The 139,856-nt window shown below is 37.1% G+C and overlaps 2 protein-coding genes and 1 pseudogene across 6 annotated transcripts; all 3 read left to right on the forward strand.

Moving 5' to 3' along the window:
* The first annotated feature begins 16,668 nt into the window (after positions 1–16,668).
* On the forward strand, positions 16,669–62,409 carry LOC136152674 (UDP-glucuronosyltransferase 2C1-like). Of its 2 annotated transcripts, XM_065913999.1 has the most exons (6): positions 25,053–25,773; positions 31,572–31,720; positions 33,271–33,402; positions 52,387–52,474; positions 55,531–55,750; positions 62,088–62,409. In XM_065913999.1, exons 1-6 carry the CDS (start codon positions 25,053–25,055, stop codon positions 62,365–62,367), a joined length of 1,590 nt encoding a protein of 529 aa, XP_065770071.1. In that variant the 3' UTR covers positions 62,368–62,409. The 2 variants fall into 2 exon arrangements, with proteins under 2 accessions (XP_065770072.1, XP_065770071.1); XM_065914000.1 differs by lacking the exons at positions 25,053–25,773; positions 33,271–33,402 and adding an exon at positions 16,669–17,397.
* A 26,935-nt stretch (positions 62,410–89,344) lies between these two features.
* LOC136152744 (UDP-glucuronosyltransferase 2B18-like) lies at positions 89,345–101,417 on the forward strand (annotated as a pseudogene).
* Positions 101,418–105,958: 4,541 nt separating this feature from the next.
* On the forward strand, positions 105,959–123,676 carry LOC136152637 (UDP-glucuronosyltransferase 2B4-like). Of its 4 annotated transcripts, XM_065913917.1 has the most exons (7): positions 105,968–106,291; positions 106,652–106,697; positions 107,377–107,525; positions 119,925–120,056; positions 120,866–120,953; positions 123,076–123,295; positions 123,397–123,676. In XM_065913917.1, the coding sequence occupies exons 1-7, from the start codon at positions 105,968–105,970 to the stop codon at positions 123,674–123,676; spliced, it is 1,239 nt and encodes a 412-aa protein (XP_065769989.1). The 4 variants fall into 4 exon arrangements, with proteins under 4 accessions (XP_065769986.1, XP_065769989.1, XP_065769988.1 ...); XM_065913914.1 differs by having other exon boundaries at positions 105,959–106,697; XM_065913916.1 differs by lacking the exon at positions 106,652–106,697 and having other exon boundaries at positions 105,968–106,445.
* The last annotated feature ends 16,180 nt before the right edge of the window (positions 123,677–139,856 follow it).

Here is a 139,856-nt window from a genome sequence, read left to right on the forward strand (position 1 = left end):
ATGGTTGAAAATTTTGTTTTAGGAGCTATAAATATTTCAATTTCCTCAGTACTCTTAACAAAAATATAAACCCTGTTTATGTTTGAACTCATAATGACAGATAGTGAAGAGGACGTAAAGGGCCTCTTGATGAAGGTGGAAGAGAAGTCATCAGTTTGCTGATGAATGTCTCGATAGTCAGGCTATGTTTTTTACAGTAGTCATGTATGGATGAGACTTTTGGAACATAAAGATGGCTAAATGCTGAAGAATGAATGCTTTCTAACTGTAGTGCTGGTGAAGATTCTTGAGAATCCATTGGACAGCAAAGATCAAACCAATCAATCCTAAAGAAAATCAACCCTGAATATTCTTTGGAAGGATTGATGCAGAAGCTGAATCTCAAATACTTTGGACACCTTATGTGAAGAGTTGATTCTTTGGAAAGTTTGAAGGCAAGAGGAATATGGAGTGACAGAAGATGAGATGGTTGATTGGCATCACTGAATCAGTGGACATGAGTTTGAGCAAAGTCCAAGAGATAGTAAAGGACAGTGATGCCTGGCATGGTGCAATCCATGGGGTTGCAAGGAGTCAGACACAACTGCTCGACTGAAAAACAATATCACTTCACACCATTCAGAATGGCTATCATCAAAAAAATCTACAAGCAATAAAAGCTGGAGAGAGAATGAAAAAAAAAAAAGGGGGGGGGAGCACTCTTGCACTGTTGGTTGGAATGCAAATTGGTATAGGCGCCATGGATAACCATAAAGATGTTCCTTAAAATACTAAAAATAGAACTACCATAAATTCAGCAATTCCATACTGGTCATGTACTCTAAGAAAACCATATGTGCAAAAGATATGTGCACCTGAAATGTCACCACAGCACTATTTATTAATACAATAGCCAGAAAACAGAAGCAACATAAATGTCCATCAGCAAATGAATGGATAAAGAAGGTGTGGTACATAAATACAAAAGAATATTCAGTTCAATTCAGTCGCTCAGTCGTGTCCGACTCTTTGCGACCCCATGAATCGTAGCACGTCAGGCCTCCCTGTCCATCACCAACTCCTGGAGTTTACTCAAACTCATGTCCATTGAGTCAGTGATGCCATCCAGCCATCTCATCCTCTGTTGTCCCCTTCTCCTCCTGCCCCCAATCCCTCCTAGCATCAGGGTATTACTCAGCCATAACGAGACATGAAATTGGGTCATTTGTAGCAATGAGGATGGACCTGGAGCATATCATGCAGAGTTAAGAAAGTATTAAAGAGAAACAATCAACAACATATATTAATGTGTACACGTGGAACCTAAAAAAATTCAAAGGTACAGATTAATCTATTTGCAGGGAAAGAGTAGAGATGCAGACATAGAAAACAGACATGTGGACTTGGGAGGGGGGATGAATTGGGAGGTTGGGTTTGATGTATATACCCTACCATGTGCAAAACAGATAAATAGTAGGAACCAGCTATATAGTGTAGGGAACCCTGCTTGGTGCCCTTTGGTGACTTAGATGGTGGGACGGAGGTTCACAAAGAGGTTCAAGAGGGAGGGTACATATGTATACATATAGCTGATTCACTTTGCTGTACAACAGAACCTAACACAACAATGTAAAGCAACTCTATTCCAATCGGGGAAAAAAAAAAAAAAAATATCGCCGTTTATGGGAAACATGATACTACACATAGACGATCCTAAAGATGATGTGCAAAACTACTAGATCTCATGAATGAATTTGGTAAATAAACAGGATAAAAATTTAATACAGAAATTTGTTGCATTTCTATACATCAGCAATGAATGCTCAGAAGGAAATTAAAGAAAAAAAAAAAATCCCCATTACCATTTCTTCAAAAAGAATAAAATACCTAGGAATAATCCTACCAAGGAAGAAAAATACCTGTGCTCTGAACAGGATAAGATCCTGGTGAAATAAATTAAAGATGACACAATCAGATGGAAAGACATGCCATAGTCTGGAATTGGAAGAATCAACATTATCAAAATTTCTACAGTACTCAAGGCTATCTACAGATTCAAAGCAATCCCTACCAAATGACCAATGGTATTTTTCATAAACTATCACAATTAAAAAAAAAAAAATTAGGGAGACACAAAAGACCCTGAATGGTGAAAGCAATTTTGAGAAAGAAAAGGAGAGGTGGAGAAATAAACTCTCCCAGACTACATTTCAAAGCTATAGTCATTAAGATAGTATGGTACTAGGACAAAACAGATATAGATCATGGGAACAGTATAGAAAGTTCAGAAATAAACCGACAGACCTATCCTCAATCTCTAACTGTGGAGAAAATTCCAGGATCTTCAATAGGTGGTGCTCTGAAAACCAGAAAGATGTATGCAGAGAATGAAAATAGAACATAATTTAATATCATATACAAAAATTAACTCAAAATGGATTAAAGATCTAAATGTAAGACAAAACACCAAAACATTCATTGAATAAATCACAATGATATCTATATTTTATCCATTTCCAAGAGTATTGGAAATGAAAACAAGATTAACAAATGGGATCAAATGAAACTCAAAAGCTGTTGCACAACAAAGTAGAACATAAGTAAGATAGGAAGGCAACACTCGGAGTGGGAAAAAAACATTTACAGATGAAGAAACAGACAAGGGATTAATCTCCAAAATATTGCAGCAACACAGATAGACCTGGAAGTTATCATACTAAGTGAATAAGGAATACAGAGAAAGACAACAATCACATTGCTTATATGTACAACCTAAAAAAACAAAACAAAACAAAACTTATTTACAAAACAAAAACAGACTTAAACACTAAGAACAAACTTAAAGTTACCAAAGGGGCAAGGTGAGGAGAACAATAAATTGGGAGTTGGGATTAGCAAATATAGACTCAGTTCAGTTCAGTCGCTCAGTCGTGTCTGACTCTTTGCGACCCTAAGAATCGCAGCAAACGAGGCCTCCCTGTCCATCACCAACTCCTGGAGTTTACCCAAACTCATGTCCATCAAGTCGGTGAAGCCATCCAGCCATCTCATCCTCTGTCATCCCCTTCTCCTCCTGCCCCCAATCCCTCCCATCATCAGGGTCTTTTCTCACGATTCAACACTTCGCATGAGGTGGCCAAAGTATTGCAGTTTCAGCTTCAGCATCAGTCCTTCCAATGAACACCCAGGACTGATCTCCTTTAGGATAGACTGGTTGGATCCCCTTGTAGTCAAAGGGACTCTCAAGAGTCTTCTCCAGGGAGGAGCCAAGATGACAGAGGAATAGGACGGGGAGACCACTTTCTCCCCTATAAATTCATCGAAAGAACAATTGAATGCAAAGCAAACTTCACAAAACAACTTATGATCGCTAGGTGAGGTCATCAGGCGCCCAGAAAAGCAGCCCATTGTTTTCAAAAAGAGGTAGGACAAAATATAAAAGATAAAAAGAGAGACAAAAGAGCTAAGGACGGAGATCCGTCCCAGGAAAGGAGTCTTAATAGAGTAAGTTTCCAAACACCAGGAAACCCTCGCACTGGCGGGTCTGGAGATGTTTGAATCTCAGAGGGCCACCTAACTGGGAGGGAAAGAATAAATAAAACCCACAGATTACGTGCCTAAAAGCAACTCCCAGCAGAAAAGTACTCCAGACACCCGCATCCGCCACCAGCAAGTGGGGGCAGAACGGAGAGGAGCGGGCGGCATTGCTTAGGGTAAGGACGGGGCCTGAATGCCCTGAGGACGATCAGAGGGAGCTTTTGTGAGTTGCCAACTTAATCTGTGGGATAGCAAGAGAGAGAGAGAAAATTAACCGGCCCGAACACACTGCCGGCCATTCACAGAACAAAGGGTTTGAGCAAGTCCAGAGAAGAGCTCGCAGGCTGTGGACCGGCCCAGCCCTACCGGAGGCAGGAGGCAGGGGGGAGGGGAAAGGGGCAGGCTGGCCCCAAGGACCGCATCCCCTACCACACTGCAAACAGGCCTCCAGTTTCTAACCAAAAACTTCCTGAGATTCTGGATGGTCAACATTCGCCGGGAGGGTCGAGGCAAGACACAGGGCGCAGGCACCCAACTGGCGCGGGCGGGGACTGGGATTAGGATTAGGGACACGGAAGGGAGAAGGCGCACACGCCCGACTGGCGTTGGCGGAAACTGAGACTGAGACTGCGGAGGGGAGAAGGCACGCTGCACCCGGGGAGAGTGCGCCCGTCAAGCTCCTGGCTGCTGGCTGCCTGAGCCGCTCAGATGGGGAAGGCACAAAAAGCAAGCGCAGCCGAGTCCGTGCTTTTGTGGAACACCTGAGGGCTGGAACCACGCACAGCGCAGGCCGCGCTCCATATAGAACAGCCGGGAGCCTGAGCAGCGCAGACGGAGAAAGCAGCACCAGCCCCTCCCCGCAGCGCGACGGAACTAGCAACCACCTCCGCCCGCCTGTGTCAGGGCAGAAATTAGCACTGAAGAGACGGGCAAACAGAAGCCAAATAAACAAAGGGAACCGCTTCAGAAGGGACCGGTGCAACAGATTCAAATCCCTGTAGATAACACTGACTATACCGGAAAGGGGCTGTAGATATCGAGAACTGTAAACTGGAATGAGGAGAAATCTGAAACTGAACCAAACCCACACTGACCGCAACAGCTCCAGAGAAATTCCTAGATATATTTTTACTTTTTTTTTTTTAAGTAAAAAAATTTTTTCTTTTTCCTCTTTTATTTTCTTTTAAAATTCCCTATTACTCCCCCATTACTCCTTAACTTTCATTTTCATAGATTTTTATGATTATTTTTAATTAGGAAAAAATTTTTTTCTTGTTTTTTTTTTCCTTTTTCTCTTCTTTTTTTAATTTTATTTTTTCATTTATTTTTATTAGTTGGAGGCTAATTACTTTAAAATATTGTAGTGGTTTTTGTCATACATTGACTTGAATTAGCCATGGAGTTACATGTATTTCCCATCCCGATCCCCCCTCCCACCTCCCTCTCTACCCGCTCCCTCTGGGTCTTCACAGTGCACCAGGCACGAGCACTTGTATCATGCATCCAACCTGGGCTGGTTATCTGTTTCACCCTAGATAGCATACATGTTTCAATGCTGTTCTCTTGAAACATCCCACCCTCGCCTTCTCCCACAGAGTCCAAAAGTCTGTTCTGTACATCTGTGTCTCTTTCTCTGATTTGCATATAGGGTTATCATTACCATCTTTCTAAAGTCCATATATATGTGTTAGTATGCTGTAATGGTCTTTATCTTTCTGGCTTACTTCACTCTGTACAATGGGCTCCAGTTTCATCCATCTCATTAGAACTGATTCAAATGAATTCTTTTTAATGGCTGAGTAATATTCCATGGTGTATATGTACCACAGCTTCCTTATCCATTTGTCTGCTGATGGGCATCTAGGTTGCTTCCATGTCCTGGCTATTATAAACAGTGCTGCCATGAACATTGGGGTGCATGTGTCTCTTTCAGATCTGGTTTCCTCGGTGTGTATGCCCAGAAGTGGGATTGCTGGGTCATATGGCAGTTCTATTTCCAGTTTTTTTAAGAAATCTCCACACTGCTCTCCATAGTGGCTGCACTAGTTTGCATTCCCACCAACAGTGTAAGAGGCTTCCCTTTTCTCCACACCCTCTCCAGCATTTATTGTTTGGAGACTTTTGGATAGCAGCCATCCTGACTGGCGTGTAATGGTACCTCATTGTGGTTTTGATTTGCATTTCCCTGATAATGAGTGATGTTGAGCATCTTTTCATGTGTTTGTTCGCCATCTGTATGTCTTCTTTGGAGAAATGTCTGTTTCGTTCTTTGACCTATTTATTGATTGGGTCATTTGTTTTTCTGGAGTTGAGCTGCAGGAGTTGCTTGTATATTTTTGAGATTAATCCTTTGTCTGTTGCTTCATTTGCTATTATTTTCTCCCAATCTGAGGGCTGTCTTTTCACCTTGCTTATAGTTTCCTTTGTTGTGCAAAAGCTTTTAAGTTTCATTAGGTCCCATTTGTTTACTTTTGCTTTTATTTCCAATATTCTGGGATGTGGGTCATAGAGGATCCTGCTGTGATTCATGTCAGAGAGTGTTTTGCCTAGGTTCTCCTCTAGGAGTTTTACAGTTTCTGGTCTTACATTTAGATCTTTATTCCATTTTGAGTTTACTTTTGTGTATGGTGTTAGAAAGTGTTCTAGTTTCATTCTTTTACAAGTGGTTGACCAGTTTTCCCAGCACCACTTGTTAAAGAGGTTGTCTTTTTTCCATTGTATATCCTTGCCTCCTTTGTCAAAGATAAGCTGTCCATAGGTTCATGGATTTATCTCTGGGCTTTCTATTCTGTTCCATTGATCTATATTTCTGTCTTTGTGCCAGTACCATACTGTCTTGATGACTGTGGCTTTGTAGTAGAGTCTGAAGTCAGGCAGGTTGATTCCTCCAGTTCCATTCTTCTTTCTCAAGATTACTTTGGCTATTCAAGGTTTTTTTTATTTCCATACAAACTGTGAAGTTATTTGTTCTAGTTCTGTGAAAAATACCGTTGGTAGCTTGATAGGGATTGCATTGAATCTATAGAATGCTTTAGGTAGTATAGCAATTCCTTTCTCTCTTCTTTTTTCTATTTTTCTTTTCCCCTTATTTCCTTTTAAAATCCTATATTGCTCCTCTACTACTCCTTAATTTTCATTTTCATACACTATAAGTTTGCAAAAAAAAAAAAAAAAGAGAGAGAGAAGCCCTATTTTTAAACCAAACTTCATATATATTTCTAAAATTTTTTGTGTTTTGGTTTTTGTTTTTAATATTATATTTTTAAGAGTCTAACCTCTACTCTAGATTTTTACTTTGTTTTTCAGTATATGATATAAATTGTGGACATTTAAGAATCCAATATTCAGTTCCCATTTTTATTCAGGAGTGTGCTCATTACTCTCTCCCAAACTTGACTCTCCGTTTTCTACCTCAGATCACCTCTATTTCCTCCTTTCCCCTTCTCTTCCCAATCCAATTCTGTGAATCTTTGTGGGTGTCTGGGCTACAGAGAACACTCTGGGAACAGACAACTGCATAGATCTGTCTCTCTCCTCTCGAGTCCCCCCTTTTCTCCTCCTGCTCATCTCTATCTCCCTCCTCCCTCTCCTCTTTTTCATGTAACTGTGAACCTCTCTGAGTGTCCCTCACAGGGGAGAATCTTTTCACCATTAACCTAGAAGTTTTATTATCAGTGCTGTATAGTTGGAGAAGTCTTGAGACTACTGGAAGAATAAAACTGAAATCCAGAGGCAGGAGGGCTAAGCCCAAAACCTGAGAACACCAGAAAACTCCTGACTACATGGAACACTAAATAATAAGAGATCGTCCAAAAGCCTCCATACCTACACTGAAACCAACCACCAACCAGGAGCCAGTAAATTTCAGAGCAAAACGTACCACGCAAATTCTCCAGTAACACAGGAACATAGCCCTGACATTCAACATATAGGCTGCCGAAAGTCACACCTAACACATAGACCCATCTCAAAACTCATTAATGGGCACTCCATTGCTCTCCAGAGAGAAGAAATCTAGTTCCATGCAGCAGAACACCAACGCAAGCTTCCCTAACCTGGAAACCTTGACAAGCCAATCGACCAACCCCACCCACTGGGTAAAACTTCCACAATAAAAAGGAACCACAGATGTCCAGAGTACAGAAAGCCCACTCCAGACACAGCAATATAAACAAGATGAAAAGGAAGAAAAAATACCCAACAGGTAAAGGAACATGAAAAATGCCCACCAAGTCAAACAAGAGGAGGAGATAGGGAATCTACCTGAAAAAGAATTTAGAATAATGATAATAAAAATGATCCAAAATCTTGAAAACAAAATGGAGTTACAGATAAATAGCCTGAAGACAAAGATTGAAAAGATGCAAGAAATGTTTAATAAAGACCTAGAAGAAATAAAAAAGAGTCAATTAAAAATGAATAATGCAATAAATGAGATCAAAAACACTCTGGAGGGAACCAAGAGTAGAATAACGGAGACAGAAGATAGGATAAGTGAGGTAGAAGATAAAATGGTAGAAATAAATGAAGCAGAGAGGAAAAAAGAAAAAAGAATAAAAAGAAATGAGGACAACCTCAGGGACCTCTGGGAAAATTTGAAACGCCCTTACATTCGAATCATAGGAGTCCCAGAAGAAGAAGACAAAAAGAAAGGCCATGAGGAAATACTCGAGGAGATAATAGCTGAAAACTTCCCTAAAATGGGAAAGGAAATAGCCACCCAAGTCCAAGAAACCCAGAGAGTCCCAAACACGATAAAACCAAGTTGAAACACCCCAAGACACATATTAATCAAATTAACAAAGATCAAACACAAAGAACAAATATTAAAAGCCTCAAGGAAAAATAACAAATAACACACAAAGGGATTCCCATAAGGATAACAGCTGATCTATCAATAGAAACCCTCGAGGCCAGAAGGGAATGACAGGACATACTTAAAGTAATGAAAGAGAATAACCTACAACCTAGATTACTGTACCCAGCAAGGATCTCATTCAGATATGAAGGAGAATTCAAAAGCTTTACAGACAAGCAAAAGCTGAGACAATTCAGCACCACCAAACCGGCTCTTATACAAATGCTAAAGGATCTTCTCTAGACAGAAAATGCAGAAAGGTTGTATAAACATGAACCCAAAACAACAAAGTAAATGGCAACAGGACCACACCTATTAATAATTACCTTAAATGTAAATGGGTTGAATGCCCCAACCAAAAGACAAAGATTGGCTGAATGGATACAAAAACAAGACCCCTATATATGCTGTCTACAAGAGACCCACCTCAAAACAAGAGACACATACATACTAAAAGTGAAGGGCTGGAAAAAAAATATTTCACGCAAACAGAGACCAAAATAAAGCAGGAGTCGCAATACTCATATCAGATAAAATAGACTTTCAAATAAAGTCTGTGAAAAGAGACAAAGAAGGACACTACACAATGATCAAAGGATCAATCCATGAAGAAAATATAACAATTATAAATATATATGCACCCAACATAGGAGCACCGCAATATGTAAGGCAAACGCTAACGAGTGTGAAAGAGGAACTTAATAGTAACACAATAATATTGGGAGACTTTAATACCCCACTCACAACTATGGGTAGATCAACTAAACAGAAAATTAACAAGGGAACACAAACCTTAAATGACACAGTGGACCAGTTAGACCTAATTGATATCTATAGGACATTTCACCCCAAAACAATCAACTTCACCTTTTTCTCAAGTCCACACGGAACCTTCTCCAGAATAGATCACATCCTGGGCCATAAATCTGGTCTTGGAAAGTTCAAAAAAATTGCAATCATCCCAGTCATCTTTTCTGACCACAGTGCAGCAAAATTAAATCTCAATTACAGGAAAAAAAATTGTTAAAAATTCAAACATATGGAGGCTAAATAACACGCTTCTGAATAACCAATGAAGCATAGGAGAAATCAAAAAAGAAATCAAAATATGCATATAAATGAATGAAAATGAAAACACAACAACCCAAAACCTGTGGGACACTGTAAATCAGTGCTAAGGGGAAGTTTCATAGCATTACAGGCTTACCTCAAAACAAGAAAAAAGACAAATAAACAACCTAACCCTACACTTAAAGCAACTAGAGAAGGAAGAAATGAAGAACACCAGGGTTAGCAGAAAGAAAGAAATCTTAAAAATTAGGGCAAAAATAAATGCAAAAGAAACTAAAGAGACCATAGCAAAAATCAACAAAGCTAAAAGCTGATTTTTTGAAAAAATAAACAAAATTGACAAACCATTAGCAAGACTCATTAAGAAACAAAGAGAGAAGAACCAAATTAACAAAATTAGAAATGAAAATGGAGAGATCACAACAGACAACATTGAAATACAAAGATCATAAGAGACTACTACCAGCAGCTCTATGTCAATAAAGTGGACAACTTGGATGAAATGGACAAATTCTTAGAAAAGTATAACTTTCCAAAACTGAACAAGGAAGAATTAGAAGATCTTAACAGAGCCATCACAAGCAAGGAAATCGAAAATGTAATCAGCAATCTTCCAGCAAGCAAAAGCCCAGGACCAAATGGCTTCACAGCTGAATTCTACCAAAAATTTAGAGAAGAGCTAACACCTATCTTACTCAAACTCTTCCAGAAAATTGCAGAAGAAGGTAAACTTCCAAACTCATTCTATGAGGCCACCATCACCCTAATTCCAAAACCAGACAAAGATGCCACAAAAAAAGAAAACTACAGGCCAATATCACTGATGAACATAGATGCAAAAATCCTTAACAAAATTCTAGCAAACAGAATCCAGCAACATATTAAAAAAAATCATACACCATGACCAAGAGGGCTTTATCCCAGGAATGCTAGCATTCTTTAATATCTGCATATCAATCAATGTAATACACCACATTAACAAATTGAAAGATAAAAACCATATGATTATCTCAATAGATGCAGAGAAAGTCTTTGACAAAATTCAACACTCATTTATGATTAAAACGCTCCAGAAAGCAGGAATAGAAGGAGCATACCTCAACATAATAAATGCTATATATGACAAACCCACAGCAAGCATTACCCTCAATGGTGAAAAATTGAAATTATTTCCCCAGAAATCAGGAACAAGACAAGGGTGCCCACTCTCACCACTACTATTCAACACAGTGTTGGAAGTTTTGGCCAGAGCAATCAGAGCAGAAAAAGAAGTAAAAGGAATCCAGATAGGAAAAGAGACGTGAAACTCTCACTGTTTGCCGATGACATGATCCTCTACATAGAAAACTCTAAAAACTCTAACAGAAAATTACTAGAGCTAATCAACGAGTATAGTAAAGTTGCAGGATATAAAATTAACACACAGAAATCCCTTGCATTCCTATACACTAACAATGAGAAAACAGAAACAGAAATTAAGGAAACAATGCCCTTCACTAGTGCAACAAAAAGAAAAAAATACTTAGGAGTATATCTACCTAAAGAAACAAAAGACCTATACATAGAAAACTATAAAACACTGATGAAATAAATCAAAGAGGACACAAATAGATGGAGAAACATACCGTGTTCATGGATTGGAAGAATCAATATTGACAAAATGGCTATACTACCCAAAGCAGTCTACTGATGAAATAAATCAAAGAGGACACAAATAGATGGAGAAACATACCGTGTTCATGGATTGGAAGAATCTATATTGACAAAATGGCTATACTACCCAAAGCAATCTATAGATTCAATGCAATCCCTATCAAGCTACCAACGGTATTTTTCACAGAACTAGAACAAATAACTTCACAGTTTGTATGGAAATAAAAAAAACCTTGAATAGCCAAAGTAATCTTGAGAAAGAAGAATGGAACTGGAGGAATCAACCTGCCTGACTTCAGACTCTACTACAAAGCCACAGTCATCAAGACAGTATGGTACTGGCACAAAGACAGAAATATAGATCAATGGAACAGAATAGAAAGCCCAGAGATGAATCCACGAACCTATGGACAGCTTATCTTTGACAAAGGAGGCAAGGATATACAATGGAAAAAAGACAACCTCTTTAACAAGTGGTGCTGGGAAAACTGGTCAACCACTTGTAAAAGAATGAAACTAGAACACTTTCTAACACCATACACAAAAGTAAACTCAAAATGGAATAAAGATCTAAATGTAAGACCAGAAACTGTAAAACTTCTAGAGGAGAACCTAGGCAAAACACTCTCTGACATGAATCACAGCAGGATCCTCTATGACCCACATCCCAGAATATTGGAAATAAAAGCAAAAATAAACAAATGGGACCTAATGAAACTTAAAAGTTTTTGGACAACAAAGGAAACTATAGGAAAGGTGAAAAGACAGCCCTCAGATTGGGAGAAAATAATAGCAAATGAAGCAACAGACAAAGGATTAATCTCAAAAATATACAAGCAACTCCTGCAGCTCAACTCCAGAAAAATAAATGACCCAATCAATAAATGGGCCAAAGAACTAAACAGACATTTCTCCAAAGAAGACATACAGATGGCGAACAAACACATGAAAAGATGCTCAACATCACTCATTATCAGGGAAATGCAAATCAAAACCACAATGAGGTACCAATACACGCCAGTCAGGATGGCTGCTATCCAAAAGTCTCCAAGCAATAAATGCTGGAGAGGGTGTGGAGAAAAGGGAAGCCTCTTACACTGTTGGTGGGAATGCAAACTAGTGCAGCCACTATGGAGAGCAGTGTGGAGATTTCTTAAAAAAACTGGAAATAGAACTGCCATATGACCCAGCAATCCCACTTCTGGGCATACACACCGAGGAAACCAGATCTGAAAGAGACACATGCACCCCAATGTTCATGGCAGCACTGTTTATAATAGCCAGGACATGGAAGCAACCTAGATGCCCATCAGCAGACAAATGGATAAGGAAGCTGTGATACATATACACCATGGAATATTACTCAGCCATTAAAAAGAATTCATTTGAATCAGTTCTAATGAGATGGATGAAACTGGAGCCCATTGTACAGAGTGAAGTAAGCCAGAAAGATAAAGACCATTACAGCATACTAACACATATATATGGACTTTAGAAAGATGGTAATGATAACCCTATATGCAAATCAGAGAAAGAGACACAGATGTACAGAACAGACTTTTGGACTCTGTGGGAGAAGGCGAGGGTGGAATGTTTCGAGAGAACAGCATGTATGTTATCTAGGGTGAAACAGATAACCAGCCCAGGTTGGATGCATGAGACAAGTGCTCGGGCCTGATGCACTGGATAGACCTAGAGGAATCAGGTGAAGAGGGAGTTGGAAGGGGGGACCGGGATGGGGAATACATGTAACTCCATGGCTGATTCATGTAATGTATGACAAAACCTACTGCAATGTTGCAAAGTAGTTAGCCTCCAACTAATAAAAATAAATGAAAAAAAAGTGAAAAAAAAAAGTCTTCTCCAACACCACAGTTCAAAAGCATCAGTTCTTTAGCACTCAGCTTTCTTCCCATCCAACTCTCACATCCATACATGACCACTGGAAAAACCATAGACTAGACTAGATTGATCTTTGTTGGCAAAGTAATGTCTCTGCTTTTTAATATGCTATCTAGGTTGGTCATAACTTTGCTTCCAAGGAATAAGCATATTTTAATTTCAAGGCTGCAATCATCATCTGCAGTGATTTTGGAGCCCTGAATAATAAAGTCTGACAGTGCTTCCACTGTTTCTTCATCTATTTCCCATGAAGTGATGGGACCAGGTGTCATGATCTTAGTCACCTGAATATTGAGCTTTAACCCAACTTTTTCACTCTCCTCTTTCACTTTCATCAAGAGGCTTTACAGTTCCTCCTCACTTTCTGTCAGTAATGTGGTGTCATCTGCATATCTGAGGTTATTGATATTTCTCCCGACAATATTGATTACAGCTTGTGCTTCTTCCAGCTCAGCGTGTCTCATGATGTACTCTACATATAAGTTAAATAAGCAGGGTGACAATATACAGCCTTGACACACTCCTTTTCCTATTTGGAACCAGTCTGTTATTCCATGTCCAGTTCTAACTGTTGCTTTCGACCTGCATATAGGTTTCTCAAGAGGCAGGTCAGGTGGTCTGGTATGCACACCTCTTGAATAATTTTCCACAGTTTATTGTGATCTACATAGTTAAAGGCTTTGGCATAGTCAATTAAGCAGAAATAAATGTTTATCTGGAGCTCTCTTGCTTTTGTGATGATCCAGCAGATGTTGCCAATTTGATCTCTGGTTCCTCTGCCTTTTCTAAAACCGACTTGAACATCTGGAATTTCTCGGTTCACGTATTGCTGATGCCTGGCTTGAGAATTTTGAGCATTACATTACTAGCGTGTGAGATGAGTGCAATTGTGCAGTAGTTTGAGCATTCTTTGGGTTACCTTTCTTTGAGATTAGAATGAAAACTGACCTTTTCCAGTTCTGTGGCCACTGCTGAGTTTTCCAAACTTGCTGGCATATTGAGTGCAGCACCTTTCACAGCATTATCTTTCAGGATTTGAAATAGCTCAATTGGAATTCCTTCACATCCACTAGCTTTGTTCGTAGCGATGCTTCCTAAGGCCCATTTGACTTCACATTACCGGATGTCTGGCTCGAGGTGAGTGATCACACCATCGTGATTATCTGGGTCTTGAAGATCTTTCTTGTACAGTTCTTCGGTGTGTACTTGCCACCTCTTCTTAATATCTTCTTCTTCTGTTAGGTCCATACCATTTCTGTCCTTTATCGAACTCATTTTTGCATGAATATTCCCTTGGTATCTCTAATTTTCTTGAAGAGATCTCTAGTCTTTCCCATTCTGTTGTTTTCCTCTTTTTCTTTGCATTGATCACTGATGAAGGCTCCCATTCTCTCCTTGCTAATCTTTGGAACTCTGCATTCAAATGGGAATATCTTTCTCTTTCTCCTTTGCTTTTCACTTGTCTTATTGTCATAGCTATGTGTAAGGCCTCCTCAGACAACCATTTTGCCTTTTTGCATTTCCTTTCCATGGGGATGGTCTTGATCCCTGTCTCCTGTACAATGTCACGAACCTCCGTCCATAGTTCATCAGGTACTCTGTCTATCAGATCTAGTCTCTTAAATATATTTCTCACTTCCACTGTATATTCATAAGGTATTTGATTTAGGTCATATCTAAATGGTCTAGTGGTTTTCCCTACTTTCTTCAATTTATGTCTGAATTTGGCAGTAGGGAGTTCATGATCTGAGCCACAGTCAGCTCCAGGACTTGTTTCTTTTGACTCTATAGATCTTCTCCATCTTTGGCTGCAAGGGGTATAATCAATCTGATTTCAGTGTTGACCATCTGGTGATGTCCATGTGTAGAGTCTTCTCTTGTGTTGTTGGAAGTGGGTGTTTGCTATGACCAGTGTGTTCTCTTGGCAAAACTCTGTTAGCCTTTGCCCTGCTTCATTCTGTACTCCAAGGCCAAATTTTCCTGTTACTCCAGGTATTTTTTAACATCCTACTTTTGAATTCCAGTCCCCTATAATGAAAAGGACATCTTTTTTGGGTGTTAGTTCTAAAAGATCTTGTAGATCTTCATAGAACCTTTCAGCTTCAGCTTTTCAGCATTAACTGGTTGGGGCATAGGCTTGCATTACCGGGATATTGAATAGTTTGCCTTAGAAATGAACAGAGATCATTCTGTCATTTTTCAGATTGCACCCAAGTACTGCATTTCAGACTCTTTTTTTAACCATGATGGCTACTCCATTTCTTCTAAGGGATTCCTGCCCACAGTAGTAGATATAATGGTCATTTGAGTTAAATTCACCCATTCCAGTCCATTTTAGTTTGCTGATTCCTATAATGTCAACATTCACTCTTGCCATCTCCTGTTTGACCACTTCCAATTTGCCTTGATTCATGGACCTAACATTTCAGGTTCCTATGTAATATTGCTCTTTACAGCATTGGACCTTGCTTCTATCACCAGTCACATCCACAACTGGGTATTATTTTTGCTTCGGCGCCACCCCTTCATTCTTTCCGGGGTTATTTCTCCACTGATCTCCAGTAGCATATTGGGCACCTACCAACCTGGGAAGTTCCTCTTTCCGTATCCTATCATTTTGCCTTCTCATACTGTTCATGGGGTTCTCAAGGCAAGTACACTGAAGTGGCTTGCCATTCCCTTCTCCAGTAGACCACATTCTGTCAGACCTCTCCACCATGACCCGTCCATCTTGGGTGGCCCCATACGGCATGGCTTAGTTTAATTGAGCTAGACAAGACTGTAGTCTGTGTGATAAGGTTGGGTAGTTTTCTGTGATTATGTTTTTAGTGTGTCTGTTCTCTGATACCGTCTCACAATACCTACCGTCTTACTTAGATTTCTCTTACCTTTGACGTGGGGTATCACTTTAAGGCTGCTCCAGCAAAGCGCAGACACTACTCCTTACCTTGGATGAGGGAGATCTCCTCATGGCCACCCCTCCTGATCTTGAACGTGAAGTATATTTCAAACTGTTGAACCAACGAGAACTTACAATTTATACAACCCATGAAATTCTGCTCAATATTCTGTAGCAATGTAAACCTGAAAAGAATTTTAAAAAGAGAAGATGTATGTATATGTATAACTGAATCACTTTGCTGTACACCTGAAACTAACACATTTTTAAACAACTATAATCCAATATAAAATTAAAATTAAAAATATATAAATCTCCTTGCCTTAACATCTCTTAAAGTGTGTGTATTTCTGGCATTAAGATAATGTCTTCTGTACCTAAGATACCTAGAAGAGTTATCAGTAAAAGAAACACTACAGAGATCTTCTTGTTCAAATGATCATAAAAATAAAGTCAGAAAGAAAATTCCAAAAAATCTAGCCCTAATAGAATATGCAATCACATAATGTCGGATTTTCAAATATTATTTAGGAATTATTATGGGTTTGTGTTTAAGCCTGAGTATATATTTCCTAACTCAGTGTTTTGTATTATATCAAGGTGTTTTTTTTTCCCCCATCAAAGGAGTTGCTTTTAATTTTAATCCATAATACAAAGTATACAAGTCAAAGTTCAGCCCAACCTACTATGAACTGATTGCGAAAGTTAAGGAGAGATATCTTTGGACTGTGAGTTTCATGCATTCGGTTTAAGATTTAATTCAAGAAGGAACTAACCATGAAGACCGTGAAAGGCTTCTGCATGCTTTTCATGCTGCATCTATGTCTCCTTGACTCTGGAAGGACGGGCAAAATTCTTGTATGGCCTGTAGATTTTAGTCACTGGATTAATTTACAAGTGATTCTAGAAGAACTTCACCTTCGTGGGCATGAGATAACTGTCCTGGTACCTTCACAAAATCTTCTGATTGATCATACCAAGATTCCCTACCATGTGGAGATCCTCCAGCTTTCAATAACTGAAGAAACTTTCATAGAAGAGCTCAATACCATGCTCTATGAAGAAACTTTTGAAGTGCCAAAACTCTCATGGTGGGAAAGGCAAGTAAAGTTGGCAAACTTAGTCAGACAATTTTTATTAATAAACAAAAGAGTGTGTGACAGTGCTGTCACAAGCAAGGAGTTACTCAGCAGGCTACAGGCAGCCAAATTCGATGTCTGTATTGCCGATCCTTTAAGTTTTTGTGGGGAACTGGTGGCTGAACTCCTGAATATTCCATTTATATACACTTTTCGATTTTTCTATGGGAATGTCATTGAAAGATTGTGTGCTGGGCTTCCTATGCCTTCTTCATATGTTCCTGGTGTCACATCAAGACTGACAGACCAGATGACTTTTATACAGAGGCTGGAGAACTGGTTACTGTATACAGTGAGTGACATGATATATTCATATTATGTATTTCCAGAATGGGATGAATACTACAGTAAGGTTTTAGGTAAGAATAATATGTATATAATAGCTACTCTTATATTCTATAAATAATGTAAACATTTGTCTGTCTTATGAAAACTTACCAATGGTATTTTAGGGTGGCCACATTGTTTTAAATGTAAAAATTAATAACACTCTTTTTTTTGGTTTTGTGTTACATGATTGAATCATAGCATTCCCTCTTCTAATTTCTTCCCAATCCAGAGATCAAACCCGGGTCTCCTGCATTGCAGGCTGATTCTTTACCATCTGAGCCACCAGGAGAACCCTGGTATATGTCCAAGAAGGAATATTCTCTATATTTAAGCTTAACGTTTTGGAGTGTCTGGAAATCCCAAATCTGAGAGTGTGCTTAATATCTGTAACCTTGGACTACTTCTCTGTGCTCTTGCTTCTCCTCTTTCACAGCCTGATTTCTTTCTGATTAACCTGCTCTTCCAAAGACGTTATATCTGTGTTCTATGAAGGAATGGTTAATAGATGACCAGGTTTGCAATGTGACGAGCAAGAAACTAGAAAATAAGTAATGTAGTTTGGTTTCATTTGGCCTTGTCTTCAAAAGTGTAAAAGCAAAAGAATACTTTTTTCCTATAGGACCATGTTTCTAGATTTTTAACTCACTTCAGTGTTTTGTTCTTATTGTTTTATTTAAGATCATTAGAAGTCAACTAGTGACTTTTGATCCTGAGCACAATTTTTTTCTGTTTTAGCAAGCCCATTTACCCTTCTATTTTGCTTTTAAATAATTTATTTTTAGTATGTTTATGTGATTATGGTAATGACATTTTGCTTAAGAGGCAAATTACCTTTGAGAAAGTGGTAACTTTCATGTATTATTTAATTAGATTTTTTAAGATATTACCAATATGCAGCATTATATTAGTTTCAGACGGTGATAAAAATTAGTCAATAATCAACCCAGAAAAGTATGGAAGATTTCATTTGAGCCAATCTGAGGATTATAACCCTGGAGAAAATCTGTCAGGAAGCTCTGAGGGATGCACTGCCCATTAAAAATTAAAGAACTGTCATATAGTTTTTTGAGGGAACAGGTTATACATAAAAGTGTTATGCATCAGAACATTATGTTGCCAGTTTATGCAGTCATAAACAGTGAGTAGTGGGTCATTGTGACCCCTTAAAAGATTAAGGGATGACTGCTAGCTTATAGTGGTTTACCTTGCTGGTGTCAGGAGGAAATTACTTTTTTTTTGTAGAGGAAACGTCCCCGTGTCTTCTGAGGGCATCTAGTTAATGTATAACGCAGAGACACATTGCACACTGAAACGAGGAGTGCCGGGCAGTGACTTAACTGGTAGAGAAAGTTTTATGCAATATTTTGCTTGCCCAGACTTGAAATTATTTTGTTTCAACACAGGCATACAACAAAATGATTAGATATTTGTGCCTATTGTGAAATAATCACCAAATAACTCTAGATAATATCCATCATTACACATAAACACACATGGTATTTTTTTGAAAACTCTTAATTTCTACTTCTCTTATTTTTGAGACTGGGCCCAAGTACTGCATTTCAGACTCTTTTCTTGACTCTAGGGACACTCCCATTTCTTCTAAGTGATTCTTGCCCATGGTAGTATATACAATGGTCATCTGAATTAAATTCACCCATTCCAGTTCATTTTAGTTCACTGTTTCCTAAAATGTCTATGTTCACTCTTGCTATCTCCTTTTTGATCACTTTCAATTGATGCTGATTTGTGGGCCAAACATTCCAGGTTCCTATGCAATATTCCTCTTATAGCATCGGACTTTACTTCCGTCACCAGCTACATCTAAACCAGGACATTATTTTTGCTTTCGCTCTATCTCTTCATTGTGTCTGGAGTTATTTCTCCACTCTTCTCCAGTAGCATATTGGGCATCTGCTGACCTAAGGAGTTCATCTTTCAGTGTCATATCTTTTCACCTTTTTCTACTGTTTGTGGGGTTCTCAAGGCAAGAATACTGAAGTGATTTTCCATTCTCTTCTCCAGTGTACCAGGTTTTGTCAGAACTTTCTGCTATGACCCATTCATCCTGGGCAGCTTTACACGGCATGGCTCACAGTTTCATTGAGTTAGACAAGGCTGTGGCCCATGTGATCAGTTTGGTTAGTTTTCTGTGTTTTGCCTTGTGGTTTTCATTTTGTCTGCCCTCTGATGAAAAGGATAAGAGGCTTATGGAAGTTTCCTGATGGTAGAGGCTGTCTGTGGGAGAAACTGGGTTTTGTTCTAATGGGCAGGGCCAAGCTTATGAACCTTTAATCCAACTTTCTGCTGATGGGCAAGGCTGGATTCCTTCTCTGTTGTTTGGCCTGAGGCCAAACTTTCAACTCATACCTCCACCAGAAACTCCTAGACACTCAAAGGCAAGTCTGGCTGGGTCTCGCACTGGCCCCCAAAGTTACCATCTTATTGGGGCTTCTCCTTTGCCCTTGAAATTGGGATATCTTTTTTTTTTTTTTTTTCTTTTGGTGGAATCCAACATTCTGTCCATGGTTGTACAGCAGCTAGTTGCAACTTTGGAGTTCACACAGGAGAAGATGAGCACTTGAATTTTATTCTGCCGTCTTGTTTGTTGATGTCTTTTTCATCATAGGGGACTGGAAGGCAAAAGCAGGAAGTCAAGAGAGAGCTGGAGTAACAGGCAAATTGGCCATGGAGTACACAATGAAGTGGGGGCAAAGGCTAACAGAGTTTTGTCACAAGAAGGCAACGGTCATAACAAACACCCTCTTCAGCAGCACAAGAGAAGACTCTAAACATGGACATCACCAGATGCTCAACACCAAAATCAGATTGATTATATTCCTTGGAGTCAAAGATGGAGAAGAACTAAACAGTCAGCAAAAACAAGACTGTCAGCTGATTCTGGCTCAGATCATGAACTCCTTAATATCCACTTCAGACTTTAATTGAAGAACGTAGGGAAAACCACTGGACCATTCAGTTATGACCTAAATTAGATCCAGTGTAATTATAAAGTAGAATTGACAAATAGATTTATGTCTGATAGATAGAGTGCCTGAAACTAAGGATGGAGGTTCATGACATTGTACAGGAGGCAGTGATCAAGACTACCTCCAAGAAAAAGAAATGCAAAGGCAAAATGTCTGAGGAGTCATCACAATTAGCTGACAAAAGATGAGAAGCTAAAGGGAAAGGAGTAAAGGAAAGACATATCCATCTGGATGCAGAGTTCCAAAGAATAGCAAGGAGAGATAAGAAAACCTTCCTAAGTGATCAGTGCAAAGAAATAGAGAAAGACAATACAATGGGAAACACTAGAGATCTCTTCAAGAAAATTAGAGATATCAAGGGAATATTTCATGCAAAGATGGACACAATAAAGGACAGAAACAGTATGGACCTAACAGAAACAGGAGATATTAAGAAGTGGTGGCAAGAATACACAGAAGAATTGTATAAAAAAGATCCTCATGACCCAGATAACCATGATGGTGTGATCACTCACATAGAGCCAGATATCCTGGAGTCTGAAATTAAGTGGGCCTTAGGAAGCATCACTATGAACAAAGCTAGTGGGGTTGAGGACATTCCAGCTGAGCTATTTCAAGTCCTAAAAGATGATGCTGTGAAAGGTGCTGCACTCAATATGCCACCAAATTTGGAAAAATCAGCATTGGCAACAGGACTCAGAAAGACCAGTTTTCATTCCATTCCCAAAGAAAGGCAATGTCAAAGAATGCTCAAACTAAGGAGAATTGCACTCATCTCACTTGCTAGCAAAGTAATGCTGAATATTCTCAAAGCCAGGCTGTAACACTGTGGATGTTCAAGCTGGATTTAGAAAAGACCAAGGAACCAGAGATCAAATTGCCAACATCTGTTGGATCATAGAAAAATTGAGAGCTCCAGGAAAACATCAAGTACTGCTTTATTGAAATGTCAAAAACTTAACTATGTGGATTATAAAATAATGAAAAAATTCTTCAAGAGATGGGAATACCAGACCACCTTACCTGACTCCTGCAAAGCTTGTATGGAGGTCAGAAGGAACAGTAAGAACTTGACATGGGACAACAGACTGGTTCCAAATAGGGAAAGGAGTTCATCAAGGCTGTATATCATCTCACTGCTTATTTAAATTATATACTGAGTACATCATGAAAAATGCCAGGATGAATGAAGCACAAGCTGGAATCTAGATTGCCAAGAGAACTACCAATAACCTCAGATATGCACATGACACCACCCTTATGGCAGAAAGTGAAGAAGAATACCAGAGCTACTTGATGAAGGTGAAAAAGGAGAGTGAAAAACTGGTTTAACACAACATTCAAAAAGTGAAAATCATGGCATCCGGTCCCATCACTTCATGGGAAAAGATGGGAAACAGTGGAAACAGTGAGAGTCTTTATTTCCTTGGGCTCCAAAATCACTGCAGATAATGACTGTAGCAATGAAATTAAAAGACCCTTATACTTTGGAAGAAAAGCTTAGACAGCATATTAAAAAGCAGAGACATTACTTAGGCAACAAAGGTCCATATAGTCAAAGCTGTGGTTTGACCAGTAGTTTTATACTGATGCAACAGTTGGACCATAAAGAAGGCTGATCATGGAAGAATTGATGCCTTTGAACTGTGATGTTCAACAAACATCTTGAGAGTCCCTTAGACTGCAAGCAGATCAAATCAGTGAATCCTAAAGGAAATCAATCCTGAGTATTCATTGGAATGATTGATGTTGAAGCTGCAACTACAATACTTTGGCCACTTGATATAAAGAGTTTACTCTTTGGAAAAGATTGAGGGCAGGAGAAGTAGGGGGTGATAAAAGATGAGATGGCTGATTGGCATCAGTGACCCAGTGGACATGTGTTTGAGCAAAGTCTAGGACATAGGGAAGGACAGTGAGACCTGGTATGCTGCAAGAGTCAGACTTGACAGCTCAACTGAAAAACAGCATCACCTCACACCATTCAGAATGGCTATCATCAAAAAATCTACAAGCAATAAATGCTAGAGAGAGAATGAAGAAAAGGGAGCCCTCTTGCCCTGCTGATTGGAATGTAAATTGATATGGAGACCATGGAGAGCAATGTACATGCTCCTTAAAATACTAAAAATAGAACTATTATAAGATCAGGATATACTCTAAGAAAATCATATGTGAAAAATATATATGTACCTCAAATATCATTGCAGCACTATTTATTAATACAATAGCCAGAGCATAGAAGCAACCTAAATGACCATCAAGAGATGAATGGATAAAGAAGGTATGGTACATATATACAATGGAATATTACTCAACCACAAAAAGAAGTGTAACTGGATAATTTGTAGAGATCTGGTGAATTGACCTTGAGTATATCTCAGAGTGAAGTAATACAAAGAAAAAATAAATATCATATATTAATGCATACATGTGGAATTAAAAAAAAAAAGGTACAGATTAATCTATTTGCAGGCCAGGGGTGGAGATGCAGACATAGAGAATAGACATGTGAACTTGGGAGGGGGTATGAATTGGGAGATTAGGTTTGACTTATATACCCTAGCATGTGTAAAACAGATAAATAGTGGGAACCTGTTGTATAGTGTAGGGAGGTCACTTTGGTGGTCTGCAGTGACTTAGATGGTAGGATGGGAGTTCACAAAGATGTCCAAGAAGGAGAGTAATATATACACATATAGCTGATTCACTTTATTGTACAACAGAAACTAACACAACAATACAAAACAACTATACACCAATAAAAATTTTGGAAAAGAAATAAAACTATCACTGTTTATGGAAAATATGATACTATATATAGAAAATCTTAAAGATACTATGCAAAGCTACTAGATCTTAGGAATGAATTTGTTAAATAAACAAGATACAGAATTAACTCATAGAAATTTGCTGCATTTCTATACACCAGCAATGAATGATCAGAAAGAAATCAAAGAAAAAAATCCCATTACCATTTTATTAAAAAAAAATATATATATATATCTAGGAATAATCCTACCAAGGAAGCAAAAGACCTGTGCTCTGAACAGGATAAGGCACTGATGAAATAAATCAAAGATGACACAATCAGATGGAAAGAATTGGAAGAATCAATACTATCAAAATTACTATAGTACTCAAGGCAGTCTACAGAGTCAATGCAATCCCTTCCAAACTAGTAAGCATATTTTTCATAAGCTAGAGCAACTAAAAAAAAAATTGTGCATACAGAAAAGTCCCTGAATGGTCAAAGCAATTTTGAGAAAGAAAAACAGAGGTGGAGGAATAAGATGACTCCCTCACTTCAGGCTTTACTACAAAGCTACAGAATCAAGACAGTATGGTACTGAGACATAGATCAATGAAACAGGATAGAAAGTCCAGAAATAAACTAACAGACCTATTGCTAATTAATCTATGACAAAGCAACAAAACTACAATGGAGAACAGACTGGCTATTCAATAAGTGGCACTGGGAAAACAGGATAAATACATGTAAAGGAATGAAAGAAGAACATTATTTGACATCATACAAAAAAATTAACTTAACATGGATTAAAGACCAATGTAAGATGGAGCACCAAAACATTCTCTGAATAAATTGCAATGATACCTTTTTTTGATCTATTTCTTAGAGTAATGGAAATGAAAACAAATCTAACAAATGGGATCAAATTAAACTCAAAAGCTTTTGCACAGCAAAGCAGAACAGAAGCAAAATGGGAAGGCAACCCTCAGAGTGGGAGGAAATATTTGCAAATGAAGAAACTGACAAAGAATTAATCTCCAAAATATTGCAGCAGCACAGATAAACCTGGAGATTATAATATTAAGTGAATAAGGAATACAGAGAAAGACAACTATCACTTTGCTTATATATGCAATCTAAAAAAAAATGATACAAATGAACTTATTTACAAAGCAAAAACAGACTAACACACTATAAAACAAACTTATGGCTAGAAAAGAGGCCAGGTTGGGTGAGCAATAAATTGGGAGTTGGGATTAGCAGATACAGGCCACCATATTTAAAATAGATGAACTAACAAGGACTTACTATATGGCATAGGAAATTCTGCTCAATATTCTGTAGCAATGTAAATGTGAAAAGAAGTTTAAAAAGAATAAAATATATATATATACACGTGTGTGTATATGTGTGACACTAACACATTGCTAATCAAATATAATCCAATATAAAATTAAAATTAAAAATAAAAATAAATCTCTCTGCCTTAACATCTCTTAAAGTATGCATAGTTCTGGCATACATCATCATAGTGATGATCTCTTCCAAGCCTACAATACCTAGAAGAGTTATCAGTAAAAGAAACACGGCAGAGATGTTCCTATTCAAATGAGCATTCAAATAAAACAAACAAACAAAAAATTCAAAAACTTTAGCATTAACAGAATATGCAATCACATAATGCTGGATTTTCTAGCTTTACTTAGAAATCATTATGAATTTGTGATTAAACCTCAGTATATATTTCGTAACTCAGTGTATTGAGTTTTTTTTTTTTCCCTATCAAAGCAGTTGCTTTTCATTTTAACCCATAATACAAAGTTCACACTTCAAAGTTCAGCCCGACCTACTATAAATTGATTGGGATTGTTAAAGAGAGATCTTCGGATTGTGTTTCATGCATTTGGTTTAAGCCCAGATTTAATTCAAGCAGAAGCTAACCATGAAGACCATGAAAGGCTTCTGTATGCTTTTCATGCTGTATCTATGTCTCCTTGACTCTGGAAGGACAGGCAAAGTTCTTGTATGGCCTGTGGATTTTAGTCACTGGATTAATTTAAAAGTTATTCTAGAAGAACTTCACCATCGTGGGCATGAGATAACTGTCCTGGTACCTTCACAAAATCTTCTGATTGATCATACTAAGGTTCCCTATAATGTGGAGATCCTCCAGCTTTCGATAACTAAAGAAACGTTCGTGGAAGAGCTCAATACCCTTCTCTATGAAGCTACGTTTGAACTGTCAAAACTCTCATGGTGGGAAATGCAAATAAAACTGGCAAACATAGGCAGAAAATTTTTATTAACTATCAAAAGAGTGTGTGACAGTGCTGTCACAAACAAGGAATTGCTCAGCAGGCTACAGGCAGCCAAGTTCGATGTCTGTATTGCCGATCCTTTAAGTTTTTGTGGGGAACTGGTGGCTGAACTCCTGAATATTCCATTTATATACACTTTTCGATTTTTCTATGGGAATGTCATTGAAAGACTGTGTGCTGGGCTTCCTATGCCTTCTTCATACGTTCCTGGTGTCACATCAAGACTGACAGACAAGATGACTTTTATACAGAGGCTGGAGAACTGGTTACTGTATACAGTGAGTGACATGATATATTCATATTATGTATTTCCAGAATGGGATGAATATTACAGCAAGGTTTTAGGTAAGAGAAATATGTATATAATAAGTATTCTTATAGCCTATAAAAATGTAAGTATCTATCTGACTGTATGAAAACTTACAAAACGTATTTTAGGTGAAGAAGATCCAAGCACCTGTGGCTACACTGTTTTGAATTTAAGAAATAAAAGCACTCTTTTTTTGGTTTTGTGTTATATGATTGAATACTGATAACATTCCCTCTTCCAGAGGATATTCCCAGCCCAGAGATTGAACCTGGGTTTCTCCAAATCTGACAGTGTGCTTAATTCCCATAAATCTGGACTACTTCTCTGAGTTTTGCTTCTGTCTTTTCACAGCCTGTTTTCTTTCTGATTAACTTGCTCTTCCTAAGGCTTTATATTTATATCCTGTGGAGGAATGGTTAACTGGTGGCCAGGTTTGTAACGCGTTGAGCATGAAACTATAAAATAAATAATGTGGTTTGGTTCCATCTGCTCTTGTCTTCTAAAGTGTAAAAAAAAAAAAAGATATTTTTCTAAAGGACCATGTTTCCAGATTTTGTAAATCACCTCAGTGTTTTTGCTTCTGTTGTTCTATTTAAAATTGCATTAGAGGTGAACTAGTGACTTTTAACCCTGAACTCAAAGTTTTTCTTTACTCTGATTTGATCATACCAATGTTCCCAATAATGTGGAGATTCTCCAGCTTTCAGTAACTGGAGAAACTTTCATTGAAGAGCTCATGAAAGTCCATTCACTCCTTCTTTCATTCCTTTTGAATAATTTATTTTTTACTATTTTTATGTGATTATATGACTATGTTAAATAAATTTTGCATAAGAGGTAAGTTACCTTTGAGAAAGCAGTATCACTTTTACATTATTTAGTTAGATTTTTTTTAAGGTATTACTAACACGTGGCATTCAGAAAACTAAAATCATGGCATCCAGTCCCATCACTTCACGGCAAATAGATGGGGAAACAGCGGGAACAGTGGCTGACTTTATTTTGGGGGGCTTCAAAATCACAGCAGATGGTGATTGCAGCCATGAAATTAAAAGATGCTTACTCCTTGGAAGGAAAGTTATGACCAACTTAGACAGCATATTAAAAAGCAGAGACTATTTTGCCAACAAAAGTCCATCTAGTCAAGGCTATGGTTTTTCCAGTAGTCATGTACGGATGTGAGAGTTGGACTATAGAGAAAGCTGAGTGCAGAAGAATTGATGCTTTTGAACTGTGGTATTGGAGAAGACTCTTGAGAGTCCCTTGGACTGCAAGGAGATCCAACCAGTCCATCCTAAAGGAAGTCAGTCCTGGGTGTTCATTGGAAGGACTGACATTGAAGCTGAAACTCCAATATTTTGGCCACCTGATGGGAAGAGCTGACTCATTTGAAAAAACCCTGGTGTTGGGAAAGATTGAGGGCAGGAGGAGAAGGGATGACAAAGGATGAGATAGTTAGATGGCATCACCGACTCAATGGACATGAGTTTGGGTAAACTCCGGGAGTTGGTGATGGACAGGGAGGCCTGGCGTGCTGTGGTTCATAGGGTCGCAAAGAGTCAGACACGACTGAGCGAATGAACTGAACTGAACTGAACATTGTATTAGTTTCAGTTGGTACAAAAAATTAATCAAGAATCAACTTAAGAAAGAAATGGAAAATTTTACTTGAGCCAGTCTGAAGATTGTAACCCTGAAGAAAGTCTGTCAGGAAGACCTGAGGAATGTTCTGCACATTAGAAGTCAAAGCAGTGTTATATAAGTTTTTGAGGAAAAGGGTTATACATGAAAGAGTCATCCATTCAAGCAATATATTGCCAGTTTGTGTCGGCCTAAAAAGTGAGTAGTGGGTCATTGTGACCCCTTAAGGGATTAAGAAAGGAATGTTACCTCCTAAGGCATTACCTTGCTGAGGCCAGGAGGAAATTGCTTTTTTGTAGAGTAAACTTTCCTGTGTCTTCTATGGGGATCTATTAATACAAATGCAGAAGCATATTGCATGCTAAAACGAGAGGTGTTGGACACTGACTCAAGTGGCAGAGAAATTTTTATACAAAATTTTTCTTGCTCTGCCTTAAAATAATTTTGTTTCATCACATATATACAACATAATGATAAGATATTTCTACATATTGTGAAATAATTACAATAACTCTAGATAATATCCATCAGTGCACATAGTTACAAATGGGTTTTTATCTGAGAACTCATAATAAGATCTACTTTCTTAGCACAAAACAGTATTAGTAACTATAGTCTCCATGCTGTAAATTGCACCTCTAGATTACTTACTTTAGAACTGGAACTTTGTACCATTTGACCACTACCTGTTGTGACCATGCCACAACCCTAGTATCTGGCAACCACCAAGTTTCTCAGTGTCTATAGTTTGTTTTAGTTTTAGTTTTGTTTTCTTTTAGATTCCACATATAAGTGATATATTTCCCTGTCCTACTTCACTTAACATGATATCCTCAAGGTCCATCCATGTTGAGGCAAGTGGCAAATTTTCCTTGTTTTTCGTGATTTAATAATATTCCACTCTATCTGTAACGATATTTTCTTTATCCATTCGTGTATTTATAAACACTTAAATTGTTTCCATAATTTTTGCTAAATAGTGCAGCAATGATCTTAAGAGTTCAATGATCTGTTTTTGCTTTTTTTTAAATTTTATTTTTTTCTATTTCCTACCCGTAAGTGGAATTTCTGGATCATATGATAAAATCAATTTATTTTTAAATTTTGAGGAACCTCCATAACATTTTCCTTATTGGCTGTACTGATTTACATTTGCACTAATAGTGTAAAGTTGTCTATTTTCACTACCTCCTCACCAGCATTGTCTCTTATCATTTTGATGATAGCCATCATAACAGGTATGAGATGTTAATTCCTTGTAGTTTTGCTTTGAATTTTCTTGGTCACTAGTAATGTTGAGCACCATTTCAGATTCTTGTTGACTATCTGAATATTTTCTTCCAATAAATGTTTACCCAGTTCCTCAGCTAACTTTTTAAAAATTTAATTATTTGATTTTGTGCTATTAAATTGTTGAGTTCTTTGTATATTTTAGGTGGTAACACCTACACAGGCATATGGTTTGCAAATATTTTCTCTATTTTCATTGGCTGCCTTCTTATTTTGTTGATCATTTCTTTTTCTGTGCAGTGTGCAGAACTTTCTAATTGGAAGCAGCTCCACTTTTCATCTTTTATTTTTCATTTTAATTTTCATTTAATTTTGTTGCTTATAGTTTAGGTGTTACATTTTAAATTCACTGCCATGATGAGTGTCAAGGACTATTTCCCATTTATTTTCCTTGAGGAATTTTATGGTTTTAGGTCTTATATTTAAGTCTTTAATTCATTTTAATATAAATTTGTAGTGGAGTAAGATCAGGGTCTAGTTTTTCTCCTTTGTATGTGAATATCCATTTTTTCAGCAAGAATTATTTAAAAGACTATCTTCTTTCGTTGAATATTTTTGACACCCTTTTGAAATATTAGTTGAATATGTATGCATGAATTTATTTTGGGGTTTTTACTTCTGCTCCAGTGGACTAAGTGACTCCTTTTAGCTGTATCATTTTGTTTACTATAGCTTTACAATATTCTTTAAAATCAGATTATGTGATATCTCCAGCTTTGTTTTTCTTTCTCAGGATTGATTTGTCTATTTGGAACTTTTTCATTTTCATATGAATTTTTTAAATTATTTTCCTTGTTACTAATTTTAACAGATGTATCTTTAATATCCTATCATTACTAAAAATTGTGTTTATTCCCCACAACTTAAAAAAATTGTAGTTGTGATCTCTTATTTTATATACCCACTTCCTTTTTCCTTTTTTGGGTATCTATTCAATATTTCTTCTGGGAAATTATTCAACAACTCTGAAGCAACATGACTGCTTCCAGTGAACTATGCCACTTGGCAATATGTAATATGTTCAAAAAAGCATATGACCTAATCAGTGTTGACATGTTATACTGAAACTTCTGGGCATTTTGTGACAGAAACAGGTGCTTATATCTGTAGACTTGGCCCTATAAAATAAGGGCAGAAACCATCACACATTCATGTTCAGAGTTCAAGCTACAAGAGGTAATACTGAGAAAGATAATATAAAATCCCATCAAGGTGACATTTTCTGAGTCATGGTTTAATCCTTGATTGATCTACAACTGGATTGAGCTGGTTTACTTCTGGTCCCAGCAGACTGACAGTTTAGGAAAATCTTTTCTAGTGTTAGAGTATTACTCTATCCCTAATTCTTCCATAGTTCTTAGCAACTTAGAGTATTCTTTGGTGGAATATATCAATAATCTGAGGAGAAGAATTAAATAATTGGTAAATAGAAGAAATGCATTTCTTTTACTTATATATGTTAAAATGCTACAAGATATAGATGCAATTTGGCTACTCAGAATTTAAAATCATCATTATACAATGCATTCCAAGTATACTTTACAAATTTTAAAAGTATAACTCATAATTTATAAAACTTTTCATTTAAACATGTCATAGATATATTCAAATAATTAATGAATAAACCAGAAAGATAGCATTCATTTCAAAAAATTGAGAAACTATTTATAAATCTCTTGGGGGATAAAGGAATTTTAGGATAAGAGCACTAGGTTAGACACAAAAATGGCCCAAAAAAATCCTATAGGGCAAAAAATCATAATTTGGGAAATGATATTTTCTACCAGACAGAAATAGGCCAGTTAACAGTTCATTTTAATATATTTTAACTCAAAACTTAGAGAAAATTAAAAAAACAAACAACCTAAAGTGTGCACACATTTTCATAGATATTTGTTGAGTATGAAACGATGTTGTAATCACCAGAGTCAACCCTTCATTTACTGAGATTTACCTTGATCTGTTATGAAGATAGACCTTCCTAGGAGTTCAAAATCCCTTATATTTTTCTAATGAAAACCTTAGCACAGTTAGAACACCAAGAAGAATGTTCAAAAAGCCGTGTAGTGAGAAACCAGATAGCTTTGGTTTCCTCCTATCGGTGACACAGAGCACGTTTCAAAAGGACACCAAAATTCTGGATGAGGTTCGGTATACAGCAGTAGATGCATAGAATTCAGAGATGAAACTAAGGAAGATGATTCAATTCAGGGTCACTAATTTGAGTTCTTATTCTGTAAATATTCACTTTGTTTCCAATTCAGTTCAAAGGAACCCTTTTGTGCTGTTTGTTAACTAAATATGTCAAAATAGCAAATATTTCACCACCAGATTATTGTGCAATGCAGTATCTTTACCAAAGAGGATGGAATCTTGTAAAATAAGATAGCATTACCATAGCAAAGAAAGCAATCACTTTAAGAATTGTACTAAAAATATTCAGGATGTAATTTGTTGTGATAGCACACTTGAAAACAGTAGGAAAAAGAAGGATAAAACACAAGTTGATTTTCAACATAGTCAGAGACTTTGGGGGCAACGAGGATGAAATAAACTGGAATTCCAGAAGGTGTGACTCTACCACAGAAGGCTGAGGATCACTGCCTAAGTTTCTTGTACTTACTAGAAGCACATGAGTGGGTTCAGGCTTAGCTCAAGAAGATTCCATTGACAGAGAGAAAGTAACAGGCTTTTGGTTTTGCTCCATAATTATCTGTTTTCTTATTCATATTCTGACTATTGTGTCCTCTTCAGGGTAAAAGGCCAATTGATATATAAGCTGGGTTGCAAAGGCTCAGTGTTGGTCTTCAAGAATTTACTTAGAAAATTAGGTGGAGAAATATCTCCCATTTACCATATCAGATTGTTTTCCCTCTATTATCCTTCATTATTTTTTTTTCAGGAAAACCTACCACAATATGTGAGATTATGGGGAAAGCTGACATGTGGTTGTTTCGAAGTAACTGGGATTTTGAATTTCCTCAGCCTTATTTACCTAATACTGAATTTGTTGGAGGACTGCACTGCAAGCCTGCAAAGCCCCTACCTAAGGTAATTAAACATGCTTATAATTTTCCTATAGGAGTATTTGTCTCTTAAATGATTTCTAGTTAATTATTATTAAGATTTGACCTACAAACTGAGAATACAGAATAGAGTTTAATGGTCATTATTTTCTTAGACTATACACTACAGTCAGGAAGTGAATATCTTTATTTTGGATTATGTATTATTATCTGATTGAAGTAGTTCTCAATATTATTTTTTTCTTGTTCAAAGTTCATTCACTATTCATGAAAATCTATTTTATATAAATTCTAAAATATTTTCCAGTATCTCAAGAATACCATGCTATAATTGAAAATAAACTTAAAGATAACATTATATTTTAAGTCAAATCATCTGTAAATATAGTACAATGGGTAACTTTATGTATTAACTTCCCTAGCTAGGTACTCAGCTATTTAGTCAAGCATTTTTCTGGAAGTTACTGAGAGGCTATTTTCAGATGACATTAACTTTTAAATATGTGAACCTTGAGTAAACAAATTACTCTTCATTATGTGGATAAGCCTCATCCTATTAGTTGAAGATGTGAATACAACAAAAGACTGAATTCTGCCAGTAGGTAGCCTTCAGACTTGAATTACAGTAGTGACTCTTCTCTGAGTCTCCAGCCTAATGGGCTGTTCTACACATTAAACTTGCCAGCCTCCATAACCATGTGAGAAATACCTGAAACTAAATCTCTTACCTGGCTTTCCATTTTATGTCTCACATAGTTTTTCTTGTCTTATTTAATTAACTTAGTTTTACTAATATTTACATACAGAATGAAAGGATTTCTTTTTATTTCAGTATGATTGAATATGCAGTTTTTATTTTTAACTCAAAATTATATATTTCTACTATATTCCTATAATCCTCAGAGTATGTTTTATAGGTATTTCTGCATTACTTGTCTGGTCAGGAGTTACTTGGCTACTTCATTCCAGATTGTGTTTGTGGAAGCTTATATAAAAATCAAATATAGCCAAAATAAAAGAAAATCGAAAGTTAGAAAACAGGGAAAAGTAAATATACCAAAATCGTGTCACTGTGCTGACCATGATTCAGCAGAAAAATGAAAGATAATCTTATCAGCGTCTAAGGCTAAATATAAAGGGCAGCACCAGAAATATTTAGCTTAAAGGTAGAAATTTGCTCTGCCACCCACTGCTATGTAGGCTTGGACAAATTACTTAACATTACTGAGGTATGTAAATGTATATATATCTCATAAAGTTACCGTATGCCTAAGCTAAATGATACATGTAAAGAGTTCAGCAAGTGGCAGAAGATAACAGGCAGTCAATAATTTATAAACACAAACATGCATGCCCAGAGACACACATACCTGAAATATGTTTTACTAAATGAGTCTTTAGTAAAAAGAAATTTTAACTTGTCTAATAACAAGTGATTTCAGGTCATCTATGATACAGTGAAATCATTAACATGTGAAAATACAGAATTGTCCTAATAATTTAGACATGTTGAAAAAAGTGTGACATCTATTATAACTATAAGCTTTTATATTACAAAGACTGTTTTCTTCATAGGAATTCGAAGAGTTTGTTCAAAGCTCTGGAAAAGATGGAGTTGTGGTCTTTACTCTGGGGTCAATGATCAAAAACCTCTCAGAAGAAAAGTCTAATATAATTGCATCAGCCCTTGCCCAGATTCCACAAAAGGTCAGGTAAAATTTTTTTCAGGGACAGTTATTTTAAAACCTCTATAAAAGTATACTTTTAAGACATAGGAAAGGCTATTGATATTGGTAATGTCAATTTACGTGAACTCTAAAGAAAAAGTATAAACGTTAAAAGGGGAGATTTGATTGCTGCCTTGCTTTAAAACTGGCATTATTCACAGGAAAATCTATTGCAGTGTTTTCCTTAAATAAGGAGCTAAAACTTAATCCTTTGCTATTGTTAAATAATCAGTCAGCTTTGTGCATGGGTTTTAAGGCATCCATGTAATTTAATTTTTTTTTTTTTTTTTGCTGTTCTTATATTTTCTTTAAATCTGAAGCATATAAATAAGTTACAAATGACATGACAGAGAATACAGGAAAAGATAAAGAAAATAATAGGCTTGATTCACAGAATGTCTTGGGACTATATTTCCTTATGATTATTACTTTTTAATATTGTGAGCCCTTGTTGTTAGATTCTAAAAATAATCCTAAATAAAGAGTCTTCTAATAATCCTAGAAAATGAATCCTAAACTGATCCTAAATAGCAATTCTAAATAATGATTCTTTTTTTTTAATCTATTGATTTTTTAATCGAAGGATAATTGCTTTACAGAATTTTGTTGTTTTCTGTTAAATTTCCACATGAACCAGCCATAGGTATACATATGTTGCTTCCCTCTTGAACCTCCCTCCCATGTCCCTCCCCATCGTACTTCTCTGGTTGATACAGACCCCCGCTTGAGTTCAGTAAGACATACAGCAAATTCCCACTGGCTATCGATTTTACAGCCTTCCCTGATAGCTTACCTGGTTAAGAATCTGCCTGCAAGGCAGGAGACCCCAGTTGGATTCCTGGGTCTGGAATATCCTCTGGAGAAGGGATAGGCTACCCACTCAAGTATTCTTGGGCTTCCCTTGTGGCTCAGCTCATAAAGAATCCCCCTGCAGTGCAGGAGACCTGGGTATGATCTCTGGGTTGGGAAGATTCCCTGGAGAAGGGAAAGGCCACCCACTCCAGTATTCTGGCCTAGAGAATTCCATCGACTATATCCATGGGGTCTCAAAGAGTCAGACACAACTGAGCAACTTTCACTTCAGTTCTTCACTTCATCTATTTTGCATGTGGTAATGTAAGTTTCCATGTTACTCTCTCCATATATCTCACCCTCTGGTCTCCCCTCCCCATGTCCATAAGTCTGTTCTTTATGTCTGTTTCTCCATTGCTGCCCTGCAGATAAATTTTTTGATACCATGTTTCTAGATTCCATATATACACATTAATATACAATATTTATCTTTCTCTCTCTGATTTACTTCATGTATAATAGGCTCTAGTTTCATCCACCTCATTAGATCTGACTCAAATGAGTTCCTTTTTATCACTGAGTAATATTCCATTGTGTATATATAGCACAATTTATTTATCCATTCATCTGTCATTGAACATCTAGGTTTCTTCCATGTTCTAGCGATTGTAAATAGTTTTGCAATGAATATTTGGATACATGTGTCTTTTTCAGTTTGGGTTTCCTCAGGGTATATGCCTAAGAATGAGATTGCCGGGTCATATGGTGGTTTTATTCCTAGTTTTTAAAAGAATCTCCATACTGTCTTGCATAGTGGCTTTATCAATTTACATTCCCACCAACAGTGCAAAATGTTACCCTTTCCTCCACACTCTCTCCAGCATTTATTGTTTGTACACATTTTGATGATAGCCATTCTGATTGATGTGAGGTGATATCTCATTGTAGTTTTGATTTGCATTTCTCTAATAATGAGTGATGTTGAGCATCTTTTCATGTGTTCGTTAGCCATCTATATGTCTTTGGAGAAATGTCAGTTTAGGTCTTCCCCCCACTTTTTCATTGAGTTGTTTGTCTTTTGGTATTGAATTGCATGATCTGCTTGTATATTCTGGGAATTGATCCTCTGTCAGTTGTATCATTTGCTATAATTTTCTCCCATTCTGAGGACTGTCTTTTCACCTTGTTTAAAGCTACTCTGCTGTGCAAAAGCTTTTAAGCTTAATCAGGTCCCACTTGTCTACTTTTGTTTTTATTTCCATTACTCTAGAGGGTGGGTCATAGAGGATCTTGCTTTGATTTATGTCATTGAGTGCTCTGCCTGTGTTTTCCTCTTAGAGTCTTATAGTTTTTGGTCTTACTTTTAACTATTTAATACATTTTGAGTTTATCTTTGTGTATGGGGTTAAGAATTGTTCTAAATTCATTCTCTGTAGCTGTCCAATTTTCCCAGCAACAGTTATTGAAGAGACTGCCTTTGCCCCATTGTATATTCTTGCTTCTTTTGTCAAAAATAAGGTACCCATAGGTGCATGGGTTTATTTCTGGGCTTTCTATCTTATTCTATTGGTATATATTTCTGTTTTTGTGCCAGTACCATCCTGTCTTGATGACTGTAACTTTGTAGTATAATCTGAAATCAGGAAGCTTGATTCCTCCAGCTCCATTCTTCTTTCTCAAGACTGCTTTGGGTATTTGGGGTCTTTTGTGTTTCCATATGAATTGTGAATTGTTTTGTTCTAGTTCTGTGAAAAATGCCACTGGTAATTTGATAAGGATTACATTGAATCTGTAGATTGCATTTGGTCATATAGTCATTTTCACAGTATTGATTCTTCCTATCCAGGAGTATGGACTATCTCTCCATCTGTTTATATCATCTTTGCTTTCTTTCATCAGTGTCTTATAATTTTCTGTGTGCAGTTCTCTTGTCTTCTTAGGTAGGTCTATTCCTAGATATTTAATTATTTTTGTTGCAATGGTGAATGGGATTGATTCCTTAATATCTTTTTCTGATTTTTCATTGCTAGTATATAGGGATGTAAGTGTTTTCTGTGTATTGATTTTGTATCCTGAGACTTTGCTAAATTTGCTGATTAGTTTTAGTAATTTTCTGATAGTACCTTTAGGGTTTTCTATGTATATTTTCATGTCATCTGCAACAGTGAGAGCTTTATTTCTTCTTTTCCAATCTGGATTCTCTTCTCTTCTTCTTCTTCTCTGATTGTTGGAGCTAGGACTTCCAAAACTATGTTGAATAATAGTGATGAGAGTGGACACCCTTGTCTTGTTCCTCATCTTAGGGGGAATGCTTTCAGTTTTTCACCATTGAGAATAATGTTTGGTATGGGCTTATCATATGTGGTCACTAATCAATAATGATTCTTAAATAGTTAAAACTTTAATAATATAGTAAAAGATTTATAAGTATACTTTATAATGTTCCAGCTATATACTTTTTACTTGATACCATTCTAGGTTATAACTGACACTTTTCCCCTAATTTTATTTAAAATAGACCTTTACAATGCATTTAAGTTTCAAAAAATTATGACAATTCTTATACTTATATCCAAATTATTTTCAAAAATTGCTTTGTAAAAGTAATACCCCTTTAAAAATTTAACCTAAAAGGCATCATCATAAAAATATTGAACTTTCAATTGCATTAAAATACAATGCGTAAGAGTGGCATCACTGAAGGGTTGGAAAAACCAAATACTGTCTCTCCAAAACTATGTTGAATAAAAATAGTGAGAGGGAACATCCTTGTCTTGTTCCTGGTCTTAGAAGAAGTGCTTTTAGTTTTAGTCATGGAGAGTAATGTTTGCTATGGGTTTGTCATGAACGTGAAAGTCACTCAGTCATGTCTGAATCTTTGTGATCCCATGGGTATAGTCCATGGAATTCTCTAGGCCAGAACACTGAAGTGGATAGCCTATCCCTTCAGAGGATCTTCCCAACCCAAGAATGGAACTGGGGGTCTTCCATCACAGGTGGATTTTTTGCCAACTGAGCTATCAGGGAAGACCTAGGTTTCTTGAATATGGTCTTTATTATGCTGAGGTAGCATTTCTCTATGCCCACATTCTACAGTTTTTATTATAAATGGGTGTTGAATTTTGTCAAAAGATTTTTCTACATCAGTTAAGATGATGATATGGTTTTACTCTTCAGTTTGTTAATGTGTTGGTGGTGGTGGTGGTTTATTCATTAAGTCATGTCTGACTCCCATAACCCCAAGGACTGTAGCTTGCCAGGCTTTTCTGTCCGTGGGATTCTTCAGGCAAGAATGCTCCAGTGGGTTGCCATTTCCTTCTCCAAGGGATCTTCCTGATCCAGAAATTGAACCCGGGTCTCCTGCATTGCAGGCAGATTCTTTATTGACTGAAAGATTCTTTACCAACTGTTAATGTGGTGTATCACATGGATTGATTTGTATATAGTGGACAATCCTTGCATCTCTGTATGATCCTTTTTATGCCTTGGCGGATTCAGTTTGCTAGTGTTTTGTTGAAGATTTTTGCATCTATGTTCATCAGTGATATTGGCCTTTTTTTGTGATATCTTTTTTGTGATATTCTTTTTTTGTGATATCTCTGTTTTTTGAATCACGGTGATGGTGGCCTCATATAATGAGCTTCAGAATATTCCTCCCTCTGCAATTTTTTGAAAGAGTTTCAGGAAAATAGGTGTCAATTATCTAAATTTTGACAAAGTTTGCCTATAAAGCTATCAGGTTCTGGTCATTTGTTTGTTGGAACATTTTAAATCACAGTTTCAATCTTAGTACTTGTGGTTGGTTTGTTTTTATTTTCTGTTTCTTCCCAGTTCAGTTTTAGGAGACTGTACTTTTCTAAGAATTAGTCCATTTCTTCCAGGTTGTCTTTTAATGGCATACAGTTGCTTCTAGCAGTCCCTTATGATCCTTTGTATTTCTTTATTGTGCACTGTAACTTCCTTTTTATTCCTCATTTTATTGATTTGAGCCTTTTCCCTTTGTTGCTTGATTGATTTGGCTGAAATTTTGTGAATTTTGTTTATTTCTCAAAGAACCAGATTTTAGTTTCATTGATCTTTGCAACTGTTTTCTTTGCTTCTATTTCATCTATTACTCCTTTGATCATTATGACTTCTTTCATTCTACTAACTTTGGCTTTGTGTATTCTTTCTCTAGCTGCCTCAGCTGTAAGGATATGTTATTTATTTTAATTTTTTTCTTATTACTTAAGATTGTATTATTAAAAATTTCTCTTCTTAGAACTGCTTTTGCTGTGTCCCATATGTTTTGGATATTGCATTTTTGTTGCCACTTGTCTTTAGATTTATTTTTTAATTTCTTATTTTATTTCTTCAGTGATCCACTGGTTGTTTAGTAACACTGTTTAGCCTCCATGTGTTTGTGTTATTTTAGTCCTCCCCCCCCCCCCATTTTTCCCCTGGTTTCTAAACTCATGTTGTTATGATCAGAAAAAGATGTTTGATACAATTTCAGTTTTCTTAAATTTACCAAAATTTGCTTTGTTACCCAACATGTGATTTATCCTGGAGAATGTTCTGTGTGCACTTGAGAAGAAAACTGTATTCTGCTGCTTTCAGATGGAATGTCTTATAAATATCAGTTAAATCTATTTGATCTAATGTGTCATTTAAGATTTGTGTTTTCTTATTGATTTTCTGTCTGGAAGATCTGCCCATTGGTGTAAGTGCCCCCACTATTATTGTGTTGCTCTTGAGTTCCCTTTTTATGGCTGTTAGCATTTGTCTTATATAGTGAGACTCTCCTATGTTGGGTGCATGTACTTTAAAAGCTGTTATATATTCTTCTTAGATTGATTCCCTTGATCATTATGTAATGTCCTTCCTTCTCTCTTGTAGCAATCCTTATCTTAAAGTCGGTTTTCTGTGATATAAGTATTACTACCTCAATTTTCTTTTACTTTCCATTTTCATGGAATATCTTTTTCCATCTCCTCACTTTCAATCTGTATGTGTCCCTAAGTCTAAAGTAGGTATCTTGTAGGCAGCATATATGAGTCTGGTATTCTTTATCAATTATCAGGCTATATTTTTGGTTAGAGTACTTAATCCATTTGCATGTAAGGTAATTATTGATATGTTTGTGCTCCTGTTGCCATTTTCTTAATTGTTTGGAGTTTGTTTCCACAGGTTTTTTTCTTCCCTTCCTTTTTTCGCATCTTCTGTTGTGGCTGGATGACAATATTTTGCTTTGTGCTTTGATTGCTTTTTCTCTTTTATGTGTGAATCTATTGTAGATTCTGCTTTGCATTCCCCATAAGATATTGATATAGCAGTCTATATATATACAAGGGTCTTCCCTGATAGCTTAACTAGTAAAGAGTCTGCCTGCAGTGCAGGAGATACCTATTCTATTCTTGGGTCTAGAAGATCTGCTGGAGAAGGGATAGGCTGCCAACTCCAGCATTCTTGATTTCCCTTGTGCCTCAGCTGATGAAAAATCCACTTGCAGTGTGGGAGACCTGGGTTCAATCCCTGGGTTGGGAAGATCCCCTGGAGAAGGGAAAGGTTACCCACTCTAGTATTCTGGCCTAGAGAACTCTATGAACTACACCCTTGGGGTCACAAAGAGTCAGACATGATTGAACGACTTTCACCTTCACATATAGATAAGGTTGTTTTAAGTTGTTGCTCTTTTACTTTCAAATATCATTTCATTTCAAATATCATTTCAAAAATGCATTTCCAATATCCTATATCTGTAATCTCCACTTGTCACAGTTGTTGGTTTCAATATCATATTTTTGTGTGATATTATCCTGTCTTTACTATGTGTTTTCCTTACTAGGTAGCTTTATCATTTAAGGTTTTCTTATTTATAGTTGTCACCTCAACTTTTCTACTATCCATAGAAGTTCATTTAGGAGGTAGTAACCATGGCAATTAGAGTGAAAAAAATAAAAATAAAAATTCAAATCAGAAAAGAAGAAATAATGCTCTCACTGTTTGTAGATGACATGATACTATACACTGAAAATTCTAAATATGTTACCAGAAAACTGCGAGAGCTCAAGAATGCAGTTGGTAAAGTTGCAGGATACAAAATCAACACACAGAAATCTTTTGCACTCCTACGCACTTAACAACAAAGACCAGAAAGAGAAATTAAGAAAACAATCTTATTTACTATAATATCAAAAATAAAATATACCTATGAGTAAACCTAACAAAGGAGGCAAAAGACCTATACTCAGAAAACTATGAGATATTGATGAAAGAAGTCAAAGAAAACACAAAAAGGTGGAGAGATATAATATATTCCTGGTTTAGAAGAATCAATATTGTGAAAATGACTATACTACCCAAAACAATCTACAGATTTAGTACAATCCCTATCAAATTACCAATAGCATTTTTCATAGAATTAGAACAAACAGAAAAATGTGCAATTTGTATTGAGACACAAACCCCCCCAAATAGCCAAAGTGATCTTCAGAAAGAAAAATGGAATAGGAGGAGTCAGGCTCCCCAATTTCAGATGGTACTACAAAGCTACAGTAATAAAGACAATACGGTACTGGCACAAAAACTAGAAATACAGATCAATAAAACAGGAAAGAAACTCCAGAAATAAACTCACACACCTATGGCCAATTAATCTATGACAAAGGAGACAAGAATATACAGTGGAAAAAAGACAGTGTCCTCAATAAATGGTGCTCGAAAACTGTATAGCTGCATTTAAAGGAATAAAATTAGAATACTCCCTAACACTATACACAAAAATGAACTCAAAATGGATTAAAGATCTAAATGTAACACCAAATACTATAAAACTCTTAGAGGAAAAAATAGGCACAACACTCTCTGACATAAATCTCAATGAGATCTTTTTGATCCACCACTTAGAGTAATAGAAATAAAAATAAAAACAAACAAGGGGCCTAATTAAACTTAAAAGCTTTTGTAAGCAAAGGAAACCATAAACCAAATGGAGACAACCATAAGAATTGGGGAAAAAAATTACAAATGAAGGAATTAATCTCTAAAATATACAACCAGCTTATGCAGCTCAATATATCTTTAAAATTTTTTAAATGGTGGGAGATCTAACTAGATATTTCTCTCAAGGAGACATAAGATGGCCAACAAACACATGAAAATTAGGACAACATCACTATTTATCAGAGAAATATAAATCAAAACCATAATGGGGTATCATCACACATTGAAGAGAATGACCATCATCAAAAAATCTTCATACAGTAAATGAAAAGATGTGAAAAGGTGAAAAGATGTGAAAAGGTGAAAAGACAGCCCTTAGAATGGGAGAAAATAATAGCAAACGAAGCAACAGACAAAGGATTAATCTCAAAAATATACAAGCAATTCCTGCAACTCAATTCCAGAAAAATAAATGACCCAATCAAAAAATGGGCCAAAGAACTAAACAGACATTTCTCCAAAGAAGACATACAGATGGCTAACAAACACATGAAAAGATGTTCAACATCACTCATTATCAGAGAAATGCAAATCAAAACCACAACATGGTACCATTACACGCCAGTCAGGATGACTGCTATCCAAAAGTCTACAAGCAATAAATGCTGGAGAGGTTGTGAAGAAAAGGGAACCCTCTTACACTGTTGGTGGGAATGCAAACTAGTACAGTCACTATGGAGAACAGTGTGGAGAGTCCTTAAAAAACTGGAAATAGAACTGCCATATGACCCAGCAATCCCACTCCTGGGCATGCACACCAAGGAAACCAGATCTGAAAGAGACACATGCACCCCAATGTTCATCGCAGCACTGGTTATAATTGCCAGGACGTGGAAACAACCTGGATGCCCATTAGCAGATGAATGGATAAGGAAGCTGTGGTACATATACACCATGGAATATTACTCAGTCATTAAAAAGAATTCGTTTGAATCAGTTCTAATAAGATGGATGAAACTGGAGCCCATTATACAGCGTCAAGTAAGCCAGAAAGAAAAACACCAGTACAGTATACTAATGCATATATATGGAATTTAAAAAGATGGTAACAATAACCCAATATGCAAAAGAGAAAAAGAGGCACAGATGTACAGAACAGACTTTTGGACTCTGTGGGAGAAGGCGAGGGTGGGATGTTCTGAGAGAATAGCTTTGAAACAAGTATACTATCAAGGGTGAAACAGATCACCAGCCCAGGCTGGATGCATGAGACAAGTGTTCAGGGCTGGTGCACGGGGAAGAACCAAAGGGATGGGATGGGGAGGGAGGTGGGAGGGGGGATCGGGTTGGGGAACACATGTAAATCCATGGCTGATTCACGTCAATGTGTGGCAAAAACCACTACAATATTGTAAAGCAATTAGCCTCCAACTAATAAAAATAAATGAAAAAAAAATCTTCATACAGTAAATGCTGGAGAGGGTGAGGAGAATGGGGAACCCTCTTACAATATTGGTGATAATGTAAACTGGTACAGCCACTTTGGTGAGCAGTATGGAGGTCCCTTAAAAAACTAAAAATAGAGCTACCAAATGATCCAAGAATCCCATGCTTGGGCTTATATCTGGATAAAACCATAATTCAGAAAGATACATGCACCACAGTGTTCAATATCAACACAGTTTACAATAGTCAGGACATGAATTCAAACTAAATGTCAATCAACAAAGGAATGGGGGAATACTCATAGAAAGGAACGAAATAATGCCATTTGCACAAATGTGAATGTACATAGAGATTGTCATACTGAATGAAATTAGTCAGACAGAGAAAGACCAAGAGCATTTGATATCACTTATATGTGGAATCGGTACAAATGAACATATTTGCAAAACTGAAATAGAGTTATAGATACAGAAAACAACCTTATGATTATCAGAGGGATGGGGGGATAAACTGGGAGACTGGAATTGACATGTACACAATACTTTATATAAAATAGATAAGAATTACTGTAGAGCATGGGGAACTCTACTCAATACTCTGTAATGAATTATATAGGAAAAAATCTAATAAAGGTGGATATATGTACATGTATAACTGAATCACCTTGCTGTACATGTGAAACTAACACAATATTTTAAATCAACTATACTCCAATAATTTTTTTTTTTAAATGAAGCTGTCTGAAGTAACCATATTGGAACTCTGAGTACTTGCAGCTTGCAGGGTAAAGCCAAACTGGTAAATTGTAGTTAATTTGGCCATTTCAGCCCTTTAACACAGCACCAGCTTCAAAACCTCCATTATCCAACCTGCTGGCTGTCAGCATGCCTTTGTACTTGGTATAATTTAGTGGCACCATAATGGGCAATAAAGACCTTATTCTCCACATATTGGGGTTCTTTATTGCTGATTAGTGCCCTTGATCACTGAGTTGTAGTCCCACATAATGGCCACAATTATTTTAAATCCCTTATCAGAAGCTTATATGTTTTAACCTTTATGATAAAGTATAATTAGAATAAACATAAATCTAGAGATTAATACAGTGAGTGGGATATTTGGAGAATTTTGACACATTTAAGAAGATTCAGTTAAGAAGATTCAGTTATTCAGGTCCACTTATTAGTACTGTCTTTCAAATGGTGAATGCTTTCCGAAAGTAAAGGCTTAAACTTGTTAGTACTTAGAGCATAAATGGTTGTTTTAGATGTTGAGTTCATACATAGGAGGGGACTATTGTGATCCATGAAAAATCAGAACAAGCCTATCAAAAAAAAAAAAAAAAAAAAACAGGACAAACGACAGCATTCAGATTCAAAAGACTTACTTGCTCACTGAGTTAAGCTTATGGGCTTAGAGTCATACAGATCATGTTTCAACCCTGGCTCAAGAAAATTAGATAAACTCTAGTATGAAGTTTTTCTCATATATAAAATGTGCAAATAATGCCTCCCTCATAGGCTTGTTATGGAGAATAAAAAGAAAAACATATGAAAGTACTTACCACATTGTCTAGCACACAATCACCAGTCAAAAGTTGAGATTATTGTTATTGTAAAGATTTCTTCCTGGAAATTTCCCTGGCAGTTTATATCAGGAAGTATGAGTTACATCCCTGGTTGGGAACTAAGATCCTGTGTGCCTCAAAGTATAGCCAAAAAATTAAATAAATAAGTAAAGTCCAGCTTATTTGAAGAAATTAAAAAAAAAAAAAAAACAACCAGCACTATTTTTTAAAATTGTGTCCCTTTTTTTCTTAATTTGAGAATCAGACCTTAAAGAATTAAGCTATTTAAAAAAAAACTCACATACAGCAAAATCTAAAAAGCTGTGTTCATATCCAGGGAAAGAATCAGGTTCATAAAAGTCCTGAAAAATCCTTAAAATTCTAAGGCTTTAACCATAGCCTGATTCCTGGAAAAGATAAATTCTTCAACAACAACAAAAAAAATCAGACACTAAGAAGAAGGGTGAATCTGACTTCTGGAATTAGTACATTATAAAAATCAAAGTACAGTTTTCAACAAATACAGCAAGACAAAAAAATAAATAAAATATGTTTCAATCAAAGGAACAAAATTAATTGAGAGAAACTATTCCTGAGGAAGATTGGATTTTGCAATTATTGGAAAAAGTCTTTAAAATCACTGTCTTAAAGATGCACAGAGAGCTAAAGAAAGAGAACAATAAAGAGAAGGAAATGAAGTAGAAATGAAGTAAAATACTGATAAAGGGGGAAATTAAAAGAATTAAAAATTCTGGAGTTAAAAATTGCAATAATTAAAATGAAAAATTCACATCAGTGGTTCCAAATCAGACATGACCATGCAGAAGTATCTGCAAACTTGAAGAAAGGATAATTGAAATTATCAAATTGGAGGACTAGAAAGAAAAACAAATGAAGAAAAATGAGACCTAAAATAAGAGTGGGACACCACCCTATGAATGATCAAAAAATTGTGGTACTTATAGAAAAAGAGAAATGGGTAAAAAGGATATTAAAGAAATAATCACATGAAATATTTTAATGAAAGAGATCATGAATCTAAAAATTCAAAAAGCTTCAGTTCAGTTCAGTTCAATTCAGCCGCTCAGTCATGTCCGATTCTTTGCAACCCCATGAATCACAGCACACCAAGCCTCTCTGTCCATCACCAACACCCAGAGTCTACTCAAACTCATGCCCATCGAGTCGGTGATGCCACCCAGCCATCTCATCCTCTGTCGTCCCCTTCTCCTCCTGCTCCCAACCCCTCCCAGCATCAGGGTCTTTTCCAATGAGTCAACTCTTAGCATGAGGTGGCCAAAGTATTGAAGTTTCAGCTTCAGTATCAGTCCTTCCAATGAACACCCATGACTGATCTCCTTTAGGATGGACTGGTTGGATCTCTTTGCTGTCCAAGGGACTTTCAAGCATCTTCTCCAACATTATAGTTCAAAAGCATCAATTTTTCGGGGCTCAGCTTTCTTCACAGTCCAACTGTCACATCCATACATGACCACTGGAAAAACTATAGCCTTGACTAGACAGACCTTTGCTGGTAATTGCAAGTAATGTCTCTGCTTTTTAATATGCTATCTAGGTTGGTCATAACTTTCCTTCTAAGGAGTAAGCATCTTTTAATTTCAGGGCTGCAGTCACTATCTCCAGTGATTTTGGAGCCCAAAAAAATAAAGTCTGACACTGTTTCCACTGTCTCTGCATCTATTTGCCATGAAGTGGTGGGACCAGATGCCATGACCTTAGTTTTCTGAATGTTAAGCTTTAAGCCAACTTTTTCACTCTCCTCTTTCACTTTCATCGAGAAGCTTTTTAGTTTTTCTTCACTTTCTGCCATAAGGGTGGTGTCATTTGCATATCTGAGGTTATTGATATTTCTCCCTGCAATCCTGATTCCAGCTTGTGCTTCCTCCAGCCCAGTGTTTCTCATGATGTACTCTGCATATAAGTTAAATAAGCAGGGTGACAATATACAGCCTTGACGTACTCCTTTTCCTATTTGGAACCAGTCTGTTGGTCCATGTCTAGTTCTAACTGTTGCTCCTTATCTGCATATAGGTTTCTCAAGAGGCAGGTCAGGTGATCTGGTATTCCCATCTCTTTCAGAATTTTCCACAGTTTATTGTGATCCACACAGCTGAAGGCTTTGGCATAGTCAATAAAGCAGAAATAGATGTTTTTCTGAAATTCTCTTGCTTTTTTGATGATCCAGCAGATATTGGCAATTTGATCTCTGGTTCCTCTGCCTTTTCTAAAGCCAACTTGAACATCTGTAAGTTCTCGGTTCACGTATTGCTGAAGCCTGGCTTGGAGAATTTTGAGCATTACTTTACTAGCGTGTGAGATGAGTGCAACTGTGCAGTAATCAAAAAGCTTAGAGAACTTCAAATAGAATAAAATCAAATATATCTATACAATGACATATTAAAATCAAGTTGTCAAAAGTCGAGGACAATGAGGAAATCCTGAAAGAAGCTAGATGGAAGTGCTGTGCTTAGTCGCTCAGTCATGTCCAACTCTTTGTGACCCCATGAACTGTAGCCTGCTAGGCTCCTCTGTTCATGTGGATTCTCCAGGCAAGAGTACTGGAGTGAGTTGCCATGCCTTCCTCCAGGGGATCTTCCCAACCAAGGGATCGAATCCAGGTCTCCCACATTGCAGATAGATTCTTTACCATCTGAGCCAACAGGGAAGCCCAGATAGAACTAATTAATCATATAAAAGATATTTTCGCTAAGGTGATCAGCAAATTTCTCATCAGAAACCCTGGAATCCAGAAGGCAGTAGGCTGATAAATTCCAACTGCTGAAAGGGGGGGAAAAAAAAAGCATTAACTGAGAATTTAATCAGGCAAAATTTCCTTCAAAGGTGAGGTAGAAATTAAGACATTACCAGAAAAACAAAAGTCGGGGTACATTGTTACCACTAGACTTTGCCAATAAAAAACTGCAAACTGGACTCTTTTTGGCTGAAAGGAAAAGCTGCCAGAAAGTAACACAAACCACATGAAGAAATAGATAGCTTCAGTAAAGGTGAAAACGAAGGTAATTTTAAAAGCTGGTATCATTCTAATTTTGGTTGTGAGTGAAAGTCACTCAGTTGTATCTGGCTCTTTGCGATCTCATAGACTATACAGTCCATGGAATTCTCCAGGCCACAATGTTGAAGTGGGTAGCACTTCTCCAGGGGATCTTCTTCCCTTCAGAAGGATTTCCCTTCTCCAGGGGATCTTCCCAACCCAGGAATCAAACCCAGGTCTCCCACATTGCAGGCGGATTCTTTACCAGCTGAACCACAAGGGAAGCCCTCCCACCTGCCAGGTGGTGGTCAAAAAAAGTATTAAAAGAAAAAGACAAACAGGACAAAGCAAAAGTCATTGTTTTTCCTGGACTTTTGATTGTAAATCCAAATATTTTAAATTTTTCAATACTTTAAAAAATATAAAAATGATTATTAATTTATATAATTAGGAACACTGATTAAATATGTAATTTATGACATCAATTACAGAAAGACTTTGATGCAGATATCAAGGAGCTGAGTTTTTGTATGTTTTAAAGTTAAGAATAGGTCAAAGAATAAATCCCAAGAATAATTAAAAATAGTTTTTAAATTAGTGAAACAGAAGAGATCGAAACAAGAGATGCAGAGGAAGCAGGGATCAGAGGGAAATTTATAGGTAAATGTGCTTACCTTAAAATGAAGAAAGACCTAAATTCAGTAACCTAATATTATATCTTAAAGAACTATAAAAAGAAGTCAAACTATACCCAAAGCTGGTAGAAGGAAATAAGATTAACACGGAGATAAACAAAGTTAAAAGAAATAGCAAATCAATAAAACTGAAAGCTACTTCATTGAAAAGATCAGCAAAATTATCAAACATGAGCTAAACTGGAAAAAAAGGAAAAACAGAATAAACGAAAATAACTAAAATCAGAAATGAACCTAGAGATATTACTAATGGTTTTATAGATATGAAAAGGATTATAAAAATCTATGATAGAAGCGCAGCCAAGATGGTAGAGTAGGAAGACCCTGAGCTCACTTCTTTCCTCTGGCATACCAAAGAGCAGTAATTTATTGCTTTCATTAACTATTAATGAGGATAGCCAGAAGACTAGCAGAGAAGACCTTGAATCCACATGCAAAGGAAGCAAATGGGATGGTCACCTTATGACATATACAGAAAATCAAGTCAAAAATCCATCGGAAAACTTTTGAAGTAAAACAACAGCACTTTTACAAGAAAACCCTAAGGGAAAATTTCACCACAGTGGATTGTGCTATGATTTCACAGGTAAGACACCAAATGCAAAAGCAGAAAGAAAAAAATATACAAATCAGACTTCTTTGAATTAAGAACTTTGTGCAGCAAAAGATACTACTAAGAAAGTGAGATAAAATATGCAGATTGGGAGAAAATCTTTTCAAATTATATATCTGAGAAGGAATGAATACACAATACATAAAAAAAAAACCTGCTACAACTCAATAACAATGACAACAACAACAAAAATCTAATTGAAAGTGAAAAAGTACTTTAATAAACTTTTATAAAGAAGATACGAATGGTTGAAAGTACACGAAAAGAAGCTCAGTTATCATTATGGAAATGCAAATCAAAAGCACACAGAAGTAACACTTCAGTCAATAAGATAGCTATTATCAGAAAAGAAAATATAAAAAAAGGAAAATAACAAGTGTTGGTGAGAAGTGGTAACAAGTTGGTAAGTTGGTAACAAGCTGGTGACAAGTGTTGGTGAGAAGAAAATCACAAGTGTTGGTTCTCTACCAACGTGTTAGTAGAGAAATGTAACTTGGTGTACTGCTACTAGGAGTGCAAAATGATGCATCTGCTGTGGAAAACATTCCTGTGGTTTCTGCAAAGTTAAACATAGGATCAGATGATCTAGAAATTCTAATCTTGGTCCTTGTATTGAAAGGAATGGAAATCAGGGATTAAAACAGATATTTGCACTTCAATAATCATACCCATTTGAATGCAGAGTTCCAAAGAATAGCAAGGAGAGATAAGAAAGCCTTCCTCAGTGATCAATGAAAAGAAATAGAGGAAAACAATAGAATGGGAAAGCCTAGAGATCTCTTCAGGAAAATTAGAGATACCAAGAAAACATTTCATGCAAAGATGGACACAATAAAAGACAGAAATGATATGTACCTAATAGAAGCAGAAGATATTAAGAAGAGGTGGCAAGAATACACAGAAAAACCATATGAAAAAGATATTCATGACACAGATAATCACAAGGTGTGATCACCGACCTAGAGACAGATATTCTGGAATGTGAAGTCAAGTGGGCCTTAGGAAACATCACTACTAACAAAGCGTAGGGGGGGGGGGTAGTGATGGAATTCCAGTTGAGCTATTTCAAATCCTAAAAGATGGTGCTATGAAAGTGCTGCACTCAATATGCCAGCAAATTGTAAAACTCAGCAATGGCAACAGGACTGGAAAAGGTCAGTTTTCATTCCAATCCCAAAGATAGTCAATATCAAAGAATGCTCAAACTACTGCAGAATTGTACTCATCTCACATGTTAATGAAGTAATGCTCAAAATTCTCCAAGCCAGGCTTCAATAGTACATGAGCCATGGACTTCCAGATGCTCAAGCTGGTTTTAGAAAAGGCAGAGGATCCAGAAATCAAATTGCCAACATCCTTTGGATCATTGAAGAAGCAAGAGAGTTCCAGAAAAACATCTACTTCTGCTTTATTGGATATGCCAAAGCCTTTGATTGTGTGGATCACCACAAAGTCTGGAAAATTCTTAAAGAGATGGGAATACCAAACCGCCTGACCGACCTCTTGAGAAATATGTATACAGGTCAGGAAGCAACAGTTAGAACTGGACATGGAATAACAGACTGTTTTCAAAAATGGAAAGGAGCATGTCAAGGCTGTATACTGTCACCATGCTTATTTAACTTATATGCAGAGTACATCATGAGAAATGCTGGAATGGATGAAGCACAAGCTGGAATCCAGATTGCTGGGAGAAATATCAATAATCTCAGATATGCAGATGACATCATCCTTATGACAGAAAGTGAAGAGGAACTATAAAGCCTCTTGATGAAAGTGAAAGAGGAGAGGGAAAAAGTTGACGTAAAACTCAACATTCAGGAAACTAAGATCATGGCATCTGCTCCCATCACTTCATGGCAGATAGATGGGGAAATGGTGGAAACAGTGGCTGACTTAATTTCCTTGGGCTCCAAAATCACTGCAGATGGTGACTGCAGTCTTGAAATTAAAAGACATTTGCCCCTTGAAAGAAAAGCTATGACCAACCTAGACAGCATATTAAAAAGCAGAGACATTACTTTGCCAGCAAAGGTCCATCTAGTCAAAGCTATGGTTTTTCCAGTAGTCATGTATGGATGTGAGAGCTTGACTATAAAGAAAGCTGAGTGCTGAAGAATTGATGCTTTTGAAATGTTTTGTTGGAGACTCTTGAGAGTGCGTTGGACTGCAAGGAGATCTGCAAGGAGATCCAACCAGTCCATCTTAAAGGAAATCAATCCTGAATATTCACTGGAAGGACTGATGCTCAAGCTGAAACTCCAATACTTTGGCCACCTGATGCGAAGAACTGACTCATTTGAAAAGACCCAGATGCTGGGAGAGATTGAGGGCAGGAGGAGAAGAGGACAACAGAGGATGAGATGATTGGATGGCATCACCGACTCAGTGGACATGAGTTTGAGTAAACTCTGGGAGTTGGCGATGGACAGGGAGGCCTGGCGTGCTGCAGTCCATGTGGTCGCACAGAATCGGACAAGACTGAGCAACTGAACTAAACTGAACTGAATCATAGCAACAATATTCATGATAGCAAAATGTATGGATGAAGAATTTTTTTTTTAATTTTCTGAGAGTTAATATTGCTTATTTATTTATTTTTATTTTTATGGGAGTATAGTTGCTTTACAATGCTGTGTTAGTTTCTACTGTGCAGCAAAGTGATTCAGCTATATATATACATATATCCCTCTTTGGTGGATTTCATTCATATTTAGGTCACCACAGAGCATTGAGTAGAGTTCCCTATGCTTTATAATAGGTTCTTATTAGTTATCTATTTTATAAATAGTATCACTAGTGTATATATGTCAATCCCTATCTCCCAATTCATTCCACCTGACTTCCCCCTGGTATCCATGCATTTGTTCTCTATGCCTGTGTCTCTATTTCTGCTTTGCAATATGTATATATATATATATATATATAGGCTTCCCTGGTGGCTCAGATGGTAAAGAATTCACATGCAATGCAGGAGACCTGGGCTCAATCCCTGAGTTGGGATGATCCCTTAGAGGAATGCATGGCAACCCACTCCAGTATTATTGCCTGAAGAATCCCCATGGACAGAGCAGCCTGGTGGGCTACAGTCCATGGGGCCACAAAGAAGTGGACACGACTGAGCGACTAAGAACCCATATATATGTATATATAATGAAACATTTCTTAACCTTAAAAAAGAAAGGGAATTCTGATATGTTGCAACATGCATGAACCCTGAAATAAAATAATGCTAAGTCAGAGGAAGACAAATATTGCATGGTTCCACTTGTACTTGTTACCTCAAGTAATCAAATTTATAGAAACAGAAAGTAGAACAGAAGCTATCAGGGGCCAGGGAATGGGAAGAATATGGAGTTATTTAATGATACAGAACTGACATGAGGGATGATGAAAATATTCAGTGTACAGTTAGAGTTGAAGGTTACACACCATTGTGTATGCTTTTAATGCCACCAGACTCAATAGCTACAATACTTTAAAATGAAAAATGTCATTACTAATATTTTACTATATGAGTTTCTGTTACTAGTAACTATATTTAAAAAAAGATCAAAGAGGTAAATAACAGCCTTCCCCTTTGCCTCTGAAAATTTTGTTTCAAAAATCCCCTTTACCAGAGTAGCCTAGTAATACTAGTATATAGTTGTTTCAGATACAGATTGTCATTTTTCTTCATTTACAAGTTAGATTTAATCCAAGGACGATAACCTATTGACTAGGATTGTTGCAAACCTTAGAAAATATGGTTGTAGTGTCAATGATTTAAAAACATTCATTACCTAATCACTTAGGGCCTCAGTTTGCTTGGGTATTACCTGAAGGCATCAGACCTGATTAATCCTAGGTTAATTGCCTTCTTTTGACAGGATGTGATTCTAAAAATTTTCTAATAATGACATTTATCTTAATAGGTTCTGTGGAGATACACAGGAAAGAAACCAGAAACATTAGGAGCCAATACCCGACTATATAAATGGATTCCTCAGAATGATCTTCTTGGTAAGACCAAAGAAAGTAAAATAAACAGAGCTGAATGAAGGATAATGTGAATGATTGCTTAATAACAGATAATCCAACAAATTTGTATTTAAAATAATAATAAAAAACTTTAATGTTTTCTTCACATTTCTTCTGGAGTTTGTCAAAGAACAGATTATTCCTAGCACTTTTTAAAGACTAAAGCAAACTTTTTCAAAATCATCATGATCAGTATAGTTATTAGTGCAATGGACTTTTATAATATGACAGAGAGCCTGGATTCAACACTGAATGCAGAAAAGAAAATAGGAGAATTTATCACAAAAGAGCATAGTGAGTGGAAGTTCACTGTATGGAAAATAAGAAAGAGGAACTGTCAGGTGCAAAAGAACAGCCTAGCAAAACTAACCTAATTAGATTCTTACTGAAGGCATGCTAAGGTCATCACATATTACTTGGGGGATAGTGAAAGAAGAGGTGACAACTGTAAAAGATGGTCAGACATCAAGACTGATCTGTTAAACTGACTTAGTAGAGTGCTTGCAATGCAGAGATAAAGGAGACCCAAAATCAAATTCTAGTGGAGAAGAGTTCAGGGAAATCTGACTAGACTTTGGTCAAAGATTTTTGTCAAACTGTAACACAAATATTGAATTTATAATTCTCTCATTTATGATATAGTCTTCCCCTTCTCAGAATCAAAGTCAAATAAAGGATCTTTATATCAGGCTCCCATTAACTTTTGTATAGAATATTGCAAAAACCGCCTGATGCTTCATCCATTTCATCCCACTTTTCTTCTCTTTTGCCTACTACAACCGCATTGGGGAAAAAAAATCTGGCAAAAAAATTCATGGTCTATAATACAATTGGCTGTCTATTACTATAGAGTCAAATGCTTAAACAGAGTACACATGTAATTGCTATAGCCATTTTCTATGATGCACTCAATATACCAGCAAATTTGGAAAATAAAGCAGTGGCCACAGGACTGGAAAAGGTCAGCTTTCATTCCAATCCCAAAGAAAGGCAATGCTCAAGCTATCACACAATTGCACTCATCTCACACGCTAGTAAAGTATGCTCAAAATTCTCCAAGCTTTCTCCTAGCTAGGCTTCAACAATACATGAACTGTGAACTTCCAGATATTCAAACTGGTTAAAGAAAAGGCAGAGGAACCAGAGATCAAATTGCCAACATCTACTGGATCATCAAAAAAGCTAGAGATTCCAGAAAAATATCTATTTCTGCTTTATTGACTATGCCAAAGCCTTTGACTGTGTGGATCACAATAAACTGTGGAAAATTCTGAAAGAGATGGGAATACCAGACCACCTGACCTGCCTCTTGAGAAACCTGTATGCAGGTCAGGAAGCAACAGTTAGAACTGGACATGGACCAACAGACTGGTTCCAAATAGGAAAAGGAGTACGTCAAGGCTGTATATTGTCACCCTGCTTATTTAACTTATATGCAGAATACATCATGAGAAACACTGGAATTTATAAAGCACAAGCTGGAATCAAGATTGCTGGGAGAAATATCAATAATCTCAGATATCCAGATGACACCACCCTTATGGCAGAAAGCGAAGAAGACTAAAGAGCCTTTTGATGGAAGTAAAAGAGGAGAGTGAAAAAGTTGACTTCAACTCAGCATTCAGAAAACTAAGATCATGGCATCCGTTCCCATCACTTAATGGCAAATAGATGAGGAAACAGTGGAAACAGTGGCAGACTTTATTTTTGGAGGTTCCAAAATCACTGCAGATGGTGATTGCAGCCATGAAATTAAAAGATGCTTACTCCTTGGAAGATAGGTTATGACCAAACTAGACAGCGTATTAAAAACAGAGACATTACTTTGCCAACAAAGGTCCGTCTAGTCAAAGCTATGGTTTTTCCAGTGGTCATGTATGGACGTGAGAGCTTGACTCGAGCTGCAGTCCATGGAGTCGCAAAGAGTTGGACACGACTGAGCAGCTGAACTGAACTGAACTAAACTGATGCTAACATTCTGGTAGTGAAACCCTGTACATCTCACCACCCCTTTCCCAAAAACAAAAATATTTTCCCACTAACAAAAATACTTGGTTTCTTCAGCCCCTCCATTCTTTTTTTATTGATATGTTCTACCTCCAATAGCTTGTCAAATGACAAATACTCTTCATCGTTTATTCTGCAGGAAACTTCTCAGTTGTCTCTAGAAAGACTTACTTGCTATAATCACTAATTATACTTCAGTTCAGTTCAGTTCAGTCGCTCAGTCGTGTCCGACTCTTTGCGACCCCATGAATTGCAGCATGCCAGGCCTCCCTGTCCATCACCAACTCCTGGAGTCTACCCCAACCCATGTCCCTCGAGTCAGTGATGGCATCCAGCCATCTCATCCTCTGTTATCCCCTTCTCCTCCTGCCCCCAATCCCTCCCAGCATCAGAGTCCCTTCCAATGAGTCAATTCTTTGCATGAGGTGGCCAGAGTATTGGAGTTTCAGCCTCAGCATCAGTCCTTACAATGAACACCCAGGACTTATCTCCTTTAGGATGGACTGGTTGGATCTCCTTGCAGTCCAAGGGACTCTCAAGAATCTTCTCCAATACCACAGTTCAAAAGCATCAATTTTTCAGTGCTCAGCTTTCTTTAGAGTCCAACTCTCACATCCATGCAGGACCACTGGAAAAACCATAGTCTTGACTAGAAGGACCTTTGTTGGCAAAGTAATGTCTGCTTTTTAATATGCTATCTAGGTTGGTCATAACTGTCCTTCCAAGGAGTAAGCGTCTTTTAATTTCATGGCTGCACTTACCATATGCAGTGATTTTGGAGACCCCCCCAAATTGTGCATATATATGTATATATACTTATATATATAATTATACTAATTGTACTTAGCCTGGACTAATTAATTGCTGCTTTCTTCAGAGCCTATTAGAATTTGTGTGAGGCCTCATGGCACAAAATTATATAGAAGATGTCACTTAATAGAATTAATGATTTATGAAGGTATCATGATTTTCTGTTTCTGACACTCTTACAACTTAGAATAATTTTTTTTTTTTTTTTTTGTAATTTTTAGGTCATCCCAAAACCAGAGCTTTTATCACTCACTGTGGAACCAATGGGATCTATGAAGCTATTTACCACGGGGTCCCTATGGTTGGAATTCCTATGTTTGGTGACCAGCATGATAATGTTGCTCGTATGAAAGCCAAAGGGGCAGCTGTTGAAGTAGACTTGCAAAGAATGACAAGTGCAGACCTGCTTAATGCCTTGAAAGCAGTTATTAACAACCCTTCGTGAGTAGAGTTTATATTCTTTTCTAAGAAGGAACATCTTGTTTCTTGAAGAATAATCAGTTTCATAAATTTTTAATTGATAACATTTACATAATCACCAGCACATACCTAGTAGCAAATTAGATTATTTTATGCTTCCTAAATGTTGTGGAAGTACTTTGTCACCTACCACTAATGGGTGATAGACTGCAATCTTTAAGAAATACTACATTTATTTAAAGAAAATGAGCTATTGTTGAAAACATACATATTTCTATTAATAATAGTACTCTTATTTATAATCCTCTTAAAAATTGTAGATATTATCACTATAAAGAGTTTAGGCAATATGACAAAAGCAAAGGTAAATAAAAATAAAAACTCTCTCAACTCTCCTCATGTAGCTATAATCAATGACAGTTTAAAAACTTCTGCTATTTCCTTCTGCTAATTTATATATAGAAAATAATATAATGAATTTTCTTAAAAAAATAGAACTATATTTGTTAGTTAAAAATTTCTTATATTGGATTTATTTTAAATTAAAACCAGAGAAAGAGAATGAAGGAAAATTGAGATCCAAATGGAGGTAGAGAAGACCCCAGCCTCCTCATTCCCTGACAAAGAACAACAATTAGACACTATTCATGAACAAAATCATTTCTGGGAGTGCCCTAAAGGCCATGTAAGAAATTTTAGCAACACAGTAGAACAAAAAAACTGAGATAAATCACACAAGAACAGAATGATGACAGTTTTATTTTACCAGCATCATCCCCAAGCCAGCATTACTCATCACTGAGAGAGAACTTTCAGTTAGAAAGAATTCCTTGGCAGAAAAAAGAATGGGTTGAGTAACCAATTTCTAAAGCCTTCTGCGGCAAGGAAATAGAAAAACAAATTCTAAATTTGTATGAAACCACAAGAGATCACAAACAGCCAAAGCAATCCCAAGAAATAATGAAGTTGGAGGCATCCTACTTCTTATTTCAAACTGTACTACCAAGCTATAGTAATTTAAAAAAGATGCCATTGGAATAAAAATAGACATGCATACCAATGGAAAAATTGAGAGCCCTGAAGCGAACCCTCGTTTGTAAAGTTGAAAAATATTTGGAAAAAAAAAAAAAAAAAGTGAAGAATACTCAATAGGAAAAGTGCTATCTATTCAATAAGTAGTAGTGGGGAAATTAAATAATTACATGCAGGAGAGTGAAATTTGGACCCCCATATTACATTACTTACACAAATTGACTAGAAAAAGACTAAAGACTTAAGCAAAAGACCTGAAACCATAAAGCTGCTATCTTAAAACAGGAGGAAAAGTTCCTTGACAAGGGTCTTAGAAACAAAATTTGGGATATGACACCAAAAATACAAGGAACCAATGAAAACCTCAATAGGTGGGACTGTATCAAGCTCAAAAACTTCTGCACAGCAAAATAAGTTGAAAGGTTGTTGCTGAATGATAAAACGCTGGGATTCTTGGCCTCCGGAGGAGACGAATTCAATCCGGGGCCAGAGGCTGGATCGCTCAGAGCTTTTGTGTAATAAAGTTTTATTAAAGCATAAAGGAGATAGAGAAAGCTTCTGACATAGGCGACAGAAGGGGGCAGAAAGACTACCCCCCTGCTAGTCTTCATCTGGATGTTATATAGTCACACGCAGTCTGTTAATGAAAAGAAAGGGTTGTCTTATAATTTAGAATGACACCAGATAATTCATCCCTGGCCATAAAACAATTGACTTGAATCTTGTAGAAGCGCAGATTACCAAACAAATAGTTTTGTTTACGTAGATTAGGGGAACAATATCTGAGTAAGTAGCTTAGGACATTTGGCGGAACTTACAGAGTGGGGGTAAATTAACATATCTTAAGACAAACATTTCCATTAAAAAAATGTATTAGTTAACTCAAGGTTTGAGAATAGTTAGCTTCAGGTGAAACCAAGTGTCATGGCAACACAACATTTTAAGAGAAACGTCCTTTTAAATTTGTATAGAGAAGAAAAAATTTCACTGGTTTGTTTCCTCCTTCCTCATAAGAGAGATAAAAATGTCTGGCACTTGCATCCTATTTCCTCTGTTTGGAGACCCCTGGCCTTCCTGCCTGTTACCCTCTCAAAATGATCTATAAAATGAAAGGGAAGCTACAAAGTTGGAGAACACTTTGAAAAGTATACATCTGATGAGAGATTGACATACAAATGGTATAAGGAACTCATTACTCAATAGCAAATTTTTTTTTTTTTTTTTTTTTTTTTTTTAATGAGCAGAGGTACTAAATAGATGTTTTCCCAAAGAAGACATGCAAATGGCCAACAGGTACATGAAAAGGGGCTTCAAATCACTAAGCATCAGGAAATACAAATCAAAATTCCATCTCATACCTGTTACAATTGCTGTTGATGCTATTCATTCACTAAGTTGTGTCTAGCTCTGCGACACTACAGATTGTGGCATGCCAGTCTCCTCTGTCCTCCACCATCTCTCAAATTTTTCTCAAATTCATGTCCATTGAGCTGGTGATGCTATCTAACCATCTCATCCTCTGCCACCCCCTTCTCCTTTTGCCTTCAATCCGCACCAGTATCAGGGTTTTTTCTAATGAGTGGCCACAGTATTGGAGTTTCAGCCTCAGCACCAGCCCTTCCAGTGAATATTCAGAGTTGATTTCATTAAGATTGACTGGTTTGATCTCCTTGGGGTCCAAGGGACTCTCAAGAGTCTTCTCCAGCACCACAGTTAAAAGCATCAAATCTTTGGTGCTCAACCTTCTTTATGGTCCATGTGATAAAGAATCCATGTGTCAATGCGGGTGATAAAGAATCCATGTGTCAATGCGGGTGCCACAGGAGATGCAGGTTCAATCCCTAAGTTGAGAAGATTCCTTGGAGTAGAAAATGGCAATCCACTCAGTTATTCTTGCCTGGAAAATTCCTTGGACAGAGGAGCCTGGGAGGGCTATAGTCCATGGAGTCTCAAAGAGCCAGACTTGACTGAGCAAACATGCACAGAATAACATTCATACATGACTACTGGAAAAATCATAGCTCTGACAATGTGGACCTTTGTTGGCAAAGTGATGTCTCTGCTTTTTAATACACTGTCTAGGTTTATCATAGTTTTCCTTCCAAGGAGCAAACTTCTTTTAATTTCATGGCTGCAGTCACTGTCTGTAGTGATTTTGGAGCCCAATAAAGTTAAATCTACCACTGCTTCCAATTGTTCCCCTTCTATTTGACACGAAGTGATGGAACTGGATCCTGTGGTCTTAGTTTTTTGAATACTGAGTTTCAAACCAGCTTGAAACTCTTAGAATGGTCACCATCAAAATACAAGGTGTAAGAGGTATTGGTGAGGATGTAGAAAAAGAGGAACTCCAGTGCACTTCAGGTGGGAATGTAATTTGATACAGTCCTTATGGAAACTAGTATGGGAACTCCTCAAAAGATTAACAATAGAACTACTAGATGATCCACTGGAGAAGAAATAGTTTACCCACTCCAGTATTCTTGGGCTTCCCCTGTGGCACAGCTGGTAAAGAATCTGCCTGCAATGTGGCAGAGCTGGGTTCAATCCCTGGGTTGAGAAGATCCCCTGGAGAAGGGAAAGACTACCCACTCCATTATTCTGGCCTGGAGAATTCCCTGGACTGTATAGATCATGGGGTAGCAAAGAGTTGGACACAACTGAATAACTTTCAGTGAATTTCACTCACTAAGACTGAGTAATCTCATTTCTGGATATATATCTAAGGAAATGAAAACAGAATGTAGAAGAGATATCTTCACCCCAGTGCTAACTGCAGCATGATTCATGGTAATGAAGATATGACTAAAACCTAAGTGTTTGTCAGTGGATGAATAAAGAAGATGTGGTATATGTATGTAAAGGAACATTATTCAGCAAATAGGACAAAGGAAATACTGTCATTCATGAAAACATGGCATTGTGCTAAGTGAAGTAAGTCAGACAGTGAACAACAAACATTATTCAACGTCACTTTATACACGTAATCTAGAAATGCAGAGAGCAGAGTGGTGTTTTCAGGGCCTAGGACTTGGGAGACTGGTGAGGCAAGCTTTGAATAATAGGACACAGGTCTGAGTAATAAAATAAATAAGTTCTGGAGGAACTTTTTACAACATGGTGATTAACTGTGATCATAAACAAATAAATTCTCAATAATGAAAGATTACATTTATTATGTAATTCTATTTCATATAAATAAAAAAATTTATTCTTTGGAAAAAGAAACTATATTAAAATTAAAAGAATTGCCAGGCTGGGATAAATATTTGTTAAATATCAGATAAATTCTTACTAAGAATTTTACGTAAATCTATAAATAAGCATTGACATTAAAGATTAAACTAATTTTTAATATATTTCATTTTTTTCAGTTTTGAATAGCTTTTCACTATGATGTCACTTAACTTCCTATCAGTATCTCTCTTTTCGGTTTAACTTATTTTTAATTGGAGAATAATTGCCTTACAATGTCATATTGGTTAGTACTGTACAGCAGTGTGAATCATCCTTAAGTATATTTATATTCCCTCCCTCTTGAGCCTCCCTCTGACCCCCATCCCATCCCATCTCTGTGTCTGTGTGTGTCGCTCAGTCATGTCCAAGTCTTTGTGACCCCATGGACTGCAGCCCGTCAGGCTCCTCTGTCCATGGAAATCTCCAGGCAAGATTACTGGAGTGGGTTGCCATTTCCTTCTCCAGAAAATCTTCTGACCCAGGGACCAAACCTCAGTCTACTGCATCTCCTGCATTGGCAAGCAAATTATTATTATTTTTTTTCCTCCACTGAGCCAACTAGGAAACCCCAGAGCACCAGGTTGAGCTCCCTGGGATATACTGCAACTTCTAACTGGCTTCATCTACTTTATGCATGGTGTGTATATATGTCAGTGTTACTCTTTCCATTCATCCCAACCCTTCCTACCCTGGCTGTATCCACAAGTGTGTTCTCTATGTCTGCATTTCTATTCCTATTATACAAGTGGGGTTATCAGTACATTTTTTCCTAGGTTCCAATATTAATAGATGATGCTTAATTTCCTCTTTCTGACTTACATCACTCTGTAAAACAGGCCCCAGTTTCCATCAGTGTGCTTTAAACATCACATCTTAGATTTGTTTGCTATATTATCAGTGCAATGTTATCAAAGTTGACAATGTGCACATCTTGTCCATGACCATAATTTCCAATATCATTTAGCATTAGTTTCAGATTTATATTGATTTAATGATGCAATTTGTGTTTTATCATAGTTTTTCAATTCATTTTATTAACTTTTTATCTGATAAATATTTTGTTACTGTGTCTGTCTTGTAACTTCTGTTGATATTGTTTGTTTTCCTGAGATGTATTCAGAGGTACTTATTCCTTATATTCTTGTGTATTTAGAAAGCCCTGCCTGGTTTTTTAAAATCAAAGGGGAAAAGGGTTTTGTTTAAGATTTTCTGGTTTATAGTTCTCTTCCTCAGAACTTTTTACATGCTGTTCCACCATTTTTTACAAGGTAACGTTCAATATTTTCTATCAATGATGACTGCACTTCAGTGTGGGTGAATAATCCTCCTCCTTCACAAACCCAAGGAAATCTTGCTTCTAAGTCAGCCATTCAAAGCTTTAAACCCAAACCCTGGTCTGTTCCTTGACAGAAGTTAGAAAGATTAGTGTTCTAACAATTGCCATCCTTCCATCTCACCACTGCATGTGCAGCCCTTGGTAACCTGAAGCAAAAATTGCAGCATGTATTCAGTCTCAGGCCCTACTTCTTGCCCAGAGGGTCACATGAAGCTTTTCGTTTGCATCTGGAATGTCAGGACCATGGAGATCACAGACCAAAACCATTTCCTGTTACTGTTGAAGTCTTGTTAACACTGATACTCCAGATCGAACCTGGGGAAGAGTGAAAGGGTAAGAGAAGGATTCCTTTTTCACAAATCTGCCCTCAATGCTGCTTCCTGACACTATCATGTTCCCAATGCCACACTCAGCAAGTGAGACCAAAATTCTATATTCTGAAGCTACATATTAATCCATTCCTATATCTGTACTTCCAGAATGCTATTTCCAACTCGCAATTATTTCCTCTCCTACCTCCAATAGTTACTGAGACTATAAAGCATCCAACACATTCCAACTGATAGGCCATCATATCCAGAAATATCTCAAGAGGAAACAAATTGTCATATGCTTTCTGTAGTTTCGGTGATATCATTTATCACACAACTGATCATATAATTATGCAATATACTTTTAACAATATACAACATTTTTAGGTATATGGTGTCCTTAATAAACTTTTCAAGTTGTTATTTATGTATTCGATTTTAGCTATAAAGAGAATGCTATGAAGTTATCAAGAATTCACCATGATCAGCCTGTGAAACCCCTGGACCGAGCAGTCTTCTGGGTTGAGTTTATCATGCGCCACAAAGGAGCCAAGCACCTTCGCCCAGCCTTCCATGACCTCAGCTGGTACCAGCACCACTCTTTGGATGTGATTGGCTTCCTGCTAGCTTGTGTGGCAACTGTTGCATTCCTGGTCACTAAATGTTGCCTGCTTTTTTGCTGGAAGTTTGGTAAACCTGCAAAGAAGAAAAAGAGAGAGTAGTAGTTTTTTTGTTTTTTTTTTTTTTTTTTTTTTTTTTTTTAGCAGTTGGCCTGGAAGCCTTGGAATGGTTCATTGAAGTAACCAGCCATTGATTAGTATAGATTCCTCTCCTACTCCACTGGATTCTTGTCCATTCCTCAGTTTATCAAGTCAAAGATCAAAGACTTACTCCCAAAATATGCCACATGATTCAGAAATAAACTTTAAAATAATCTATTCTTGAAAAAGAGAATATAAACAATTAAACAAATGGAAGTTACTACCATTAAAGTCTCATTGATTTATTTATCAATTTTAGTTTAATCAGTTGAGCTGCTGTTTGAAGTCTTAGGAACATAATGATTAATTCTATTTTCAGTATTGAACATATTGAATATTTCCTGAAGATCTAACATGATTCTGGGTTCAGTGTGGGTTCATTACTACTCACTCTTTAAAGAAACTGGACAAGGAGTAGTGTAGAGTACAGTCTAGCCAGAGCTTCCCTTCCAGTCAGGAAGATCAAGAGACTCAGAGTTTCTACTCTGCTGTACCACACATTTTGCTGCCTGCTGCCTGCTAAGTCACTTCAATCATGTCCGACTCTGTGACACCCTGGACTGTAGCCTGCCTGGCTCCACTGTCCATGGGATTCTCCAGGCAAGAATACTGGAGCAGGTTGTCATTCCCTTCTCCAGGGGATCTTCTCAACCCAAGGATTGAACCTGCATCTCTTATGTCTCCTGCATCCATAGGCAAGTTCTTTACCACTAGCGCCACCTGGGAAGCCCTAAAGCACATTTTACACCATCAGTTTTCTTTCAGATGACACATCAGACTTTTTCCCGTTTGTAAACACCATTTTCCGTCTTTCACTCCAAGATTCCCCTTCATTTAGATATTAATAGTGATAATACTTCATTTGTATTATATTAATAACCCTTCCTGGCTTCAGAGAACTAGCTGATTATCATATACTAGCAAAGTTGATGGTACAATGGACAAAAGTAAATGATTAGAATTTAATACCTACCCTTTTAAATTAACTTAAAAATCTATTTAATTCTTTCCTACATTAATTTTACTTACAAAGTACATAAGTGAAAAAGAAGAAGCAAACTACTAAAAAGTCACACTGAAAACACTTTTGGAGGAATATGTATTTCTCAAAAATGCTATTTGCTATGTGGATAATTTCTCCAATAAATGGAAACCTGGGAGTTTGCACATTTCTTCCTTTTCCTTTGTATCATCACTTTTCCTGGTCCTCTCATGAACTGTACTGTGATCACTAAACTAAGCTCAAGTACCTAGACGTCTTACTAACTAGTGTTAGCCAGAAATCTGCAGTAACATGAGGATAAAAGTTGATTTTTAATAAAAATAAAGATGTCTTTTCCTTTCTTTTCTAAAAAAAATCTATCTTCCAGTACGCTGCCCTTGAGATCTATCCTCCAGTATGTTTTGACCTTGCGATCAAAAAACTATTTGGTCTTACTGTGATAGCATTACACAGTGGTAATCAAATTCATTAAATGATCTACCATAGCTTTTGATATTTATAATCCAAGCTTGCATTTGTATCTTAGAATAATTATAAATCACTTGGGCAGTTATCTGCTTTTTACAACAACAGTGGCACAAATAACAACAAGGTAAAGATAAATTTATTTTTAGATGTGGAATTAACTATAAAGATATTTTCTCAATTGTATGATGTTTTGAATAATTAATTATAATGATTTAAGGTATACAGTTTAAAAAGTGTAAACATAATTTCATCTTGCTTATGATAAAATTAATGTAACCAAACCTACAATTTACCACAGTGCTATATTCTGGCAATAAGATAATGCACTTTCCTAAAATACATTTTAGGAAATGTATTTTTAAAGAAGTTATAATTTAAAAATCATAATTTAATCTTTTGTTACTTTCTACCAATGTCAAGGTATACCATCACTTTTTTTTATTACCAAATGAGGTAGCATAAGGAGTTTAAGCAAACTCACGATATGGATACCTTGAACAATTTCTGAGTTTATTCAAAAGAACTACCATAACAAATAAATGAATAAATTCTATCATGTAGAGACCAATGCTTTTCTTAACCACAAGTTTCACCTATTTAAATATCTATACATTATTATATTAAATAAATTAACAACATGGCAGTAATTTTAGGTATGCACAAGCTAAACCTTTGTAACATGTCATGTATTTCCAGTTTAAGTTTGATAAAATATTTTTCAGGAGTTTGATGATCTCTGATTTTTCTTGTCAGTTAAAATAGCAAGCTTTAATATACTTTATTTTTTAAAAATATTTACACTTGATATGTGACTATTTTATGAAATCCTGCTCAAGTTTCTCCTCAGTCATGACAACAGAAAATGTTAAAGTGCTGTGCTGCGCTAAGACTCTTCATTTGTGTCTGACTCTTTATGACCCTATGGACTGTAGCCTGACAGGCTTCTCTGTTCAGGCAAGAATACTGAAGCAGGTTGCCATTTCCCGCCCCGCCCCCCTTCATCGCCCCTCAGGGTATCTTCCCTATCCAGGGATTGAATCTGGCTCTCTTAGGTCTCCTGCATTGGCAGGGCTCTTTAACACTAATGCCAACTGGGAAGCTCGAAAATGCTAATAGGGGGATGCAAATATTTTGTACATGTGGCTCAGATCATGAACTTCTTATTACAAAATTCAGACATAAGCTGAAGACTGTAGGCAAAATCACTAGACCATTCAGGTATGTCCTAAATAAATCCCTTATGATTATACAGTGAAGTGACAAATAGATTCAAAAGATCATATCTGATAGATAGAGTGCCTGAAGAACCATGGGTGGAGGTTCGTAACTTTGTACAGGAGGCAATGATCCAAACCATCTATAAGAATAAATGAAAAAAGGCAAAATGGTTGTCTGAGGAGGCCTTACAGATAGCTGAGAAAAGAATACACGCTAAAGGCAAAGGAAAAAAGGAAAGATATACCCATTTGAATGCAGAGTTCTAAAAAACACCAAGGAGAGATAAGAAAACCTTCCTAAGTGATCAATACAAAGAAATAGAGCAAAACAATAGTATGGCAAAGATTAGAGATCTCTTCAAGAAAATTAGAGATACCAAGGGAACATTTCATGCAAAGATGGGCTCAATAAAGGAGAGAAAAGGCATGGGCATAACAGAAGCAGAAGATAATAAGAAAAGGGGGCAAGAAATCACAGAACTATACAAAAAAGATCTTAATGACCCAGATAACCATAAAGGTGTGATCACTCACTTAGAGCCAGACATCCTGGAGTACAAAGTCAAGTGGGCCTTAGGAAGTGTCACTATGAACAAATTCCACCTCAACTATTTCAAATCCTAAAAGATGGTGCTGTGAAAGTGCTGCATTTAATATTCCAACAAATTTGGAAAACCCAGTAGTGGCCACAGGACTGGACAAGGTCAGTTTTCATTTCGATCTCAAAGAAGGGCAATGACAAAAGATGTTGAAACTAAAACACAACTGCATTCATCTCAGTTCAGTTCAGTCGCTTAGTTGTATCCGACTCTTTGTGACCCTAAGAACCGCAGAACGCCAAGCCTCTCTGTTCATCACCAACACCTGGAGTTCACCCAAGCCCATATCCATTGAGTTGGTGATGCCATCCAACCACCTCATCCTCTGTTGTCCCCTTCTCCTCCTGCCCCCAATCCCTCTCAGCATCAGGGTCTTTCCCAATGAGTCAATTCTTTGCATGAGGTGGCCAAAGTACTGGAGTTTCAGCTTCAGCATCAGTTCTTCCAATGAACACCCAGGACTGATCTCCTTTAGGATAGACTGATTGGATCTCCTTGCAGTCCAAGGGACTCTCAAGAGTCTTCTTCAACACCACAGTTCAAAAGTATCAATTCTTCAGCGCTCAGCTATCTTTATAGTCAAGCTCTCCCATCCATATATGACTACCGGTAAAACCATAGCCTTGACTAGATGGATCTTTGTTGGCAAAGTAATGTCTCTGCTTTTTAATATGCTATCTAGGTTGGTCATAACTTTTCTTTCAAGGAGTAAGTGTATTCTAATTTCAGGGTTGCAATCTCTATCTGCAGTGATTTTGGAGCCCCAAAAAATAGTGTCAGCCACAGTTTCCACTGTTTCCCCATCTATTTGCCATGAAGTGATGGGACCAGATGCCATGATCTTAGTTTTCTGAATGGTGAGCTTTAAGCCAACATTTTCACTCTCCTCTTTCACTTTTATCAAGAGGCTCTTTAGTTCTTCTTCACTTTCTGCCATAAGGGTAGTGTCATCTGCATATCTAAGGTTATTGATATTTCTCCCAGCAATCTTGATTTCAGCTTGCTTTTCTTCCCGCCCAGCATTTCTCATGGTGTACTCTGCATATAAGTTAAATAAGCAGGGTGACAATATATAGCCTTGACATACGCCTTTCCCTATTTGGAACCAGTCTGTTGTTCCATGTGCAGTTCTAAATGTTGCTTCCTGACCTGCACACAAGTTTTTCAAGAGGCAGGTCAGATGGTCTAGTATTCCCATATCCTTCAGAATTTTCCACAGTTGATTGTAATCCACACAGTTAAAGACTTTGGCATAGTCAATAAAGCAGAAATAGATGTTTTTCTGGAACTCTCTTCTTTTTTTGATGATCCAGCGGATGTTGGCAATTTGATATCTGGTTCCTTTGCCTTTTCTAAAACCAGCTTGAATATCTAGGAGTTCATGGTTTGTGTATTGCTGAAGCCTGGCTTAGAGAATTTTGAGCATTACTTTACTAGCGTGTGAGATGAGTGCAATTGTGCAGTAGTTTGCTATCAAAGCAGTGCTCAAAATTCTCCAATCAGGGCTTCAACACTGTGAGAACCAAAAACTTTTAGTTCAAGTTGAATTTAGAAAAGGCCGAGGAACCAGAGATCAAATTTCCAACAACCTTTGGATGATAAAAAAAAAGCAAGAGAGTTCCAGAAAAACATCTACTTATGCTTCATGACTATTCTAAAGCCATTGACTGTGTGGATCGCAACAAAGTGGAAAATTCTTCAAAAGATGAATTGGGACACCTTATCTGTCTTCTGAGAAATCTGTATGTAGATTAAGAAGCAAGAGTTACAACTGGACATGGAACACACACTGGCTCCAAACTAAGAAATGAGTATGTACAGGCTGTATATTGTTACCTTGCTTATTTAGCTTATATGCAGAGTACATCATGCGAAATGCCTGGCTGGATGGAGCATAAGCTGTAATCAAGATTACCAGGATAAATATCAATAACCTCAAATAGGCAGATGATACCACCCTTCTGACAGAAAATGAAGAGGAACTAAAGAGCCTCTTGGTGAAAGTGAAAGAAGAGAGTGAGAAAGCTGACTTAAAACTCAACATTAAAAAAATGAAGGTCATGGCATCTGGTTCCACCACTTCATGGTAAATAGATGGGGAAACAAGATATCATGACAGACTTTATTTTTGGGGGCTCCAAAATCACTGCAGGTGATGACTGCAGCCATAAAATGAAAGATGCTTGATACTTGGAAGTAAAGTTATAACAAATCCAGACAGTGTGTTAAAACACAGATACACTACTTTGCTAACAAAGGTCCATGTAGTGAAAGCTATGATTTTTCCAGTAGTCATGTATGGATGTGAGAGTTGCATGATAAAGAAGCCTAAACATGAAAGGATTGATGCATTTGAGCTGTGGTGTTGGAGAAGACTCTTTAAAATCATTCTGACTGCAAAAAGTTCAAACTAGTCAATCCTAAAGGAAATCAGTTCTGAATATTTTTGGAAGGACTCATGTTGAAGTGAAGCCCCAATACTTTTTCCACCTGATGCAAAGAGCAGAATCATTAGAAAAGAACCTGATGCTGAGAAAGATTGAAGGCAGGAGGAGAAGGAGTCGACAGAGAGTGAGATGTTTAGATGGCATCACTTACTCAAGGGACATGAGTTTAGGCAAGCTCCAGGAGTTGGTGAAGGTCAGGGAAGCCTGGTGTGCTGCAGTCCATGGGGTCACATAGAGTTGGATATGACTGAGTGACTGAACAATGAAGTGTATATACACACATATGTGAACACAATGTCACATTCTATACATTATTAAAAATGACTCATATTTTTGGTTTTTAATTTTAAACTTGCTTGCTTTTTAAAATGAAGAAAGCACTTTTTTCTGTCATGTTTTATCTATTTTACCAAAAGTAATGATTTTCTGTGTTTCAGATTTATCACACTCCTTACGTTTATGAGATTATCTGCTGTATTTTAAATGGTAATATAATTGATACTTAGAAAGGTCTGCTACTCGTAAAATAGAGAACCATAAGTTCTGCAGTGTACGTTGAATTACTACCAACCTTCTGCTTCTCAATTTTATTTCCTCCCCACGTTCTTTGCTTCTGAATCCACTCCAATTCCACAAAGGTTCTAGTTTCTGACTCCAAACTTAACCAAGGAGACTGAGATTCTAATATCTCATTCTCAGTTCTTTCCGCACAAAGACAGTCTTTAATACTCAGATAAAACTGTATATGATATCAGTAATCCATATGGCAACATGAAATGACAGCACCTTTCACCCTTAAAGGATTTGTCAGATAATAAAATTATGATTTTTGTATCAAGGGAAGCCATCCCCACTATCCTAGGGAGCCTTTACCACAATTAATATGCTTCAGTTTAGTTCTTGTCTCCCTTCCAGGCAACCTCCTTCAAAAGGACTTATGCCCTCACTGCTCTTTTCAATGTCCCTGACCTCACAGCAGGCCACTGTCAACCCATGCCTCCGCCAGAGCTAGATGCATATGAATGAAATGATTTCAGTAAGCCCAGAGACTTACAACTTCCATTACATAGAAGATTGCTAAATCTTTTCATGTGAGAAATTTAGCTTTTAACAGTAGTCTTTTAATATTCAGATTACCTGTCCCTCTTTGCAAAACTTGTTATATAGCCTAGCTTCTCCCTTACCTCCTTGGAGTCAGTTTCTCCCCAGTTGCCAAAGATACTGCCTCCCAGCTCAAGTCCTAATATTCCCACCAAATAAAACCTAACCCTCAGCTTTTAGGTTGTGCATATCTTTTCCAGTCAACATTGTAAAAGGAGGTAAAGTTCAAAATGCATGTGTAGTCAAGTATATTTTGGGCTTCCCTGGTAGCTCAGCTGGTAAACAAACTGCCTGAATGCGGGAGACCTGGGTCCCATCCCTGGGTTGGGAAGATCCCCTGCATAATGGAAGGGCTACCCACTCCAGTAGTCTGGCCTGGAGAATTCCATGGACTCTATAGTCCATGTGGTTGCAAAGACTCAGACACTACCGAGTGACTTTCACTGTCAGTTTTTGCAGTCAGTTCCATACTTTTTAAAACCATTTTAGTTTTGCAAATTTTGCTTTGTGTTCAGAAAATTATATGAACATAAATTATGAAAGAGATGTTAGTATTATGACCAGGAATGAATGAATGCCTAGACTCATCCATCAACCAGACTTCATCCCAATGTGCTATGTGCTATGTCACTTCAACAGTGTCTGACATTTTGCTACTCTATGGATTGTAGCCTGATAGGCTCCTCTTTCCATGGGATTCTCCAAGCAAGAACAATGGAGTGGGTTGCCATGCCCTCCTCCAGGGGATCTTCCTGACCCAGAGATCAAGCCCATGTGTCTTATGTCACCTACATTGGCAGACGGTTTCTTTACCACTAGTGCCACCTGGGAAACCCCTTTATTGCAATGGTTTCTAATAAAAGGTGATGCCTGCAGGCAGCACTAGAGGGAGTCCTGCTCTCATTCCAACAAGTCCTGCCTTGCTACTCAGTGCAGAGTTTGGTAAAAGTCTGAGTCGACAAGCTCTGATTCCAGGTTAAAATGATTTTCAACTCTGCCCCAGCTCATATTCCCTTTTTCTAACTGAGTACCATATAAAGTGGGGAATAGAATACTTGAGTGTGTGATCTAAGACAGATGGCATGGGCTACTATGAGTCCACTTAAATTGTGGAATGGCGATGAGAGACCAAAAGTCCATCTAAAGATGGATAGTTCCTCTCTGATTTTAAGTGGGAAGAGGCAAGAGAAATGTTAAGCCATAGGTTCCTGAACTTACTGTCTCTTCACTTGCCCATTCATTTACTAATTTATTTATTTGACCATGCAGTCTTCGTTGCAACATGCAGGTTTTTTATTTGTTTATTTATTTATTTTAGGTTGTAACATGCAGGGTCTTTAGTTGTAGCATGTGAACTCTTTAGTTGCTGTGTGTGGTTATCAAAGCTTTTGCTTTGATACTTCAGAATGATCAAAAGATCAGAGTATTCGGTCACACAAAAGACTCTTTGGAGACACTGAAGGTGTGAATCATTTAAACCAGAGGGAATGGTAGAAGTTCCACTTTATCCCCATTTCCTCCTCCTTTGAAACAGTGTCTGCAGTGTTATGCTAGATCTGTCATATTTGAGGGACAGAAAACTCATTCGTTAGACTCAAAGGAGAGGGATTATGCTCTATAATGGATCATATCCAGAGCTTCTCCCATACCTGACTGAGATGAAATAAAGGAGGAGATTTAAGATCTTGAGATCATGTTCTAACGTGTTGAGACTTTTAGAAAACTAAGGATGAGGTGAATATATTTTGCTTGTGTGATGAACATGAAACTCTGGGGCCCAGAGGATAGACTGTGGTTAGCAGAATAATGACCAATGAAGACATCTAAACCCTAATCCCCAGACACTGTGAAAATGCCAACACACATGGTGAATTTTAGCGAACTTTGCAGATGAAGAGAACATCTTGCATTATCCAGACTGAGCCCATCTAATCACATCCAAATTTTCTTAAAAGTAGAGAACTTTACCTAGATTTAGAGAACCAGAAACATAGAAAGGTGAGAAGAAATCAATCTGCTGATGTTGATTTTGGAATGGAGGGGAAGGGGTTGGAATGTAGGAACTAGGAGAGAAATGCACCATGGAATACAGGCAGCCTCCTGAAGCTGAGAAAGAAAAAGAAACAGATTCTTCCCCTAAGTCTCCAGAAAGACATGCTTAGCTGTGCCAGCACCTGGAATTTTAGTCCATCAGACTTCTGAACTAAGAAGTGAATTTATAAAGTTTAAAGTTCTGAGTGTGTAGTAAGTTATTACACCAGCAAATTATAAAAAGAACTAATAAACTAATACAAAATTAAATTCTATGATTCTGTCCTTCCCATCATGGAAGGAAAATATTTCTTTATATTAACAGGTTCTATAGAGACACGGTGTTAAGAAACAGAACACCTTAAGACCCATTACTCATTTTGTAAATGGATCACTGGAATGATCTTCTTGTTATAGCTCATAAACACAAATCCTGAAAGCTAAACTAAAATCAATCTGAGAAATAATAATTCAACAAGAAACCATTTTATTTGAAACCCAAACATTGACTCCAAGCAGGGTTAGATCCCTGGGTCAGGAAGATTCCCTGGAGGAGGGAATGACAAGCCACTCCAGTACTCTTGCCTAGAGAATTCCATGGACAGAGGAGCCTGGTGGGCCACAGTCCATGGGGTCACAGAGAGTTGGACATGGATGGGTGACTAACACTTTCACTTTCATGTTCTTTCAAGTGCTAATTAGCTCTCCTCTGGAAAATTTTAAGACTTTCTGGATTAGCCCTCTTTTTGTGGGGTTCTTTCATCTCATATCTACATTCTCACAACCTGCATAAGAAATTTTCAGAAATGAAAAAAGGAAATATCTCTCTAGGACTTGTCCAAAGCTTCTCACAGTTTACAGAGCAAATATTTATATAACCACAGAAAAATTTCTCCTCATACTAGGAGGAAACTGTATTCCTTCAGGCTTCCATGCTTTTTCACATTGCTCTTTAAATCTAGATTTCCCATACATACCTTTTATACTTGACAAAATACTAGTCAGTACTCACTCTCTGCACAAACATCACTATGTGAACATCAGTTCTTTACTCTCCCAGGGGGACTTGTTCTGTGTTCTAAAGGGACTTATAAGGGGCTTTATAACCAAAATAGTCATAACTAAAAGTAATACTTTCCATCCTAGGCATACACTATCCAGTTCCCTTTCTTTTTCTAGATTTTCAAATCTATATTTTTCCTTTATCTCTTTCCTCAGTGTCCAGGAAATCAAAGCTTATTTCACTGGCAGAATGAATGTTTTGCTTAGAATCTATGTCCAAATCCTTCTTAAGAGATTCTCCTCTCATTTCAGGTCAATAGATTATTGATATCATGGAAACAAATCTATCCCGTGACTTGCATCTTCCCCTTCCTGCTTCTGATTTGATGGGGATTCCTGGTAAGATTTTTAATGTAACATACCTCAATTACAAAAGTAGGATACAAAATGAAGTTCAGAAGAAGGTGTTTAGAGGATAAATTCTTTCAAAGAGTAAGTTTTGAGGAAGTGGTGAAGAAGTGAGAGGAATAGAAGGAAGGTTATAAATGTTCGGGAAAGGAAATGATCATAATTCAGAAGCAATATTCTCAAAGGAAAGTGACTCAAGTTATACTAAACTGACTAAAGTTATACTCCAAGGATGCTCATGTTCATATAAAGAGGGAAAAAGGAAGGAATAACTTCAGTCGAAAGAACAAAGGTGAGCTAAATGAAATGGAGCTAATAAAATAGGTGTAAAAATATGCAGAAAGAAATGCTTGGAATGCTCAGATAAATCAGAATGTATCTGTGTTGACACATGCTGCTTTCTTATCTGCAAACTCCCTACATCCTAGGTAATTTCCTCTTACCCTAGAGCCAGAGCATTTACAGTGATACTAGATTTATTGTACACAGAAGCACAAAATCATCCATGCTTTTCCTTATCGATTTGCTTTCCAAAGCCTCTGAACTGGAAATTAGCTTGCAGAGAAATTGCTAAGGCAAACTCTTGGAAACTGTCTTTAGCTCATGGTCATTGTGACCTAACCAAGTGGCAGTTATGTTTTAACTACCTAATTGATTCTGTCCCGGATATAAGGGAGAGCTACCTCTGAAGCTAAGGAAGCTTATGAAGAAGGTTTGGATTTTATCAGGATGTCTAAGAGATGGGCTTTGCTTCTTGTGCTTTCTTTTAATTTCAGCTGTGACTTCTGTAAACAGGTGCTGGTATAGCCAATGGAATAGAGTGACTGCATCAATTTAAACCAGTTTTGGATGAACTTGCTCAGAGGGAGCAAGCATCCCATCTTGCTGTGCTAGCATCTTCAGCTTCCATCCTGGTGGATCCCAGTAAACCCTCTGCCCTTAAATTTGTGTCTTATCCTACATCCTTCACTAAGAATGAGCCTGATTTGTGTTTTATGAAATAGATCAAGATATGGGCATATGAATTACCAAAGAGTACATTATGGGCATATGATTCAAAGATGCAAAAAACATATTACAAATATTCTGATACTGTTCAAAAGCTCTGTGCAGATGCAATTTTAAACAAAAAAAACTTATGAGAAAACTGAGAGAGTCCAGATTTGATGTTGTTCTTAGAGATGCAATTTCTCCTTGTGCTGTGCTGCTGGCTAAACTGCCTACCCTACCTTTGGTCTACAGTCTTCGATTTACCACTGGCAATACATATGAAAAACTCTGTGGAGGGCTTATATGACCTCTTTCCTACATATCTATTATCATATTTTAACTAAGTGACAGAATGATATTTATGGAGAGAGTGACAAATATGGTGTATGACCTATATTATGACTTTTCATTTGTTACTTTTAACAAGAAGAAGTGGGATAAATTTTACGGTGAAATGTTAAGTAATTCTGGTTTATTACATTTTCCCTCCAGTAGATGAAAAGAAATTTTATCTTCTTTGTGTGGGTTAGAGTGGTATAATTTGTATTTTCTTATGTTCAGTGTCAAAATGAAAATATAACACATTTTTAGTCAAAAGGTATCAACTATTCAGGGGAGTATGCAAAGTAGTCTAGAATTCTGTGACATTGGAAATGTTCCTTTATTTGACAGTAATATCCAATATGTGAATATTCTTGAGCCTTATTTATTTTGAAAGCTACATATGCACTGCACTTTTCATAAATCATAATATCTGTTATTTACTGCTGTAAAATCAACTATCCTAAAACTCACAGTTTAAAAGAGAAACCATGCTGTTTGCTCATGACCCTATGAATCAGAAATTTGGGCTGGGCTTAGGAAAATGTCTTTTCAACGGGTTTTGCCTCAGCTTAATCTTTATGCTACTGTTAGTTACCAGGCTTGGCAGAAGTGGAACAGTCCAAGAAAGTGTCACTCCCATGGCTGGTGTTTGGCAGATTAGCCAGATATTGTGATTGTCTCCTCCAGCTGACCTCTCCAACAGCAAACCTTGGACCTTTTTAGATGATAGCAGAATTCTAGAATGGGCTGCATGAAAGTTTTAGGTCTAGATTTGAAAGTCACACATAATTATTTCTGCCACCTTCTATTTGTAAAACAAGTCAGGAGGCAAGCCCAAATTCAAAGAGTGAGGAAATAGCCTCCACCGCTTAACAGGAAGAGCTTCAAAGAGTAATAGCCATTTTTAGTATGCTAAAGTAAGAAATTTCATCAAATGTATTTAAAAATCAAGTGAAGGTTGGTCATGAGAAAATATCTTTATAAACCTGGATCAGTAAAAAAAAAAAAAAAAATCTATGTACAAAGCAATCTGATATTTTTATAAACTTTGTATTTACTTGTCTTTAAAATTAAACATTTCTATGAACTCATAGCTGAGGTTCCTTTTAGCTTTTAGAATCAAAGTTCCTATCATCTCTCTCTAGAGTCAATTCTATTATTTTAATCTCTCTAACATCTCCATCATCTAGTCTCTCTATTAAGAAGAGAATTGCTTAGTTATGGATGAGTTTCTCTGAGAGTTATCTAGTATTACTCCTTCTCTCTCAATGGATTAAATGTCATTTACTAAGTAAACCTTTATTGTTTCCTATTTAATGCTTTCCTATATGTCTTGGGATTGATCACTTAGGAAGGCTTTCTTATCCCTCCTGGCTCTTCTTTGGAACTCAGCATTCAGATGGATGTATCTTGCCTTTTCTCCTTTGCCTTTAGCTTCTATTCTTTTCTCAGCTATTTGTAAGACCTCCTCAGACAACCATTTTGTCTTTTTGCATTTCTTTTCAGGGGATGACTTTGATCCCTGCCTCCTGTACAACGCTATGAACCTCAGTCCATGGTTCTTCATGTACTTTGTCTATCAGATCTAATCCCTTGAAGCTATTTGTCACTACCACTGTATAATCTTAAGGGATTTGATTTAGGTCACACCTGAATGGACTACTGTTTTTTCCTATTTTCTTCAATTTAAGACTGAATTTGACAATAAGGAGTTCATAATGTGAGCCACAGTCGGTTCCCAATACTGTCTTTGCTGACTGTATAGAGCTTCTCCAACTTTGGCTGCAAAAAAATATAATCAATCTGTTTCAGTATTGACCATCTGGTGATGTCCATGTGTAGAGTCTTCTCTTGTGTTGTGGGAAGAGGGAATTTGCTATGACAAGTGTGTTCTCTGGCAAAATTCTGTTAGTCTTTGCCCTGCCTCATTTTGTACTCCAAGGTCAAGCTTGCCTGTTATTCCAGGTATCTCTTGACTTCCTAATTTTGCATTCCAGTCCCCTATAATGGAAAGGACAAATTTTTTGGTGTTAGTTCTAGAAGGTCTATTGGGTCTTCATAGAATGATTCAAATTCAACTTCTTTGGCATTAGTGGTTGGGGCATATACTTAGATTACTGTGATATTGAATGGCTTGCTTAGGAAATGAAGAGATCATTCTGCAATTTTTGAGATTGCATCCAAATATTGTATAACCCACCTCCCAGAATATTGGAAATAAAAGCAAAAATAAACAAATGGGACCTAATGAAACTTAAAAGCTTTTGCACAACAAAGGAAACTATAAGCAAGGTGAAAAGACAGCCCTCAGATTGGGAGAAAATAATAGCAAATGAAGCAACAGACAAAGGATTAATCTCAAAAATATACAAGCGACTCCTGCAGTACAATTCCAGAAAAATAAATGACCCAATCAAAAAATGGGCCAAAAATCTAAGCAGACATTTCTCCAAAGAAGACATACAGATGGCTAACAAACACATGAAAAGATGCTCAACATCACTCATTATCAGAGAAATGCAAATAAAAACCACAAAGAGGTACCATTACACGCCAGTCAGGATGGCTGCTATCCAAAAGTCTACAAGCAATAAATGCTGGAGAGAGTGTGAAGAAAAGGGAAACCCTCTTACACTGTCGGTGGTAATGCAAACTAGTACAGCACTATGGAGAACAGTATGGAAATTCCTTAAAAAACTGGAAATAGAACTACCATATGACCCAGCAATCCCACTTCTGGGCATACACACCGAGGAAACCAGATCTTAGAGAGACACGTGCACCCCAATGTTCATGGCAGCACTGTTTATAATAGCCAGGACATGGAAGCAACCTAGATGCCCATCAGCAGATGAATGGATAAGGAAGCTGTGGTACATATACACCATGGAATATTACTCAGCCATTAAAAAGAACTCATTTGAATCAGTTCTAATGAGGTGGATGAAACTGGAGCCCATTATACAGAGTGAAGTAAGCCAGAAAGATAAACACCAATACAGTATACTAATGCATATAATGGAATTTAGAAAGATGGTAACGATAACCCTATATGCAAGACAGAAAAAGAGACACAGATGTATAGAACAGACTTTTGGACTATATGGGAGAAGGCGAGGGTGGGATGATTTGAGAGAACAACATCGAAACATGTATATTATCAAGTGTGAAACAGATCGCCAGTCCAGGCTGGATGCATGAGACAAGTGCTCAGGGCTGGTGCATTAGGATGACCCAGAGGGATGAGATAGGGAGGGAGGTGAGGAGGGGGGGGTTAAGATGGGGAACACATATAAATCCATGGCTGATTCATGTCAATGTATGGCAAAAAACCACTACAATATTGTAAAGTAATTAACCTTCAACCAATACAAATAATTGGGAAAAAATAAAATAAAAATTCAGGAAAAAAAAAAAAAACACCAAATACTGCATTTTGCACTCTTTGCTGACTATGAGAGCTTTTCCATTTTTTCTAAGAGATTCTTGTCCACAGTAGATATAATGTTCACCTGATTAATTAAATCCACTCATTCTGGTCCATTTTAGTACACTGATTCCTAAAATTTCGATGATCACTCTTGCTATCACCTGTTTGACCACTTCCAATTTACCTTGATTCATGGACCTAACATTCTAGGTTCCTAGGCAATATTCTTTACAGCATCAGACCTTATTTCCATCAGCAGTCACATCTACAACTGGGCTTTGTTTTCACTTTGGCTAAGGCTCTTCATTCTTTCTGGAGTGATTTCTCCACTCCACTTTATCCATTAGCATATTGGGCACCTACCAACATAGGTATTCCACCTTTCAGTGTCATATCTTTTTGCCTTTTCATGTTGTTTCTGAGGTTCTCAAGGCAAGAATACTGAAGCGGTTTGCCATTTTGTTTTCCAGACTTTATTTTCTTGGGCTCCAAAATCATTGCAGATGGTGACTGCTCCATGAAATTAAATGACACATGTTCCTTGCAAGACAAGCTATTACAAACCTAGACAGCATATTAAAATAAGCCTAGACATATTAAAAGCAGAGACATTACTTTGCTGACAAAGGTCAGTGTAGACAAAGCTATGGTTTTGCCAGTAGTCGTGTATGGATATGAGTTGGAGCTTAATGAAGGTTGAGCACCAAAGAATTGATGCCCTTTAACTGTGACGTTGGAGAAGACTCTTGAGAGTCCCTTGAACTGCAAAGATATCAAACTAGTCAATCCTAAAGGAAATTAGTCCTGAATATTCATTGCAAGAACTGATGCTGAAGTTGAAGCTCCAGTACTTTGACCACCTAATATGAAGAACTGACTCATTGGGAAAGATCCTAATGCTAGAAAAGATTGAAGGCAGGAGGAGAAGGGGATGACAGAGGATGAGATGACTGGATGGCATCACCGAATCTTGGACATGAGGTAGAGCAATCTCTGTGAGTTGGTGATGGACAGAGAAGAAACCTGGAATGCTGCAGTCCATGGGATCACAAACAATTGGTTAGGATTGAGTGACTAAACTGACTAAGTAAACCTAAAACATCAGGGATTAACATTAGAATATAAAAAACATCAGGGGTTAATATTTGAATTATCAATCTCTGCTTTCTGATTCTATAGCACCTGCAGTTTGAAAAACTAAGCAAAAGGTGAGAGCGCAATAGATTTTTCATTTCTGAAAGATTTCTAATCTTGATTCTGTATCCATTCAATAACAAATACTTATTGAGCTTCCTCTTCTTTTCTGTTGTTTACTGATTTGGGGAACAGAAGGAAATTAGTAAATATTTGTCAAGAATTTACTCTCTTCCAGGAAATCTAAGTCCATCATATTTATTAATTCATAGGATAGAAACATAGAGATCTTATTCATAGGCAGTATTATTCTCATTTTATACATACAGAAACTTAAGTAAGGTAACCTACTCAAGTTTTCATGAGGAAGAAGTGACAGAGATGGGATAAAAACATAACAATCTGGCCCTGGAGTAACCACTTTGCATATTGTTTTATATGAAAGAAAAGCATGAAACTCTAATTTCAAAACTCCATATATGATTTGGAGAAATATTATGGTAAGTATCAAATGTGCTACAATATAGAGAAGGTTAGTTTTTCTTCATTGTGGTGGACTTCATAACAGACATTCTCCATATCACTCAACTAACCAAAATTATATTTGCCAAGAGAGATGTTCCCTCACTACTTTCTACTCAAATATGTATATATATTTGATATATATATCTTTGTGTTTGGAAATTATTGTAAAAATTTTGGAAACCATCCTTGGCAGAAATTATTTATTGCTCTCAATGGCTAAGAAGATTTACAAGGTTAATTTAAGATTACATATACATTGTACATGCAATATTCAAAATTAAGATTACATATATATTGCATGAAGTTATAGGAGGTAGGGGCTTGAAGAATAGAACCAAGACCAAAGTCTAGGGATAAGTCTGCTAAAAATTAACCAATAATCACAGGTCATAGAAACTAAACTCTCTCTCTCTCTATATATATATATATATTTTTTTTAGAAACTAAACTCTTAGATGAGGTTCCATAGCAGGGTCATGAGAGTTAATGTGAAGTTAAAAAGAGCATCAAATGCCAAACAGTCAGTGTAGAAAGCTGGTTGGTGGATGAAGTGGGAGGATGAGTAGGCCTATCTAAAATAAAAGACTAAGCAAATAATCCAAAGACCAATGTTTCTAAAATAAATAATTCAGAGATTAATGTTTTTTAAGATAAAAGTTAATCAGGAATCATAGGTCACAGAAAAGCAGCTTTGAAGTGAGGTAACAAAATAAGCACAAGCACAGCAAAGTGAAGGAAACATGGCAAAAAAGAGCAAAAAATCAAAGTAGAATGCTGGGCTGTGAATGGAGAGTATATGTGGGTTTCTGAAGATATGCCTAAGCTAATAATCCAAAGCCATAAAAAACTTAGAGAAATTTTAGGTAAGTAAGAGGACAGAGGTGCAAGTGACTGGTGCAAATAGACTTCTGTAACCAAGGCATGCATCCTACCCTGGCTTTCCAGAATGCTTATGTCATTCCTTGAACAAGGAGCCATCACAGCATTGTTGATTTATTCTAAGAATAGAAATTAACAAAGAAAATGCTTTAGCCAAGTTATAAATACTAAAAAGGAAGATTTTTATCAGTCTTTAGCAGATGAATCTCCTTATCGTTCATTCTGATGTGCTTTTTAATATTTATTTTTAGTTTCTCCAATATTTATAACTTTTCTGGAGACCAAAGACACAAATTTAAACACAGGAACACACTTGACAGACTGAATCATAAGATAGTTCCTTAGCTGCCCATCCTTTTTTCCTTTTTAGGCAGTTATCAAGCAGACTTCCATTGCCATTAGATTGTAGTAATCAATACAGTCAGAATGTTTCAAATTTTTTAGGACAGGAAAAATAAATAACACAAAGATGGCGGTGAAAGCCATCATTTCATTTAGTGCATCTCAATCATCATGCACTTTCTTGATCACAGATGGTTCAAGAATTTAGTCCCACAATTAGTTTATTCTTCAAAACATACAGAAAGAGTTGAGACTATAGGAGGGAAGGCTATTGATTCCTGGAGAGATTTGCATCGTTAGAGAGACTTCTTAAACTACTGGAGTGTGTCTTCTTACATTTGTCTATACTACGAAAAGTTCTCATAAGCAACCAGTATCCTCTGGTGGCTAACTAGGCGACCTGAAGACCAGACTGAAACAAGTGTGAGAAGTGCAAATTCTTTATGCTGCTGGCCCATATTTAATGTGGAAAGTCATTAATAATCTTTAGAAAACTATATCTATGCGAGTGAGATCAAGTTGGTGAAGTAGAAAGACCCTGGGCTTATCCCCTCCCATGGACACACCAAAGTACAAAGCAATTTCCTTTGAGAACAACCTGAAGACTAGAAGAAAAGATTTTTCACAACTACAGATATAAAGAGTGAGCCACAACAAGACAAGTAGGAGGAGGAGAGATACAGTCTAACTGGGACCCATAACCTGAGGTTCGCCATCTACAAACAGTAGGAATATTACAACCATAGAGGTCCTCCTGCAGGAGACTGGGGTTTCAGCTCCCACATCAAACACCCTATTTTGGTCAGATATACCCCCAGAATGTCTGGCTTTGAAAACCAGGGGGGCTTACATTCAAGAAAACAGGAGACTTTGTAAACAGAGACTCCGTCCTCAAAGGGTGTACACAAACTCTCACTTAGTCTGAGTTCCAGCGAAGTCAGTAGTTTGAAAGACACCTGGGTAAGAACTACTTGCTGATCTTGAAGCATCTCCTGGAGAGGCATTGTGCAGCTGGGACTACACCTGGGGAAGTGGCTCTGGTGGTAGCCATTTGGGGGGTCTCATTCCACCATTCTGACACCAGCCCTGGCAAGCACCATTTTAGAATCCTTCCTCTAACCTATTTGCACCAGGAGCTTGCCCTGCCAATGGGTTCATGGCAATTACACAATGCTGGTTCTCCTTGGAAGATGGGATCCTCAGTTAGTTTAAAAAAATGTTTAAAAGGTCAGAACATTAAGTAAAAATGTACAAATATCATGAAAGCTATACAAATCTAATGCTATACATTGGAAAACAAGAAGATTATCACTTAGAATGTAATATTTGTCACATATGTAAATAATTACAGAGGGAAATTGACTTAAAATTAAAATCTATTAGTGAACTTGTAACATGTGATACAAGAGCTAATCTTTAATAGTTACATGAACCTAGAAGGATTCAAAGATTCCAAGGGTAGACAGCCCTCAGATTGGGAGAAAATAACAGCAAATGAAGCAACAGACAAAGGATTAATCTCAAAAATATACAAGCAACTCCTGAAGCTCAATTCCAGAAAAATAATGACCCAATCAAAAAATGGGCCAAAGAACTAAACAGACTTTTCTCCAAAGACGACATACAGATGGCTAACAAGCACATGAAAAGATGCTCAACATCACTCATTATCAGAGAAATGCAAATCAAAACCACAACGAGGTACCATTACACGCCAGTCAGGATGGCTGCTATCCAAAAGTCTACAAGCAATAAATGCTGGAGAGGGTGTGGAGAAAAGGGAACCCTCTTACACTGTTGGTGGGAATGCAAACTAGTACAGCCACTATGGAGAATGGTGTGGAGATTTCTTAAAAAATTGGAAATAGAACTGCCATATGACCCAAAATACCCCTTCTGGGCATACACACTGAGGAAACCAGATCTGAAAGAGACACGTGCACCCCAATGTTCATCGCAGCGCTGTTTATAATAGCCAGGACATGGAAGCAACCTAGATGCCCATCAGCAGACGAATGGATAAGGAAGCTGTGGTACATATACACCATGGAATATTACTCAGCCATTAAAAAGAATTCATTTGAATCAGTTCTAATGAGGTGGATGAAACTGGAGCCCATTATACAGAGTGAAGTAAGCCAGAAAGATAAAGACCATTACAGCATACTAACACATATATATGGAATTTAGAAAGATGGTAATGACAACCCTATATGCAAAACAGAAAAAGAGACACAGATGTACAGAACAGACTTTTGGACTATATGGGAGAAGGCAAGGGTGGGATGTTTCGAGAGAACAGCATCAAAACATGTATATTATTTATAGTGAAACAGATCACCAGCCCAGGTTGGATGCATGAGACAAGTGCTCAGGCCTGGTGCACTGGGAAGACACAGAGGGATCGGGTGGAGAGGGAGCTGGGAGGGGGGATCAGGATTGGGAATACATGTAACTCCATGGATGATTCATGTCAATGTATAACAAAACTCACTTCAAAATTGTAAAGTAATTAGCCTCCAACTAACAAAAATAAATGGAAAAAAAAAAAGAAGTTATTATGAGCTATGTAAATTTCTCACTTACATGTGTTTTTCCTTCTCTTCTTTCTCCACATATGTTTGTTCAAACTGTAAAATGCTGGCATTATTTGTTCATCTTGGCTGATACAAAACTGACACTTAATTGCTCTGTCTTCTAAGAAAAAATGGATATATATTCACAAGTTCCCATAGATTCCTTTTCTTATTTTCTTTTTCAGGAAGATCAACTACATTATATGAATTGATGGGTAAAACTGATTTTGGTTGATAATAAACTATTGGAATTTTGAATTTCCCCAACCATTCTTACCAAATTTTGATTTTGTTGGAGGACTCCCCTGAAAACCTGCCAAATCCCTGCATAAGGTAAAATTTTGATCTTAAAGAGTTTTTTTCCATTCCCAGTCCAAATACTGTCTTATGGAAATGACATGTGCAGTATATAAAATTTCTTCATACCATTCCTTCACTTACTGTGTGTTTCATGTTTCACTATTACTGAATATTCTGGGATATAAAACAATCATTAAAAGTATGAGAGAAGTGCAAGATTGTATGGATATAACCACTATGAAAAAGTCTTCCAACACATGAGAAATAATACTTTTTCAACAAATGTGTATTCTTCATCTGCCAAATGCCAAATTCTATACTCTGTACTGAAGAAGGTGGGATGGAAGAGAGAGACACAATGGTAGTCCTTGGGGATCTTATAGACTGGTCAGCCAGAAAAATGTGAGTGTTAAGCAATTACTTATAACACAGTACAAATCAAAAGATACATAAGATTGAGGTGATGTGGGAGTGATCTCTCATATTTCATTAAAGTAAACTGCAATGAAATATCTAAAAGAATCAAATTTTGATAATGCCATATTAAAATTGGAAATATATGAAAGTATTTAAAGACTGTGGAACTGAGTGACTGCACTGAACTGAACTGATGGAATCTGGTGTTTTAATATATGGTACTATGATAGGTAGGAAATATACAAAAAAAAATTCTGCCATAGTACCTTTCCTATATGGATGCATGAGAATAAAGGAAGAAAAGTATGGCCTACTTTATAGACCATAACTACTGAGAATAAAAATAATCCACCAGATACATAGAGCCCTTGGGCTTCACATGTGGCTTTAGTGGTAAAGAACCTCAGGTTTAATCCCTGGGTCATGAAGATCCCCTGGAGAAGGGCGTGGCAACTCACTCTAGTATTTTTGCCTGGAGAATCCCATGAACAGAGGAACCTGGCAGATTACAGTTCATAGTGTCACAAAGAGTCAGACACAATTAAAATGACTTAGATCATATGTATACAAAGTACTTACACAGTGCCAAAAACATAGTGCTCCTATTGGCTACCATGACTTAAATTTTTAGTGAACTTTTGGCCAAGGAATTTGCCTCAGAAATCAAAAACAGAAGAAAGCAGTAAAACAATATTTGAAGTTTGAAGTAGTGTCACCAGTATCTATACTGGAGGGATTCCTTCTGGTGTGTGTGTGTGTGTATACTGTCAAACTCATGATATTTTTTCCAAAACCTTTGTGAATGCAATTCAGTAATTTTTATGATCTTATCTGAGGTGAAAGAACTTCACAACACAAAACAGATCAGAAATCATTGTATCCTGATAATACAATTCATGAAAATAAGCCTCTCTCAGGAATTGGTACTAGTGGCCCTGACCTGCCAATGCAGGAGAGGTAAGAGTCACAGATGGATCCCTGGATTGGGAAGATCCCCTGGAGGAGGGCATGGCAAACAATTCCAGTATTCTTGCCTGGAGAATCCCATGGACAGAGAAACCTGGCAGACTATAGTCCATAGGTGTGCAAAGAGTTGGAATCTAGTGAAGTTACTTAGCACTCATGACACAATGCCTAATTTCATTAGGTATAGTTCTATTTCAATCATGTAAACTGCCTGATTTCTTTAATAGCACAGTTGGTAAGGAATCTGCCTACAATGCAGGAGACCTGGGTTTTATCCCAGGGTAGGGAAGATCCCCTGGAGAAGGAAATGGGAATTCACTGCAGTATTCTTGCCTGGAGAGCTCCATGGACAGAGGAGCCAGGCAGTCTACAGTTCACGGGGTCAAAAAGAGTCAGACATGACTGAGAGACTAACTTTCAACTTTCACTTTTCAAGCTGTCTGGTCTCACACCAGGTTTGGAAACAAATATAGTAAGGTAAATACTAAGGAGGAAGTGCCTGGTTTAGTATTAACCTGCACAATGTTGCTGCCGTTACGTTGCACAGTCGTGTCCAACTCTTTTCGACCCCATCAGCTGCAGCATGCCAGGCTTTCTTGTCCTCCACCACCTCCCGGAGCTTGCTCAAACTCATGCCCATTGAGGCAGTGATGCCATCAAACCATCTCCTCCTCTGTCGTTACATCTCTTGCCTTCAATCTTTTCCAGCATCAGGATCTTATTTAATGAGTCAGCTCTTCACATCAAGTGGCCAAAGTATTGGAGTTTCAGCTTCAGCATCAGTCCTTCCAATGAATATTAAGGACTGATTTCCATTAGAATTGATGGGTTTAATTGCCTTACTGTCCAAGGGACTCTAAAAAATCTTCTCTAATGCCACAATCCAGTTCAGTCTAGTTCATTTCAGTCATGTCCAACTCTATGTGATCCTATGGACTACAGCACGCCAGGCCTCCCTGTCCATCACCAACTCCCAGAACTTGCTCAAACTCATGTCCATTAAATTTGTGATGTGATCCAACCATCTCATCCTCTGTCGTCCCCTTCTCCTGCCTTCAATCTTGCCCAGCATTAGGATCTTTTCTAATGAGTCAGTTATTTGCATCAGGTGCCCAAAGTATTGGAGTTTCAGCTTCAGCATCAGTCCTGCCAATGAATATTAAGGACTGATTCCTTTAGGATGGACTGGTTGGATCTCCTTGCAGTCCAAGGGACTCTCAAGAGGCTTCCCCAACACCACAGTCTAAAGCATCAATCCCTCTGTGCTCAGCTTTTTTTATAGTCTAACTCTCTCATCCACACATGACTACTGGAAAATCCATAGCTTCGACTAGATGGACCTTTGTTGACAATGTCTGTGCTTTTTAATATGCTGTCTAGCTTGGTCATAGCTTTTCTGCCAAGGAGCAAGCGTCTTTAATATCACAGCTGAAGTCGCCATCAGCAGTGATTTTGGAGACCAAGAAAATGAGTTCTCTCACTGTTTCCATTGTTTGCCCATCTATTTGTCATGAAGTGATGGGACCAGATACCATGATCTTAGTTTTCAGAATCTTGCATTTTAAGAAAGCATCAAATCTTTGATGTTCAGGCTTCATTATGGTCCAGTGATAAAGAAACCACAAGCCAGTGTAGGAGCTACAGGAGATGTGGGCTCAATTTCTGAGTCAGGAGATCCACTGAAGTTTTTCAGTGGTTCAGTCATGTCTGACTCTCTGTCATCCCATGGACTGCTGCATGCCAACCTTCCCTGTACTTCACCATCTCCCAGAGCTTGCTCATACTCATGTCCATCGAGATCACGACGCCATCCAACCATCTTGTCCTCTAGCATCCCCTTCTGTCTTCAATCTTTCCCAGCATCACATCTTTTCTAATGATTCAGTTCTTTGCATCAGGTGGCCAAAATATTGGAGCTTCAGTTTCAATATCCGTCCTTCAAATGAACATTCGTGACTAATTTCCTTTAGGACTGACTGGTTTGTTCTCCTTGCTATCCAAGTGACTCTCAAGAGTCTTCTCCAACACCACAGTTCAAAACCTGCACAATAGGCTACACATATAAAAATGTAGATGAAAGTTTTCTGTAACTTTATGTCATGATCCATAATTAGTTCTTGATATCTGGATCAGATGTTTTGCCCAAGTAGCCACCCTCTCATGGTGTAAAGCCCACCAAAAATAAATAGCTTACAGGCAAAATTGTCACATTCACTGTATATCATAGCATCAGTATCCTTAAAATATCTGGGCCAAGATCAGAAATAAAATCAAATTTACACTCAACATTTAAACATCCCATATAAAAATAATGATAATATATGATACTATAATTTCATTAGGTTTTGAATAAAAATAGGGAGAAATAAGCTATGGAAAGTTTTGAAAAGCTATTTCCTTAACAGAGATGAAATTAGTGTAGTATACCCAGTATTATCAGAGCATGAGCTAGGAAGAAAACAGAAATAAAATTTTAAGACAAGAAAAAAATATTTTCAGCAGTCTTTGTCTCTTTGAGACAGCTACTGTAATATCATGAGAAGTTTAATAGATCAGAGTCTTAGCTGAGGCTTAAATTTAGGGAACTTGTGGGTATTGGGAATTTGGAACACCAATAAATAATAGTAAATCATGGTTAATAAACTGAGAGTTCTTATTTATTTATATAGAGATGATTTAACAAGAGCGCTTTTCTTCTTTTCACAAGCTGTTATATGTAACCTCTTACTCTGTTCATATTATCATGAAAAAGTGAAAATCACAAGTATTAGTCACTCAGTTGTGTACAACTCCTTGCCGTCCCATGGACTAGAGCCCACCAGGCCCCTCTATCCATGGAATTCTTCAGGTAAGATGTGGGAGTGGGCTGCCATTCCCTTTTCCAGGGGATCTTCCCTACCCAGGAACTGAACCTGGGTCTGTCTCCTGCCTTGAAGGTGGATTCTTTACCATCTGAGCCACCAGGGACACCCCATCACCCATATATATCATACTTAGCCTTATAATCAGGAAAGCCTATATATCAGAAGAGGTGTCCTGAAACTGCCAAGAAGAAAAGTAGATCAATTTAGTAACAAATACATTAGACAAAGAATGACATACAAGAGCTACAGACTGTTTTTCATTTTATTTGAGGAATTCTGTTAGGAGTTCAGACCTTTTAAATACTTGTCTTTTGTCAACTTCTCCAAAACAAACCATGAAAGAAAAAACAAACAAACAAACAACAACAACAAAAAAAAAGCAAAAACTGTTGATCTTCCTAGGCTAGGATTATTTAACTTATTATAGGAAACAAGAACAGCACCTTGACAAAGTTTCATTAATTTTCAGTAAAAGGAAATCAGAGAAAAATAATTCTAAGGTGTTGAGTTCTGATTGGTTATATTAAGGAGGACTTAGTAATGTAAGGAACAGTTTGGAATTTAGCAAAGTTGAAGGTATAACTTCGGATTTCTGGACACAGTGAGATCCGGAAACTTGTCCTGGTGAGCAAGCCATATGGTTTAATAAACATACTATTTTACTTGTGTGCTTGTATAATCCTGTCATCCTGGGACAAGTTACTAAGCCATTGTTTCTGGATCATAGCAATATTTAACAGAGAATGAGGGAAAAAAAAATCCTATTTTCATCTTTGAGAAACTGGAATCAGGCTGATAGCCTTAACAAGTAAAAGAGACAAGACAAACAAGCAAAAGCCTTACCCCACTAACTATACAAAAAAGATCTTCAAGACCCAGATGACTGCAATGGTGTGATCACTCACCTAGAGCCAGACATCCTGGAATATGAAGTCAAGTGGACCTTAGGAAGCATCACTATGAACAAAGATAGTGGAGGTGATGAAATTCTAGTTGACCTATTTCAAATCCTAAAAGATGATGCTGTGAAAGTGCTGCCCTCAATGTGCCAGCAAATTTGGAAAGCACAGCAAATTTGGAAAGCACAGCAGTGGCCAGAGAACTGGCAATCCCAAAGAAAGGCAATGCCAAAGAATGTTCAAATTACCACATAACTGCACTCATCTCACATGCTAGGAAAGTAATGCTCAAATGCCTCCAAGCCAGGCTTCAATAGTATGTGAACTGTAAACTTCCACATGTTCAAGCTGGATTGAGAAAAGGCAGAGGAAGCAGAGATCAAATGTCAACATCCTCTGGATCATGAAAAAGCGAGAGAGTTCCAGAAAAACATCTACTTTTGCTTTATTGACTATGTCACAGCCTTTGACTGTGGGGATCACAATAAACTGTGGAAAATTCTTAAAGAGATGGGAATACCAAACCATCTGACCTGCCTCCTGAGAAATCTGTATGCAGGTCAAGAAGAAACAGTTAGAACTGGACATGGAAAGACAGAATGGTTCCAAATCAGGAAAGGAGTACATCAAGTCTGTATATTGTCACCCTGATTATTTAACTAATATGCAGAGTACATAATGAGAAATGTCAGGCTGGGTGAAGCACAAGCTGGAATCAAGATTGCTGGGAGAAACATCAGTAACCTCAGATATGCAGATGACACCACCCTTATGGCAGAAAGTCAAGAAGAACTAAAGATCCTCTTGATGAAAGTGAAAGAGGAGAGTGAAAAAGTTGGCTTAAACCTGAACATTCAGAAAACTAAGATCATGGCATCCAGTTACGTCACTTCATTGCAAATAGATGGGGAAACAATGGAAACAGTGAGAGACTTTGTGTATTGGGCTCCAAAATCACTGCAGATGGTGATTGCAGCCATGAAATTAAAAATTGCCTGTTCCTTGGAAGAAAAGCGATGACCAATGTAAACAGCATATTAGAAAGCAGAGACTTATTTACCAACAAAGGTCCTTCTAGTCAAAGCTATGGTTTTTCCTGTAGTCATGTATGAATGTGAGTGTTGGACTATAAAGAAAGCTGAGCTCTGAAGAATTGATGCTTTTGAACTGTGATGTTGGAGAAGACTCTTGAGAATCCCTTGGACTGCAAGGAGATCCAACCAGTCAATACTAAAGGAAATAGTCCTAAATATTCTTTGGATGGATTGATGCTGAAGCTGAAACTCCAATAATTTGGAGACCAGATGCAAAGAACTGATTCATTGGAAAAAAACCCTGATGCTGGAAAAAATTGAAGGCGGGAGGAGAAGGGGAGGACAGGATGAGATGGTTGGGTGGTATACTGTATGCAGTGGACATGAGCTTGAGTAGGCTCTGGGAGTTGGTGATGGACAAGGAGGTCTGCCGTGCTCAGTCCATGGGGTCGCAAAGAGCCAGACACAACTGAGTGACTGAACGAACCACTAATCTAGGATTGGGAGTTATTTCATCCCGTTGAGAAATGAGAACTTCAGCATCAGTGATTTCTTTGGGGTGAGCTTAGCATCGCTGATACATTCTAAATTAGTATTTTCTATCATAAAAAATGCAGTTAGATCTATTAACAGCACAAACTGATAATTTGCTTATTTCAGTTTATAATGATCAATGAAAATTAATGTGGCATTGTCTTTTAGAAAAGTATTTCTTTTATTATTCTGCAATGCCTAGCTTTGTACAAAATATGTGCATGGATATTTCCACTATTAAATCCTTTGGAGGAAAAACAAATGAAATAATGTCTTAGAAATTTTACACTTCAAAGATTATAGGAAGTGATTTTCCAATATGCAGTGTAAAATAATTTATATTCTCTCTGCTAGTTGAAGAAATTTTATCTCATTATACCACATAGAAGGAAGTATAATATTCTCACAATATAAAATAGAAAGATACACATTTCCATCAAAATGTTTCATGGAGAAAGTAAACATAAGCAAATCTTTACCGATTTCTCTCAGAAACTGCTGAGCAAGCAAAGTATTTTGTAGATTCAAACCACAAGTTTGTTATATAAGACAGTCAAATAAAATAAAGTTGCAGAAATTTCAGTCAGCTTTTTGTATCCACTATAGTTCTGATAGATTCTTGAATGCTTTTAACTATTAAATTACATCATTTACAAGCTAATTTCCCTCAAGTTTTTAGAACTTGTCATAGCATATTGTAGTAAACAAAATGATAGTTGATCAACAGGGCCCCAGATTTTTGCTGCTTTGATTTTTTTTTTTTTGAACTATTGTTTAACATTATTCAACATTCCTGAGCAGAAATGTCCACATCTGTTCATTGAAAGAAGTGAGGCAAGATGACTTCTTACTAGATTTTAACTTCTAAAATCTGAGCCTGTGACCTTATTAGTGGAGTTGATCCTTTTCTTGGTCTTAGTAGGTTGTGTGGAGATTCAGTGGGAAGAAACCAGATACATTAGGAAACAATACTCAACTTTTTAAGTGGACCCCACAGAATGATCTTCTTGATAAGAAGGTGACAAAAAAAATACTAGGTTCTAATTAAGAGAAAATCTCAGGGACAATAGTGGAACAGCAAGGTAAAACATCAATACCAGATAACAATTATCTTTTGCCTATAAATTTTCAATAGCTTCTTGACTGGTCGTCTTGTCTTCCCACTCTTTTATCTCAGCTCTCCTGCTATTGTAGTGCTTTTATCTAAAATGATATAGGAAACATCTATACTTTTCTTTGAACTTTCAGTAACTCACATTGCCTAAAAATCAAAGTGCAGCTGATAGAAGATGACTTTGTAAACAGTACATCCATCATTTTTCCTCTATTGCCAAAAGCCCCCTGAGATTCTCCACACATTGTCAGAATGAATCATTCCCTCTATTCATAAGAAACAACGTTTCTTAACCTCCATGATTTTGAACATAATGTTCTTTGAATCAAGAATCAGTCCACACTTGTCCACTAGACAAAGCAACTCTGCACTAACATCCCCTCTAATGTATAGCTTTCCCCCATTTCCTCAGACAGTCTTCCTTTGGAAATTCACAAATATTTGCATGATCTCAAGAGCATAGCAATCCTCAGCAGAAAGCATTACCTTCATAACTGACTTATACTGTCAATTTCTATTTCTAAGAATGGGACTCAGAATTTATTGTTCTCATTGATCTCTTTCTTAAGTTCAGTTCAGTTCATTTCAGTTGCTCAGTCGTGTCCATCTCTTTGCGATCCCATGAATTGCAGGATGCCAGGACTCCCTGTCCGTCACCAACTCCCAGAGTTTATCTTAGTTTTGTGAATGTTGAGCTTTAAGCCAACATTTTCACTCTCATCTTTCACTTTCATCAAGAGGCTTTTCAGTTCCTCTTCACTTTCTGCCATAAGGGTAGTGTCATCTACATATCTGAGGTTATTGATATTTCTCCCGGCAATCTTGATTCCAGCTTGTGCTTCTTCCAGCCCATCGTTTCTCATAATGTACTCTGCATATAAGTTAAATAAGCAGAGTGACAATATATAGCCTTGATGTACTCCTTTTCCTATTTGGAACCAGTCTGTTGTTCCATGTCGAGTTCTCACTGTTGCTTCCTGACCTGCATATAGGTTTCTCAAGAGGCAGGTCAGGTGGTCTGGTATTGCCATTTCTTTCAGAATTTTCCACAGTTTATTGTGATCCACACAGTCAAAGGCTTTGGCATAGTCAATAAAGCAGAAATAGATGTTTTTCTGGAACTCTCTTGCTTTTTTGATGATCCGGTATATATTGGCAACTTGATTTCTGGTTCCTCTGCCTATTCTAAAACCATCTTGAACATCTGGAAGTTCACAGTTAATGTATTGCTGAAGCTTGGCTTGGAGAATTTTGAGCATTACTTTACTAGCGTGTGAGGTGAGTGCAATTGTGTGGTAGTTTGAGCATTCCTTGTCATCTCTTTCTTAGGTCACCCAAAAACCAAAACTTTTATCACTCATGGTGGTGGCAATGGCATCTCTGAGGCCATTTACCATGCGATTCCCATGGTGGGACTCCTTGTTTGTTGACAAACCTGATAATATTGCTCACATGGAGGCCAAGGGAACATCTATTAGACTTGAACACAATGGCAAGTACAGATTTGCTCAATGCATTGAAGACTCTCATTTATGACCCTTCATGAGTATAGCATTTTTTTTAACTTGGTAGTATCTATAGATCGATAAGTTCTCTTTTCAACAGTGAATATGAGTTCATTTCCCTTATTGAGGCTAATTTTAAAATACTTAAAATTAAATAACTAATCTGAATTTTACTTTTACATTCAACTAGTTGTTTCAAAGTTGAAACAACTTTGAATCCTATTGATTTAATAAGCAACTGCTGCTGTTTAGACTGTAAGTGGTATCTGACTCTTTGTGACCCCATAGATTGTAGCCCACCAGGCTCCTCTGTCCATGGGATTCCCCAGGCAAGAATAATGGAGCGGGGCACCATTTCCTTCTCCAGATGAGCAACTAATCAGTGTAATAATTTCCATGCCCCCTCCCCCCAAAATCTAAAGGCTATATAGCATATTGTAACAAGTATGCATTTTTTAGTGTATGACAGAATCCATACAAGGGTTGCCTGATGGCTCAGTGGTAAAGAATCTGCCTGCAATGCAGGAGAAATGGGAGACATGGATTTGATCCGTGGGTTGGGAAAATCCCCTGGAGGAGGAAATAGCAACCCACTCTAGTATTCTTGTCTGAAAAATCCCACGGGTGGAGGAAACTGGTAGGTTAAAGTCCAAAGGATCACAAAGAGTTAAGACACAACTGAGCAACTGAACATACACAGCACATCCACAGAAGACTGAAAATTGAGAAAAGAATTATTCCAATTCAATGCTTAGAATTTCTGAAACTTTAAAAATACTATGAATTGCTAATCTTCTTGTCTCTATAGGTTTGCTTATTCTGAACATTTTACTTAAATAGCATCATACAATATGCAACTTTTAATAACTGACTTCTTTAATTAGCAGAAAAAATTTAGTTAGATCTATATTGCAGCATGTACCAGTACTTTTTATTATTGAATAATATTCTATACTATATCCGTACCATATCACAGTCTATTAATGCATTCATCAATTGATGGACATTTCATTTTTTTTCACTTTTGTCTATAATGAAAAGAAGCTACAAACACTGCTATACATGTTTGTGTGAACATAGCTTTTTATTGCTTTTTGGTAGCTATCTAGATATCATACACTGGGTCATAGGATGATTTTATATTTATGACAAACTACCAAGCTGTTTTCCAAAGTGGTCACATTCTACATTTTCACCAACAGTGTATTAGGGTTCTAATCCTCCATATCTTTGCCAACACATGCTTTTATATATTATAGTTTTTATTTTAGGCATGATAATGAATATGATCTCTCTGTGGTCTTGATTTACATTTTCCTTGTGGCTACTATGTTGCAAATATTTTCATGTTTTTATTGGTCACTTGTATCGTTTTAGAGACATGTCTCTTCCAGCCCTTTATCTACTTATTAATTTGGTTGTCTTTTTTATTATTGAGCTATTAGAACTCTTATGTGTCATATACACAAGTCTCTTTTCAGATATATGGTTTGCAAATATATTCTCCATTAGTAAGTTACTTTTCTCTTGCCAGTGTCCTCTGAAACACAATTTTATACAAAAATTGATAGAATACATCTTTAATAATTAAATATTTCCATACTTCATTGAATCTGTTAAAACTGTTAAAATTTCCCACAAAGGAAATTTCCAGTTCAGATGCCTTCATCAGCAAATATGTCAAAATACTTAAGAAAGAAATACTATTGATCTTCTACAAACTCTTTAGATAATATCAAACATATTGGCACTTTTCAGGTCATTTGATGAGGCTGTAATCCCTACTATCAAAACCAGGCAATGACATTACAGGAAAAAGTATTTTTTAACACAAATCCTTCTGATCAAAATCAGCTTATTCCAGGATTGAAATTTTGTTTAAATGTATGAAAATGAATATAATTCAATAAATTGTCAACATAAAAGAGAAAAATATTATGATCAGTCCAATGATTAAATAATTGATAAAAGTCAACATCCATTCATGGTATCAAAAGAAATATTTTGCAAACTAAAATAGAAATTACTTCAATCTTACAATTGATATATTCAAAAACCAATACAAATGATTACACTTCCTGGCAAAATATATACAGCTTTATCCCGTTCATTAGAAATCAAGAAAATATAAATTAAACCTCATTTTTACTTCATCATAAAAGCTAAAATTTGAGAATTATCACAACCAAGCATTGATAAGAATGTGGAGAAATAGGAAGCTTTCCATACTGCTGATGAGAACACAAATTAACAAACCACTTCAGAAAACTGTTTAGTAATATTAAAGAGACCTAAACCTGCATGCAGCCTTCTCTCAACAATCCCATTCTTAGATATATAACTAATAAACATGTATAAGTATATAAACCAAAATACATATATCAGAATAATTACAATCACATAACTAATAAAGACCAAAAAGCTTTTAGCAATCCAAATGCCCAATGATCAAACAATGAATAAATAATTTGTGGTACTATCAAACAAGGGAATACTATACAACAGTGGAATCAACCAACACCTACACAAGTCAGACACAAATAACTACATACCATGTGATTCCAATATGTACACAAGTTACATCACTGTACGGTGTTAGAGGTCAGGCTAGTACTTAATCTGGGGAAGAGAGAAGTGACTGGAAGCTTCCACCAGGAAGGAATGCCTGTGGGGAGTTTATAATACTCTACAGCCTGATCTGGGTAGGAATTATATTTGTGTTTTACTTGGTGATAATTTTCTAGCTTATTTGAGTTTTGAGCTGTTTACCTGGGATTTGTGTAGCTTTCATATATGCTTCGTACTTAAAGGTTTACTTTAGATTTATAACAAATTTTAAAATGTCTAGAGGTAATATCAAAATAAACAAATGAAGAAACAAACAAAAACAGTGGAAGAACTGCTGTTGACTACTATCTTAAGGTGATTAAGAAAAGACACTCTGCCACTCTGATCATAATACTATAATACTGATACAAAGGCTTCAGTCGAAAACCTGAAACATGCTCCAGGCTATTGTGGGGAAGAATGCTCCAGAAGAACAAAAGACACTGCAAGTTCAAAGGTGCTAAGATGAGAAAACATTTGCAACATCAACAAACAGCTAGAAGGCCAATTGCCTATAACAGAGTGCCTGAACAAAGTGATCAGGGAAGAGATTACCAGGCGTCTGAGCATGTACGATACTATGGACCAAAGAACAGATTTGGGTTTTATTCTAAATGTGATAAGAAGTCAGATGGAAATTTTAAGTAGAGAGATATAATAACCTAATAGGTATCTCTAAAAAATAATTTTGTCCACTGGTAGAAAATAGATAGTGGAATGGAGAAAATTCAAAGCACTTGGACTGCTTAGGAGTCATTTCATTTTTTATTACACTATTACTCTGTTCTATTATACTACAAGAGCATCATCTTGAACTTGCCTTTTCACTATCCAGCATACAGTGTTTAGAATGGCTCTTATCAATTTCTACGGTAGAAAAGATTGAAATTTCCCACCTGACCTTCCATTTTCATTTTTTAAATAACTGTCAATCATAAAATTTCCATTTAAAAGTCAAGTTTTCAATGAGGACTCAGTTTAAAATAGACTACTGTTTTTGTAATTGTAGCTTCCCTTGTGGCTCAGCTGGTAAAGAATCTGCCTGCAATGCCGGAGTCCCTGGATTCGATTCCTGGGTTGGGAAGATCCCCTGGAGAAGGGAAAGGCTACCCACTTCAGTTTCCTGGCCTGGAGAATTCCATAGACTGTACAGTCCATGGGGACACAAATAATTGGACAGGACTGAGTGACTTTCACTTTCACTTTTCTGTAATTGTATAACATTTACTTTGAATAATTTGTATGACTCTTTTTGAAAACCATCTATGCCATTGGTATACTTAAGCAAAGTAGCTTCCCTTCAACATTTGTATCTTTGTAGTTCTTCTTTAGATAGAAAGAAAATGCTATGAGGCTATCAAGAATTCACCATGATCAGCGTGTAAGGCCCCTGGACCGAGCAGTCTTCTGCATCGAATTTGCCACATGCCACAAAGGAGCCAAGCTCCTGAGGCCAGTTGCCCATGACCTCACCTGGTATTAGTACCACTCTCTGGACGTGATTGGGTTCCTGCTGGCCTGTGTGATAACTGTTGGATTTGCCATCACAAAGTGTTGTCTGGTTTGTTTATGGAAGTTTTCTAAAACAGGAAAGAAGGAGGAAAGGGAGTATCTGTATCTGAGAGCTGTAGCAAGTTTACTCCATGGATGGAAGTCATCCAGCAAGAAGGAGTTATGATAAGGATCCTGTCCTCCTGTGACAAAATGGCTTTTCACAATTCAGCATCTCAAATTAAAGTTTATTTTCAAGGGGTTTTCTTTTTAAGAGTTGAAATAAGTCATGCCATGAGAAAAGTTGGTGAAAAATAAAATAAACATGAAACTATATGGGTATATATTGAAATTTATTATTTTAACACAAAAGTTATACTGAAAAGAAACCTTTGAATATGATAATGTTTTACATGTTGTGAATAGACACAAGAACAATAAGAAGTCTATTTACAATATCTGTATTACTTTGCAGATATTCAGAGTATTTTATCTTTACTTTGGTGCAGAATAGTGTAGCTTTATCTTGCTACAGAAACTGTTCAATGATTAGAATTGTGTTTTACAATTTTGTTTCACTTGTAAGACCTCTAAAACTTCTTGGTTATTACTGTTCATCTAGCCTCAGCATCACTTCTTATCTAAAACCATGGCAAGCCATTTGCCTTCATCCAGTTTACACCTCATTTCCCAGTGGAATATCTGTGGAATTAGAAATATATCAGCTGATATCTGCCTCCTATTATGTTGTTCTTTAGTTGCTAAGTCTTATCCAAATCTTTTGGGACCCCATGGACTATAGCTCATCAGCTTCCTCTGTCCATGGAATTATCCTGGCAAGAATAATGGAGTGGATTGCCATTTCTTAATCAGGAGATCTTCCCAATCCAAGGACTGAACCAGTGCCTCCTGTGTTGCGGACAGATTCTTTACCGCTGTGCCACATAGGAAGCCCAATAGGCTTAACTGTTTTTCCTCAAATCTATTCTGCAACACAGGCAGCCTAAAAAGGATCAGTAGTCATGGTACACTGAGAATTGCTACAAATCTCCAACAAAGTCAAACAGTCCAATACGGAAATAAATAAAGAATATGAACAAGAAATTGACAGAAGTGAAATGGCCAATGACCTATAAAAAATGACAAAGGCCACTCGTGCTTTCAGAAATGCAAATTAAATCAGTTAGTTATTTTCCTACAAGTGATTTGTGAAACAAATATTCTGGTAGAATTATTTCTCTGGAAATGGACCCTTTTATTGCTTTTTCTTTTTCTTTCTTTTTTTTTTTTTTTTTTGTTATTTTGTATTGGGATATATTTGCTTATCAGTTTGTTAGTGTCTGCTCTACCATGTCATGAATCAATTCTATGTATACACATATCCCATCCCTTGTGAGCCTTTCTCCCATCCCCTCACTCCACCACTCTAGATCCCACCCCTCTAAGATCACCAAGTTTAGCTCCCTGTGTTTAGAGCAGTTTTCTGCTCCTATCTAGTTTACACATGGTAGTGTATATATGGACTTCCCAGCTGACACAGTGGTAAAGAATCTGCCTGCCAAAGCAGGAGATGCAGATTCGATCTCTGGGTTGGGAAAACCCTTAAATGGCTGTCAGTGAACAAACCTACAGCATAAGTATGTATGAGTGATGTGGTCACTAGAGTAAGCAGGTAGATTATAGGAATTATTGTTGAATGCTCTCCATGTCACATTACTAGCTAAAGAACAAGTTCTAGGAATTACACAGCCTAAGAATGACACTCTCCTTTGGAAATAAAATTAAATATATGCAAATTTATATAACCACAGAGGAAATGATCTTAAAGAATATTCCGAATTTCCAATGATGGGAATTTAAGTTTTAATTCTCTAAATTTCATCATTTGACATTCACAATAATGTTTTCACTTGCTAATTATGTGACTTTAAAAATAATTGGTGAAATCAACATATTGATTCATGATATTAAGTCCTAAGATTTTAATATCATGCTATCAATGTACTAGCTTCATTCAAGACTTGAAATGACTGGAAATTTGAGATAATATCAATATCAAATGAGGGCCTTTTTTAGGACACCTATTTTATGTTTTAAGTATTATAAATAAATATATGACCACATTGTATTTACAATGTCAATAATTGTAAAATCTTAACTCACAAAAATTCCATTATTATGGTTTAAGTATCAATATTTAATGAATTTTTCAATAACTTAGGGAATTCTGCTGGCATACATCTATACTTAGATTTGTAGTGTTTTTGAGACATAACTACAAGTACTATGACAGCTCTCCCATTGAGTAATTTTCTCTCTCTTGAACTTTAGTTAAGTATGGTTGCTGTCTCACAAATGTTTCAGCTTAACTTCATGGCTCAGTTATGAAATACAACACATTCTGTCTCCATTTTTCTTTCTGCCCCTGTCTTTATGTCTATGTCTGTTTATCTTTATCTCTCTTTCTCACCTCTCTATCTCCCTCCTCACCATACGCAAAGTTTCCATTAAAATGACCATTTGGTGGCGTGAGACATAGATATGCCTAAGAAGTGCCAGCAGTTCCAGGCTTCCACCAGTTTGACTCTTCCCAAATCAATCATCTGGTATGTCCTTCAGATGATTACAACCTGTCATCACAAGACTGAAACCATCTGAGAAACCATGTAAAAGAATCACCTAGCCAAGCCCAGCCAACACCCACAACTATGAGAGATAAAATGATTATTGTTGTTCTAAGCCAGTATATTTAAGGGCAAATTATATGCACTGACACATAACAGGAACAATAATTACACATTTGTCATAATATTGCACTGCGGGGAGCCGGCCTGACTGCTCAGGTTCCTTCTTGGCCCTGAGAGAGATCAAGAGGTCCCTCTCTGTCCCGCCACCCCTGATTTATTAAAGTGCAGGTTGGCCTTTCTTACCTCCCTCAAGGAAATTGCTGTAGTGACCTTTTACCCATTTTCCTGACGAGATTGTCAGGCTCCTGTTTATGGTTTATGTCTAGGTAATCTTTAGGTAATCTTTAACTGATTGTAATCATACTAAGACGCTAGTCCCTTGCTCTGCTAGTCTTAAAGAGTTAAGATAAAATTTCTGAGCAAAGACTAATGCCTGCGATTCTGCACATATACATGTCCTTGATCTAAATTTAATGAGTCCTGTTAGCATATATATGTATGTTACCCCTCAATAAAGTTGTCGGTTGTCGGTTTCAGTCGAGAGCTGACTCCGTCCCCCTCAACCCCATCTTTCCTAGTCTTTATTTTCTTAGGTATTTCAGCGATTGCGTCCGTGACTGGTTAGTTTGCCGGCAGACTCTGGCATTGCACTTAAAATATAACTGTCAATATTACATTTTGAAAATAACTATAACCCAGAAAGGGGAGCCACCATACCATAATGATATAGAGGTTGCACTTGGAACACAGATAGACAAAATTTAAGTCCCTGCAAAACCACTACAGAGTTATGGGGGTTGGGCAAGTTAATCAATTACATTATTTAGGCTGTTCAGTGAAATACAGATTAGGTAGTGGTGTTAACTGAACCTCCCAGTTGGTGCAGTGGTAAAGAATCCACCTGCCAGTACAGGAGATGCAGGTTCTATCTCTGAGTCAGGAAGATCCTCTGGAGAAGGAAATGGCAACCCACTCTATTTCCTTGCCTGGAAAATTCCATGGACAGAGGAGCCTGGTTGGCTACAGTCAATGAGGTCCCAGAGAGTTGGACCCAACAGTGCTATGCACACAATTGGTATTAACTACCTCCTGAGGTTGATGAAAGGCTGAATGTGCTAACATTGTTAAGCAGTAAAAATAATTACTGTATAGAATGAAATGCAATTTGCATTAACTATTATTATGTAAATACATCAGAACATTGCCACAATAATTTTAGTCTTCATTTTACTTGATTATTTTTAAATATAACATGTTTCAAAAGTAAATGAAAATAATAACAACATTTCCTATTAAAGATGTAGGAATTAAATTTATGGTACAGGATTGGGTTAAGTTGGTGGAGTAGGAGAACAGTGAGATCACCCCCCACCATAAACATATCAGCAATACATCTTCATGTGGAACAGTTCACACAGGAAACTAATTGGAACCTGGCAAAACTCTTTAACAATTAATGATATAATATAGATTTCCATGTAACTGGGTAAGATGGATGAAAACATAGGTTTGGGACTTCTGTCCCTGGAAGGCATCTGAAAGGAAGAGAAGGTTTACCGAGACAGACCCTCAGCCTGGGGATTAAGTAAGTGGAGCCACAGACTGTACATCCCAGTCCTGTGGAGGAGACAAGTCCTTTTGGCTGCTGAGACAGGTAGAAGGGCTAGAGAGGCTTAGAAGCTGTTCTCGAAGAGTGCACATGTGCGGGCTTGCCAACAAACAGGGTAGAGAAGCTCTGTGCTGATAGTTGCTGCCTCACTGCACTCCCCGATGCAAGCTGGTATATGTCAATTATAAAGACATATGAACCTAAGATCAGAGATCAAAACACATGAAGCAAAGATATTGAAGAAGAGACTTCCCACGTGCCTAGTGGTTAGCAATCTGACTGCCAGTGCAGAGGACACCGGTTCAAACCCTGGTCAGGGAAGGTCCTACATGCCGCGGAGCAGCTAAGCCCATGCTCCACAACTACTGACCCTGCACTCCAGAGCCTGCAAGAGCCTCCAGAGCCTCCAGAGCCTCCAGAGCCTCCAGAGCCAAGCACCCCAGAGGTCATGCTCCGCAACAAGAGAGGTTGCCATGATGAGAAGCCTGCCACCACAACCAGAGAGTAGCCCCCACTCACCACAACTAGGGAAAGACCCAGTGCAGCTAAAGGAAATAAATAAATTTGGGGCTTCTCTAGTGGCTCAGATGGTGAGAATCTGCCTGCAGTGAAGAAGACTCACGTTTGATCCCTGGGCCCAGAAGATCCCCTGGAGAAGGGAATGGCTACCCACTTCAGTATTCTTGCCTGGAGAATTCCATGGTCAGAGGAGCCTGGAGAACTACAGTCCATGGGGTCGCAAAGAGTCAGACATGACTGAGTGACTAACACACATACACATACAGAAGAGAATGCAAAATTTACAAAAATTTACAACTTTGATTTCTTAGAAACCTCACCAATAATTTCCTTGCTTTTGTACTTGTTTTCCTGATTTCTATTTCGTTTATTTTACTCTGTCATTAAATATTTCCTTCCTTATGCTAACATATTCTCTTTTTTATAACTCCTCATATTTCAGGTTAGGCTATTTGAGATTTTTTTCTTACTATGTGCATTTGTTGCCATAAACTTGTATCATATTACTGCTTCCTGTATCTCATACATTTTGGCATGTTTTGTTTCCATTTTCATTTGTTTCAAGATATTTCTTATTATTTATTTCCCTTTTGATTTCTTGTTTGACACATTCATTGTTCAAGGGGGCATTGTTTAATTTACACTTGCATTTTTCAGTTTTTCATCTTTTTTTTTTTTTATTTCTAGTTTCACATCATTCATAATTTCCATTATTTTCTTATTGATTCTCTGCCTGGATGATTTCTCTGTTGTTGAAAGTGGGATATTGAAGTCTCTTATTATTATTGCATCGCTATTTTCCCCTTCAGATCTGTGACTTTTTTACTATATTCAGGTGCTTCTATACTGGGTGCATATATTAACAGTAGTTACACATTTCATAAAATTGACCCTTTTACCATTACATAATGGCCTTCTTTGTCTCATGTTAGAGCTCTTGACTTAAAGCCTATTTAGTCTGATACAAGTTACCCCCACTTTCTTTTGGTTTCTCTTTCCCTTTGCATGTATTATCTTTGTTCGTAATTTCATTTTTAGTCTATGAGTATCCTTAAAACTTAAGTGAGTCTCTTATAAGCAGCATATAGTCAGATCTTGATTTGTCTTTCTCTTTTGACCTATTCAGCCACTCAATATCTTTTGATTGCATGATTTAGTCTACTTACATTAAAATATTTATTAACATATGTCATCATTTTGTGAATTGATTTCAGATTCTTTTGTAATTTCTTTACTTTCTCTCTTGCTGTTTTACTTTGTAAATTGATGTTTTGGGAGTAGTGTGCTTTTATTCTTTTATGACTTGTGTAGTTACTACATTTCTGCTTTGTTATTACCAAGAAGCTTTCATAATATGTCATACAGTAAAACATTGTAATTTAAACTAAAATATTAACATCTATTCCATGAAAATATTCTACATACTAACTGGACCCCCCACATTTTATGTTATTAATGTCTCATTTAAAATATTTTTGTACTGTGCATTCATTAATAAAATATTATAGATACAGATACTTTTAATACATGTTTGTTTTTAATATATATGGAAGAATTTATCATTGCAGTATTGGAGCATTCTATGTTGCACTATATGTTTATCTTTACCAGTGAGTTTTACGTTGTCATATGTTTTCATGGTACTAATTAATGTCTTTTTGTTTCAGTTTGAAAAACCTCATTAATCTTTTCTTCTAAGGCAGGTCTAATGGCAATGAATTCCTTCAGCTTTTGTTTGTCTGGTGAAGTCTTTATCTGTCATTTCTGAAGGATGACTTGCTTAACAAGGGATTCTTGGTTGTCGATATTCTCTTTGAGTACTTTGACTACAATATACACTTCCTTCTGGCCTGAAAGGGTCTACAGAGAAATCTACTGATGTTTTCATCAGTATTCCCTTGTATATGATGAGTCTTTTTTTTTCTCTTGATGCTTCCCAAATTCTACATTTTCTGAATTCTGAGTGCCTAATTGTAATGCTTTTCAATGAAGAGCTCTTTGGATTGAATTTGTTTGGGGATATTTGGACTTCATGTACTTAGATGTCCACAGCTTTCCACAGATTTGGGAAATTTCATCCATTAACTATCTAAATTAATTTTCTGCCTGCTCTTCTCCCTCTTTTCCTTCTGGGATTCCTATAATGTGAACACTCTTTCCTTGATAGTGTCCCACAATTCACACAGGTTTACTTTATTCTTTTTCATTGTACTTATTTTTTTCCCCATCTCTGGATAATATCAAGAGATCTGTCCCCAAATTTGAGTATTCTTCCTTCTATTAATTTTTGGTGACTCTACTGTTGAAGCTCCTCATTGGATTTTAATTTATTGCAATAATTTAAGGGTTAAAGTTAGAGATAGCAATTGTATTCTTAAATTCACTGTACTCTTCAGCTCTATAATTTCTGTTATTTGTTTTTATAAATCCTTTCTCATTTTTAAACTTTTTATTTGCTCATGCATTGTTTCTCCTGATTTCATTGAATTGTCTATGTCCTATAAAAGGTCACTATCTTCCTTAAAACAATTGCTTTGAATTATTTTCTGGTAACTTGTAGATCTCCATTTCTTTGGGGTCTATTACTGACAAATCATTTGTCCCTTTGGTGATGTTAACTTTCGTTGTTTTTTCACTTTTCTGATTGTTTCTGGTGATGTCTCTGTATTGGAGGTAACTGTCACCTTCTCTAGCCTTTTTGAACTCACTTTGTTGGGGAAAGATTTTCATCTCAAGTTGGCTGTGAGGGTGCTAGGTGAGTGGAAGGGAATATCTTTGTTCTTGGGAGTGCATGACCGCATAATTTCCCTGCATCTCCATCAGCATAGATCAACATCTGTGAAGACTGCATGGGTCTTCTGTGAGCAAAGCTAGAGAGTTCTCACAGGTAGTGGTAGTGATGGCTAGGGCCACTGAGGTACTTGGCAATAAAGGCTTCTGAGGTCCCGCTGTTCTCTTTAGCCGACGGAAGTTAGTTGTAACTGAGGAGATACATATGGGCACTCAGAAAGGAAGTGGAGCCAAAGACCTTAGGTCAGGCTCACACGGGACAGCTATATCGCTTTGCCCCTGAGGTACAACCGTACTGGCGGGGGCAGAAGGACCAGTCTTGAAGGGACAGCAGATATAATTCTGCCGTGGAACTGGGGTCTATGTTTGTTGTTTGCTTCAGCAACATGGAGAGTAGGGTAATGCAGCAGTGGTGCAAGCCCTGATGCGACAGAATCCCGCAGTAGCTTAGGCCCAGGAGTGCAGGTCACACGGCAGTGCAGCCCTGGAATGATGAGTCGAAATTCCAATTCTGGCCTCAGGAGAAGTCTCAGAGAAGTAGCATCATGGTCGCAGTGATGGCCTGTTTAAGCCCCACGTCAGGACCCGTGAGGTGGGCTGGAGAGCGGCAGTGGTGTGTTCCCAGCCTTGGTGGGTCAAAGCGCTGACTTAGCACACACTGTGAGGTCAGTGTAGGAGCTCTGTGACCCAACAACGCTAAAGTGATGCTGAGGTTTAGGGCCCAGGAATCAGGTGTAGAACAGCAGCAGCTCAGCCTAAGTAATAACCAGTCAGAGCTACAACTAGGAATACAGGTCAGGTTCAGAAAATAGCAGCATGGCTTTTGTTATGGCAGGACCAAGCACTAAGGTAGAAGCTGGGGGCAGAGCACGCAGCAGCAGCTCTCATCCCATACATGTCAGGGCACTGTGGTCACAATCAAGGAAGCAGGCTGGGTATGGAGGTGACAGGGCCCCAAGGTCAGGTATCCCCACAGTGACTTGTCAAAATACAAGGAGGACACAGTAGCAAGGACTCTGGGCAGCTCTGTCAGCTAGAATCAGTGTCGATAAAAACTGTAAGTCCTCAGTAGCAAAGACTGCAAATGTCTATGATGCTGAGATTTGCCAGAGTGCTGTTCCCCTTTTTCCCATGGGATGAAATCCCTTTGAGCAAATCCTTGCTCGTATCAAGCTAATCTAAACTGGAAGTTTTGGTGATCTAGTTAAAAAGCTTTCCCATGTTTTGCTACATGGCCATCCTCAGTTTTTGCATTCTGCAAGATTTCTGCTCCACTTTGTAGTCCAGAACTTAACCAGTGTAATTTAAGTTGATTTCTACTTGTTCATTTATTGTTTTTGTGGGGGATACAGGTGTTTGGAACTCCTAACCTTCCAACTTGTGGATGTCATCTTATCTACTTCAGTGTCAAGGAGACTGCAGACATAAGATCCCCTCACATGCTATTGATTTTGCAGCAGTCTATACACTTCTCTCTTACATATTAATGACATAGTTTACTTGCATGTGCAAGATCATTGACTTTTGGATCAGTGATAATGCTGACAAAGCAATATTTAACACTTTATTATCATGAAATGCTCTACACTTTGCCCTTGCAATTGATTTCCACAGCTGCTGACTACTCATAAAATTGTTATTTGAAGTGTAGGAGTTAAATTTTAACTTCCTGATTGATTTCTCCCTGGATATTAGCATGAACAATACCAAAAGAATAGAGCACTTTTTTAAGTACTGCATATGAGCAAAATGTCTATGAAATTGTTCTCACTTCTGCTGCTACTACAGCTGACTTGCTACTTTAGCTCTGGGAGCTGTGGAAAGGTGCTGGTGTGGCCAGTGGAATTTAGTCACTGGATGAATATGAAGGCAGTTCTACATGAACTAGTCATGAGGGGTCATGAGGTGACTGTTCTAATATCTTCAGCCTCCACTATTACTGATGCCAAAAAGCCATCTGCTTTTAAGTTTGAGATTTTTCCTGTATCTTTAACTAAAGATGATTTTGAAAATGCTGTCAAGAATTTGATTGAGAAATGGACATATATGGCAAAAAATTCATTTTGGACAAATGTTTCATCATTTAGAGAATTGAGAAGCTTACTTTTTGAATTTTCTGGAATGCTTATGAAGGCCTGTAAAGAAGTTGTTTTGAACAAGAAACTTATGACAAAACTACAGGAATCAAGGTTTGATGTCCTCCTTGCAGATGCCGCTGGACCCTGTGGTGAGCTGCTGACTGAGATACTTGGAATACCTTTAGTGTACAGTCTCCGCTTCTCTCCTGGCTATTGGTTTGAAAAGTATAGTGGAAAACTTCCATTCCCACCATCTTATGTGCCTGTTATATTTTCAGCATTAACTGATCACATGACATTCATGGAAAGGGTCAAAAATATGATATATGTACTTTATTTTGACTTCTGGTTCCAGACATTTGATGAGAAGGCATGGAATGAATTTTACAGTGAAGTACTAGGTAAGTCATCTTTTTGGTTGTTACCACAAAGTCCTAATTTTCCAAGCACCTTGGAAGGTGACCACATAAACAGAAACCCGCAGTATTTTGTTTCGTACAAGGGAATGAGGGAATGAAAATATAAAATGACCCATCAATCCCATAAATATTATGGAAACACTTAAATAATAAGAATACGTAGAACCCTGTGGCCTAATACTAGTACAGGACACTCCAGGAAATCGTAAACCACAAATTGAACACTTAGAATTTCTCCAAGCAATTATATATGTAACCCATGAAACTTCATCTTTTAACTTAAAAACGCCACTGAAAATCTCATAAAATAGCTTGATAAATAAAAACAAGTAGATTTTAAGGAATTACAAACATATTTGTAGTGCAAGTATCTAGGTGGCATTTAGAAATTATTTCTACTTGTGTTGCTCAGTTTCCATAATATGTATTATATTATTCAGTGTACACATATAAGTTTCCAGATCATATTTCATTATATCATATCATATTATATGTACACACACATGTATATATTTGCTTTATCAAAGAACATACACTTTCAAACATCTTTCTCTACATTATTCCAAATTCCTTTCCCTATATTACCTAATATATTCACATGGAAATATTCTCATTTGATCTAATATTTGTTGTTATTTTTTGTTTTTGCTTTTCATTTAAGGAAGACCCACTACATTTTTAGAGACAATTGGAAAAGCTGATATGTGGCTCATTCGAACCTATTGGGATTTTGAGTTTCCTCGCCCAGTACTGCCAAATTTTGAATTTGTTGGAGGCCTCCACTGCAAACCTGCCAAACCCCTGCCTAAGGTCACCTACTCTTCTTTGTTGTGCTTTGTTAACTTTGCATTTTTGATAAGAATAATCTTACAAAATTCTAGAATTTTGATTACAGTAAGTCATATATGGGAAGCTGGATAAAGTGACCTTCCAGTTAGAAGCAAATATATTTCCATACCGACACAAGTACCTGAATTTCATTATCATCACAAAATAAAGTGGGATACCTGGGAGACTTTGAGACTATGTTAGTTAAATTAAGGCCTTGATAATTCAGTGCATAATAGAGAATCAAATATTCATTAAAGAGTAATTAAAAAGGGACAAGCATAGTCCAGAAATAAGTGCTAACTTGCAGAGGAATGGTGTGGACAGTTTCTGCCACCTGACACTCTACCTAGAAAGACAGAATGAAAGCAAGTAATAAAATGTGTTACTATAAGGAAAGACCAAAATGCCAAAGAAACATCCTGCAGGAATCATAGAAAATATCTTGGTCAGTCAGTTTGGTCACTCAGTCATGTCTGACACTTTGTGACCCGATGAACTGCAGCACACCAGGCCTTCCTGTCTATCACCAACTCTCGGAGTCCACCCAAACCCATGTCCATTGAGTTGGTGATGCCATCCAACCATCTTATCCTCTGTCATCCCCTCTTCCTCCTGCCCCCAATCCCTCCCAGCATCAAGGTCTTTTCCAATGAGTCAGCTCTTCGCATCAGGTGGCCAAAGTATTGGAGTTTCAGCTTCAGCATCAGTCTTTCCAATGAATGCCTAGGACTGATCTCCTTTAGGATGGACTGGTTGGATCTCCTTGCCGTCCAAGGGACTCTCAAGAATTTTCTCCAACACCACAGTTCAAAAGCATCAATTCTTTGGTGCTCAACTTTCTTCACAGTCCAACTCTCAGCTCATATACATGACTACTGGAAAAACCATAGCCTTGACTAGACGGACCTTTGTAGACAAAGTAATGTCTCTGCTTTTTAATATGTTGTCTAGGTTGGTCGTAACTTTCCTTCCAAGGAGTAAGCGTCTTTTAATCTCATGGCTGCAATCACCATCTGCAGTGATTTTGGAGCCTAGAAAAATAAAGTCTGAGACTGTTTCCCCATCTGTTTGCCATGAAGTGATGGGACCGGATGCCATGATTTTAGTTTTCTGAATGTTGAGCTTTAAGCCAACTTTTTCATTCTCCTCTTTCACCTTCATCAAGAGGCTCTTTAGTTCTTCTTCACTTTCTGCCATAAGGGTTGTGTCATCTGCATATCTGAGGTTATTGATATTTCTTCCAGTAATATCTTGGAGGCATTGATAATTAAGGTGAAATATAAAGGATGCTCAGGAATAATTGAAGGTAGGGAATGTGGATATTTTAGGAATCAGCAAAGTAAAATGGATGGGAATGGGTGAATTTAACTCAACTGACCATTATATCTACTTCTGTGGGAAAGAATCCCTTAGAAGAAATGAAGTAGTCATTATAGTCAACAAAAGAGTCTGAAATGCAATACTTGGATACAGTCTTATAAACGACAGAATGATCTCTGCTCCTTTCCATCAATCTAAGATTAATCTGTGTTTGATCTCTGATATTCCACCCATTCAATATCACAGTAATTCGTCTATGCCCCAACCAGTAATGCTGAAGAAGCTGAAGTTGAACAGTTCTATGAAGACCTACAAGACCTTCTAGAACTAACACCCAAAAAAGATATCCTTTTCATTGTAGGGAACTGGAATGCTAAAGTAGGAAGTCCATGGGGTCACAAAGAGTTGGACATAACTGAGTGACTAAACTCTACTTAACTGAACTGAACTGAAGGTAGAGGAAGATACAGAAGGAAAGCATAGTAATGACAATTTCCAAGAAGTCCAAGTTCAGTCTAAACAGGAAGAAGCTGAGTAAAAAAGCAGAAAATGCTGAAGAGTTAAGTTGCAGACGTATTATTGTAAGGAGTTTGGTACATATAGTAGGATGTAAGGGAGACAATTAAAAGGGTGAAGAAAAGGGAGAGATGATCACATTAAAAAAAAATCACAGGATATAGTCACTGGGTTGGATTGTAACAAGGCAAGAGTGGAAAGGGATACTATTTAACAGGTTGTAGCAAGATATAGGTAGTGATGGAAAACTAGACAAAAATGTTCATAGAGATATAACCACACTAATTTATAATAATAGTACCAACCTCAAATTGTCCTTGAGGGAAAAAAATGTGTTAATACATGTGAAATATCTAAAATGTCACTGGCCCATACTCAGTGATCCAGAAGAAATATTCATTATTTTCATTATTGTTATTTTGTTACTATAACATACTGTCAATAACCCAATGTGTGCCAGCCACATAGATCTAATTTCTAATTGAAATTGAAATTATTTTCCTAATCATCAAGATTGTATTATCCAGCAAACTGTCAGAGAATAGAAATCCCATGGAATCTTTTAAAAGCAAATTTTAAAAGTTAACTTAACTAAAAGGTAATAAAAATAATTTAATAAATTCAACAAAATTCACTTTAAATAAAATCTAATTGACATTTAAACTTTTTTAATATTAAGAATTTTAAGGTTTTGGCAATCAGACGAGCAAGATGTGAAATATTTGTAAGGATTGAGGTTCCTTACCAGCACTCTAGATAAAATGAAAACTCTTCTTCCACAATATAAATGTACGCCTTAGTTATTTGCAGCTAAATCCAACCCTTCCTTGCTTTCACATCAGCATTTAAACCATTCTTCATTTGAAATCCCAGGGGTTTACATCTTACAGAATAAAAAAGATAACTCCATCTATTATAATAGAGCAGATTTTTTTTTTTTTTGCCTACACTAATCCTCTTGTTATCCAATTGCTTCATCATGTCTGACTTTTTGCTACCCCACGAACTGCATCACACCAAGCTTCCCTGTCCTTTACCATCTCCTGGGGGTTTCCTCAAACTCATGTCATTGAGTAGGTGATGCCATCCAACCATCTCATCCTCTGTTGTCCCCTTCTCCTTGTGCCCTCAATCTTTCCCAGCATCAGAGTCTTTTCTAATGAGTTGACTCTTCACCTCAGGTAGCCAAAGTACTGGTGTTTCAGCTTCAGCATCAGTCCTTCCAAAGAATATTCAGGGTTGACTGCTTTCAGGATTGACTGGTTTGATCTCCTTGCAGTCCAAGGGACTCTCAAGAGTTTTCTCCAGAACTGTTTAGAAAACCTCAGTAAAAGTTCCCTTAAGGAATGCAGGTCTCAACATCATAGATGCTTAACAGAATGAGCACAGAGAAAATCTACCCTGCATACATAAGTAAGTAAAGTCGCTCAGTCGTGTCTGACTCTTTGCGACCCCATGGACTGTAGCCTACCAGGCTCCTCTGTCCATGGGATTTTCCAAGCAAGAATACTAGAGTGGGTTGCCATTTCCTTCTCCAGGGGATCTTCCTGACCCAGGGATCGAACCTGGGTCTCCAGCATTGGAGACAGACGCTTTACCATCTGAGCCACCATATATAAGAACCATAAATAATGTTCAGATTTTAAAAAAAAGGGGGAGCTCACAATTTCTACAAATTTAATCTAAAACCATCTGTAGTTTCAAAATATAAGGAATTCCATTTATAGGGTAATATTCCTTAGAAAGAAAGCAATAATCTAGTCTCTTTTAAATTGACTTAAGACATAAATAAAAAGCAAGCAATCTTTAGCCAACTGTTTTGTGGTCTCTTTTTAAAAATTAATTAATTTTTGTCTGTACTGGGTCTTCGTTGCTGTGCTGGCTTTCTCTAGTTGCAGCACACGGCCTTCTCACTGAGGTGGCCTGCAGGCTCTAGATTTGCAGGGTCAGTGGTTGTGGTGAATGTGATTAATTGCCCCTGGGGATGCCCTGAGGCAGGTGAGATCTTTCCATACCAGGGATCAAACACACATTCCCTGCATTGCCAGGAGGATTCTTAACCACTGGGCCACCAGGGAGGTCCTGTGAACCCTTAATAGATCGTTTTTGTCTACTCTTTATTGGTGGCAAAATGAAACTGATATCTTCTTCAAGGGTAAAATTCAATAACTGTTTTTTTTTCTCTCTCTCTGCTTTTTAAACTAATGCCAGTTTTATTGGATTATAGCTGATTAACCATGTTGTTACAGCTTCAGGTGGCCAGCAAAGGGACTCAGCCCTGCACACACATGCCTCTACTTTCCCAAAAACTCCCCTCCCATCTAGACTGCCACTTGACATTGAGCAGAGTTTCCTATGTTATCATTTAGGTCCTTGCTGGTTATCCATTTTAGATATAGCAGTGTGTAATATCTGTTTTGACTGCAAATTGGTTGGATTACCTATAGGAACCTTCCCAGAGTCCAAAGGCTGAGATAAGATAGTGAAAGTTCTATGCTATCTAGCCATATTCTTGAAATTTCCATTTCTTCATTTCAGGAGAGTGATATTATTAGTAGGTGGGGAGGTTAGCGAGTCTCTCTAACAAAAGACTTCCCTTGTTAGAAGAACAAAGGGAAACATGAATAGTAGTATAATCATGATAAATCAGTAATATTTTCTATTATTATCAAGCTGAAGAAACAAGATATAATTCCAAGTCAATGACTGTGAGGACTTCATTGCATAAGGAAACTATTTATTCACACTACTAACTTTTCCAGTAATTATTGGATTCTAGAAAATTTCTGCACTTTTTAAAGAATTAGGATATTTGACAAAATGCATCGAGTCATAAAAATGCTTATAGATTTTAGCTTCATAATATACTTATATGAAACTATACAGAGAAAATAATCAAGATGTCCTAGCATAATATTTTGGGCAATAATTCAAAAACGTCAACACTGGAAATAATAGAAATAAAGCAATGGTTAAGTAGTTTATAAATGCTCACATCATACCATCACAATGATTTCATCAAAGAATGCTTAATTACACTGTCAGCTATGAAGTTTAGTTGGAAAAAATAAATATAATAAGATCACAATTTTCTTCTAGGATAAAAAATAATCTAAGCTGGGATTACAATTTTAAAAATATATATATCAAATGCACATTTAATGATAGGAGTAAAATAAAAATTAGAATGAAAGGACAAATTTTAGCATAATGTCCTCTATGCTTATTCAGGTTGTCAATAACTGCAGGATTTCCTTCTTTCTCATGATGAATAACATTATATTCTGAGTGTGTGTGTTCATGTTTGTGTATATATTTATCATATCATTTTTATGGATTCATCCATTGATGGGCACTTAAGTTGTTCCCTTGATTACTGCAAATATTGTTGCACTAAACATGGTAGTACATGTATTTAATCTACCCTGTTTTTATTTCCGTTGGTTATATATGCAGAAGTAGAACTTCTGGATCATACAATGAATCTATTTTTAATTTTTTGAGGAAATTTCATTTTGTTTTCAATAAAGGTGGAGCCAATTTACATTCCCATTGTCAGTGTAAAAGCATTGACTTTTATTCACATTCTCACTAACACTTTCCTCTTCTTGGTGTAGACTTTCTAACCTTGATGTGCATTTCCCTGATAATTAGTGATATTGATAACTGGTGGCCATTTGGATGTCTTCTTTGAAAAATGTCTGTTTTGTTTATCTGCTTATTCTCTAATTGAATTTTTGTTTCTATTGTGTTTTCTGAGTGCTATATATATTTTAGAATTTAGTTCCTCACTCAATATGTAATTTGTGAAATTTTTCTCCCATTCTGTAGTTTTTCATTTTGTTGATTGTTTCCTTTGTTGTGCAGAAGCTTTTAAGTTTGATGTAGTCCCTCTTGTTGACTTTTTTTAATGTCATATTCAAAAACAATCACTTTCAACACTACTGTTTAGGAGTATCATCTCTACATTTTCTTTAAAAGTATTATGGTATCTGGTATTATGCTTAGGTCTTTGATAAATCTGAGGTAATGTTTTGAGGGTGTAAGATAGGAGTCTCATTTCATTTTTTTTTTTTTTTTTTGCCTATGTTTATTCAAATTTCTCAGAAGTAAAAGACCTGCTTATTCTTCCCCTATTGGGTATCTTGGCTCTTTTGTTGAATTTTAGTTTGCTATATATGCAGGGATTTTTTTCTAGACCCTGTATTATGCTTCACTGGTATGTTTGCATTTATAGGTCAGTACCACATTGCTTTAAATGCTATCCCTTTAGACTATAGCAAAGTAGATGGGCTTCCCTTGTAGCTCAGTGGTAAAGAATCTGCCTTCAATGCTGGAAACTGGGATTCGATCCCTGGGTTGGGAAGATCCCCTGGAGAAGGAAATGGCAACTCCAGTATTCTTGCCTGGAAAATCCCATGGATGGAAGAACCTGACGGGCTATCATCCATGGGGTCACAAGAGTCGGATATGACTGAGCGACTTCAATTTTGTACTACAATTTGAAATTTGGAGGTGTGATGACTTTGGCTTTGGGTAACATGGACATTTTAACAATATAAATATCCTGACCTGTGAACATAGGATAACTTTCCATTTATGTGTTTTTTCTTCTATTTCTTTCAACAAGGTCTTGGAATTATCACTGTAAAGATCTTTCACTTTACTGGTTACATTTCTAGTTATTTTCTTGTTTTTGGTCCTGTTGTAAATGGGGTAGCTATTCCATTAATAGTACATACAAATTTAACTGATTTCTCTATATTGATTTTACATCCTGCAACTTTACTGAATTTGTTGATTAGCTCAGTTTTGTAGTTAAATCTATTTTTTTCTGTGCTAAAATCTATGCTATCTGCAAAAAAAATGGTCATTTTATTTCTTTCTTTCTGTTTGCATGCATGTGTGCTCAAGTACCTAGTTGTGTCTGACTTTGCAACACTCTGAACTGTAGCCTCCCAGCCTCCTCTGTCCATGGAATTTTCCAGGCTACACTACTGGTGTGCGTTGCCATTTTCACTTCCAGAGAATCTTCCCGACTCAGGGACTGAACCCGCGTTTCCTACATCTACTGCTTTGGCAGGCAGATTCTTTACCACTGAGAAGCCCTCCTTTCTGATTAAGAAGCCTTTTTTCTTTTGTGTTGCCTAGTTACTCTAACTAGGACTTCTAGTACAATGTTGAATCAGTGTAAGAGGGGCATCCTTAAAAAAAAAAAAAAAAAGAGGAGCATACTTTTCTTGTTCCTGGTCTTACAGAAAAAGCTTTCAAGTTTTCACTGTTGAGGATAATGTTAGTTTTGAGTATATATATATATATATATATATATAGCTTTTATTGCATTGAGGTATGTTTCCTCTATACCTAAAAAATGAGGGTTTCTATCATGAAAGAATGATGCATGTTTTCAAATGCTTTTTTAATTTTTTTGTACATCTGTTGAAATGACCAAGCTATTTTATATTTCATTCTATAAATGCAATGTATTACAAATATTTTGGGGTACATTGGACCATATTACATCCCAGAGAAATATTCCATTGGTAACAGTATATAAGCTTTTAAATGTATTCTTAAATTCAGTTTGCTGATATTTTAGTGATAATTTTTACATATAAATTCAGTCTGGATATTGGCCTGTAGCTTTTTTCTTGTAATGTGCTTAGCTATTTGGTATCAGGGTAATGCTGATCTTGTAGAATGAGTTTGAAAAGTTTCCCTCCAACCCCTTAATTTTGGGGAAGATTTTTCTGAAGGGGTAGCACTAATTTTCTTTAAATATTCATAGAATTTATCAGTGAATGCATCTGGTTCTGAGTTTTGTATGCTAGGAGATTTTTGATTTATGATTCAATATCTTTACTCACTGAGAGTTCAGATTTTCTATTTCTTCCTGATTCAGTCTTGGTTGTTTAGATTGTGTGTTTCTAGGAAGTTGTCTATTCTTTTCCAATGTGTAATTTGTTATTATGTAATTCATCATAGTAGTCTCTTACGAGCCTACATATGTTTGTCATATCAGTTGTAATGTCTCCTATTTCATTTTCATGTTTTGAATCTTTTTTTCTTGGTAAATCTAGTTAGATGTTTTTAGTTTTGCTTATCTTTTTGAAAAAACAGAAAAAGACAGTGTATGATATCACTTGGACCCAGAATCTAAAACTGCCAAATTTGTAAAAACAGAAGTAATATAGAGATTACTAAGGACTAAAGGATAGGAGAATAGGAGAGATATTTAAGGGTACAAGTTTGCATCCTGTAATAAATAAGTCCTAGAGATCTAAAGTACAGAATAGTGAATATACACAAGTGTATAATATTATCATCATACTTTCCAAGGGACTATGCTTAATTATACCCACCACAAAAAGTAATGATAATTACTAGACATAATGCAGTTTCAATCAATAATAAAATGGCAATCATATTACAAAATATAAATTATCAAATCAAGTTATACATCTGAAACTATATACTATTTTCTACATAAGATTTATTTCAATTTCTTCTAAAAACATGTGAATTTGAAACTAAGGAATTCCTGGATAGAGAGTTTAGTAAATCCATTTCTTATTTTGATTTTCTATGCTTTTGCATTTTTTTTTTTTTTTTTTTTTTTTGCCATGAGCCTGTGTTATTTTCATAAAAATTATCAGGGAATGAGAATAGCCAGTACATATCAGTAATTAATTTGTGAAAAGAGAATATATTATAATAATAACAAACAGATGCATCTTTCAGAGTATAGACGAAGCACCATTGGGTAACAAGTTATTGAGACAAAACATTGAAGGCAAGTAAATTTAGATCCTGCTATAGGTCACTAGAATGCATACATTACTTGGATGCACCATGTGAGACATAAGAAAGTTTAGTGGCCTTATCACTGTGACTGCTATCATTAGGGTGAAATTATATGCTGAAAAATGTGCTACATAATATGTAGTCTGCAATATTAAAGTCTGAACATATTTTTTTGTTTCTTTTTTCTGTTAATATAGTTTTGAAAAAAATTTGATGCCAAAAATTAGGATCAGAAAGTATATATTCTATGATAGAGGAGTTCAGTCATTATCTCCAGAGAGAAAAGAATAGTGAATTTAAAACAGAAGAAAGAAATAGAAAAGGTGAGTACATGGATTATATCAGATATCCAGGAAAATTTTGCTCATTTATATTTTTTGTAATAAAGTATATTGAGAAGTGTGGAATTTCTCTGTTAACGGTAGAATAAAATGCAACAATTTTTAAAAATGAAATGGAGTCAAGAATCACAAGACAAAATAATTCAGAAACAGTTCCAAGAAAATACAGATTCACTAGGAGACGGCATGCTACAGTCCATGGGGTCACAGTGTCAGACATGACCTAGTAACTGAACTGAACTTCTGAGGAGCTTTATTTAGTTTCATGTGAACTTGAAATGTGACCAGATCTCTACTGCAGAAGGCCAAGGGGGTACTTCTCCCACTGTGCTCCTGGGGGGACTGAGGTGATGATGTTAGATTCTCTCACAGTGGTTACACATAGCACAGTCTACTGTGACAACAATTATATAATATTAGTTCATGACAAAGGAAGTCATATATAAACAAACTCAGTAATATGGTAATTCAAATATGTAACTGCTCCAGCATTGCTGTTGTTATTCAATTGCTAAATCGTGTCTGACTTTGCTACTCAAGCATATCTCTGGGTTATATATAAGATTCATATGACTGTCTCATAGAACTTTCAAACTACAAGCCAGACTCTACAATATTGGTAATTAGTAATTTAGTGAGACAGAGTTTGGGAAATTTTGGCAATGTTTCATGTAAGACAATGACAGAATGACAAATATAAACAAATTTGAATCATAGATTTTTCTTAGTGCTTACAGTAAGGAAAATGATATAATGAATAAACTAAAGTTTAAAATAATTCTCCAGAAAATCTGTCTGAAATAAATAAATGATTTAGTAGATCTATAGTAATAAAGAATTAGAGGTGAAATGAACCCTGCACTGTAGATTTCCAGGAATCTGTTAGTAATTAATAACATAACTGATGAAGAGTGTCAGTATAATATTGTTTCACAGTATCTCGTTGTCACCACTGTGTATTGGCTCTATCTCATTTCCCACTTATACACAAACATGTTTGTACAAATACACATAACAGAAGAAATTGACCTCATCTCATCCATTTCCTTCCCAAGGATCTCAGGGATGTCATGTGTTAAAAAAGACAGGTATTACTAGAAATAGTAGGGTCTTCTGTGGTGGCTCAGATGGTAAAGAACCTGCCTGCAATGGGGGAGACCCAGGTTTGAACCCTGGGTAGGGAAGATCCCCTGGAGAAGGAAGTGGCAAACCACTCTAGTATTCTTGCCTGGAGAACACCATGACAGAGGAGCCTGGTGGGCTACAGTCCATGGGGTCACAAAGAGTCAAACAGGACTGAGCAACTAACACTTTCACCTTCAAAAACAGTATGGAGTATCCTCAGAATTTTCTAAAGTGAATTTTTGGTGTTTAATATTGAGTACCAAAACTGACCAAAGTCAAAGATGTGAAGTTAGCATGTTCAAGAATCAAGAGGGCAGGAGGGAAATCACTTTATAAACGAACTATATAGTATGTGGTAAGAATAATACACACTTCCTAATTTAAACCTGTCAATACAGGTTACTGTTTCTGTTCAGTTGCTCAATTATGTTTGACTCTTTGCCACCCCATGGATTGCAGCATGCCAGGCTTCCCTGTCCTTCACTATCTTCTGGAGTTTGCTCAAATTCATGTCCATTGAGTCAATGATGTTATCCAACCAGCTCATCCTCTGTCATTCCTTCCCCCCTACCCTCAGTATTTCCCAGCATCAGGGTCATTTCCAATGAATCAACTCTTCACATCAGCTGGCCAAAGTTTTTGCCAAAGCATCAGTCCTTCCAATGAACATTCAGGATTGATATCCTTTAGGATTGACCGGTTTGATCTCCTTGCTATCCAGGGGACTCTCAACAGTCTTCTCCAGCACCACAGTTTGAAAGAATAAGTTCTTTGGTGCTCAGCCTTCTTGATGGTGCGACTCTCTCATCAATACATTACTACTGGAAAAACCATATTTTGCGTGTATGGACCTTTGTCAGCAAAGTGATGTCTCGGCTTTTGAATATGTTAAGTTGGTCACAGCTTTACTTCCAAGCATTTTTTAATTTCATAGCTACAGTCACCATTCACAGTGATTTTGGAGCCCCCCAAAATAAAGTCTCTTACTGTTTCCATTGTTTCCCCATCTCTTTGCCATGAAGTGATGGGACCAGATACCCTGATCTGAGTTTTCTGAATGTTACGTTTTAAGCCAACATTTTCTCTCTCCTCTTTCACCCTCAAGAGGCTTTTTAGCTCCTCTTCACTTTCTGCCATTAGGGTGGTGTCATCTGCATATCTGAGGTTGTTGATATTTCTCCCAACAATCTTGATTCCAGCTTATGGTTCATCCAGCCTGGCATTTTGCATAATATACTCTGTCTATTACTTAAATAGGCAGAGTGACTAGATATAGCCTTGAGTTAGTCTTTTCCCAATTTTGAACTAGTTCGTTGTTCCATGCCCAGTTCTAAGTGTTGCTTCTTGTTCTGCATACAGATTTCTCAGGATGCAGGTAAGGCAGTATCCCCATCTCTTTAAAATTTTTCCACAGTATATTGTCATCCACACAGTCAAAGGCTTTAGCATGATCAATAAGCAGAAGTAGATGTTTCACTGGAATTCCCTTGCTTTTCCTATGATCCAACAGATGTTGGCAATTTGATCTGTGGTTCCTCTGCCTTTTCTAATCCAGGCTGTACACCTGGGAGTTCTGAGTTCACCTGCTGTTGAAACCCAGCATCAATACGTATGATTTAGCAATTCCTCTTCTGGTTTTATACTAAAAAGATAAAATGAGGATCCAAATGAGATATTTTCACACCATATCCATGAAAGCACTATTCATAAGAGCCAAGAGGTTGAAGCAATTGAATGTCCATAAACAGAATAAAAAAAAATGTTGTAGATACAAAAAGATGGAGTGTTACTCAGTCTTTAAAGGAAAATTTTGACACATGTCACAACATGAATGAATCTTATGCTAAGTGAATTAAGCCAGAGTTACAAAGACAGACTGTACAATTCAGCTTGATAAAAGCATCTAGACTAATCTAATCTGTGCAAACATAGAGTAGAATAATGGTTGCCAGGGACTGAGGAAAGATGAAAATGGAGTTTCTTAATGGGTGCAGGCTTCCATTTTTGTCAGATGAAAAAGTTCTAGAGATTGGTACACATTGTGAATATAATTAATATTATCAAACCATACACATAGCAATGATTAAGATGGTAAAATTTTATGTTGTATTCATTTTACCATGATATTAAAAAAAACAACAGTGACTAATAATTTCTAGACTATATCTGATTTTGTCTCTTTAGTTTTTTCTTTTTTTTTTTGGAAAACATTTCAATATTGTTTGCTATGTTGTTGTTGCTCATTTGTGATAAAGTAAATTCTTTTTCACAGGAAATGGAAGAGTTTGTTCAGAGCTCTGGAGAAAATGGTATTGTGGTGTTTACTTTGGGGTCATTGATCAGTAACATAACAGAAGAAAAAGTCAATGTAATTGCATCAACCCTTGCCCAGATTCCACAAAAAGTATGTAAAGTAACTTAATAGTGAATAAGCACTTAAGGAAACTATTAAATTCTGTAAAAAGTCTAATTACAGATATATTATGCAAGAAGGACAAACTGTTAAGATATCTCCAAATTTTCTCAGATTATATTTAATCTTATTATATATAATTATATATTATATTTTTATTTAATTATATATATATAATTATATATATATAATATATATAACTTATTATATATAATTATATATATATAAGATTATATATAATCTTATATGTGAACTTATTATTAATAAACTATACATAAGCAGAGCATTTCTCTTAATCTGTGAATTCCATGCATTTTCTTCTTTGTAATAAAAAATTGTAAAATTCTAATAAAATAAGTTGTATTAACATGTGGCTATAAGTAAGCACTTCTATAACAGTTAAAAAGAAATTGGTGAATAAATTTGAAAATGAGATTTAGAATACAAACTAAAACAAAAATATGTGGTTTATTAGTAATTTGTCACAGTCTTTCTGCACTAGAAATAAGATCAGCTAAAAATTTCTTAAATATTTGAATTTGTCATTGACAACCTATTTGTCTATGTCATCATATGTGAGATATCATGATTGCATTCCATCTCAGATTGAACCTAAAAATGAGTACATCAAATGTGGGTGTTGCTATTAAGTATATATTATTAGTTATTATAAATAAGGCCTTATGCTCTGATTTATTTATCTGTTATACAGAGACATTTAAATTTTATTTGCTTAAAATTTTAACACTATGACTTTGAAGTTTAAATCATGAAATAAGGTATTTCCTTTACCTTAACAGATTCTATGGAGATATGATGGCAAGAAACCAGATACCCTAGGGCCCAATACCCGTCTGTATAAGTGGATCCCCCAGAATGACCTTCTTGGTAAGACTTGGCAGAAAAATACTGAAAACATGAGTAACAGCTGAGCAGAGTGATACTACTTCAATAGGAAACAAACTTATCCAACATTTATTATTGAACACTCCTTTGAGTTTAAGTAAGAAAACTTTACTCCTTCATTGCTATTTCCAGCCCCAGAGGGGAAAAAAAGGAGAAAATTTAACAGCATTGTATTATACATGGTCACATCCTTCACATTCAGAATCAAAATATATTTACTTTAGCTATAATTACTTTTCACTGTGAAATTTTAAGTGACTTCGTGCATTTGTTCTGTCTCTGAATTCTCTCCTTACACCTATCTTTTCCACTCTTTCAGTTCAGTTCAGTTCAGTCACTCACTCGTGTCTGACACTTTGCGACCCCATGAACTGCAGCATGCCAGGACTCCCTGTCCATCATCAACTCCCCGAGTTTGCCCAAACTCATGTCCTTTGAGTCGCTGATGCCATCCAACCATCTCATCCTCTGTGGTCCCCTTCTCCTCGTGCCCTCAATCTTTCCCAGCATCAGGGTCTTTTCAAATGAGTCAGCTCTTCACATCAGGTGGCCAAAGTATTGGAGTCTCAACTTCAACATCAGTCCTTCCAATGAATATTCAGGACTGATCTCCTTTAGGATGGACTGGTTGGATCTTGCAGTCCAAGTGACACTCAAGAGGCTTCTCCAACACCACAGTCAAAAGCATCAATTCTTTGTCACTCAGCTTTCTTTATAGTACAACTCTCACGTCCATACATGACTACTGGAAAAACCATAGCCTTGACTAAATGGGCTTTATTGACAAAGTAATGTCTCTACTTTTTAATATGCTACCTAGGTTGGTCATAACTTTCCTTGCAAGGAGTAAGCGTCTTTTAATTTCATGGCTGCAATCACCATCTGCAGTGATTTTGGAGCCCTGCAAAATAAAGTCTGACACTGTTCCCACTGTTTCCCCATCTATTTCCCATGAAGTGATGGGACGAGATGCCATGATCTTAGTTTTCTGAATGTTGAGCTTTAAGCCACGTTTTTCAGTCTCCTCTTTCACTTTCATCAAGAGGTTTTTTAGTTCCTCTTCACTTTCTGCCATAAGAGTGGTGTGATCTGCATATCTGAGGTTATTGATATTTCTCCTGGAATCCTTGATTCCAGCTTGTACTTCCTCCAGCCCAGCATTTCTCATGATGTACTCTGCATATAAGTTAAATAAGCAGGGTGACAATATACAGCCTTGACGTACTACTTTTCCTATTTTGAACCAGTCTGTTGTTCCGTGTTGAGTTCTAACTGTTGCTTCCCAACCTGCATACAAGTTTTTCAAGATGCAGGTCAGGTGGTCTGGTATTCCCATCTCTTTCAGAATTTCCCACAATTTATTGTGATCCACACAGTCAAAGGCTTTGGCATAGCCAATAAAGCAGAAATAGATGTTCTTCTGGAACTCTCTTGCTTTTTCGATGATCCAGTGGATGTTGGCAATTTGATCTCTGGTTTCTCTGCCTTTTCTAAAACCAGCTTGAATATTTGGAAGTTCACGGTTCACGTATTGTTGAAGCCTGACTTGGAGAATTTTGAGCATGACTTAGGGATATTTTAAATGACTCTTAAAAATAAGAGTTCCTCTTTTTATTACCTGTGGCTCTACATTTTCTATCAGAAAGCATTCATATCTTTTACATCACGTAGTCACACATTTCAAGATAAATTGTAGCTTTTCCTTCCTCTGGTTCCACTGCCATTACCATTTACCATTCTTGTTGCCTTGACACACTTCCTATTAGGCTAAATGGCTTCATTATTGTTTTAGAGATTATATTTCTGACATGCCTTCCATTTTTTTGTTGCAAAAATGTTGTCTTTTCCCCAGAATTCCCTTTCAGGTTCTTCACCAATCTTGGATTCATTTGTGAAGTTCAAGTGACATAGCTCTTTATAAAGTCTTCACTTACCTCTCCATCAGATTTAGGGATTTCTTATTCTAAGTTCTGAAGCAATTCAAATACAGTTTCTTATGTTATCTAAAAGACCCTGCTTATTTCAGTTGCTTTATAATGCTCAGTTCTCGTTTTATTTTTAAGACTTTTAATTAACAATTTTACTGAAATTCACTCAATTCCAGGTCATCCAAAAACCAAGGCCTTTATAACTCATGGTGGAACCAACGGCATTTATGAGGCCATCTACCACGGGATCCCTATGGTGGGCCTGCCTTTGTTTGCTGATCAACCTGATAACATTGAGCGAGTGAAGGCCAAGGGAGCAGCTGTCAGATTGGACTTGGAAACAATGTCATCAAGAGATTTGCTCAATGCATTGAAGGAAGTCATTAACAATCCTTCGTGTGTATATTTGTTTCACTACATTTGGTGATAACAAATACAATAGCTGCCCCACAAGCTAGCTCATTTTATAAATTGATGTTTCTTTGCTTTTCCTTTAGCTACAAAGAGAAGGCTGTGTGGTTGTCCACCATTCACCATGATCAGCCTGTAAAGCCCCTGGACCGAGCGGTCTTCTGGATCGAGTTCGTCATGCGCCACAAAGGAGCCAAGCACCTGAGGCCAGCTGCCCACGACCTGACCTGGTTCCAGTACCACTCTCTGGATGTGATTGGGTTTCTACTGGCCTGTGTGGCAACTGTTGTATTTGTCATCACAAAATGCTTTCTCTTTTGTTACCACAAGTTTGCTAAAACAGGAAAGAAGCAAAAGAGGGAGTAGCTGAAGGCGTTATTACCCTAGGTGGAACTTCTCCAGTTTATTCCAGCACAGAAGAGTTATGATGAACTTCCCCTATGACAAAACAATTCACCATTTAGCATCTCAGATCAAAATTATTTTCAAGTGATTTTATACCTGTTTACAAATTAGAAATAAGTCATGCCAAAAATTAAACTGGGGAAAGGTTCAGTGAAAATAAAGGTATATGGGTATATATTGAAATTTATTATTTTAATTCAAAAGCTATACTGAAATCATTGAATTTAACTGTGTTTCACAGGTTATGCATAGCTACAAGAACAGTAATAAGTCTATTTATAGTATCCATATTATTTTGTAGATATTCAGAATTTTTACTCTGTTTTGGTGTAGAATTCTATAGCTTTATCTTGCTATAGAAACTATTCAATAATTGGAATTGTGTCAAAATATGCATCCCTTCATTTCATTTGTGAGACGACTAACACTTGGTTTTTACTATCCATTCAGCCTCAGCATCATTTTTTAGCCTAAAGCCATGGCGAGTCATTTGCCTTCATCCAGTTTAACTCATTTAATAGTGGAATATTTGTGGAATTAGGAATGTGCTATCTGCTTCATATTATAAAACTGAGATATTTCTGAAAATCTTTGATTTCATGAGCTAATTCTCTATTTTTCATCATCTTTAAAATTAGTCACCTTATGGGGGAATTAAATTGGTACAAACACTATGGAGAATAATATGAAGTTTCCTTAAAAATCTAAATTAGAGCTACCATATGACCCCACAATACTCCTTAGCATGTTTCCAGAGGAAAACATGATCCAAAAGGATCCATGCACTGTCATTGTAGCACTGTTTACAATAGCTGAGACATGGAAGCAAATTAAAGGCCCATTGAAAGAGGAATGGATAAATATAAGGCACATATATACAATGAAATATTATTCAGCCATTAAAAAGAATAAAATAATACCATTTACAGCAACATGGATGAACCTAGAGACTGTCATACTCAGTTAAATAAGTCAGAGAAGAAAAAATATTGTATGGCATCTGGTATATGTGGAATCTTAAAAGAAATGTTACAAATGAACTTGCAAAACAGAAACATGCTCACAGACTTAGAAAATGAACCTATGATTGTCAAGGGGACAGATAAGGGAGAGGTATAGCTAGCGAGTTTGGGCCTGGCATGTGCACACTGCTGTATTAAAATGGATAACCAAGAAGGACCTACTGTATAGCATATGGAACTCTGCTTAATGTTATGTGGCAGCCTGGATAGTGGGGGTATTTGAGGGGAAAATGAATACATGTGTATGTATGACTGAATCCCTTCACTGGTCACCTAAAACTATTACAACATTGTTAATCATTTATACCCCAATATAAAGTAAAAAGTTTAAAAAGAAAAAAAAGTTACCTGGTTGCTTTCATTACCATATTCAGCCCTGGATCAGGTGTATAAGGTCTCAGTTGCATATCAAATATATGTATATAACCTGTACTCTAAAGGGACTTATGAAATGTTCATTTTTCCCAAATGTCCCTGCATGTATATATATGTGCTGTGCTGTGCTCAGTCACTCAGTCGTGTCCAACTGTTTGCAACCCCATGGACTGTAGTCCACCAGGCTCCTCTGTCAGTGGGGATTCTCCTGGCAAGAATACTGGAGTGGGTTGCCATTCCCTCCTCCAGGGGGTCTTCCCAGCCCAGTGATCAAACCCAGGTCTTCCACATTGCAGGTGGGGTCTTGACTGACTAGGCCTCCAGGGAAGCCCCTATATCTATATCTACATGCATGTCTATCTGTCTACACACACACACACACACACACACATACACACACACACACACACACAAATATTTATATATGTACATATTCTTCCAAAACAAGACACAGCATCACTTAGCTACTTGCAGATATGATGTGAAATTCAACATGTTAAACACAAATTGAAATAATGACTATTATTCTATATAACCACACTTTAGGTCAGTATTTCTCATTCTTTGATCCCTTATCTCAGAGCATATTGCCCCATCCCTCTCATAAGACTTATATATAAACTTTCACTCTTTTGTCATGATGAAAAACAATATAAACATCACTTTCTTTAAACAGAAAAAGAATTGGTGGCTATTGTAGTGAGAACTTCTACAAATCTCCAAGAAAAAGTCAATAACCCAACATGAAAATAGATGAGATGAGCAGGAAATTCACAGAAGTGAAATGGTCAGTGATACATAGAATGTGACAAAGTTCATTTGTGCTTGAGGAAATGAAAATTGAGTCAATAAGTTATTTTCCAACAGATGAATTGCAGAAAGAATAATCTGGTAGAACCTAGTTTTGAGGGAGTACAATATGGAAACATCTTTAAAGTACAATTAAATATATTGTTGATGTCTATCTACATCTGGTTATCTGTCTAGCATGAAGACTTACACATGTTCTTAATTATATTTTGAATATTCCCACTAGCACTTAAATGGCTATCAGTTAGTGAACACACTTACTTGCAATATAGGTATGGGTTATATATCCATTAGATAAAACTGATAGATTAAGGCAACATTGTTGAGTACTTTCCATGTCACATTGCAAAATAAAGAACAAGTTCCAGAAATTATAAAAAATAAACATGATATTGGAAATAAAATTAAATATATGCCAATGTGTATACCACAGAGGAAATTATCTCAAAGAATACACTGAATTTCCATTGAAGAGCATTTACATTTTTATTCTAATTTCTTCATTACTTGCTCTTTCACAATAATGTTTTCATTTATTATGTGGTTTTAAATAACTAGTGAAATAAACATTGATTCAAGAAAATAAGTTCTAAGATTTTCATATCATATTACCAATGTATTAGTTTCTTTCAGAACACTTGAATTAACTGGTAATCTGTCATACAATTCAATACACCAATCTAGGGACATTTTTTAAAATACCAACTTCATGTTTAGATATTTTAAATAAAATATATGACAATATGCAGGAGGAGAAGGAGACGACAGAGGATGACATGGTTGGATGGCATCACCGACTCAATGGACATGGATTTGGGTGGACTCCAGGAGTTGGTGATAGACAGGGAGGCCTGGCATGCTGCGGTTCATGAGGTCGCAAAGAGTCGGACATGACTGAGTGACTGAACTGAACTGATGACAACATGTGTTTATAATTTCAATAGTTTCACAAATCATAATTCACAAAAATTTATTTAATGACTTTACTGTGGTTTTAATGTCAATATTTAATTTTACTACAGTAGGGACTTCTGCTGACTCATTTCGAATATTTGCATTTGCAGTAATTTTGACATGACTTCGAATACTTTGGCATCCCTTTCATCAACTAATTTCTTCTCTCTCGAACTTTAGTATGTTTTGTTGCTGTCTGTCAAATGTTGCCGTTTAACTGCCAAAGCTCAATTACAACATGCAACACATGCTGGCTCTCTATTTCTGTCTCTCTCTTTCTCTCTCTCTCTGCTCTGCTATGGAACTCTGTACCATACTAAATTTTTGCATTATAAATGATCATTTGTCAAGAGATACATAGATATGTCTAAGAAGTTCCAGTAGTTCCAGCCCCCCAATAGTTTGAGTCTTCACAAACCAATCACTAAGTACGTTCAGATTATTACAACCCCAGTCACCATAAGACTGAAGCCATCTAAGAAATCATGTAAAATAATCACCCAGCTGAGCCCACACAACATCCGGAACTATGAGAGATAAAAATAAAATGAGTATTGTTCTAAGCCTAATACATAACAGAAACAATAATTATACTTTTGCTATAATATTATAACTGAAATTTAGCTTAATAATGGGAAACTATCAAAATCACATTTTGAAAGTAACTGTGACAAGAAAGGGGAGCCTACATGCCATAATGATTGCACTCTGAATGCAGATAGTATAGATTTAAATCACTGAAAGTTATTGCAGATTTATGTGGAGTTAGGCAAGTTATATAACCTCCCTATATCTCAGCTGTTTCATCAGATAAACTAATACAGTTATAGTAATGGTGTCACTTACTTCAGGGGTTAATGAAGTCTGACTACATTAACATTCTAAAGCACTACATAGCTAGTGAAATATAATTTGCATTAACTAGTCTCATTAAATGCATAGAAAATTTTCAAGAAGGATTTTAGTCTTCACATTATTACATTTTACTGTAACATTTATCAAATATAAATGATAATAATAACATTGTGTTAAATATGGAAAAATTACATATGTCAGCATTAGATATATGGTATAGGATCAGGTCAAGACGGTGGAATAGGAGGGCATGGAGCTCAACTCTCCCCACAAACACATCAAAAATACATCTTCACATGGAACAGTTGTCACAGAAAACTAAAGGAGACTGGTAGAACTCCTATACAAATATAGCTTCAAGAATAATTTCCACATCAATGGTAGGCTGGAAAAAAGACATAAGATTGACAACTTTGTCTCTGGGAGAGATCTTAAAAAAAAAAAAAAAAAAAAAATTAGAGAAGATCCATACAGGTGGATCCTCCCCCTTAGGGAACAAAGGAGTTGAGTCATACAATGGGTGTCCCAGTCCTAGGGTCCTATAGGAAGAGAAGGGGATGACAGAGGATGAGCTGGTTGGATAACATCACCAACTGAATGGACATGAATCAGAGCAATCTCTGGGAGATGGTGAAGCCTGGAGTGCTGCAGTCCTTGGGGTTGCAAAGAGTTAGACACGACTGAGAGACTGAATAACAGCAACAAGGGAGGAAACAAACCCATTGGTTGCTGGGAGAACTTCTGAGACAAAGAGCACAGCTGCAGAAGCCTAGATTCTGATCTTGAAGAGTACACAGGTGCTGGCTTGCCAACAAGCACTGAGGAGAAGCTTTACACCAGCACCTGGCAGTTCACCCTACTTCCAAATCCAAGTACAACAAACATCACAGCCCTGTTCATTCCACACTACAGCCTTGCACAAAATCTAGCTCAGCATCAATTCTTCAGTACTCAGCTATCTTTATAGTCCAACTTTCTCATCCATACATGACTACTGGAAAAATCACAGCTTGGAATATCCGGACCTTTGTCGGCAAAGTAATAGGTCTACTTTTTAATATGCTATCTAAGTTGGACCAGTAATGCTGAAGAAGCTGAAGTTGAATGGTTCTATGAAGACCTACAAGACCTTCTAGAACTAACACCCAGAAAAGATGTTTTTTTCATTATAGGGGACTGGAATGCAAAAGTACAAAGTCAAGAAGAATAACAGGCAAATTTAGCCTTGGAGCACAGAATAAAGCAGGGAAAAGCCTAAGAGTTTTGGAAAGAGAACACACTGGTCATGACAAACACCCTCTTCCAACAACACAAGAGAAGACTCTACACATGGACATCACCAGATGGTCAACACTGAAATCAGACTGATTATATTCTTTGCAGCCAAAGATGGAGACGCTCTATACAGTCAGCAAAAACAATATTGGGAGCTCATGGTGGCACAGACCGTGAACTCCTTATTGCCAAATTCAGACTTAAGTTGAAGAAAGTGGGGAAAATCACTAAGCCATTCAGGTATGACCTAAATCAAATTCCTAACAATTATACAATAGAAGTAAGAAATAGATTTAAGGGACTAGATCTGATAGACAGAGTGCCTGATGAACTATGAGCGGAGGTTCATGACATTGTACAGGAGAGAGGGAGCAAGACCATCTCCAAGAAAAAGAAATGCAAAAAAGCAAAATGGCTTTCTGAGGAGGCCTTACAAATAGCTGTGAAAAGAAGAGAAGCAAAAATCAAAGAAGAAAAGGAAAGATATGCCCATTTGGATGCAGAGTTCCAAAGAATAGCAAGGAGAGATAAGAAAGCCTTCCTCAGTGATCAGTGCAAAGAAATAGAGGAAAAAAAGAGAATGGCAAAGACTAGAGATTTCTTCAAACAAATTAGAGCTACCAAGGGACATTTCATGCAAAGATGGGCTCAATAAAGGACAGAAATGGTACGGATGTAACAGAAGCAGAAGATATTAAGAAAAGGTGGCAAGAATACACAGAAGAACCATACAAAAAAGATCTTCATGACCCAGATAATCACAATGGTGTGATCACTCACCTAGAGCCAGACATCCTGGAGTCCGAAGTCAAGTGGGCCTTAAGAAGCATCACTATGAGCAAAGCTAGTGGAGGCGATGGAATTCCAGTTGAGCTAATTCAAATCCTAAAAGATGATGCTGTGAAAGTGCTACCTTCAATATGCCAGCAAATTTTGAAAACTCAGCAGTGGCCACAGAACTGGAAGAGATCAGTTTTCATTCCAATCCCTAAAAGGCAATGCCAAAGAATGCTCAAACTACCTCATGATTTCACTCATCTAAAACGCTAGCAAATACTGCTCAAAATTCTCCAAGCCAGGCTTCAACAGTATGTAAACTGTGAACTTCCAGATGTTCAAGCTCGTTTTAGAAAAGGCAGAGGAAGCAGAGATCAAATTGCCAAAATCCAATGGATCATCAAAAAAGCAAGAGAGTTTCAGAAAAACATCTATTTCTGGTTTATTCACTATGCCAAAGCCTTTGCTGTGTGGATCACAACAGACTGTGGAAAATTCTGAAAGAGATGGGAATACCAGACCACCTGACCTGCATCTTGAGAAATCTGTACACAGGTCAGGAAGCAACAGTTAGAAGTAGACATGAAACAACAGATTGGTTCAAAATAGGAAAAGGAGTACATCAAGGCTGTACATTGTCACCCTACTTATTTAACTTATATGCAGAGTACATCATGAAAAACACTGGACTAGGGGAAGCACAGACTGGAATCAAGTTTGCAGGGAGAAATAACAATAACTTTAGATATGCAGGTGACACCACCTTTATGGCAGAAAGTGTAGAACTAAAGAGCCTTTTGATGAAATTGAAGGAGGAGAGTGAAAAAGTTGGCTTAAAACTCAACATTCAGAAAACTAAGATCATGGCATCCAGTGCCATCATTTCATAGAAAATATGTGGGGAAACAGTAGAAACAGTGATAGACTTTATTATTTTGGACTCCAAAATCACTGCAGATGGTGACTGCAGCCATTAAAGTAAAAGATGCTTGCCCCTTGGAAGAAAAGTTATGGCAACCTAGAGATCATATTAAAAACAGAGCTATTACTTTGCCAGCAAAGGTCCATGTAGTCATAACTATGGTTTTTCCTGTTGTCATGTATGAATGTGAGAGTTGGACTATAAAGAAAGCTGAGCACCAAAGAACTGATGCTTTTGAACTGTGGTACTGGAGAAGACTCTTGAGATTCCCTTGGACTGCAAGGAGATCCAACCAGTCCATCCTGAAGGAAATCGGTCCTGAATATTCATTGGAAGGACTGATGATGAAGCTGAAATCCCAATACTTTGGCCACTTAATGCGAAGAATTGTCTCTTTTGAAAAGATCCTGTTGCTGGGAAAGATTGGAAGTGGGAGAAGGAGACAAAAGAGGATGAGATGGTTGGATGGCATCACTGACTCATTGGACATGAGTTTGAGTAAACTCCAGGAGTTGGTGTTGGACATGGAGGCCTGGCATGCTGCAGTCCATGGGTTGCTAAGAGTCAGATATAACTGAGAGACTGAACTGAATTAAGTTGGACACAGCTTTTTTTCCAAGGAGCAAGTGACTTTTAATTCATGGCTGCAGTCACCATCTGCAGTGATTTTGGAGCCCAAGAAAGTAGTCTGTCACTGTTTCCATTGTTTCTCTATTTTTCATTAAGTGATGAGACCGGATGCCTTGATCTTAGTTTTCTGGATGTTGAGTTTGAAGCCAGCTTTTTCACTCTCCTCTTTCACTTTCATCAAGAGGCTCTTTAGTTCCTCTTCACTTTCTGCCATAAAGGTGGCATCATCCGTGTATCTGAGGTTATTGATACTTCTCCCGGCAATCTGATTCCAGTTTGTGCTTCATCCAGCCCGGCATTTCTCATGATGTACTTGGCATATAAGTTAAATAAGCAGGGTGACAATATACAGCCTTGATGTACTCCTTTCCCAATTTGGAACCAGTCTTCTGCTCCATGTCTGGTCCTAACTGTTGCTTCTTGATCTGCAAACTAATTTCTCAGGGGTTGGGTAAGGTGATCTGGTATTTTCTTTTTCTTTCTTTTTTTTTTTTTTTTTTGATCTGGTATTTTCATCGCTTTCAGAATTTTCCACAGTTTGTTGTGATCCCCACAGTCAAAGGCTTCAGTGTTATCAATAAGGCAGAAGTAAATGTTTTTCTGGAATTCTCTTGCTTTTCTATGATCCAACAGATGTTGGCAATTTGATCTGTTTCCTGTGCCTTTCATAACCCAGTTTGAACATCTGGAAGTTCTCGGATCAGGTACCATGCTGTAGCCTAGCTTGGAGAACTTTGAGCATTACTTTAATAGCATGTGAGATGAGTGCAATCGTGCAGTTCTTTGAGCATTCTTTGGCATTGCCCTGCTTTGGGGATTGTAATAAAAACTGATCTCTTCCACTTCTGTGGCCACTGCTGAGTTTTCCAAATTTGCTGACATATTGAGTGCAGCACTTTCACAGCATCATCTTTTAGGATTTGAAATAGCTTAACTGGAATTCCATCACCTCCACTAACTTTGTTCATAGTGATGCTTCCTAAGGCCCACATGACTTAACATTTCAGGATGTCTGGCTCTCGGTGAGTGATCACACCATCGTGGTTATCTGGGTTACAAATATTTTTGCATAGTTCTTCTGTGTATTCTTGCCATCTCTTCTTCATATCTTTTGCTTCTGTTAGGTCCATATCATTTCTGTCCTTGTTGTGCCCATCTTTGCATGAAATGTTCTTTAAAGGACATTCCATAAAAGACTGCAGAGGAATACTCACAACATTTATGGAATATAAGTGAAATACTCCTAATCAAAAGAGCAAGAGTAATCTCTTGAAAGAATAACTGATTAAACAGGCATCACCCATCTACCAGACACCAAGTTTAAAAAGAAGGTAATAAAAATGTCAGTTGAATTAAGAAAAAATTATAGATATAAACACATATGACTAGAAAAGGAATGAGAACGTTTAAATATCAATGATTAAAAATAAATAATTCAATTTCTGAGATAAAAAGCAATCTAGATACAACAAATAGTTGACTAAATGCCACAGGAGAACAAACAAGTGATCTAGAAAAGAAAATAACAGAAATCACCAATTAAAACAGCAGACAAAAAAGCAAATTTTAAAAAATGAAAGCAGCATAAGAGATCTATGGCATAATCTAAAAGTACCAAGTTACACATATAGTGTTCCAGAAGGAGAAGAGACAGAGAAAGGAACCAAAAATGTATTTGAAGAAATTATGGATGAAAGCATCCCAAATCTAAAAACAACATATATCCAATTACAGGAAGCAAAATGGATATGAAATTTAAAAAAAAAAAACACGATTATCTCAGTAGATATGAAAAAAGCATTTACCAAAGTCCAATACCTATTCATGATAAAACTCTCATTAAAATGAGCACATTTGATGAGGAAATATTTTACAACATAATAAAGGTCATTGACAATAAACCCACAGTAAGCATAATACTCAACAGTGATAAACTTAAAGCTTTATTGCTAAATCCAGAAACAAGATAAGGATACCACATTACTTCCTCTATTCAACACAGTATGTAAAGTTGTAGCCACAGAAAGTAGATAGGAAAAAGAAATAAAATGTGTCCAAACTGCAAAAGAAGAAAAACTTTCAGTATTTGCAGATGACATGATACTCTATGCAGAGAATCCTAAAGTCCCCACATAAAAGCTATTAGAACTAATAATACAACTTTAGCAAGCTAGCAGGATACAGGATTAATTTACAACAGTCTGTTCCATTTCTTTTTACTAATATTTTAAAATCAGAATGAGAAAGTTTAAAAAGATAACCTCTTTAAAAATTGTACCCAAAAAATAAAAAACGTATGAATAAACCTGACCGAGAAAATGAAAGATTTACATGCTGAAAACTGTAAAACTTGAATAAAGGAAATAAAAGAGGATTCAAAGAAATGGAAACACATCCCATGCTCTTGGATTAGAAGAATTAATGTTAAAATGGCAATACTACCCAAAGCTATCTATAAATTTAATGTGATCACTATCAAATTACCCATGACATTTTTCACACAAAACTAGAATCAATAATCCAAAATTTTATAAGGAACTATAAAAGATGCAGTATTGGGAGAGTAATCCTGAGGCAGGGGGAAAAGCAGGAGGTATAACTCTCCTAGACTTCAGACAATATTTCAAAGCTGCAGTAAGCTAAACAGTGTGGTACTGATATAAAACTTAAAAATAGAACTAACATCTTTTGTTTTTATTCAGTCACTAAGTTGTGTCAGGTTGTTTGCAACCCCATGAACTGCAGAACGCCAGGCTTCCTTGCCCTTCACTATCTCCCTAAGTTTGCTCAAACTCATGTCCACCAAGTCAATGATACCATCCATTTCATCTTCTGTTGCCCTTTTCACCATCTGCCCTCAATCTCTCCCAGCAACAGGGACTTTTTAAATGAATCAGTTCTTTGCATCAGGTGGTCAGAGTAATGGAGATTCAGCTGCAGCATCAGTCCTTCCAATGAATATTCAGGACTGATTTTCTATAGGATTGAGAGGTTCAATATCCTTGCTGTGCAATGAACTCTCAAGAGTCTTCTCCAGCACCACAGTTCAAAAGCATCAATTCTTCAGTGCTCAGCCTTGTTTATGGTTTAAATCTCACATCCATACATGACTACTGGAAAACTATAGCTTTGACTGTATGGACCTTTATTGGCAACATGATGTCTCTGCTTTTTAATATCCTGTCTAGGTTTGTCATAGCTTTCCTTCCAAGGAGCATGTGTTTTTTAATTTCATGGCTGCAATCACCATCTGCAGTGACTTTAGAGCCCAATAAAATAAACTTTGTCACTGTTTCTGCTTTTTCTGCATCTATTTGCCTTGAAGTAATGGGAATAGATGCCACAATCTTAGTTTGTTGATTGTGGAGTTTTAAACCAGTTTTTTCGCTCTTCACTTTCTCCCTCAAGAGGCCTGTTGGTTCCTCTTTACTTTCTGCCGTTAGAGTGATGGTGGTGGTTTAGTTGCTAACTCATGTCTGAATGTTGCTATCACATGGACTGTATCTCAATAGGATCTTGTCCACGGGATTTTCCAGGCAAGAATACTGTAGTGGGTTGTGATTTCCTTCTCCAGGGGATCTTCCCAACCCAGGGATCAGACTGGGGTATCCTGCACTGCAGGTAGATTTTTTACCGATTGAGCTACCAGGGAAGCCTGCATATCTGAGGTTGTTGGTATTTGTCCAGCAATCTTGATTCCAGCTTGAGATTCATCCAGCCTGGCATTTTGCAAGATATACTCTGCTACAGGGAAAAAAGGACTGTTTCACATTTGCAAAGGAGTAAATCCAGACTGTATATTGTCGCCCTGCTTATTTAACTTATGTGGAATTTCTATTATGAAAAGAGGCAAACTAATAAGTGAGGCTAGTGTTTACACCCAAAGCAAGGATGTCACTCAGAAAGAATTGTGCCATTGTCCCTATCGCCAGCTCTGGAAGCCAGAGTTCAGAGGGCTTGTTCATAGGGTGATGCAGGAACTGAAACAGAGATCTCCAAGATTCTACAAAAAACTCATTTTATTTGAAACAGACTATGGGAAGGTCAGGGCTTCCCTAGTGGTTCAGATGGTAAAGAATATGCTTGCAGTACAAGAGAATGGGTTCTATCTCTGGCTTGGGAACATCCCCTGGAGAAGGAATGGCAACCCACTCCAATGTTCTTCCCTGGAGAATTCTGTGGACAGAGGAGCCTGGTGGGCTACAGTCCATGGTGTCCCAAAGGGTTGCACACTACTGAGAGACTATACTTTCACTTCATTTCACATGGAAAGGTCAAGCCTAAGAGTTCCCTCAAGCTATGAAAGATTTTATTGATAAGCAGTTAAGAGGAAGCTTATGACTTCATGACAGATTCAAGCTAAACCATTTGCAAGCTAGTTTATCATAAGAAACCAAAGAAAGACATAGCTAAGAGCCTTCCTGAGGTCAGAACATGCCTCAAACATTGACTTCAAAAGTATCCTTGAAAAAGAGAATGAACTTTGGGGTGTCAGATTCTGGAACAATTTATGCTCCCAAAATATTATCAAAAACTATAAGGACTTCCTTGGTAATCCATTGGTTGACTTCACCTTCCAATGCAGAGGTGTGTGTTTGATCCCTGGTGTGGTAGCTAAGATCCTGCATGGTGTGGCATCTTAAAACAGAAGGAATACTTTAACAAATTCAATAAAGACTTTAAGAATGCTCAACATCTATACCTATATATATATAGGTATATATATATATAGCAAATCACTCAACAATTGATGAAAGCTACCAGCCAGGGAATGTGAATATGCCTGAGGATGCATACTCTAAATAGCTACATCAGACGTTTTACACTCTAGTGGAAAAAGACTTCATTAAATAGTCCATGTAGTCACTAAATATATAGGAGTAACAATATATAGAATTGGAGTTGCTACACTCCATTGTCTAAATGTAACACTTAAACAATAATTTCACAAAACATATAAAGAAATAAAGTATGTGACCTAAGGAGGGAGAAAAGAGGCAATAGAATCTTCCTGTGAGATGGTAAATGATTGGCTCTAGCAGGAAAATACTTCAAAATAGCCATTGCCAATGGGCTCAGTGAACCAAAGGAAACTTAAAAAGGCAAAACACTCAAATTAATAAAATTAGAAACTAAAAATAAAAATATAAAAGATTGTAGGATATTATTATAAATATAGGAATGTAGAAAATATTCCTACAAACTGGAGAACTTAGAAAAATGGATAAATTCTTATAAGCATACAACCTACTTTCAGGAAACTATTCTTATAGAACAGAAGTATAATAACAAGGTTCCATCTAATAGAGTCTATAAATAAGGGATAGAAATCATATTTTACAAAACTAACAAGTGGAAATTTTGGAGCTGAAAATTTCTATATCTGAAATGAAAAATTCACAAGCTGGAGTTAACAGAAGATTTGAAGAAGCTGATGAAAAGACAAGTGAACTTGAAGATAGATCAATAAGTTAACATAATCCAAAGAAAAGGGAAGAAAAAATAAAAGTGAACAGAGATTTAGAGAATGATGCATGTGCTGTGTGTGCTCAGTCCCTCAGTTGTATCCGGCTTTGTGATCCCACTGGCAGGACTATGGCCCTCCAGGCTCCTCTGAACATGGGGATTGTCCATGCAAGAATATTGGAGTGGGTTGCCATGCCCTCAGGGGTCTAACCCAGGTCTCCTGCATTGTAAGCAGGTTCTTTACCATCTGAGCCACCAGGGAAGCCCTATGTACTAACCTGCTTAGCTTCTGAGATCAGATGAGAGGGTGTGTTCAGGGTGGCATGGCCATAGAGTAATAAAGCACACTAACATACACAAAAATGGAGTGCCAGAAGAAAAAGGTGCAGAGTAAAATATTCAAAAAATAAAGCCTGAAAACGTCCCAATTATGATGCAAAACATTAATCTGTACAACCCAATTGTCCAATTAATTCCAAGTAGGATAAATATTGAGGAGCCATACACAGGCACTAATGAAATATTGAAAACTAAAAACAGACAGTCTTGAAGTGTTGAAAGAGAAATAATTCATCCTTACAAGTGAATGCCAAGATATGGCTTAGTTCTCATTAGACACAAGGAATGTTCTCTGGCAGTGAGATGATGTATTGAAAATGCTAAAAGACAAACCTGCAAGCCAAAAATTCTACATCAAGAAAACTATCTTTCAAAAATGAGGTCATGGGGTTCCCTGGTGGCTCAGTGGAAAAGAATGCATCTACCAATGCAAAAGACATGGATTTGATCACTGATCCAGGAGAATCCCAGATGGCGCAGAGCAGAATGCACCACAACCAGGTCCATGCACCACAAGTAGTGAGCCTGAGCCTTGAAGCCCAGCAGCCCCAACCACTGAGGCCACCTGCCACAGCTACTGAACCCCAGATGCTCAGTAACAGGAGAAGCCACTGAAGTGAAAGAGTAGCCCCCACTGCCTAAGCTAGAGAAAGCTCACGCAGCAGCAAAGATCTAGCACAACCAAAAAATAAATAAATACTTATTTTAAAATGAAGGCAAAATATAGATAGCCTTATTCTCCTTATCACACCCAAAAAGAGTTTATTTCTGGGAAATCTGCCTTATAGAACTTGAAGGAAGGCCTCTGACTGAGGAAAGTAAACCTAGACTACAATCCTAATCGTGGTGATAGACCAAAGGGCCCTGGTAAAGAGAAGCAACTATGTCAGGTAGCCTAAGTGCATAAAACTTCTCCTTTCTTCTCTTAACAAATATAAAAAGCAAGAAAGTAAACTGTGTTTAGTTGCATTTCTAGACATATGACATGGTTATTTAACAATATATTTGAGAGGTGGGGGAAGGCAGCAGTGGTTTAGGCCCTGAGATGACAGGGCTGTGCAGTGACTCAGGCCCAGGTGCTGTACCTGGAATGCACAGCCTGGGGATGATGAGTCAAAGTTCCACTTCTGGCTACAGATGAAGGGAGAGAGCTTCAGCGGTTATGTTCCTAGTAACGACCTATTAGAGCCACATGTTGGGACCCAAGGGTGAGGTGCAGAGAGGCAGTGGTGTGAACATGGTAATTGTGGATCAGAACCCTGACTAGGACCCATGGTGAGGCACAGAGAATCTGCACTGTTCCCCAGCAAAGACAGGATAAAGCCATGACTCAGGACCAGGAATGGTGTGTAAAACAGTAGCAGCTCAGCCTGGGTAATGGTCAGTCAAAACCAGAATTAGGAATAACAGGGTGAGGCTCAAATTAACAGCAGCATGGCCACAGTTCTTAAGGACAAGTCACTGACTTAGAACCTGGGAGCTGGGCACAGATCAGAAACTCTATTTGCACAGATAGTAAGGCACTGTGACACCTCAATCAGGGAAATTGGGGTACAGGAGAGATGGGGAGACTCCTGGACCCCAAGGTCAGGTCTTACCGCAGTGGCATTTCCAGCCTCAGGAAGGACACAGCAGCAGGGCCCTGGGCAGCTCTGTCAGCTGAATCAGTGTAGGTGCGCACTGTGGAAGCGCTCAGGAGCAAGGCTGCAAAGGTCATGATGATGAGGTTGCTGGAGTTCCCTTGCGTTATTGTTCCTCATGGGCTGAAATCCCTCCGAGGGGATGTCTGCCCATGCCAAGCTCCTCTGAACTGAAGGAAGGGGTGTGGGGGTAAAATCTTTCCCATGCTTTTCTACACAGTAGTCCTCAGATTTTGCAACCTGCAGGGTTTCCACTGCTTCTTCATTGTAGCCCAGAAATTTTGAAAAGTAACTTATATTGGTTCATAGCTCTTCATTTATTGTTCTTCTTGTTTCTGTGAAGGATGCAGTGTTGGGACCTCCTAATGGTCCATCTTGGTGATGTCACCTTTCTCTCATTCCATGTCAAAGTGACTGAAGACACAAGAGCCTCTCACTTGCTATTGTTTTACACCAGTCTTTGTCTTTTTTTTTTTTTGGGTTTTGTCATACATTGACATGAATCAGCCATGGAGTTACATGTATTCCCCATCCCGATCCCCCTCCCTCCTCCCTCTTCGCCCTATTCCTCTGGGTCTTCCCAGTGCACCAGGCCCAAGCACTTATCTCATGCATCCAACCTGGGCTGGTGATCTATTTCACTATAGATAATATACATGCTGTTCTCTCAAAACATCCCACTCTCGCCTTCTCCCACAGAGTTCAAAAGTCTGTTCTGTACATCTGTGTCTCTTTTGTGTTTTGCATATAGGGTTATCATTACTGTCTTTCTAAATTCCATATATATGTGTTAGTATGCTGTAAAGTTTTTTATCTTTCTGGCTTACTTCACTCTGTATAATGGGCTCCAGTTTCATCCATCTCATCAGAACTGATTCAAATGAATGGCTTTTAACAGCTGAGTAATATTCCATGGTGTATATGTACCACAGCTTCCTTATCCATTCATCTGCTGATGGACATCTAGGTTGTTTCCATGTCCTGGCTATTATAAACAGTGCTGGGATGAACATTGGGGTGCATGTGTCTCTTTCAGACCTGGTTTCCTCAGTGTGTATGCCCAGAAGTACATAATT

Source organism: Muntiacus reevesi, chromosome 22, assembly GCF_963930625.1.
Source record: "Muntiacus reevesi chromosome 22, mMunRee1.1, whole genome shotgun sequence".
Lineage (NCBI taxonomy): Eukaryota > Metazoa > Chordata > Mammalia > Artiodactyla > Cervidae > Muntiacus > Muntiacus reevesi.

Bases quoted from the DNA above. Each gene is read 5' to 3' on its own strand.
- LOC136152637 (XM_065913914.1), top strand. From the start codon at position 105,959: ATGAGCAAAATGTCTATGAAATTGTTCTCACTTCTGCTGCTACTACAG. The intron at 120,954-123,075 runs GTAAGACTTGGC...ACTCAATTCCAG, and splicing joins CCCCCAGAATGACCTTCTTG to GTCATCCAAAAACCAAGGCC. The intron at 123,296-123,396 runs GTGTGTATATTT...CTTTTCCTTTAG, and splicing joins GAAGTCATTAACAATCCTTC to CTACAAAGAGAAGGCTGTGT.
- LOC136152674 (XM_065913999.1), top strand. From the start codon at position 25,053: ATGAAGACCATGAAAGGCTTCTGTATGCTTTTCATGCTGTATCTATGT. The intron at 33,403-52,386 runs GTCAGGTAAAAT...TTATCTTAATAG, and splicing joins TTGCCCAGATTCCACAAAAG to GTTCTGTGGAGATACACAGG. The intron at 55,751-62,087 runs GTGAGTAGAGTT...ATTCGATTTTAG, and splicing joins GCAGTTATTAACAACCCTTC to CTATAAAGAGAATGCTATGA.